At 50.9% G+C, this 121,896-nt stretch overlaps 1 protein-coding gene and 1 non-coding gene across 9 annotated transcripts; both read left to right on the top strand.

Annotated features, from left to right (window-relative positions):
• The first annotated feature begins 222 nt into the window (after positions 1-222).
• On the top strand, positions 223-113,796 carry Utx (Utx histone demethylase). 8 transcript variants are annotated; one of them, XM_089544253.1, is made up of 25 exons: positions 223-400; positions 1,033-1,099; positions 2,499-2,772; positions 3,387-3,436; positions 4,104-4,162; positions 70,136-70,256; positions 70,586-70,640; positions 71,556-71,590; positions 72,019-72,112; positions 76,186-76,411; positions 76,914-77,234; positions 77,557-77,776; positions 78,055-78,174; positions 80,455-80,637; positions 97,730-97,960; positions 100,548-100,769; positions 101,764-101,863; positions 102,296-102,366; positions 102,816-102,950; positions 103,804-104,088; positions 105,275-105,434; positions 106,478-106,784; positions 108,566-108,692; positions 109,023-109,190; positions 111,917-113,796. In XM_089544253.1, exons 1-25 carry the CDS (start codon positions 324-326, stop codon positions 111,941-111,943), a joined length of 3,735 nt encoding a protein of 1,244 aa, XP_089400379.1. In that variant the 5' UTR covers positions 223-323; the 3' UTR covers positions 111,944-113,796. The 8 variants fall into 8 exon arrangements, with proteins under 8 accessions (XP_089400379.1, XP_089400383.1, XP_089400382.1 ...); XM_089544257.1 differs by lacking the exons at positions 223-400; positions 1,033-1,099; positions 2,499-2,772; positions 3,387-3,436; positions 4,104-4,162 and adding exons at positions 6,743-11,137; positions 29,394-29,423; XM_089544254.1 differs by lacking the exons at positions 223-400; positions 1,033-1,099; positions 2,499-2,772; positions 3,387-3,436; positions 4,104-4,162 and adding exons at positions 27,585-27,793; positions 29,394-29,423.
• On the top strand, positions 49,071-49,143 carry TRNAV-AAC (transfer RNA valine (anticodon AAC)). The gene has a single exon. It is a non-coding gene; the product is annotated as a tRNA-Val (tRNA).
• Positions 113,797-121,896: the final 8,100 nt, after the last annotated feature.

The following is a 121,896-nucleotide window of genomic DNA, read 5'->3' as shown; positions in this document are numbered from 1 at the left end:
TTTTCAGCTCTGTGTCGTCCCGTTGCGCGAATGTATTACTGACCCAACTGAATGTTGAAGCGGCGGCAACCGATGGCCGCGAATTCGTGCGGGGGAGGTGTTTGTTGACGGCACAAATTCAAGGGATTCGAAACAACCGCCACCTACCATGATTTGTACTATCATCATCACTGTGTTAGGAGCTTCCGGCCGTGTTTTAGTACACAGCCAGAAGTCGAGTCAAGACGGATCAGTGCGGTAATGGTCCATGGTGGCCGTCTTATGCTCTTGCGTGAGTTTTCCTAGTGAAAACTTAATAGTTCCGACGCATTCTAGAACCAACTATGTTGCCTGATGCGGAAAAGGGTGTCACAGTGCCTTTAACTCCCCAGGAACTGACAGTATTGGCTGAAGTTGACAGGCAAGTTGTTCCTCAATCAGGGAAAGAATTGCGGAGCTCCTAGTGACATTCGCACACATCCCGGATAATGAACAAGGACCTTGTTTGTCTTTTTTGATTGCCATGCTTTATTCGCGTTTTTTATCGTTTGCATATAATCCAATCAGGATATAACTTTCGCTGTTTAACGCCTGATTTCAGTGTTTGAACGTTTCAAGGACGTCTGCACTGCTTCCGCGTCTATTTGCATTTCCTGCAAGTGTTGAGGCTGTTTACAATCAAACCTTTTTCTTCCAATTTTGTGGGACGAGAGAGCCACTCGAATTCATTATGCAGGCGCTTACGGCTAGCACGAACTTTACTGTCATGCGGAATAGTGGGATCGGAAAGCCTTGCGCGTTGACAGGCGCTACCCTGGCCGATCTCGATTGCAGTATCTGAATGACAGCGGCCGCCGTGAATATTTACAATGCGTGAATTTCTGGCATCCACATCACAAGGATATCAAGGTTACTTGAAATCCGAAAAATAATACCGTCGATGTGTATTCTGCGATACAGTAGCGGCGCAGGAAAAAGTGTGTACCTTCTCATTTTCCCAGCCTCGCTCATCATTCTGTACTGTCGTTGATCGTGTGCTTGGTGTTATTCCAGCCGCCTTTTTGGGTTCCTGAAGCTGAACACTCCCGACAACTACAAGACGAAAGCGCTCATTCTGAAGGTACAGCCCATGCATGGTTATTAAGGAACCTGTGTTCTGGCATGCAGTTGACGTGTAGTGACATTGCTGTTTGTGTAAAGCTGCATTTGACACTTGCCTAGCATTAATTGCTGCGGCGATGATTTTGAGTATTTAAGAACCTTTGGCGCGTTCTAAACATTATGTTATTTTACCTCATCAGAGACTGATTCATGTCGTTAGTATGTAGTGTGTCGCATACTAGATGATGCAACTAAAATTATTTTATCATTGGTTTCCCGGCTCATATCTTGTAATTTGGGAGGACAGCATGCATGCTGACTGGTTTCGACTTGTGCTGCTGTGCTGCCTTCAAACGTAATCCGAAAAAAAAAAAAAAAAAAGTAGTGAACTTGGTCTCATAGTATTGCATCCTAAAGATTGTGGAGGCTGTTGCTATAATTCATAGGCTTGAAATGGGGTACTTGTAATTTTCAGCTCAGAACGTTTTGAAAGAACCTTAAAGGTGCATTTGAAGAGGAATCTGACCTCATATTTTTACTGCTGGAACTCGATCTACATGTTCCGAGCGTTCTTGGAAACTTCGAATTATTGCCCTGTTTGATTTCCCTAATTTAAACCGGATTAACGTCGGGCGCTCGCCTTTTTTCTTTTTTGAATTCCCCGCAAACGGTGGAAGGAGTCGACTAACCTTTCACATGTATGTATCAGCAGCGCGAACACCACACAGGAAGAAGAAGGAGAAGAAGGTAAAGAGCGCTGAGCGCTTCTTCTCCTTCTTCTTCCTGTGTGGTGTTCGCGCTGCTGATACATATGGATCGCAACCAACTAGCCCGACAGATGGTGTTAACCTTTCACCCAGTCCCATGGCAGCTTGCTGCTCTGTCATCGGCGGAGTGATTCGTAGTGATCGGGGAAAGCAAAGGGTCCATGCATATTTTTATTTCCGTGGGCCTAATTTGCAGCTATGTAGTCTCTGACTAGACCTATTTATTCATGGAAACCTAAAAGAAACAAAATAAAAGCGAAAGCAAAGTCGCCACGCAACTGCCTGAAAGGCACTCCAAGCATTGGTCGACTCCTCCCACCGTTTACGGGGAATTTAAAAAAAAGTAAAAAGGCGGGAGCCGGACGCTAATCCGATTTAATTGAGGAAACCGGCCACACAGGGCAATAAATCAAAGCTTCTAAGAATGCTGGGAATGTGTAGATCGAGCTCCCACGGCAAAAAGACTAGTTCAGATTCCTCTTCAGTGCACCTTTAAGGCTGTAAGATTTTATCCCTTGGGTGTGCTTCTCAAGAGATTCGGCATGCCTCTTTACAGCCAGCGGGTGCCCTTTGCCAAACCATTCTCATCGAAATGCTATTCACACAAACCGCAGCCCTTGGGCTTTTGCAGTCATGAGTTTTCATTCGCAGGGCGTGCGCCACCTAGAACAAGTGCTGATCGCTCACCAGCAGCGGAGTAAGCGTCCCCAAGGAGGTGATGCGGAGACATCTGGCCCAGCTTCAGGAGGGACAGCACCGTCTCTGGATCCATCAGCGGATCATGGCATCACTGACGTTGCAATCAGTTGTAGCCATGATAGAATGGGCTTTCAGGGCACCGTCTCCAGTGCACCCAAAGAGCTTGATCCCAAGACCTACTGCAAACTGGGCCACTTCCAGTTATTGCTTGAGGACTATGCAAAAGGTAGCTTGTTAACACCTCAGGTTGAACATAAGTGTAGTGCTGTTCAGTGTTCATCAATTTCTTGTGCCAAACCTGCATTGCACTCGTAATGTAGGAGCGTGGCTATCATGCATTGTCTGTTTATTCTATCTCTGTTGTTAATGTGGATCCATAGGTTTAGCAAGCTGTGCAAACTGTCTTCAGGCTATTTTTCCACAAATTGAGTTCACTGTTGGGTTTTAACAATGTAGGCCTGTAAATCTGTGCTGCATTTAAAATTGCTGCACAAAGCAAGTTCAGTTTTGTGTTCTTTATTCATGCCAACCAGCCTGTTGCTTGTGCATTTTTTTTGTTTGTTGACATTAAGAGCAGTGTCTGAATTGAGGTCTGTCATGGCCCTTTCGGAATGAAGGTCATCTTAATAGATTTAGCACTTTGGTGGCATTGCTTGCATAGTCTCATGCAGTAGCATTTAGAGGCTGTCTTCAAGATATGTGCCTACCTCTATCTTACAGGAGTACAGCATTTTGAAGGCATGAAATTTTCCCATTCTTGACTCTGTTTTTCATTCTCTAACATAGCGCGCTTTGCCTGGAGAGGTCTTTTATCTCCATTGTTGCTTGCTTTCATTACAGCCCTGTCAGCATATCAGAAGTACTATGCAATGAAAGAGGAGCACTGGAAGGTGAGTCTGCTGTACTTGTCTCTGCATTGCCTAAAATCTGTCTTTATAACTCAAGTTTTCATCTCCCTTCATTGCAGTATTTATTTTTGTGGCATCTTAGCCAGCATAGTACAGTGTTTCCATGTTAATTCCATTCCAGGGTTTTTTTTTTTTTGCTGCTTGTTATTTGCTTGAGATGCCACATCCCATGTTCCCTTTTTATAATTGAGCCACCGTGGTGGCTCAGTGGTTATGGTGCTCAGCTGCTATCCCGAAAGGCGCTGGCTCGAACCTGGCCACAGCAGCCACGTTTCTATGGAGTCAAACTGCTAGAGGCCCATGTGCTATGCGATATGAGTGCACTGTAAAGAGCCCCAGGTGGTCAAAATTATGCGGAGCCATCCACTACAGCGTCCCTCATAGCCTGAGTCGCTTTGGGACGTTAAGCTCCAAAAAACAAACCTAACTAAACCTTTCTGTCATTGGCTGAAACACAGAGATGGCAGGGCCATTGAGTTGTCTGTGGCAGTGAAGGTGTTTATAAAAAGTTGAATGAAATTGCACGGAATTGTTATGTTATCCTGGCTCAAATGCACTGTTAATATAGATTATTTCAGGCATGCACTCAGTTTTTTTAGTCTTTGTGTTCATTTGCTTTCTTCTATGTCTTTGGTGTTTCTTTACCTAGGATGAGCCCTTCTTGTATGGCTTGGGCCTTGTTTATTTCCACTACAGTGCCTACCAATGGTAAGTGACAAAATTCTGATGTTCTAAGTTGGATTGTGTGATTGGTACACTTCATAATGAAGGCTCTTGGCTGTTGAGTAAAAACTGAATTTAGCTGTCTGAGCAGGCGTTACAGAAACCAAGTTAAGCCTGACTTTAGACATGAATTCTCCCTAAAATATGGCTTGCCATTTCAAACAGCCAAAGGTACTGCATAAAAGTGACTCAATATTAGATCAGTGTTCCAGAAAGCAGGCACTTGCCTGATGTTTTATTGGCATCATTGTGTAAAGTACTGCACCATGCCAAAAATGCCCTGTTCTGATGCAGTCTTGGACTCGTGGGCGTGTAATGATCAGAGGTTGTTTTCACTCTATACATGGAAAGGTGGGCACGGCTGGGCCACAATGCTGCTGATGCAGATGGCTACGGGCAACAAAAGAATCTTTATGAGAGAAAAAAGGAAGGGGTAACATAATTGCTCAAGTCTTTATCGGTCTAGCCTGCTTTTATAGATTTTTCATGAAAATGGTAAACAGCAAATAATATATTTTTTCATTTTGCATTATGACGAATGCTCATGGTCGGTTCATTTCACTGGTAAGATCAGCTGAAATTAGCCTTTAATATGGAATGGTTGCTTGAACAGCCCTAAGTCTACCCATATTTCAACTAAAAGAATAGCACCTAATTCAAACAAAAACAAAGGGCCTTGTAATTGGGTGTTGGACTTTTTTGTTTTTATGTTTTAAAAATTCAGCGGTCATTTTTCAATGCTTATGTCAGTGCGCAGTTTGTGTTTCTTTATTTTGGGTTAGAGTTTCCTCGAGAATAGCAACCTGGGTCTCACAAGTCCCACCAGTGGCAACACTTACCATCGCAGGGCAGTGACGCATCACTTAACCGCTGCACCACTAAGCCAGGAGCGGTATGAGGATCCCCAGGGATCTATGAATATAAAGTTTAGAATGACCAATTTCGTATATATGGTCATTAAGCCATTAATGCTGTCGTGTCATTCCCTGTCGTGTCAAGACGCATGTCGTGTCAAGACGCGGGTTCGATCCCGGCCGCGGGGGCCGAATTTTGATGAAGGCGAAATTCTAGAGGCCCGTGTGCTGTGCGATGTCAGTGCGTGGTAAAGAACCCCAGGTGGTCGAAATTTCCGGAGCCCTTCACTACGGCGTCCCTCATAACCTGAGTTTCTTTGGGACGGTAAACTCTAATAAACCAAACCAAATCAAAAACGTGCTTTGTAAAGTTTACAGGAGCTGAACGGTACGCTCTACGCGCAGTTATTATCAAGGGTTCAGACAGGCGGCTAAAAATAATGTCTTTGGTTGGGTTTTATGTGGCTTTTATCCGCAGTCTCCCCCATCATTGATGGAAATAAACAAGTTATTATTGTTATAAGCGACTAAGGCGTTCATGCGCCAAACACTAGGTAAAATAATCAATATTTGTGGAGAAAATAAGAAAATAATCAGTGTTCGCTTGGTCGCCTGTGACCGCTACGTTTCAAAGGGGGCGCCCGAAGCTCCATGCGCGCATTTTCGCCGCGTTGCGCAAAGATGGCGCCACGCGTCCTCTTGCCGCTCCTTGCATTTGCAGGGGCCGCGCTTGAGAAGTGTTTGGTGCGGTTAGTGCGGTGCAGAATATTTGTCTCGTTCGCCTAGAGCGCGCTGCAGGAAACCTATGTCAGGTTGGAACGAGAGAAAAAAAATAAAGGGAAACGTTACCCCATCTGGCACATTTGAGATTTCTGCAGTAGAATACGCGAGAAATGGTCCTGGTTCCTTGAATTCCTTCGAAGTCGTGGTTGGGGTTTCATTTTTCGAAAATCGCTCATGGTTTCTGTTTCGTTATTTGTTCGTTTTTTCTTTGAATATTGACGCTGCATCTCCTATCCGGCTGTCGTGTATGCCTCAAGCAGCAGCGCTCGGGTCTTAAAGGGACACTGAGGAGAGCTCTATTAATATTTTTTTTATAGCAAAATCTGATAGTTCGGCATTTCATGGCTTTGTTGCCACTTGGCCGGCAGCGAAAGATGCATTTATTTCTAAGAAATTTGGATTCGAAGTTGAAAAAGTTTTTCCCGCTTCTCTGATTCAAACTTGGGATTCTCCTATGACGACACAGGACTAAGTGACGTGAAACATGACGTAACGCAGACTCCGTGATTTCTGACGGCCAGCAGTGCGGCCCAGCAGCAGCCGAAAAGAAAGCTACCGCCGGCCGCACGTTGAAGGCATCTATCGGCTATTGCGGCCGTCGCTTCGTTTACGTTTGCACCGGCGTTTTGCCAGCGTTACAATGGATCCCGTTCTCGAAGTCGTCAACGAAGTTCTCGCAAATAGACACCTTTAGCATACCGTGTACCTTGTTACCGTTAGCAGAATACCGGGAATACCGGGTTAGCGGAATACCGCTGTCAGCAGGCGCTGATTGGTCCCGGCGCTGCAGCAGCAGCACGCGTAGCTGTCGGGTACGTGGCGCCATCTGGCGACGTCAAGGTGATTTGCGCATGCATTTGCTGCGCCTCAGTGATTCGTGGATTCTCGTGTCCTAGTGTTGCTAGAACTATTGGTTCTAGCAACACTGTTTTGTCCTATGACGTCATGAAGCTTGTACTTGCGAGTTTGGCCTGTGGCGGCGATACCTGTATTTTGGTTCTTGCCCTTTTCTACGTTACAAGAGCTTTGTTGTCAGTATGAATGGCGTTTTTGTAATCAGGAGCTGGTATTCTGTCGATGCAAGTCAACTTCAATTTCTCCTCAGTGTCCCTTTAACAGTGCACGACAGCAGATCCCTTAGGATGGTGTGATCATCACGCCGCATCAGATGTCCTTCTTCAAATGGAAACTATATTTTAAAACCTAGGCGCATAGTTGTCCCGTACTAATCGCAGGGAACGGATGGTTACTAAATTAGTCCTCATGAATTCCATCGCAACTGCAATCGCAATTAGTGTTTGGAGTGGTTCCTCGAAAAAAAAAGGAAGAAAGAAAACAGTGTAACGAATGCAAGGGTGCGTATAGCAGGGGTGTCCGGACCCTTGGTAAGGATAACAAGGAAACGGCGAAATTTAAGTGCCATTCAATGCCTGCCTGGCGGATTTGTGTCTTGAGGTGAAGATGAAAGTTTTTTTGGCTTCCGAGAGGTCTCCTCTGGTGTTTTTTCTTTTTTCGATTGAATAAGCCTTTAAGGTGTCGTGGGCAAGTTTAACGGCGTAACTGAGCTTTTATAAATACGAGTTGCCTGAAAGCATGTTTGTATCTAGGGGTGGATTTATGGGATTTATGCGAGAAGTTTTACGTTGAAAAAGTATGCTGAATCCCCCATAAACCCGCCCCTTTTCTCACCGGTGCGAATGGAGAACGCAGAATGATGTGCCGTATGGTTCGGATGCCACTGTCAACTTACAGTCGCTATTGTTCACGGCGGCAAACGTTCACTTGCGAGCCTTTTCAGTCTCACGACTGGTCTTGGGATGCCATCTCTGTTTGCGCGTGTCCAAAATTGATTTTTGTCGCACAGGAAAAAAGCAGGTTGCAGCTAACGATCAGGAATTTCCGATTTTGCTCTGGTACTTGGCAAGTGTGCAGTAGCGCGGTTCTGCCAGTGTGCTTACTTCACGGAAGACGTGTGCATTCGTTTTTCGTTATCTTTAATTTCGAATCTATTTCTACGTTAGTGCGCCGTGCCAGTTTCTAAAAATTGCTAGTCGCGTTTTTTGGGGGCCGCGATGAATGGACCCGCGCGAGCGTTTCGTTGCGTATCGGCGGCTGTTTCCCTGGGTCGTTCCGGGACAGCCGGGCCTGTTCGTTCGTCGTCGTCCCGCGGAGAGAAGCTGAGCCGCTCCGCCGAAGCGATAAAAGCCGTCACAGCGTCCTCGGGCCCGTCTTGTTCGCGTGACATTCCCTTTCAAGGATCGATGCCAGCCGTTGCTCGCACCGTCGTCGGCGCTCGGCCGCTTGAGAGACCGCGCCGCCGCCGCCACACGCGGCAGTAGCGCCTCCCGAAAATAGAAACGGAGAGCGCAGGAACTAATCTCAGCAGAAGACAGCAGGCCGCCGCCGCCGCCTTGGTTGCGCTCGGAGGAGGGCCGCCAGCAGGCCTCGACAGTTTGGTGTGCGCCCGTCGCGGGGGCGTGAATTTTGTTTTTACCCGTCTGTGCGTGTTCGTGTGCCTGTGCGCGTTCCGCACGCGACCCGGAGAGCGGCGGCGTCAGCACCCCCCCTCCCTCCCCTTTGTTTGTGCCTCCCTCTTCGCTCGACCGGAGCAGAGCTGTGACGGTGGGGAAAGAGGCACTTCCGCCGTTTCCCTGCGGCCGTGCGCGCAACGCGGCTAGAGCGTGCGTGCGTGTGTTAGCAGCGCACCGCTGCTGGCGCGACGTCGTCGGCTGCGCGCATTCCTGTCTTCGGTCGGCCGTTGCGTCAGTGCGCCGCTCTCTCGAATCTGTGCGACCCTGCCCGTGTGTTGTGCCAAGCTGCGGAGATTTCGCTCGTCGCCTCCCGTCCTGGTTCGCTCGTCGTAAACGGCAGTGTTGCCTCCGCGAGCGGCCGCCGTCTGCGAGCAGCGACTCTCGTGCGCCGTCTGGCCGCCGCTGTGACTGCCGCATATCGACCTTTCTTGCTCCGACCCCGCGGATTACTTGTGCTACCTCGTGCGGCGTGTGTGTCTACGTGCGCTACTACCGCCGTTTGCAGTGTTGCGCAACCGCTCCTCCGTAAGAACCGCTCGAATAACGGAATCGCGGAAGCGCCGTTTTCTTCGCCGGTGGCTCCAGGCCCGTGTGTATTGTACGCACGCACGCCGTCGTTGGTTACGAAACGAGTCGTAAGAGGGGCGCGATCGCGCAGCTGGTTATTTCTGCTGCATGGGAATGCGTGCGCTGTCGTCGTGGGTGCAGTCAGCTGTATCGCGGTGCGACCTGAAAGTGCTAGGGCGCTTTGCTGCGAGCAGAAGAGGCTCGGTGCCTAATAAGGGAGCGGGGCGTTCTGCGCACCGCCGCTCTTGCTAGAAAAGCTCCCTGTTCTTCGTCTTAGATGCGGACGGTGTGGTTGCTCCTTTAGCCAAGCGACCACTTGCTCGCGCGTTCTTTCCCATCTGGTGTTCCCCTGTACGCCGCTCCGAAAGGCACCGAGGTCACGCCTGTATTGATCTGGCGCAGTTTTGGAGGTGCGGGTGAGAGAGAATTCTCGTGTGGCTTCCGCTTCCGCCGTGCTGTTGCCGAGTTCCCTACATACACACCGGTGCTTACACTAACCTTGACTATTCCGTTTTATGCATGCATTTACCGCGACTCCGTTGTTTTACTGCATATCCAAGAGCGCTGTTAAACGAAACTACGTCAATCGACGACACTCCCTGACGATCGTGGAAGAAACGCCGTGGAAAGATTGCCCGATTCTCTTCCCTGAGCCCATTAAGGCAGAAACGTCGTCTGGTATAGCAGTGAGCGTTTTTTTTTTTTTTTTTTCAGCTGCTGTTGAAGAGGGTTCGCTACGCGAAGCCGTCCTCAGCGTTAAGCGAGCGCGCGTTGTGAAGCGCCCCTCGCGTCTGGGAAGGTCGTCGGTGAAGGAGGGCGTGTTCGGTGTTTACCAACAGTTACGTGCTGAAGGAGAGAGAGCAACGTTTCTTCGTCGCATTCCTCCTCTCCGCCTCGTGTGTGCGTGTGTGTCTCTGTTGCCATGGTATCGTGCGGACGGCGTGCCTCATATGCGGTAGTCATGGCAACCGTGCCGCGAACTGCATGTTGGGATCGTTCCCGGCCAGCTGGATTCGCGTCGTCTGCTAGCGCATCGCGACGATTGTCGGCCACGCGTGAAATCGAGCATTGTGCGGGTGCTTTGTTGCTGGTTTCGTTGGGTTAGGCCTAGGCGCAGAGTAATACAAGAAAACAATACCGGAAGAGCGCAGAGTAAAAAAAAATATTGGACAGAAGGAAAACGCAAGAAGCGGCACCCGGCAGTCTTGTTTCGCAGCTATCGCCTGCGCTAAACTAGTACAAAAACGAAAAAAAAAAGTTTCCGCAGTCAGCTAACTACACTGCCAGCCGTAGGTAGCGACGAAACCATCATCTCTGAGCTGTCAATTTCCATCGGCATTTAGCAGCAAATCGTTGTTACACTGTCCTTGTTCTAGCGGAGGCTCCGTTTCATTATTTGTTTCCGTCGTTGTTGTGAGGTTAACGTTGCATAAGCTCGCACTATTAACATTGTCGGTAGCGGCGCCCATCCGAAGCGCGATTTTTCATTATTATTACACTGCGTTACATACAACGTTTCGCTGGAACACGCGTCCGCTCTTCCCGGAGCTGGCATTTCTCCAAGGGGCCTCGTTGCAACCGTGCATGAACGCTGGTCTGCCGTTGCTTGCAGCGCGGCTTCGTGTACGGGTCGGTGACTTGACTGATCGAGGCGAAAGGAGCGGTCCCTTTGCTGCAACCGGCGTTTTTTGAGCCAGTGTTGCGAACGTTGCAACGAGGACAGCAGCGCTTCTTTGCTTGGCTGTGCCGCCCTAGGAAAAGGCCCCGACTCGCCCGTAGTAGTACCTCGCTCGTCGGGCGGTGTGTGCTCGATCGTTGTTCGCTCAAAAAGGGGAAAGTGCTGCTCGCGGCCTATCTGGATTCGCCCCTCCGCTCATCGCGTGCGCTTGTTCGCGTCGACCGAGACTGAACGCCGGCGTTTCCACCGTCGTCGGTCTCTCTCTCTCTCATCAGACACTCTTCCTCGAGGTTACGTAAAGAGTGCAGCGGCGTTGGTTCCTCCCCGCGCTCTCAATTTGTGTGTGCGTGCGCGTGTGTGTGTACTCGTGACGTCACTGCCGCCGTTACGTGGTGACTGCTGCGACCTGTCCCGCTGTTCCGGCGTCGCTATCTGGATTAAAGGTCGCGCGGCGTCCCTGACGTGCAAGCGCGCGACCGTGATCATCGCCGACGCCGCCGCCGGGGCTTCCCCTCCGCGCGCCCGACTCCTCCAGCTGCGAGCAAACGTGAGTTCATCTTCCAGTCCTTTGTTCACAGTGTGCCTGTGTGCCTTTTTGCGCCTTGGTGGCGTTTTAACTTTTTTTATGCGGACTCACCGTATCCTCGCCGTCACTTTGTGTTCTGGACTACGTTTTACAGCTCTTCCGTGTGCCCCCCCTCCCTCATCTTCCCATAAAGCTCGCTTCGCAGTAGAGCGTTACATAAATGCAGCGAGCGGATCGAGCGCCGTGATAGGGCGGCGGGCATTTCGTATCGTTTTCCGTCGCGCATCTGCGCTCTGCCTGTATTTAAAGCCCTCGCCGGCGCGCAGCTGTTGGCGCATATATTAGCCGTCTGAGCGGGGGCTTTTAAATCGCCGGCGTGTAGTGTAGGGCGCGTAATGAGCGAGGCCGTCGTGTAACCGCCTACAGCTGCTGCTGATTTGCGATGACGGCGACCGGAACGCGCTGTGGCTGCTGACCTTGACCGTCGGAAAGTCGAGTGTGAGTAGCTCCTTTTTGACTGTGGCTTAGTCGATTGCGGGGTCTCCCGGGCCACCTTTCTTCCCCATTCACTTCTCTCAGCTTTTGTTTTGTTTTGTTTCGTTTTGTCCCTTCTTTGACTTGCGGCTGCTTGTTTCGCTTTGTCCTCGTGAAGTGGGCTGCTTGCGACCCGTCCGTTTCGAGAGCGGCGAGCGTTTGTGCATTACCGTTTCGCGAACACCGCAGTTGTCTTTGTGGTCGGCCACAAGCTCGATGACTCGGCAGCAGTGACGTTTGGGCTGTCGGGCACCGATCAGTCCATTTCCCAGACGGAGGCGAAGCGATAACGCCGTCGTGTACCGAGATATCGATGAACTTTCAAGGAACTTCCGTCAGTGGACATTCAACCCGGAACGCTCCGTTACGCACGCCTCGTGAGCCGAGGGTGCAGCCTTGGTATACGCACGCACGCTGCGAGAGTTATCAGCTGTAGGTATGCGCACAAAAAAGTCGGTGCTGCGTGGCAGTCGGGCCCTTTGATCTTCAGCGGCGTAGGAGGAGGAGCGGGTCGTGAAGGATAGGAAAGACTCTGTAAGGCATGAAGGGAGTGAAAGGGGAGAGAGAGATGGATGTGTAGGTATGGGCCACTTAACATTAGGGAAGGGATGGAAAAGGGGTGAAGGCAGAGGCAGAGGGAAATGGACGCTAAATCGGTCGCCGCCGCCGAGCGCAGAGAGGTCCGCGGAAGAAACGCGGCACGGCTGCGGAGGCGGCCTTTTTTAACGCGTCGCGGTATGCGGTCGGATGGAGAGAGCGTCGTGACCTCTCGGCTTGTTTCTCCGGAGTCGCCCTCTCTCTCCGTGGGGGTTTTCGCCGCGTGCTCGCGGTCTTTCTCCGCACGCCCCCGCTGTTGAAACGGCGTCGCACATGCTGTGCTGCAGCGCGGGGGAGGCGATACAGCTGACGTGTTCGCTGTCTGTCGGATCCGCTGACACGTGCCGCTCTCCGATCAGTGGGCCACGCGGCACCGCGGTCGCGTAGGAAGGCATCTCCTTGATCCCCTGCACAGTGGTGGTTGGTTGGTTGAAGGTTTATTTCCGCAACTATAAGTGTTGCGAGGACAGCCAGGGAAAAAGCTGTATAGACAGCTTGAGCCTGGCTTCTTCTTAGAGCGCAGCATTGACGGCGGCGGAGTACAACAAACAAAATGTGAGGAGAAAAATCACATATGTTCGGTACAGAGAATGAGACCTGTAAATTAGTATGCAGTGCATTGTGCTTGTATAGAAAAAAAAAACTGCATTAGATCAAAGAGCCTATAAAAGCAAAAACGGGGAGGAGAAAATAAAGGACAGCAAAATTGACAGGAGCGCTCAAAATGGTAATAGCAAGAAAAAAAAAAAACTACTAAGCGAACATTTGGGGCAATTCTTTCGGAGAAATATTGGATGCATCAAGATTCTTGTGGCAGTACAACTAGTTCAGAAGTGTCGGTAAGGTATGCTGCAACATTTGTTTGCCGTAGTTCGTGCGGCATTTCTTGACATTCCAAGGCTCTGCTGCGCTGGTATGATACACAGTTCTGCTTTGCTCTAACCCAGCAGGTGTACGTGAGGAGTCATTATTTTTCATTATGGCGAGTTTATATTTATAGCGCAGCCTGTAGTTATACATGGACTTCATTTGTATAACGTTGTGTTGATGGAAAAGGCTCGCGGCGTTTGAAGAAATACGGCACTTTACATGCAATGCAAAGTGCTTTCGGGTGGTCTTATCCACTACCGGATGATTGGCCGCCGCGGTGGCTCAGTGGCTATGGTGCTCGGCTGCTGACCCAAAAGACGCGGGTTCGATCCCGGCCGCGGCGGCTGGAATTTCTTTGGAGGAGAAATTCTAGAGGCCCGTGTACTGTGCGATGTCAGTGCACGTTAAAGAACCCCAGGTGGTCGAAATTTCCGGAGCCCTCCACTACGGCGTCTCTCATAGACTTAGTCGCTTTGGGACGTTAAACCCCATAAACCATAAACTACCGGATGATTAGCAAACGTATTTTTAAGCATGAAATGCTTTTAGCTCCCGTTGTCGGCAGTGGGGTGACGTCACGCCGAGACCGAGAGCCAACATCCGGGCACTGAATTCCACTCATCCGGGCACTGAAACGACAACATCCGGGCACTGAAACGACAACATCCGGGCACCGCACGAGAACATCCGGGCACTGCACGAGATTTAACGAGACACTCTAAGCCCTCCTACAGGACCGGCATACAAGCGCCGGTAGCGTCGCGCCGAACGGGTGGTGGCGTTCCTCCCTTCCTGTACGGTGCGGTTCGGGTGTCCACCGAGATGACAGAGAATTACTGCGCCAGTACTGCGCCATTTCCTCTCCTCAAAAAGCGTTGCGTTCAAAGGGCAAGGCATCGCGCCGAACAGGTGGTGGCGTTTCTTGGACTCCGCGGCAGCGCTACAACACGCTGTCGCGTTCCACTCTTAAAGGCGAAGCTTAAGCGTCATTAATTGGCAGTTAATGCTGCTGAACTCATAATCGAAACATCATAGAAAACATAGTTACAATCACAAAACAAAAACTTAACATTAAATTCTGCTGGGTCCCTAGCCATGTTGTAATTGTGGGTGATGAGAAAGCAGATGTATGCGCTGCACAAGCTCGGAATGGTCTAATAAAACAAGTGAACATACCGCACAGTGATTGTTTAAAATTTATGTACAGTAAACTCGGAAATAAGTGGCAGGCTGCATGGGAAGAGCATGTAAACAACAAACTACATTCGGTAAAGCCCATTTTAGGTGAATGGCAATCATGTAGACATCAAGAACGTTTTACCGAAGTTATTTTATATAGACTCCGCATTGGACATACCCACCTGACACACATCTTCCTGCTCGCCAAACAAGACAAACCTCTCTGTGAAATATGTGGTGCTGAACTCACAGTGAACCACATTTTGAGGCGAAAGCCTGTAATGGCTCATGCTCGCGGTCGCGTCCGTCCGCGCGCTGGAATCGTGCCAACTGTGGCCTCTCCTCTGCGCAGTGGCGTAACCTCCTCCGCAATTTCCTCTCCTCAAATTCATTTCCTTCATTACGGGCCCTCTTTCTGTTTCTTCTTTCACTCCCACTTCCTCCCTTCCTCTACAAACCGATGACGTGTGTCCACCGAGGTATGCGAGACAGTTACTGCTTAATTTCCTTTCCTCAAATACAATTTTCATTTTCTTCACTACGGACCCTCTTTGTCTTCCTTCTTTCAATCCCACTTCCTCCCTTCCTGTACGGTGCGGTTCGGGTGTCCACCGCGAAGGTTGCTAGGCAATGGCTTTTGCGGCTGCAACAACAACACACCAGCGCGATTCAGGCGTCCACTGATCCAGGGAGCCAGTTATGCGCGCTTCCTTTCCTTAAAATGATTGGAGTGTAGAACATCAACGCCAGCGCCAATGAACTCCGAACGGGCAACGGCGACGGCGACGCCGCGAAACGGGCGCCAAAGAGCTGCGCTCTAAAACACTACAATCAAAAAAGCAATCCGCAGTCGCCAAAGACAATAAAAACCGTACAGCCTTTGTCAAAAGTAACCAGGCTGCATGGTTTGCTTCTCATTTGTATAGTACAGCCTTTACTCCCTAAAGTCGAAGAGTTCTTTGCAGGTGAGAACAGGGGTTCTTCTTACCATGCAGAGATTTAGAGCTTGAGGGCTGGCATAATAGTTTAAATATACGACTGAGAAGCAAAACCATGCAGCCTGTTTACTTTTGACAAAGACTGTACATGCGGAAGCCCGCCACGCCCCAAGCGGTTTGGGCAAGCCGCAGTGGGCTGACCACAAGGCTTTCGCCAAGGACACTTTAGAATTTCCGAAGTGTCTTGGGTAATTTTTAATTTCATGTATAAAACTAGAAGAACTAAGAAACAAAATTAATATTTCACAACATTTTACAAGAAAAGCATCCCGTTACACCCCATGTTACTTTTAGGTGATCGGACACGAGTTGATTTGTCATGTATTTTTAAGTTTCTCAAAGAAGCCAGTGTTTAAAAAAAAAAAAAAAAACTCTACACCTTTAACAAGAACTCTTGTGTTTGGAGCATCACAGCCTCAGTTGTTTTTGCGCCATTAAAATCAATATAACTAACTAACCAAAGCAACTCAGGCTATGAGGGACGCCGTAGGGAAGGGCTCCGGAACTTTCGACCACATGGGGTTCTTTAACGTGCACTTACAGTGCACGGGCCTCTAGAATTTCTCCTCCAAAGAAATTCGACCGCCGCGGCCGGGATCGAAGCCGCGTTTTTCGGGTCAGCAGCCGAGCGCCATGACCACTGAGCCACCACGGCGGCTCGCTGCTGATCCACACGACGAACGGTCACTGATTCATCACGGTGGATAGGTCACACAGAGGTCACATAGGTCACACAGAGGACCGGTGGCTGGTATTCCTGGAGGGTGGAGGATCCTCGCTGGGGCTGGAGGCCTCACTTAAAGAGACGTCAGATTCCCTAGGTGAGGCGGGAAGGTGGGGGGGGGGGGGGGGGGGGGGGGGGGCGTTGTAAACGTTCTGTCACGTGCCTTCCGCGTCACCTCGACAGTGAAGTGTTGAACTTCAACGCCATTGTTTGGAAAGGCGCGTACAGTGCATACACCGCGGCAATCTTCAAACGATATGCGCACGTTAGGGACAAAATAAAGGAAACACAGGGCAAATAGACTATCTGAGGCGTTGAATATAGCTCTTTTTTCGCGGGCAGCACGGAGTCCGTGCTGACGCACGCCTTCGCGGCCTATTTTGTAGGCCGCGCGAGCCGATCTTTATCCTTGTGCAATGAAGGTGCTTAAAAAGAGGCAAGAATGAGGATCGGCTCACGCGCGATATAATAGAGGCCAAAGAAATAGCCTGCGCAGGCCATACGTGCTGCTTTCTGGAGAAGAGGGGAATACTCTCAATGCCGATGACACTCTTTCTCTTCTGTTTGCCTCCTCCTTTTGTCCCGACCGTGCGCATATCGTTTTACGATTGCCATGACGTATGTATTGTTCGTGCTTTTGCAGATAAAGGCTTTGGAAGTTCAACTGCCCCCCCCCCCCCCCACACGCACGCACACTCACACATACACACACAGTCAGAGCCCGGTCGTCACCGCGAAGAAAAGAGTTCGTCTTCGTCCGGCGCCGTAAAAAAAATTGTAATTAAATGTTAAATACCGCTTTTGTTTTCGTTAATGGCCACGCTAAGGTTTCTCAAGGCAGTAGCTAGCCATGACAGTCTCTGTGATTTCATTTTTTTATTAAGGGATGTTCAGCGTTTGGAGGCCGAATAAAAACTGTTGTGTAGCGAAGATAGAACCTGTTCTTCTTTCTTTTTTTTTGTTTAATTCCTCGCTTGTTTGTTTTCTTGCGCGATCCTGACCGTGCTCTTTCCACATTGCAAGGCTCTACAAGGGAGGGAGATGCGAAGAAGGTCAGCGCCATTTAACCAACGTGTTCGTGCTGCATTTTCGGCGAAAAGCTTGTGGTTCGATTCGGCACTGGTGCCGTTGGTAAACCGGAGTTGCTGAACGTTCAAAAAAAAAAAATAGGAAGAGCTCCGCCTGGGGCAAGAGATAAAGAGAAAACCATTTTAAGGTTAGTTTTTCGCTGCGCATTTCGAAGGGCAACGGCGGTGCGAAAAAGGGATGGAGGAAGAACTGGGGAAGCCGGAAAGGAAAGCCCGACCTCGGCCGCTGCTTCCGCAGTCCGTGCGGGACACAAAATCGATGCCCGGGCCTCCCGACATTGGACGGTCCCGCGCCCGGGGCCCGCGCATGCGCACTGATGCTTCCCGGTGGCACCACGTTTGCCGCTGCGATCTCACTTCCTGGTGTGCGCTGCCTTCCTTCCCGTCTCGCTCCCTATTTCCGTACACACACCGCGCGCCACTAAGAAACAAAGAGAAAAGAAGGGCACGGATGCGAACAGCAGCAGAGGGTGGCACCGAACAGCGCTTTGGTCTCTTTGTCGTTCGGAAACCCGATATACGTTTCATTCGAAGTTACTTGTTCTAACTTGCCCACGTATTATGTGGGAGGGCTGTAGATGCGTGTAATGATGTTGGTCCCCTGATTCGTGCACCTTCCCCCGTCAGCGTTCGATCAGCTGCGGAACGCATTGATCGCTCGAGGACTTTACGCGTAAGAGGCCCGGTGCAGCCGTCTGTTGCACGTTGCTCGGTTGTGGTCTTCGCTGCGCGCTGTGTGCTCTGCTTGATTTGGATACCAAGAGTTCATCAGGGATTCTGGTCGTGGGGAACATTGTTGAGGAAACGCTGGGGCGCATGTGAGAAGCACCATACAGGCTCGGGGGGGGGGGGGGGGGGTATATTCGTGTACCCTGTGGTTGAGAAGAGAATGCGCGACAGAATTTTATAGAAAATTGGGATGGAAAAGTGTAGCGGGGGGGGGGGGGGGGGGGGGGGATCTACTGCGAGTAAGTCACTAGTGGTTTGGTTTGGTTTGGTTTATGGGGTTTAACGTCCCAAAGCGACTAAGGCTATGAGAGACGCCGTAGTGGAGGGCTCCGGAAAATTTCGACCACCTGGGGTTCTTTAACGTGCACTGACATCGCACAGCACACGGGCCTCTAGAATTTCTCCTCCAAAGAAATTCAACCGCCGCGGCCGGGATCGAACCCGCGTCTTTCGGGTCAGTAGCCGAGCATCATAACCACTGAGCCACCGCGGCGGCGGTAAGTCACTACTGCCGGTGGCGTTGCGCTGTGTTATTCGTGAACGCGGATTAATACCTGTGGCCTGACTTTTTCCGATATGGTACCCCAGCGGTGGCCTAGTCGTTTGAGCATCCGCCTCGCATGCGAAAGGTGCGGGGTTCGATGCCCAGTGCAGCAGGGTACCCACCGGCGACACAATGGGTACAAGCTTTCCCCTGGTCTGGTGTTCAGCCTCTTTAGGGTGAAATGCTTGGGAAATGGGTCTTTGACTCCTCCTTGAGTGAAGAAAAAACTTTGTGCCGTGGAGTACTCTTAGGCCACAGATGCCCTTGCGCTATAAAAATCGTCATCATCATCATGATTTCCCTTATATGACGTAGAATCCCACCGAGTTGTTCAGTAGCTCTCGCCCGTCTTCGCATTCGTCTATTCGTCTCAGGGAGGAAACATTGGGGACCATCGGAGGCGGCCCAGTCGGGTCCGTTAATGAATAGAGCCTAGGGTTTCCTTTTATGCCCCTCTCAGCTTGGACGGTCTAGTGTCGACCAGGATGGCTGGGAACTCTTGGCACCGGTGATTCCATTCTGATCCAGAAAACCTCGAGAGATTGATCGTATACGCCGCCGCGCAGTTTCCCCTGCTGCTGCTGGAGAGGAAAGGCGAAGAACGGTCTCGGCGAAGGTTTCTTTTTTTCTCCCACAGCTCTTTGAATGAGAGCCGCGGCCGGTTCTCACACCCTTTGTAGGCAGCCGCACTGGTCGTCGTTTCTCCCAAGACACAAAAGGAAGGCAACCGGCTCCTGTGTGTTGGTGTCTCTCCCGGGCATCTCGTCGCCGCTGCCTTTTGCGAACGCAGAGCGTATAACTGGCACTAAGGGCGCGCCTTGCGTAATAACGCTCTCGAAGCAGCTGCCGCCCGCTCGTGTGTGGTGTGGAGGTGGTGGAACCCGCTTCCCCCCCCCCCCCCCCCCCCCCCCTCGTTTCGCTACGGAGTGCGGACCAGGTGCGCGCGCGTGCTTTTGGCACGGTGGGAGGAAGTCCTTTTACCGGCGCACCTGCATTTTCCTGCCGCGGCTGATCTCGCGGGGTTCACGGGCATTGCGCGCTGTCGGATCGGCTTTTTTTTTTTCTTTTCTTTTGCATCGCGTTGCTCGTCTGCCGGCTTGAGTTCTGCATCCCGCCCTCGTTTCACGAGCTGCTTCTCTGTCGTCGCGGGGACCTCGCGGCGAGCTTTTCATGTTGAATCGGCGCGATTTTTCGAGTGGCGCGCTTTTGCGAGGAATGACGTGAACGGTGAAGGTGGGAGAGAGAGCTTATCTCTGTGCGTCATTCGTAGGAAATTTAATCCCTTTAGAAATGCAACGCTGTCTCCAGCGTCCGCCCGCCTTGGCCGCAGATAACGACTTATTTAAACCAACCAGGATTCGTGGAGTTCTGTGCAACCGGATCCTAAGTGCAGTGTAGGCGGACCAAATGGAGAGGAGACAGAAAAAATCACTTTGTTTTCTACGCAGTATCAAGCATAGAGCGAGCCTGTGGCTTTGCGCAAAGGTTCGCACTGAAATCCCGCTGCCGCTGCCGTTTCTTGTGCCGCGCACCAGTGCGCACTGTTAGGCGTGTTTGTCCACCGCACTGTTTGCGCAAGGCACAGCGAACGTGGCGGCTTCCAGGCTTTATCGCCCGCCAAGGCCATCGCCTGTGAATGCATATCGCTGAGGACGGCGCGGCGAGCTGTTCGAAGTAAGATGGTAGGGGTGACACGAAGGCAGGGGAAAGATGACGCGGTGTGTTAGAGAACAAACATGAGTTAAACCAGCTGAAATCAAGGAACGAAGATGTGTTTGGAGGTTCGTTTTAGACACCCCCCCATTCCCCCGCACGGCGGTTCAGAAACTAAAATCCAAGGCACCGATATGCAAGGGAGTCGCTTGCGGAGCGAGCGTTGTGTCAGGGCGCCGTCAACGAGGAGCATGCTCCTGTTTCGTGCGCACTTCTCAGCGCGGCGTTACGTCCTTCTCTGTTCCAGCTAGTTTCGTGCGCTGCACCTGCGACCTCGTGTTACTGTTCTCTTCCGTCTTGGGCTGGTCGTTAGTGAGAGACGCGTATACGCTGCGACACACGTGGCGTAGAGGCGGCCACGCGACACTTTCGCAGCATCGGCAGACCTCCTTTGTCCGTGCGTCAACTTTTGCAACAATGCACCGCGTCTGTTGGCGGTGATCAGACAACGCCAGCTGCGCTTTCAGCGAAGGACCAGCTTTGACGCAAAAAGGAGGGTAGAAAAAGAGGGTCGGGGAAAGGGGGGGGGGGGGGGGGAATCGGAAGTGCGTCGGCTTGAGATTGTTTCCACGGTAGCCGCAATTGACGTTTGTGCCTGTTGTAAATTTTTTTAGACAGTCTGTAGACTCTCTATAGACAAATCCTAGAGAACAGTCTATAGGCAATACAAATGCTGTCGGCGGTCTATATACAATGTGTAGATTTATGGCCATACACGTTTAGTAGACTTTTGTCTGTAGACATTCTATATAGACTATGAATAAACAAAAAATATATATTGGAAGGCAATAGAGTCTATAAGAAGCCTGTAGACTGTCTATTCTTATAAGGGCTGTCGCGTATTGCGACGCGTGTATACTGTACCGACGTCTGTGTTTTTCGTGTTGGCAGGCCGAAGAACCTCGGATGCTCGCAGCATTGCACAAACCGCATTTCTCAACATGTGCGGATCAAAGTGTCAGTGGCCAGAGAGGGACAGAAGGCGTGCTGCGACAGATGACTCACTGCAGAAGCAAACACTCCCAGCGAAGCACCTGCTACGTTAGCGGGACGGAGCGATAGCCTTTGGTTGCGCCACCGGTGTCGTGTGTGCGCCTGAGTGTGCGGGTACGTAGATTTACCGTATAGACACGGTAAGACAGTTAACTCTGATGTCGTTCTCAATAACCGTTAACCGTTTTTTTTTATCACTTGAGGACTAGAACCGACGAATTACTCCGAGTTGAAAACTGTTATTCCACATTTTCATTCCCTGCGAATTCGAGGTTTAACGCGCTGCAGTGGGGTATTGTCGTACGTTCTTGTATGAGATTCGATTTCTCTATGCATCGGTCGTTGAGGCCACCAGCTGGTCGACTGCTCATTTATTTTTTTGTTTGTTTGTTTTTTTGTAAGTTCAGTTGGTACACGGAGCAGGAGGCGCTTTCGTTTTCGTCGCTCCGACCACGGACCGTTCTGCCCACGCCCCCTTCCTGCTGTGGTAGAGCATTCGTTTTCGTGACTGCCGAGAAGCGCGTCCGGTCGTTCGCTCTGCAGGGTTATCTGGAGTTCGCGATCGGTGCTGGCCGTACTGCCCGATCGGAGGTAAATGCAAAGTGCGCGCACACGCACGCACGCATGCACCACGCGTCGTTCTCTTGCGTGGCGTTATTGTTAGAGTCCACTGAGAGTGTGTGTGTGTGTGTTTTAACTCAGCCCCCCCCAGCCCATACTTGGGAATCGTCCGGGTCACGACCGAGGCTACGTTGCGAGCGGGCTGAAAAAGAGCGGCTCGCCGCGGCGTCAGCCGAAACAAGGCTTTTGTCCGGCGCGCGCGGACGAAGGCATCGATCGATGATGCCCCCGTGCAACCCCCTCTTCCCCTCTTTTTTTCCGGCGGCGATCGCTCTCATTACCCGGTGACACGCAGAGGGGGAGGTGTAGGCCAGCTGGTGGGCGGCGGCAGCGGCAGCTGTGTGCTCGTGTGTGTGTGTGGCCGCAGCAGCTGTTTGCGCGCCGGAGCCCCGGGATTGGCCTTGGAACCAGCGCGCCGCGGACGCGGCGTTGCGCTGTGACCGGGCTTTCGCTTGCACGGGACTTTCTTTTTTCGGGAATTAAATTAAAGCCTATAATTGGGCAAGTTTGGTGTGATTTGGTGTGAATCCAGCTCCCCGCCCGTAGCTCGGCTGAAAAACCGCCAGTGGGCACCAGTTTTCTCGGCCCAAATGTTCTGCCCATGTTGGAAAAGATAGACCTGGGAACGGCCAACCTTGGAACGAGCGCTGCGCGGCTCGCGAGAACTGGGCCGTTCACCGGTGCGTGTGTGAGCCCTTGGCCCAGCGTCTGGCCACAGACGAATGGAGGCTGCGATTGCAGGCGCCGAGAGCGAATCGCGTGGGCTGCGGGGTCTCCCTCCCCTGCCGTCGCTGGTGCGTGGCCCCGCGACACTCTGGCGTCCCGGCCCCCTGTCTGCCGTGTAGTACGGGCCGCCGCGTATCGTTCATGCGGGGCGATCGACAGAGGGGTTTGAACGCGCTGACTCATCATTGGCACCCCAGCTCGTGGCAGGCTGCTTCTGCCTTTCCAAACCCCGAGCGGAGGCGGTGAAAGATGGCCCGCTGGGTTTTAGGCGTAGAGGGAGTGCTATACGGGCGGGGGTTTGCACGCAATGTTTGTCCCCCGAGCCTGCTGTTGAGGCCGCGGGTTGGGGGCCCATTTTCTGCTTCCCCCTCTCCACTCTCTTCTCACGCGTCCCAGTGCTATATAGGCCGCGCAGGAACTTTTATGGGCACTTGCCCGGAGGGTTGTAGCAAGGCGACGTTACCGGTGCACAGCACACTCGGCGTCTCTTGATGGTGGAGGATGTGTGTGCCCTCTGCCACCAGGTCGTAATTGCTCGCTTATCGGGGTTGTGTGTCGAGACGTGCGCAGAGTTTACATTGCACTGTGTAGTGGCCGGGCTCTGTGAAATCTTCTGCTTCAGTTTAAGCTGCATTGTGCTAACTTTGCCCCGTGCGGAAGAAAGAGAAAAAAAAAGGGAGGCCTTTCGCGAAATGAGACAAATTTTAGTGCCAGCTAATGGAGGGGTGTCCTTCATAGCGAAGTTCAAGTTCTTATGAAGGGATGTAACGCAAATGTAGTGAGATGGTGTAGTCTACCTGTGCTACTGAGACAGTGTAGTATGTACACCTGAGGAGATGGGTGGACCTGGCAGAAAGGCCGTTTCCGTCTGTCTGTGTCGCTTTGCTTCGTTTTCGTCAAAATCGGCTTTTGTAGCCACCCGTCTCGGCAACATTCGCTGTGGCGCTCGATAGTGATTCGAAAACTTGTCAATAAGCTCCCGCTGACTCGGGGTTTCTGCGTGAAATGAAAGACACGCCCCCACGCCCGCGAGATTCTAAGCATTCCGCTATCGGAGGGTTCACCTCCTGTTCACGTGTCTGTCCGCGCAGTACACGCTGCGTCCAGCGAGGCGCTCTCGTCGTGCGGCCTTTCGGTTCTCGCTTCATCGTCGGATACACACAATGCATCGGGTGCTGCAACCCCGTCGCGGTCTTTCCTTTCGTGGGCGACGATCCACGAATGACGTAGGAAAAGAGACAAGCAAAAAGAAAACCCCGAGGCCAACCAGAAAAAGAAACAAGCAGAAAGAAAACCCCGAGGCCAACCCGCCGCGCGTTGGCAAAAATGCGTGCGCCCATAGACCGGTTTCACTCGTTCTCGTGACATTCCCGGCTGGCTCACCTCACCGGAGAGCCGTGGGTCGAGACTCCGAGAGACGCGCGGTCCTTCAATGCGGCCGTCCCTACCACTAGGGAGAGATGGGCTGCTGCGGGGCGTTGCAGCTGCTCCTTCCCCCGACGGCGTCGGAAGGGACCGTGGGAAAGCTTGTCGCTCCCGAAAAGCGGCCGTTTGTTTGCGCGCTCCCACTGGAGGGAACCGCTCGGGAGAAGAGGTAGGTGCATGCAGCAGCGCCCGCCTTCTCTCGCTGTGGGAGAAAGCGAGGGAGAGAGAGAGCAGAGCGCTCTCGCACAATGCTCTCACGGACGCTGCGGGCACATGCACCGGCTCCTTTTTTTTTGTCGCCTTCCATTGTGCGCGTTTGTCGCCGAGAGAAAACCCCCGCTGCAGGAATAGCGAGTACAGTAAGGGGGAGGGAAGAGGGGAAGACACTGCCGAAAGGAGAGCTTCTTGTTCGCTTGCGACGCTAACGAGGCGCGATTGGCCTCGGCGGAGTGTTTCGGTATCACCACTCGCCCGAAGGAAGCCGCTCGACAACAGGTCGGGCTCTTTGCTGCTGATGGGCGCCGCGCTGCTCTGACAAGCACCCATGCTCCCTCTTTCCCTCCCTCTTCTCGCTTTGTCGAGCACGAGAGGGTCGCCGTTTTAATTGCACGCCTGGAACTGGTGGGGTGCGCCTTATCGCTTACTCGGGGCTCGTTTCGGTAAAGGTGCAGTGGTCCCTCCAGTCTCTCTTCCGGAACGCGCTCTCTCTCAGATCCTCCTCCAGCTGATACCGAGGAGGCCCGCCCCTCTCAGCAGTTGCTGCTGTTCTCTTGGCCACTGCTGTGCGCCGCTCCGACTGCGTGTAATGGCCGTCTTTCGTCCCCTGTCGATGCCGCCGCGGCGTGTGTTTACCGACTCGGCTTCTCCTTTCCCTCCCTACGGTCTCCATTTGCCGCGCAGTTGCTGGGCCAGTTTTTTTTTTTTTTTTTTTTTGCTGTTCACGTTAAGGCCCAACTCCATCGGCGCCCCTCGGTGAGCGCGCGGAACGCCTGCGCGACCAGCACGCGCCGCGACGAGCGTCGAAAAGGGGCTTGCATCTCCATGCACCTGGTGCTGGCTCGCTCCCCCTCGCGAGCCGACTGAAAAAATGTCAAGCCGTGAACAATACATGGTTGGGGGCGCTGAAAGGACGAGTTAAACCGCGAAGAAAAGTTCGGGGAACACGAAGCTATGAAGAAAAGAGTCCTCACGAGCCCCGCGGTCCTCCGATTGTTGTCAACCGGACCCCGCTTCCGACGCGCGCGCTAGCGCCCGTGCGCAGGCGCCGATATCTGGCACTGTCAGATGCGCGCGTCGTGGACGCGCTGGGCGGTGGCCGACGCGTCGCGCATGCGCAGACCTGTTCTGGCCGACGCGTGGGCCCCCAAGCGCGCAGGACGCGCGCCGAAGAGCGCCGATGGAGTTGGGCCTTTATTGCGCGTACGAGTAGCGGGGTTTTCTCATCCTGGCGTCCGAAACGGTGCCGTCGCGCTTGCTTTTGTTCTTTCCGACCCTGCGCCCGCGGTCTGTGACCCCGAGCCGCGTTCATCGCGGAGCGGTGTCTCAACCCCCCCCCCCCCCCCCCTCCCTTCCTTCCGCCATTTCATTCCCCGGGCTGTGTGTGCGCGAAAACGCTGCGGCGCGCGGCATTGTCTGGCTGGTGAAAGGGAGAGGGAGCTGTCCGGCTTCATTGATGGATATGCGTGCACGTGCGCGCCGACAGCGCTAACTTTGTCTGCCGCCCAGCGGGAGTCACTCGGCGGCTGTGCGGCGGCTCTCCCTCCTCTCCCATGTACCCCGCGAGGTTGGGGACGCGGGGGAGAGACGACGAGCGCCATCGACGGACTCGCATGGAACACGTGCGCCTCGCCGAGCGTAGATGGGGCCCCCGCTCGGGATAAACAGAAGCCGGGGCTGACAGGTCACCGGCGCTGGGCCGCAGCGGGAGCAGCAGTCGTCGCTGCAACCCCCCCCCCCACCCCTCCCCCCATCTATTATTTTTTTCATCGTGCTGTCGGGAGCCTCTTTTTTGTCTTTCTGTGTTTTCGAGCACATCACTGTGCGGCGGCACCGTTGTGTTGCGCCGGCGGTCGTCCGGTATGTTTCATTTAATGTTGTTTTGATTTTCGTCCCCGTGAGGAGTAATCGGATCCGCGCAGAGGGTGGGTCGCTGTCAGAGTATTACAGGGAACTGTAATCCATGGAGACAAAAGGATAAAAGGTTAGCCGGTGATTAAATAAGGCCCGAATGATCCGGGATCCCGAAACACGGCGAGGTAAGAACTCCCGATGCGCAGGCAGTGCGTCAAGGTTGCGGCGACTCGCCGGGAGAGTACAGGCAGGTGTTTGAGCTGTGAGCTCGTTACGCGAGCTGACTCATTGGGTTTTCGCTTACGTAACGGAGCTGCTGTTTTGCGCTAGGCATTCGCGGTGAGTCGAAGGTAGGCGGTGCACTCTGGAGTCGCGGCCTCTGAAATGCGTCGACGGTCTCTAACCCGCGTTGCGTGTTCGCGCGTCATAGCTGCTGCTGACGTGCGGCGCCTGTCTGGTTCGCTTAGCGTGCTTTGTGCCAGGGGCGTAACACGCGGAGAGGGCACACTTTGTTTCGTAACGGAACGTGCGCCCAAAACGAGGTGCAAAAAAGAAAGACTAGCTGCTTCAGACCATCGTTGAAATCTCTTGAGATGAGAATAGTATTTTATTTTTTACTTTTCAGAACCCTGATCTTAAATACGGTGCAGAAATTAGGCCTCTCAGGTTGTTTCACGATAAATTGCGGATACCGTTGAACTGGTTAAAATCGCGTGATCCGAAAATAAAAATTGATGTTGTGAGATTACATACTGGTGTGGCACGACAGGGACAGGCACAGAGACAGAGTGACAACAACACAAGTGCTCTGTCTCTGTCCCTGTGGTGCCAGCCACACCAGTATGAATTCGTACCAACTCGCCCAATTTTCAACCCTTTTGTGAGATTAGTACGACGTGAACGTGATCTATCATGAGGCGCGCCATGATGGCTGCCATCGCAATTAGCAGAAAGGTGGAGAGGACGGGCATGTGAGCGCGGCCGCTGCTTGCGATATAGTATCAGTTTTCTAAATATTTGTGTGCTTTGTACTTACGCTGTGTGTGTAACTCAGTTCTTTGGGTCGCCTGTGTGCGCGCGTTCTTGAAAGGTGCTCTGTGAATTTTTGCCGATTATAGTCCAGTAAGAATGGTTTATATGGGGGTTGAATGTCCCAAAGCGACTCAGGCTATGAGGGACGTAAGAATGTTTCAGGGGCAACCTCGCGCTGGGAACCTCCGCTACTGTGCCCTTTTGTAGCGAAAGCTACACTAGGCTAGCAGAAGCGCATTTCGCGGTGCCTGCCAGAGGCCACTACTGCGCATGCGCCGTTACCAAGGCAGCCAGTACCATGGCAACCATGGCGCCGCTCGGAGTGTCAGTCATAAGAAAAGAAAATTGGGGTCTAGGGGGGAATCGAACCCGGGCCGCCGGCGTGCCAGACGGGGACGCTGCCACTCTGCCACAACACTTCGACGTTTGAAGCTGAATAAAGGCGCGTCTAGTGAATGCACAGTTCTTAAAATATCTTCGAGATATGTATTAAGGCCTACATGAGTAAGTATTAGCACATTAATTACACGTGTCGCAATCGAGCGAGTACCAAATTTCCTCCGTTTCCGGTGCATTTCCTCCGTGCTTGGCGTGTAGTAGAAGCGCCATCATGCGGCACCCACTGAAAACCCCTCTCGCAATGTATACAGCGCTCTCGCCATCTGCGCTGGCACATGGCGCAGGTCGCGGACCGCGCACAGCTTCCGCGCCTCGTGAAAACGAGGCGAGGAAGGCTAAGCGGGCGGCCGAGAGGCCCCAAGAACGAGAGGAACGTCTCGCGAAGAGACGCCTCCAAGCTGCTGAACGACAACGACGGCGTGTCGCTACCGAAATGTCAGTAGACGAAACTGCTTTGCTACATCATATATCCTGGCCTAGCTGAGCTAAGCCACCACTGCCACTTTTTTTTTTTTTTTCATCCAGTTGACTGTACACTAAATTTTCAGCTTTGCGCTATATTTCTGCCTCATTCTTTTATTCCTTTTCGCGCTATATATCTGCATTATTATTTTATCTTCACTTACTCTAATAACGTATGTTGCCGGGCTAGTTGGTTTTACATTTTTGGGAAAGAGATGGGGCTAGAAGTACATCCACAAAAAATAAAAAAAAACGAGGAGACGATGAACAGGCGCCTGTGCTCCGTCTCCTCGTCTTTGTGCGTGTTGTTGTAGCGCCATGTGTCTCTCAAAAATCAGTTGCTCTGAGTCCGCCATAGCTCCGTTGTGTACGGGATTCCTCCGCTTCCTTCGATTTTTTTTTAATACTTAGAGAAGTCCAAACGCTATAAGGGCTTTGCGCCTTGTAGGAGGAGCCAATCTTGCTAAAAGGGGCGGTATAGATAACGCTATTCGAAAAGCAGCGAGCCACTTTTCATTCCAGAGGTGCGCTCGCGGTGATCGTCAACGTTGTACACCGCTGGCTTAAATGACTTTTTATTTTTCTAAGGACACTTTTGGCAGCACGCTTGGTGCGAGTGTCTTGCGCGAGAGGGATGCGGAGTGATGCTTTGCCTATGGCTGCAAAAGCAGAGGTAACTATATTGGCACGCGTCCCGAAGCCAGCAGCGTTGGCGCGCTTTGCTTTGCGCTGCAAGTATGTATATTAGCGAGCGAGGTTAAAACGAGCGTGTGGTATAGGCAAACGTTTTGAGACGCCGCCCTAAGCTGTAACTTGACTAAGTATAACTGGGCGGCCTCCTTTGCAGCCTCATCGACTAGTGTGTGCACGTTTGAGGCCGCGCTTGTTTGCTTTGGAGTTGTGTGTGTGCGCTTGAAACTGACCACGAAGTCAGCTACTGAGGGCCTTGGCGCATCCGAGGATGCTACGGAGAGTGACTCTGCGCTGGAGAAGTGATTTTGAACGGGTGATATTAGTTTCCAGTTCTTTTTTTTTTTTTTTTTACTTTCGACCTTCTGACTTCTAGTTCATGCACGGTTTCGGGAGATCGCTGAAAGAAAAAGCAAAAAAAAAAAAGCTGCTCGCGCGCGTCTAGTTTGGAATGCTGCGAAGGCCTCAGAGAGAGAGAGAGAGAGTTTTCTAATTTTCACCTTCTGCCGGCGTGGCTCAGTGGTTATGGCGCTCGGCTGCTGACACGAAGGACACGGGTTCGATCCCGGCCGCGGTGGTTGAATTTCGATGGAGGCGAAATTCTAGAGGCCCATGTACTGTGCGATGTCAGTGCACGTTAAAGAACCCCTGGTGGTCGAAATTTTCGAAGTCCTTCACTACGGCGTCCCTCGTAGCCCGAGTTGCTTTGGGACGTTAAACCTTTGAACAGTGTCTGAACAGTGTCGTTGTTGGCGGCTTATGTGTGGCGTTGTTTATCGCACGAGCGCATTACTCGCTTATGGCGAGGAAGGATTTGTATGGACGCTCCTGCGTCTGCTGAGTGGCTTCACTTTCTCTTCTTTTTTTTTTTGTTCTTTCACAGAGTGTTCGCCGTCCGCGGACGGGTCCTCAAGTAAGCTGTGTCCCTCACTTGCGAGCCCAATCGGGCTTTTTGGCCCTCAACCGGTGGTTTTCGGCGTCGCCACCTTCTCCTTTCCCTCCGCGCGCGCGGGCCTCCAATTTTCTCGCTCGCCCGCGGAAGACCGAGTCGGCGGGCGGCGCTCGCTTTTTCTGTCTGTTTGTTTGTTTCTCGTCCTTTTCGGCTCGTTTCTCGAGCGGAAGCTGGGCAGTGATGGCGGGGGTCGTTAACTCCTGCCGAGGCCTCGAAGCCGTCTCTCGTCGTTTGTTTAATCGCTCGTCTCCCCTGCCCTCGCTGAGCGCGCGCGCCGGCGACCTTTTCGCGAACGTGCATCCTGTCCGCTTTTCGTGCGTTTGCCGTGCAACTGCAGCGATCGCCCGGTTGATTGACTGAGTGATTGATTTCGCGAGGGCGGTTCACCGACGCAACGGGCTGCGCGAATGGACGCGCAGCGAGAGAAGAACTGCTGTTTTCGCACACGTACACAGGTAAAAGCAGCGAGCGAGGCAGGTGAGAACGTGGGAGGCGGAGAGCGCTCGCGCGGCCGGGAAACGAGCAAATTAAGGAATCGGTTATCTCCTCGCATGCGACGGGACACAGATGGCGGCAGCTGCTGCCGCCCGGGATGTTCTGCATGTGCTGGAGTGGGATGGGGGGCGGCATCTATATCCATCAGGCGGAAACAGAGCCGCTATTATCGTGCTCGTCTTGCTCGTACTGCAGTTCAGAGGCTCGTCGCTCCGAAAAAAAGAAAAAAAAAGGAAGAAAATGTGAAAAACGAATCTCTTCTCCCCGGGAATCCCCCCGCGCTCTCTCTCACTGTCGGTGCGGCCGGTGGAGCGGCACTCGGGGCGGATTTCGGAAGGTGAGTGGCCCTCGAGCGAGAGGTTGCCCCGCGGCGGGGCGCGTTTCTTTCTCCCCTGCGTGGAGGATGGCGCCGCCGCGTAGGGGGCGAGAAGAAGAAGATGCCTTCTTCGTTTCAGCTCCCCATCCTCATTTCCGCCCCGCGACATTTCGCTTCTCCCGACAGTTGTGACCCCGGCCTTGTGCAGAGCCAGCGGCACGTACGGCGCCCCCCTCCCCTCTCCGTTCCTTCCGGTAGACGTGAGTGTGCGCGAGGAGTCGCGCTACGTGCGGCCGTCGGGCGATATCTGTTCACCCTCTCCCCTCTCTTGGCCGTCGTGCCAGCCCCGTTTTAATAAAGCCTGCTTATTCACTCACTTATTTGCAGGCGTTGCGGCAATTAGTAGCAATCGTTTCTCCACGTGTAGCCGACGCGCGCTCGGCCCTGAATTTCGCGGAAATGAGCACCGTTCAGAAGCGGAGCTGTCCGCTGGAATCCACGGAAGGTCAAAGAAATTCAGAGGGATCGAACTAATCCGCTGAACAGCAAAAAGGGTCAACTGTCGGTGCATGTCTGGGCAGGCTTCGTTCTGGCCGCTCTCCACATTGATGAACCTTTGCCAGCACAGAAGAATCTTCCGCACGGTCTTCCGAAAATTTGCTTCAGTTTTGAGAAGAACGGCGGAGCAAGGCGGCGGGCGTCGCCTTGCTCCTTTACGTCCGGTGCGCCCCCCCTCTTGAAATTCTTCGCTGTTCTCTGTGGAGATTCTCCGCCGCCGTCCGTCCGGTCGAGGCTTTTTCGCTCTGAAAGAAAGGGAACGCCGCGAATCCGGGCGGGCGTGCGGCGGCGAACGAAACTATTTCAGGAGCAGCAACGTGGCTGCGGGGTCGCGAAGGAGAATCCCCAGCGCGCGGCGGAGAAAGAGCGGCCACGCCCACCCGGGGCACGTGGGCCCCGTCTCTCTGCGGAAAGGAACCGCCGCGCGATCATCTTCCTCCTCCTCTCGCGTTTCCCCTTGTTTCGCCCCTTGCTGGCTGTCTCTCCCTCTCTTTATCAGCACACGGGACCGGTTGGTTACGTGATGGAGGCAGGGGATCAGGCCAAGAGGGGCAATGTGCCCTCGGCGGCTGCGAGTCCTATGGAAAGAGCATTTCTGTGCTTCCTGTCGATACAGCGTTCGCTTCAGTGGTTAGCTGTGTCTCGGGTAGGTTGGCTGCCAAGGCGCTGTAGAGTAACGACATCTACGGAGTCAGGGCTGTCACCCTGGCCGCCCGCAGACAATATGCAGGACAGATATACGCCTCAACAAAGGGCCTTGTTAGCATTCGTTGCCGAAATCAGCTTGTATCTTTTTGAAGTTTAAATTATGCGAAAGGGTAAATTTACGCAGTAAAACAATAGAACAAGATTGGATGGACTCGGGCGCTGTGACCGAGCCACGTCTACAGAACTGCCGATGGGAGCCGGTAGTAACAAACAAACAGTGCACTTTTACCTGCGTGACATTGGTGACAGCTGGGACTCAACGTAACACTGAGTGAATCCAGCAGCTTGACAGCTCCTCATGTAGTACAATAACAGGCCTCGAAAGTGACGCGCTTATCTGCGACCGTCCAAAAATACCGTCGGAAGTATAACTGCACAAGGGGATGACAACTTTCTGCCGAGTTGTAGGCAACAAACAGATTCCCCGGCGAAAGGCTTCGCAGGATCGAGGACTTGCGAAAGGGTTAGCTGTGAGGGAGGAACCTTGGAAGTTCGATCCGCGTGGAGCATCAGGCTGTCGGAGTCTTCTTTTCGCCGGCCAGAGGCGATACGGCGAGCCGACCACTAACGCCTCCGTGCATTCCACTTGCCGGCTGCACCCAGGTGCATCCGTCAGCCCCCAGCGTTTTCCCCGTTTCAGGGTACTTGGGACAGGATGATACCTTCTTCTCCAAGTTGTTGGCCCTCGCGCCCTCTGGCTTGAGCGCGGGCTTTTCGTGTCAACACTCGACGGTCGTGGCCCCTACACGCGTTTGTCGGAATGTAGCGGCGAGGATGGATGTCGCTTGCCGACCTCATTGCCGGGGCTTGGGCAAAGGTGAAAGCCGAAAATGTAAACCGGGAGCGAATTCTTTTATAGTAACGTAGCGCAAGAGTCAAAGAAACCCGGTCGCCGTGCTCGCTGAGTAGTGGGAGTGCGTTTCGACTCTCAGCTGCGTCCTTTGGCCGCCTGTTTCCTGCCCCCATTTGTGCCTGAGCCGCGGGCAGAGTGCATTTATGGATAGAAACCTTGCCCTTCGGGAGGTTGCAGTGCTTTACTCTCGGCGTCTGAAAAATGTGTACTGTCGCGACAGCTTGCAAAGGTCTGTGCTTCCGGGGCAAAGGAAATGCGTGGCGTGGATTGACGCCTCTCTCTCTCTGCTGGGCGCTTTGTGGCCAGCTTGTCAAAGCTGTGGAGATCAGGCGCCACGTGTGTACGGCATTGTCTCAGCACCACTGTTGTGGATTGTCGTGTCGTAGCCTATGTTGTACGCGCTGACGTGCTCGGACTGTTAGGGTGTGGTCCTGTACTACGTCCTCCTCTGCGTGCCGCCGTAGATCGCTTATGTGGAGCTTGCCGATCCGGCGGCTGTGCGCACCGAGTGTTGGGCCATTGTAGTTCCGTTCACTTGGTGCGTCTGAAAAGGGAACGAGGTCTTGGCTATTGTCTCCAGGGTGGTACAGTAAATTCTGTCATTAAGTAGTCCCTCTTATGTAATGCCCCGTCACGATGATTGCGACACTCTGGAGAACAGGACCCTCCCACGCCGCGAGGTGGACAGCGTGAGAGCGAACGCAACTCTCCATCACTATATAGAACTGCGACGTGCTGGCGAGCATGGTTCGGCATGGCTGCGGTTGGTTTTGTTACGAAGCTGTCCGTTGACTCTCTGTCCCGGCTCAAGACAGACCACAGCTTGTCCTCTCTTGTCTAGCACTAGAGAACGACCTGTGTTGTCCTGGTAGCTCCTTTCCAGGAACCGACGGAGCAAACCCAGCTTGAATAAACCTTGTTCCTTTGCCGTCCATTTTGACCAGACTTTTCGGACCTGCGCCGCCCAAAGCGTGATTAAGTGGCAAAGAAAAGACAGGAAAGAAACGAATCCAGGGCGGCGCCTCTTTTCCAGTAGTCGATGTTCGGTATCTGCGCTGCATTGGATGTGCATGTGGGCAAGGCAACAATCTACAACTCATGTTCTGTTCTGCCTCGCCGTAATCCGCGTCTCCCATTTGCTCGTTATCGGCGCGCGTCCTGTTTCCATCTCGGTACCGCCGAGTGCCCCTACGGTTCTGGAGCCACCGAGAACGGGATGCAAGAGGCTCGGCGCACTACAGTGCGGCCGGTGGCAAGAAGAGGGCCGGTTTGGGGCGCGCCCGCGGGCGAACGCGTTCGGTCGCCGCTGCTGCTTGCCTGGCAGACGGGCGTGGCGGTCGATGCCAGGCGCAGCTTTGTGCCCGCAGATTCGGCGAACCTCTAGAGGAGCGTCCAGTTGCACCGGCCTGACCCCTTCCGCCCCGCGGTGAGCTTCTCTAGAGGCCACTCGGCCGGAACGGTGTCGAGCACCCTCTCGCTTCCCACCACCGCCACTCCCTGCTGCTTTTAAATGCATCGCCCTGGAGAAGGTCGCGTTAAAGACCACTTTTACTGTCTTATTCGTTGTTCTCGCGGGGATTTTGTTTTGTACGAGATTGAAGATTACTTCCGTTGTCTTGTTGTACCTCTACGGATTGGTACGCTTGCTGACTGGCTTCAGATCATCGGGCAGACAAGAGTCATTCCTTTGGCTCAAGCTCTTCCGGTCTGATTCAAACGTTTTCCAGGGTGACGATGTCCCGCCTGCGCCGCGAGAGTGCCTTGTCTTCTAGCGTTTCCCCAGACGGCGTCGTCCCATGTCAGACGCACCATTGACGTGCGTCGGCTTTGTGATTCGTTGCGTAACAACCGCTCCGCCGGCTGTCGTCGCCTTACTTTCTGGCCGTCACGCAAATCCTCCCCTACTTCCATGAAGTATCCATCCAGCGTTTACAGTGCTGCGGTGTCGTCTTAGGTTCTCCGACTCGCATGCTTGTGAAACGAACAGATTCGTTGCGGTAGCATCGATGTGGCCTGGCCTGACCGGTCTGGCGTCAGTGTCCGGCCTCTTTGCCCCGCTAGAGCGGCAGGGGGTAGGGGGGGGGGAGGAGCGATGCGCGAGCGTGCCCATTTGGTTTTGTCGCCGGCGTCATCGTGGATTCTTCCGGGCGGGGCGTGCTCTCGATCGCGCCCCTGCGACGACGGCGACCCGCGGTGGCGGAATAACCGGTCTCCGCTCGGGACGCGCGGAATGCCACAGCCACCGATCCAAACGGCTTCCCCCCTGACATCCCCCCTCTCAACCTTTAGCTGCCTGGGGCTGTCCAACAGGGCACCTAAGCCGGCCCATTTTACTTGACGCACATGGGTGCCCTTTCTTCTTCATACGTGCCGGTCTAAAATAAAGAAGGTCTTGATACTCTTCTGATGGCATTTATATTTTTACGGAAAGGCCTGCTGAGGCGATCCCCACGTCAGCCGCTGGAAGCAGCGAGTCCTCCTTAACTAAAGTGCATCATTTGCATCATTCGCCTGCCAAGTGATGGTAGTCGTAGAGAAAGCTGGAACGTCCCCGTTCTCCCCCCTTCCTCTTTGTATCTGTATAACGTCCCTTGCACCGTTGTTCGGTTGTGCACTGCTCGAGCAAACACACCGCAACAGTGCCCTCCGGCGCGGCGCCTCCCGTCCGCCCTCTCACACACACAAAAAAGAAGGCGCGTGACGTCATGTGACGCGATGCGGTCTTGCGAGACGGATTTGTTCCTCGTCGCGAACGAAGGGGCGTGGCGACGGATAAAGGGGTGGGCTGCTCCGGCTTTTGTGCCTGGCGAGTTTTCTGGCGAGGAAGAAGGCATTGGTACGCGACTGAGGGCCGGATGTCGGACGCCGTTTCCCGTCGCGTCTTGTTAGCTGGGCACTGTGACCACCTCCGCGCCTTGCCTTCCGGTTCCTGTGTGTCGAATCCGTGGCGCCCATGGCAAGCTGAGCAGTCGCTCCTCACTGCGCGGAGTGCTGACGAGGCCGAGAAAAGCGGTACAAGTGGCCGCCGAATCGCCATTCACTTTCGCCGCTGGTGGATGATAGAGCCCGAGCTGGGAAGAGAGACGCAGGACGGGCCGGCGGCCACTCGGAAGGAGCGGGCGGCGTGGAGAATCTCGCGCTGGCAGCAGCAGGGCATGCGAGAGGCCGACTTTCTCGGATCGCGGGCGTGCGCCGTCGCCGGATTCGCGAGAGATGGCAGCCGCGCCAAGCGGCAGTGCTGTGGGGGGACCCTCGCCGCGTGCGGGAGCTGCGGGGCGGCCGGTCTAGGATGGTGGGGGGCTCTCTCTTCCTAGCTTGCGGGGGCCCCTTTGTGTGCGGCGGGCGACGCTCGCTCGTACGCGTCGGCGAGGGGGCGCTCAGCGGGCCGGGAGAGGGGGCGCCTTAAAGGGCCGAGGAAGAGGCGGGGAGGGCGCACGTACACTGGCGGGGGCCGGTTCTGCCCCGAACCGTGTAGCGGTGGGGGGAAATAAAGAAAAAAGAAAAGAGAACAGCCGGGAGGGGAAGCGAACTTGGGGGTTGCCCCTCTGAGAGAGGGAGGGAGAGAGAGCGTCCCTCCGCGCTGCCGCTGCTGGCGTCGGGCCGCCGACCGACGCTGCTCTGGTTGTTGTCCGTTTCCTGCGGCCGTCGTCGCCGCCGCCACGATGCTGTGACGCCGGCAGCGCAGCGTGCGTCTCCTCGGGCCTGCCGACGACCGGGACTGAGGTGATTCTCCTCTGAGGGAGTTCTCCACCGCCGCTGTGCCACCACTGCTTGAGGCGGGTCGTGCGTGGGCTGCCGGTGCGCCTGGAAGCGGTGGGCCGGTGCTTTGTTCGGCCGACCTTCCGTCCGATCGGTCCATACTACGTGACGCTGCTCGCGGTGAGCCTCGGTCGGCTGTGCGGCAGCCAGCGCGTGTCGGTGCCGTGCGTTCCCGTGACTGTCCATACCGAGGTCGTCCGTGCTGTCGGAGAAGCACTCTGCTGCTGCGCCGCGGTTATTGGGGCCACCGGTGTCGACACTGACGAGGGGAACGGCGCGGCGACTGGGTTCGCCCGACAGCGTTGAGGCGAGCGGGCAACAGGGCGGCCGCCGCCGTGAGGTCCCGGCGACGACGCCGCATTCCTGGTGGAATTCCTGCGTGGGACTTGGGTGCCCCCCGTGCGCGGAGGGGGAGAGAGGCGCCGGTTGTTGTCGTGGTGTTATCGGTTCTTGGTCGGTGCTTGTGTGTTGTGCTGCGGTAATACCGGGGTCGTGAGACCACGTCCTTTGGGGTGAAGGCGAAGTTGGGTGTCTTGGGATCTGGCAGTCTCGTGGCCATCGCTGCCGCGCGCCTGGAGGAGCGGATTGAAGAAGCGTTGCCGCTTCGGGGAAGTCGGATCGAGAATCGTCGGCGGCCTTTCTCCCTCGGGGCGGCCCGCGCGAGCGGAGAGGGAAGAGGCCAGCTCATCGTCGCCCCTCGGGGAAGTTCTTCGGCGAGCGGGGCAACGGATGTCCGGGGAGCGTGTGCGCGCTCACGAGTGCCGTTCTGTGGTCGCCGTTGTGGATGTGCGTGTGCGTCGGCTGGCGCCGGATTCCGTGCTGAGCGTTCGGCGGCGCCGGGTGTGTGCCCACTGAGGCGCTGACGAGAAACGTGGAATACGCGTACGTACTATCGGAACAGACGCGGCGGAGCCAAGGTGGCCGACGGTAGGATACGGCCCTGACTGCATGGATTCGAGCGAGCACTTGGCCTACCTCTCTTTGTGGTGCTCATGGGTAAGTTCCACTGGTTGCCCCAACCTATCGAATGTGTACGATGTTCACGGGCTGTTCATATGCCTAATTCCTTTCCGGTCGTCCCACCATAGTAGTATTTGTGTACAGTGCTGCTGTCTGCTTAGGGTTTGGGTCGGAAAGGAGAGATTGGGGGGGGGGGGGGGGGGGTAACTGTAATATACGATTGCTTCCCTGCGCATTCGCGAATAACGAACCTGTTTCGCGGAACTTCGTTGAAAGAGGTATCGGTAACCGCTGCGCGAATTACCGTAGGAAACGTTACTCGTTCACGCGATGTCTTCGCTGCGCTGGTTATCAACCTGGGCGAGCTCCGACCTCCATCAAAATTTTTGTATGGGCTAGTCGGTGGTTCATCTTAAGGAAGGTAAAAGCAGCGCAAATAAACGGGGACACACGAGGGAGACATCAACAGGACTGGCGCTGATCAGTCTTGTTGGTTGTGTCTCTCTTGTGTCTCCGTTTATTTGCGCTGCTTTTATTTACCTTCCGACCTACATACCTGGTTGTTCTTGAGGCGTGCGAGCGCATCGCTTGGCGTTTGTCGGTTGCTAACTGAAGATAACTAAGGCATATGCGGGTGTGTTCAGTTTGGAGCGCCAGAGTCCTATTTCTCGTTGTCCCTCAACGCCTTGGTTCGTAGATACAGCGAGTGGTATCGCGTGCCGTTTCTCCAATCGTCGGTCTCAGCCATCACGGACTCGGCTTAACCGGACGCCCTGAACACCTGGGGGAGAGTGGCCTTTTGAAGAGATGCTGTCGTGGCCATTGCCTCGTTAGTGTTGTTGTCGCCGCATCGCAGCGACGTTGCGCGGCGTGAAACGAAACCAGCCTTGTTGGTGTCGCCCCGATGGCGATGTGCAGTCGAGTTATGTCATCGTCGATGGCAGCTCTGGAATAACGTTGCTAGTGACGATACCCCCCCCCCCCCCCCCCCCCTTCCCTTCTGTGCATTTGTACCGATAGGACTGCGCGGTGTTTCGCAGCACGACCGCAACTTGTCCTATTGTCTGCCGAGACAACAAGGGCAGTTCTTTTCTGTGTTTACATTTATTGGGTTGTTTTGAGTCGTGTGCGGTGCCTGCAGGCCGTTCGACGTCTGCGTGACATGATCCTTGAACTCAGTGAGCGCGAGGGTCAGCCGCTTACTTCCTGGAGGTCACACGTCACATAGACATTGCGGAAGGTACCTGTCCAAGAAAAAAAACTAGTGGATGCCTGATGCGGTTGTGAGCGAGACGGACTCGCCTTGTCATTGAAAGCTACGCTTGGCGGTGTCTTGCCTATACCAGACACGTACGCTGTCTTTATAAGCAGCGGATGACCAACGTGGATCCTACCTCCTCACATTCGCCTCTTGCTTCCTCCCAACGCGATGCGGCTCCGGGCGTCCTTCGTCCGCGTGGGACCACTGCGGTCGCGTCGTCTAAACGAAAAAGCCTCCTGTGTGCCAGACGGGACGGCCCGTGCGCGAGGAGGTGACACCGTTGCGCGCCGGCGTCGTCGCGACCTTGCCTCGAGCACAGGCACGGCCCTCGTTGCGCACCGTTGACGCGCTGCCAGCTCGGGAGCACTGTCGCACCGGGCGGTTGACGCTGGGGGGAGGGGACACAGCATGATGCCTCCGCGAGTGACGCTTCCTCCTTGGGCCGGACACGGAGCCGCCATACGAGCCCTTTGTTTTCCTCTCTCCGCTGCCTTCGCAAGGCACGCCGATTATCTCCGAGGGGAAAAAGGAAAAGCGAGGGCGCAGCTCTTGGACGCGGGAGAGTCGCCCGCGGATCGCTCCGCTCAATCAGTCTGGCAAGGCCGCTTGAGCGGGGCGCGGCGACGCGCTCCTTGCTGAGTAGCCGAAGTAACTTTCTCCTTTCTTTGTTCTTTCCGCGCAAACGGAACAGTTTGCTTAAAACCCGTACCGCGCCCTATCTGGGAAACTGATCGGAAACGAGACGGGTCTAAGCGACTGCGTACGTGGTGGTTTTCGTGTTGTGACGAAACGGGTCTGGTTTTATGTGGCGGTCGCGAGGAAGTCTACGGAAAAGTGCATTCGCTGATTTCTTTTTCGTGCCGCCACGAAAAGCACTTTTCGTGTGTACCGCACGCGCGCAGCCGCTTTATCGGAGCAGGAACTGCGTTCACGTCGAAGTGGTCGTTCTTGGTGACGTCTGGCTTCTTTTCCCCTATTCCTCTAATGGGCTGGGTATGACAATCTCGTTTCTGCTACTTAACTGCGCTGCAGCATATCGTACGGGACTGAGATGAGCTCTCCGCAGGTTTCTCGTTTCTCGAACTGCACTTGGTTTATGGGGATACCCTTTTCAGTGCGATAGTATGGGAAGAGCAGAATTCAGCGGCCGAGATGGGCGCCACCTTCTCCATTTGCTGCGCGCCACGGGTAAGACGCTTTGGAACGAAACTATTACGGAACTTAGTCCAGTGTATTTAGAGGAAACTCCCAAGGTGGAATAACTTAAATTGGGAAGTAAGTACTCACATGAGCTCAGCCGTACGGCTACAAAGGAATGGAAAGCTGTATAGCTTCCCTTGGTAGCCGTATGGCTACGCTGGAGTGGATGGTGATGAGTTATTTACTCCATTTTAAAGACGAACGACCCCCTATCTGCTGTCTCGGTGTTGCGAGTTGCTGGTCCTCCTCCGCACAGCTTAGCGTCTCGATACACTTTGAACCGTAGACGCAGATGTAAAGTCTGGGAGCACCTGTGGCCGGAATTCGGAGTCACACGAACTCGGTTTTGTCTGCGTGAGACGTGTGAGCGAAAATAATTAAGCGAAGCAAGCAAGCAGAAGCGTTCCTCCGATGCTGATTTCGTGGTAACGCATTTTAGTCGTGCCACCGGAGTGCGGACTTGTCTCACACTGCGCGCGTGTACCGACGCAGCTATTGGGTGTATGTTCGCGTAGTCAAGCGCTAGCTTGGTTTGCTTGGCTTGGGAACGCTAGTGCTGGTAATGACGGTTCTGTTGCTGCGACGAAGCTGTTGCCGACAGTATTCGGAAGGATTGTTCCGCCTCAACCTCGCCCTGCGGGGCGGTATAAAAACTCTCCAAAGACTGTGGGCGCCTTCTCTCCCGTGGGAACTCAGCTTCGATTCTGATCGAAACACCAAGGCGGCGGCTCTGCGCTAGAACCCCTCCTCATGGATGGCGAAACTCATTGCACGTTCGTGCAAAGTGTGTCGAAGTCCTACGGTTGGCTAGACATTGCTTTTGGAGGCCGGCACTCTGCTCAGGACAGAGTTAAGGCGGGCGGAGCAGCTTGGCCGCTCTTTTGCGGAACGTCCCCCGCGGATGAAAACACCAGCAAGAGCAGTTGGCAGGGAGGGGGGCACTCGCTGTCGGGTATCCGGCAATTTAGGTGAGGGCGCGACCGCCGTGAAGGGGGGCCTCTTCTATCCGGGACGAGGAGCGTCGGGGGCCGAGCTGGAGCAGCGCTCGGCGCGCCGCCGCCGGGCGAAAGTGGGCGCCTCGGCTGTTGCGTCACTGGCGGCTGCTTGACCCGCTTCGCGTGACCTTGGCGGGGCCACGGTGCCGGCCTTCGCCCTGCTGCAGCGCGAGCCTGGCTGGGCGGCGCGAATGCACGGCACACTTTGCAGCCCTGTCTTCGCAGTGAAAACGACGGCGCAGGTTGCGCGCGTGTGCACGTGCTCGAGGGCTCGTTCCGCTCTGCGTGTTCTCGCGCGCGTGGATCGCGGTGCATTTCCGGCGCGACCTTGTCGTGCGTACACGGTACGGGTCGCGACTGCGGCTCGCTGGTGTCTGGGGCACGTTCAAGGTGCGTGTGCACCCCCGACAGGAAGTGGCTTCGCAACGCACCCGCGACGCACCGTCGGGTGTGTACCGGCGAGCATTCGTTGCTCCGTCGACGACTCGTGGTACGCTTTTTGCATATGGGGCGCAGTCTCGTTTGCCTTGGCGTCACATTGGCGTTTTGCAAGACGTCAGGAGTCCCTTTCCCTCCTTCTGGTCGCGTTGAGGTAGGTGTCCGGGGTGTAAGCATTCTGCGCACTTCGTCGACACTGTATCCGTTCTCGTTTCTCCTTGTCGTCATTGGCTAGGTTGCCCGGAGCGATTTGCTTCGTCGATCTGGTTCTGTCTGACCAATGATCAGCGCACAGCTGAGCCCACTTCGCTTTGCCTCTTGGAGCGCGGACTCTGGCCCGGGCGCGTGTTTCAGCGCCAACCCGCGTCGCCTTACATGCTAATGGCTTCCCTTCTCCGGTCCTGTCGAGTTCCCGATGGATATTGTACCGGGGCCACGGCGCAGCATCTCGCGATGCCCGACCAAACGAATCGTGTGGTGCTTCCTAGATAGCGTAAATGAGCCTTCTATACTGGCATGTGTCCAACTCCACAGTTGGAGAGAAATTTGCCCTATCCTGGGGATTGAACCCCGGATCACCGCCTATCCGGAGCAGTCGCTCTACCAACTGAGCTAACCAGGGTGGTTAGCAGATGGCAGTTTATTCAGCTGCGACGTTTCTGAGAAAGCTGTGCAGGTTTTCTCCGTAGCCGCACGGCTACACTTCGTTGGCTGAAGTAGGACTTTTCTGACGGGCTAGTTGGCTAGTTTGGTGGATGCTCATGAGTAATTACTCCCTTATTACCAACTATTACACCCCGGGGGATTCCCCTAAACTCACTGGGCCTCACAAGTGGAGCTTCATGGCTCTTACTATCAAGGGGCCGAGGCTTCGATTAGTGTGCTACATCGGGAATGGCACGGCGCTTTGTCAACTGTCTTGGGCAGTCATGTATGCATTTTTCAATGTCTTGCACTGCCTTTAATGTATGTGCGTAGTTCGTCCCGCGCCCCTCCCCCGCCTTTATTTTTTATCTTCAGATTTTTTATATTTTTTTGTTTTCTTCAATACGTGTACTCTCGCCCCTTTGTAGCTTCTGATAGGCCTTGGATGTAACTCACTAAATAAATGAATAGAAGGCGTCCGTACACGGCCGGGAGCTGCGTTAATGATCAGTCACGTGTACGCGTGCCAAATGCGGAGATGACGGGGACCTTCGGCGGGGTTTATTCGCGTCTCATTGCTCTACGCTAGCGCGATGCGTTCGCGGCGTTTTCTTCTGAGCCGGGCGGTTCGGCCGTTGTGCGGTGCGGACCGCCGCGGACCGCTTCCCATCGGCGCAGTGTCCCGTTTCGCCGCTAGATGCTATCGACCCTCGCCGGCGGAGAACGGGCCGCATGGGGCCAGGTGGCGTTGCGGCTTATACGGTGGCCGTCGAGGGGCCATTGTTCTTCGTGGCCGCGCGCGCACGGGCGTATCGGGGTCATGTTACGCGCGGAATATGACCGCTCGCTGCGCGCAGTGCTTCGCGAGCGAAGAGGGATGGTGGACGGCTTGCGTATACTGCTACAGCGTCTCTCCCTCGTCGGGTTACGCATTGCTGTCGGTCTCGCACTGTCGCGAAGTCGCAGGAGACGGTCCAGAGTAGAAGTGCGCTTCCGGTGGCGTCCGTTACGCATAACTCGTGAAGGAGATACGGCGAACAGTACTGGGGCGGTGGTTGCTCCGCTCGCGGCGTTTTGAGTACGCTCGCATTATCGGACCTCGAGTTCGATGTTCTCTGGTGACCCCAGGCTCGCTTTACTGAAACCACAAGAACCTGACGGATTACGGAGAGCGCCAGGAGAACCTAAAGATGTCGAGAGGATAATCGCTAACCGAACGGGCTTGGCTTTAGCGCTCGAGCTTATTCAATTTCCTAATGTGGCGAGACTTTGGCGTGTCGCCACCGTCACCTGCTGTCTGAAGTCGTCGTCTTATTCGCGACCCCTCAGGGCCATGATCACTGTGGCCAGTCTTTTTGGTGTATGTAATCTCCTCTTATTCAATGCAATAGGGGATGTAGCTGGAGAGAGAAAGGGAGGGGGGAGGGAGGGGGGATCATGCGCCGTGCGCATTTACGTGTCGCGCTCCCTTTATTTTTATCATATCTGCCGCGCGCGTTTCGTAAATGCGCGGCCCGCGCACGCTCTACGCGCGGATGTCCGTCCCGAAGGAGACGTCGCGGCACGGAAGTCGCCTGAGCGTGGCGTCATAAGTGACGTGAAACGGTGCCGCGCCGTTTTCCGCGGGAGCGGCAAGAACCGGAACACCGTGGTCGGGAGCGAAAAAAAATGTCCCACGTGAGATGGATTAAACTGCATGGCATCACCATGTCCGTATTTCTTTCCTTCATGTGCCGAAAGGGGCGACCATTTTCATCTCAGCTATGGCAGCTTTCCCGTTTCGATCCGTCGTGCTGCTGTCTATCGATAGCGCCGAGATCTTGGCGCTCAGGTACGGTTTAGTTTAAGCACGCGTGATGTACACCTCTGTTGCTCTTTAGGAAAGCGCGACTGAATAAAAGGCGCGGGGCGTCTGGCGCAGCGACGTGTATTGTGATAGTTGTTGCTCGAACTCGCGAACATTTAACGGCTATAGAAGCTTTAGTTTAGACCTGGGCTCATTCAGCCCCTGTTGGAGAGCGCAGTTCTCATCAACCACAACCGCGTTGTGCGAGACGTTCTCGGATAGACCTCACCCAGCCCTTGTCCTGAATCCCGGCTCTAAACTGCCTAATCTCGTGGGGCGAACAGGGTTCAGCACCCTCGCTGAATTCGTAACGTCGGTCTTGGGTCTCTCCGTCTCGCACTGAGACATCTGTACGTATAACATTCTTGTAAACACTGTCGCCCTGTGAGAGAATGCCATTTTCCAAATGCCTCGATGGGGACGGACCCCGACGGAAGCGGAACGCGCGGTTCCGTCAGCGCTGTTTCGCGTCGGGGCTCCGGAAAGGCGCCCTTGAAAGAGAGAGAACGGAGGAATGGCGGGGGTACGTTTCCAGGCCCTCCTGTCCCCATGTGTGCGCTCTTGGCCACCGGTCCGGAGCTAGGCTTTTGCATAGCGGGGGATATGTCAGTTGCGTACCAGTCCGAATTCATTCATTCTGACGTGGCGCCCTGTGCTGTACCGAGAGCTGGTTGAAAACAAACGGACATGGCTGTTGCGAGCGGCTGCTTGCGTGACGCGTCGCCCATGCGTTCATTTCACGCAAGATTTAGACTTGGTTTCAGTCAGTTGTCCAGTCAGGCCACTTGAGAAAGCCAGAAATGAGTTCTCTTTTCAAAGAGAACTTTTCAAAGCGGGATCGAGTTTCGCGTTGTGAGCGTACAGCCGCGCGCAGTACTACTTGCAACGTAGTGCTGGCGACTGCACTTCAGTTTGCTCTCAGTATAGCCAAGGAATGCTCAATGACGCGAAGCACCGAGGCATGCACGGGTACGCTGGTGGGAACACTGTTATTTTGACTGATGTACAGCTGAGTGCGCAGCTTTCCAGTAGCGCCGGGCGAGCACTGCTTCGCGAAGAGGGCTCTTAACACATTTCCTTCAAATATCCATACCCTCCCCGTTACTCCTGGGATGCTTGGCTTCACTCAGGCTCGGTGGATCATCAACCGGGCCGCAGCAAAGCAAGCGCTGCTTTTCACCAGGACCCTATAGCTCTAGCCTCAAGTAAAGTTATACCCGCCGCGGTGGCTGAGTGGTTACGGCGCTCGGCTGCTGGCCCGAAAGATGCGGGTTCGATCCCGGCCCCGGCGGCTGAATTTCGATGGAGGCGAAATTCCAGAGGCCTGTGTACTGTGCGATGCCAGTGCATGTTAAGAACCCCAGGTGGTCGAAATTTCCGGAGCCCTTCACTGCGGCGTCCCTCATAGCCAGAGGTGCTTTGGGACGTTTAACCCCGATAAACCAAACTAAACCAATCAAGTGAAGTTATTACTGCGTTAGCGGTATATATGGCCCTGTTTCGGCAAAATGCATCTCTCTCTCTCTCTCTCTCTCTCTCTCTCTCTATGTGCGAAAGGGGGAGGGCATCCATACTTCGGTCGGTGCACCTTGTGGCACCCACCTGTAGAAATGCATCTTGAAAGCCTCCCAAGTTTCAGCCACCTCCAGAAGCCCACGCAGCAACGGGACGAAAAATCGAACTTGCAGTTCTCCTTGTCTAGCGTAAGGACGCTGGAGAGCGTTGCGGGAAAGGCTTTCGCCTCATCGCATTTTTGATCACCAAAGTGCCCCCTCGAAATTTGTTCCCCCCCACTTGACCTCCTCCTACCACATCGTCCGTGCTACGTGTCGCACTGAACGCAACTGTGCACATTCCTCACTGGTTGGGAAGTCATTGACTCTCGCGTTTTGCATTGAAGCATGAGTCAGGGCAATGGGCGTCGCTTGCGTGTTTTAACCTTGGCAGACGGGCAACGGCGCTCATCTATCTGGACGAAGAGCCTCACTTCGTCGCTCGCTGCTTTTTGCGACCAGTGTTCGGAGCCTCATTATTCTACGTGTGTGCGTGTCCCGTCGGGGTGGGTCGTGAACCTGCTGTAGCAGTGTCCAGCTAGTCGAGTATCGAAGTTGATCCGGTCGGATACACGGAAGGCAGTCTTTCAGCGCGTGATACACGGGGCAAGAAAGACACCGTGGCTGACGTCGGCAAAGAAGGAAGAGAGAAGGAGACAAGTGGTGTAGCGCGAACCGGTCTGCCAGGTGACGCGCGATTGACGGCCACTACACACGGCCAACATGTAACGAGCCAGCCCGACAGGTGGGTCGCCCCCCATTCAGCCTCCTCCGCGGGGGATTGCCCATCCGGGCCACTTTGTGTTCGCACCTGGCGCACGGCAGCTGTCCCCAGCGCGGCGGACGGGCTCGCTTTGTGGATGTCTTCGTAGTACGCCGTCGAGAGGTACTCTGCTACGCGGTGCTGGGTAAATAAGACTGGCCTTGCAGGTCTGCGACGAAGCACGGCAGGAGTACCAGAGTGTATCGGCTTTCCTCAAAAGTTTCTTAAGATAGTGGCCGCCGCTATGGCTCAGTGGTTATGGCGCTCGGCTGCTGACCCGAAAGACGCGGGTTCGACCCCGGTCGCGGCGGTCGAATTTCGATGGAGGCGAAATTCTAGAGGCCCCTGTACTGTGCGATGTCAGTGCACGTTAAAGAACCCTATATTGTCGAAATTTCCGTAGCCCTTCACTACGGCGTCCCTCATAGCGTGAATCGTTTTTGGGACGTAAAGCCGCATAACCCATAAACCATGCTTAAAATAGTCTATAGGCAGTCTGTGGACTAAGGGGGAGACACTCGTTTTCAAAGTTCATTCGGTGTCCCGTATCGTCCTACGGCGTCGTTTCTTTATTGCGAAGTTAGGGGTCGTTCCTGAACTTTTTTTCTCTATTAGCTCTAGTTTGAAAAGCTTTCACTGTGGCTGCATTCCTGATTCATACTTGCAAAAGCCGCAGCAGTATCGCTACAAGTGCATATCCGTGGCCTGTTGAATAATCTCTGGCGGCACTCTGATTGGAGGCTCCGCATAACTTTGACCTTCGGATGCCATTGCGCGTCATTTGTTTACGCCCTCGGATTATTGGGAACTTCGGGCTGCGGTGTCCAGCAGCTGAGTCCAGCGCGCACGGCTAGTGGCGAACTGGACCGCGTCTTCGCGTTATTATAACACACTTCCATCGTCGAAAAGCGAGATATGATTCCCTGCTCTGGGCAGAGGGTAATAATAGACTGCTCTGTACGCTGTCGTGTTCCTTTCTTCACGGGCGGTGGGTATCCTTTTCTTTTTGTTTCCACCTCTGAATCCGTTCGTTCCGCTGGCCACGTGACGCAATTTACCGTTGTTTGCCCTCTTTCCAAGAGCGGCGCACGGCGTTTTGGACCAGTTACAGCTGGCGTCTGCCTGTACTAGGGAGCCGGTATCCACGAAGTCGTTACCGCGTGAGACCGGTTAGTAATTGGTCGGCCCTTTTTATTTTTGGCTGACGTATCGTCGGCAATGGTGGGCGATCGGCACGCGGCCGCCGGGCCACTGCGCGATCTTTGCCAGGAAGGCATGGTGGAACGCCTTGATGGCAGTGGGGCCGGGTTTCCCGGTAAAGCACCATTATAGTGTGCTAGAACGGTACGCTATTCTAGTACACTACAGCACCATGCGGGTGGCGAAACTTCCCCGCGACGGCCGGGCCTCGCACCGACCGGATTCGCGGCGTCCTCCTCCGTGGCCGCTGACTCAGGCGCCGGAGGTCCGCCGCCACAGCTGTCTGCGTCACCACGGCGGCGACGACGGCCGCGCGTATCATGCGTACTACAGGCGAGCGGTGTGTGCATTGACGTCATCGCTTCCTGATGCTGCTGCTGCTGCCGCCGCCTTGCCGCCTTGCCGCCTTTAGCGGAAAACCTGCTGATGTGAACGGCCGCGCTGTTTTAAGTGATGAGGCGGCCGCTCTTTTTGCCTCTTATCTGTGGGGGCCATTTGGAATCGCCGCCGGTATACTCTGCGGTCCCGTCTCGCCCGAGGGGCGACTGGTCGCGGCGCGCAGTGATGTTCCCTCGCGTCTCCGAGCGTTGGCCGGTTACTGAACGGCGTCAGCTTGCTCCCGAGCTCTGGCTGCCCCGTGTTCCGTAACTGCGGGGGCGACTGGGCCTTTGTGGAACTCCCTCGTGGCAGTATCGTTTGGCCTCGCCGCTGAGGACTGACGTTCCGTTGACTCGAAAACGCGCGCTTGGCGCCCGCGTGCGGTATCGGTATGGTGGCTAGACGCCATAGTATCGGGTCGTACCTGTCTGCGTGGACAACTTTCTCCGTTCTTAGGTTGACTGTGCGCTTTGACGACGACACATTCTCGGAACTCCAGCTTCACGACAGGCTATGGTGAAGGGTTGTCTCCCCCGATCGACCTGAAAGTAGGGTGACCTGTATGGACTGGACGTATACTTCACTGCGCAGTGGCTTCGCCTTCTTCGGCGTCGCTGCGCGAACGACCGGAACTGGCTTCGTTCACACGGGAGCGGCGTCGTCGTCCGCGTTGCGGGGCTGTGTAGCTCGCGCTTCCGCAGTAGTTCGCACACACCCTTCCTTTCCTTTGGCAGCGCGCCCTTCCGGTGTGGCTCTCGCAATGCTTCCTGGTGCACCTCGATGGACATTTGCTGAACGGTGCCGCCTGCAGAACCGGGACCTTTGTGCGTGGGAATTTGAACCTAAGGACGAGTTTTCGCGTAGTTAGGTGTAATGTTTACGTGACGTGAGCGTGCAGTCAGTTACCGCGTCACAGCAGTTAAAAAGAAAAGAGCGTCTCTCTCTCTCCTCAGGTGTATTCTCCAAATTTTGATGTCCCTTACTTGGGAAGTGCCTGTTATCGCCCTTCTTTTAACTTTCACGCCTAAACAAACGAGCTTTTGTCGAACACTCGACGAGGCTCCAGCGAGCGCGTTGCGGAACGCCTCTCCTCTTGACGTCATTGTAAGTGGCCAGTGACCGCGTTTCCACCTTTCGCGAACCGAAACCTAGAAATAGTGTTTGGTAGACGAGCAGGCTTTCGTGAACTCGCTTGCGCGGCTGAATGAAACGGGACGCCTGCCGACGCATCTCCGTTCTGCGGCTGAGTTCACGCCGCCTTTGCGACCCTCTCTCGTGCTGCCGCCACAGGCAGGGGCCCCTCGGCGCCCTTGGCGGAAGGGCTATTTTTCTACTCTCCCCTCCCGCGACGCGCTCCGGTGGCCTCGCGTGGCGGCGAGCATGACGTCACCTCCTAGCGCAACGCGGCGCCCATTCACGCTTGCTGCGTGCAGAAATACTACGAATACGTGGCGCCGCGATTGGTCACCCGCCACGAGTGCCACGGTGCGCGGGGCATGAGGCTCGAATAGCAGCCCGGCTTCGTTGCGCGGCAGGGGGTCAACGGTGCTGCTCGACGGATGTAGCAGAGGCTAGTTCCGACGGACGAATTAATTGCAGGCAAGAATTTTTCCAATGGAGTACGTGCTTTTCGAGCTCACCTTATTTCATATGTCACTGCAGTGTCCGAAGCTCGCAGCTGTTCTTGTGGTGTAGTGGTTATCACATCCGCCTAACACGCGGAAGGTCCCAGGTTCGATCCCTGGCAAGAACACATTTTTTGTTTTCAGTTTTTTTTTCGCCTGCAGGTAACTTTTACAGTTGGCACGTTATAACCGAGATAACAAACATTTTTCCGCGGTTTTATCGAGCGAACAAAAAGTTCGTAAGCCGCACGTGCATTTCTTGCTTTTTCCGCATCATCCCACGGATACCTTGATGCTCTTTATTTATTTATTTTTCTTGTATTTTATAATTTGTAGTGTTTGTGTTCATTGTGCCTGCCTTCATCATGCTTGTATTTACCCCAACTGTAGCCCCTCCTTAAGTAATGCCCCCGGGCCCTTGAGGATAAAATAAATGAAATGAAATGAATACCATGAGGAGGCGCGTTTTGAACACCTGCATTTTCAGTGCTTAACCGCAGCAATCAGGCTGAGCACCCCGCTTTCCTTCAACCACTGTTGCGAAATTCAGATCGTTTGGGGGTGACGTCATTGGAGCTGGGCAGGCTTGGAATGGTAGCGCTCGCTTTGGAGGCTGTGTTCGTAATGTTGCCGTTCATTCTTCTCATTGGCCTTCATCGCTTTGCTTCGCGCGGCGATATATAGTTGTTTTCCACCCAGCAGTGTAAATGAATTCGTTGTCCGTTTGTGCACCTCGGACGACTGATTAGTCCAAACTAGAGAGTTTGCGAAGCGCCGATTCTCAAGGCTCCGACACCGTGTTGTCGGTCAGGGTATGCCTTGGAGGCTAACGAAGAAGTTTGGAACGTGTCCGAGGACAACCAAGGAAGCGATGACAAGGAACTCATTTTGAATAATGAAGAGGATGCTAATGGATACGGGACTTTAGATGGTAGGAACGCGAGCTGATGACATTTCAGCCCATCATATCAGAAGAATGAGCGGTAACACTTTGCCGATGGCCCGTTCGGGTAATGGATAGGGCGGCGAGGTCAGGGGCGGGTTCTGAGACGTTAGTATCGAACGGCACGACAGGAAATCGACCGATGTACGGGTGCCTTTCAACTGGCGAAGCTATCGAGGGAATGAGCGGTCTTCATAGAAGTGCGGCTGACTCGAAGGCTCGGAGCGACTGGGATTTAGAGGCAGGGACTTTGAAAAGTTCGGTGAACTTGGACGAGCACTTTATCGTGGTCCCGTGTGAGTCGCAGCCGGCGATTAATGCGTTCGGGCGAGTGGGCTTCGGCGAGGCCTGTCCTTCCCCGCTTCCGTTCAGCGTCTCCGGAGAGTGGAGCCGCGCGAGCAGGTCGCGTGTGCCCTCCGGTCGTGCTTTCTCCCCGGCCGACGGGCGCTCGGTGGTCGTCTTGGCGCTATCGCGTCGCCGGCGCTCCTCGGAGTGTGACCGTGGAGGCGCGGGTCAACGTCCCGCCATAGCACGGAGGTGCTGGTGTTGCTGGTGGCGGCGGCGGCTTCTTGCGTGGGCTATCGCCCGCCGGACGCGCGGGGGCTGCGCGCCTATCTGCGTTCTTGCCCCTCTTTCTCCTGTCTGCTGTTGCGTGCCTTCGCGAGCACGCGGCTGCCACTCGAGGAGAAAGCGGTGTAATGGCGGCCAAGGGGATCTGGAACAAAGGCGCCCCGATTTCGGTGTTGGGCTAGCGTATGGCTGCAAAGATCGTATTGTAGAACAATCGTTTTTGGAAAACCGCGCGCACAGACAAGAACGAGATGGAAGGACACACACAGGCGCTGAATCAGGTTGAGGACATGGCAAATGCCCTTGCCCGATTGGATGACTTCGGAAAGTCACGTAAAAGCGTAAAGCGTTTTGGGAATCGGGACGTAGTCGTCCGCAAATGCCCGTGTGGGACCACCGCCGTCGGGGCGATTCGTTGTTACCGTTACACTGTGCACTGAAACACTGTTTCTTGGGTTGGTCTTTACCCGTATCGCATGGAAGTTGGTCATACTTAGCTGTTGACAGAGCTGCTGATTTTAGTCGATGCACTGAAAATTTGTCCACCGTGCACTTACAAACGGCAGAAAACCGGCGAAAAGTGAATGAAAAAGTGCGCCTCATGCAGTCATTAGGAAACAACACAAATCGTCAGTTACAAAGCCGCTGAACCTGTCTTCGCTGAATTATAAGGATCGCGCTGGCGGTCGGTTAAACGCGACGAAGCGGGTTGGCTCGCGACGTGTGCAGGAAGGCATCTGCGAGCTTCTGGGACCTTTAGCGAGTATAATACTGCGTAGTAGAAGACCGGTCTGGCTTTAGTCAGAGGCTCGGGAACCTCGGTATAGTGTACGCGGTTCTCTGTAGTCGAACATCGGGGGCCGGTTGTGGTAAATTTATCATCGTCATCAGTAGCAGCCTGTTTACGTCTGTTATGTGGAAAAAGACCCTCCCCCTCCCCCTCCCATAATATTTAGGGAGTCCTGTCCTGCTCCAGCTGCGGTCGCCACCCTATCCTCGCAGATTTCCCCCTTAACCTCATCTGCTCACTTGGCCCTTTGCCGTTCCCTTCTGTGTTTAACTTTTCTAACTGTTCCCCGCAGTAATAAATTGACGTATAATTTATTCGTTGCCCGTGGAAACAAATCGGCTTCCATGCTTTAGGCGGGCCAATAGCGAGCCACTTAATGGAGGAGAAGGAGAACGAACTGTACGCGATTTTCCCATAGCCAGGGTCCCGGGCGCGCGAGGTATTCCTTGCCACACATCAACGCCCTTCGTTCGCTCCTCGAAATCGACCGCGCAGAGACCGGCCGCCGTGGAGGGCTGGCTGCCCTTTAGCGCAGCTTGCCAGGAATGCCGCGACGACGAACGATCGCCTCCGAGGTCATGTCCGCTCTCCGCCGGCCTCCGTTCCCTCTCGACGCTTATAAATTCTGCGTTCCTGGTAGCAGCGCCTGTGCGATCATTGCTCCTCGAATAGCTTGGGAATGCAAAGCGACAGCAGCGGAATGGCGGAAATGCGGGCCGAACTCTTGAGTTGAGTACGTTTTGCAGCTCGTTCTTCTGGCCCCACTCTTATGGCCTGGCTGGTACGCATTTAACTTTTAAAGATTCTCTGTTTCTTTGTCGGGACCACCTTTGCTATTTAAAATGCTTTTATATGATTTCGCAGACAAAATGAAAGAGGGACGGAAGAGGGGGGGGGGGGAGGAGACTGAAGCTTCTTTGCGGAGAGCTTCTTTGGTTAACTGACATGTTCACTGCGCCCAGGAGGGTCACGTCAATTTCTTATGCTGTGCGGCCACGAATACTGGGTTCTACGATGAAGCCATGAGACAGATTTTATACGGAGCTCCTCCTGCTTAGAATTCACGATAAAATTTCACCCATGGCTTAATTATTTGACTTCTATTCGAGGCCACACTGCACCTTTATAGTTAGTTCGGCTTTACTTTGTTAGTTTTCCTTGCACGTTTGACCCACCTACCAAGTTCTCGCGCTGAGACCTGGATTGTTTAGATTAATGCACAGATGAATAAATAGCGCTTAGCTTATCCCACACGTTAATTACGAGCACTCCAAGGGCGAACTACTGCTGGCCACGAGTGCGTTTAGACCGGCGATCACAACTCCTCTGTTCAGCGGGGAAGCGTCGATTTAGTTGCTACGTGTCATCGCATTGACTCTTCCCTTGCTATTCCATGTTAAGCGTATTTTGAGTTGGTTACTTTACCGTCCTCTCGATTCATCCATTGTCAGCGCAGGCGTTTGTTATTTGCAGCTGAGCTGTGCACTCGGTGTGACGTGGGATGTGCGCTGCATTCACGATTTTGCGCTAAATGGTATTGTGTAGACGGCTTGGCAGGCGCTCAAGTTCTTCGAATCGTTTGCCCGTGACCGTCAGCATTTTTTTTTTATATGACGAAAGAACTCGAGAAGGGAAATGATGACGTCTCCGGTCGTTCACCGGTTCCTGACCCTTAGTTAACGAGTGAATGGGGTACATATTTTATTGAAAGAGCTTCTCCCAGTTGATGCCTTTCGCTGTAATGCAGTAGTAAACAGCTGTGCAGAATATGGCTGTGTTGCTCAGTTCTAGTGCCTTGCAATGACGTCAAGAGCACCTGGCAACCCGTGCCACGAACGCGAATGCTGCGTCGTGGTACGTATACCGGGTGTTTCAGAGAAGGTGAACCAAACTTTTTAAAATAGACTTTTTCAGGTATGAAGGCGACTTCTGCGCCTCAATAATACCTGCGTTGGCAGACTTCAGAAAAAATGTAAATAATGTTTGTTAGTTAGCCGCGTAACTAATTTCTGATAATTAACTTTTTGACTATGACAGTTAGGCCACTAGTTGCAATTAGACTTGTAGCTGGTCGTTAGTAGTAGCCATATCATTTTAGAATTTCGAAAACGTGATTCCCCTCGCCGCGGTGGCTCGACAAAATTTGGCTATTTCGACTAGCTACGTGCACTGGAGGGGTTGCTTTGCATGTATGGTTTCGAAAGTGCATGTATTTTCTCATGATGCAGCCAAATTTTGTCGAGCCACTGCAGCGAGAGTAATCGCGTTTTCAAAATTCTAAACATACATGGCTATTACTAACGACCCGCTACAAATCTCTAATTGCACCCAGCAGCCTAACTGTTATAGTTATAAAGTTAATTGTCAGAAATTTGTTAAGCGGCTATGTTTCTGACGTCCGCCAATGCAGGTATTACTGTGCCGCATAAGTCGCCTTCATACCTGAAAGAGCCTATTTTAAAAAAAATTGGTTCACTTTCGCTGAAACGTCTGGTATATTTCTTTCGTGCATTAGTGTCGTGTCGTTTTCGATAGTTGTGGTGCGTTTGAATGCGCCGAAACGGCACACACACATGCGGGCGCAGCAGTTTGATTCTGAGCAGCCATCTCTTTCATCCTGCGCACTTCAGTGTACCAGATATTTTGGTCGCTAATCTTTGTTATCAGTACCTTTGAGCTCTGATGATTGATATAGTGCGCAACAAAGAGAACTAGCAATAAGGGGGTTGTGACATGCGCTTTGATATGGTCGCACAGCGTTCTGACAACTGCCTAGTGTTTCAGCATTCCAGCCTTTCGGCATAGTGACCCGACGAGCAACTCCGTGTGCGTCGTACCAGGGCGCTGCCTGGTCGCATTATGTCGCAGAAAGCTGCCTGCCCGTTGCTTGCAGTGTCGTTCGCGTTTTGCTGCGTAGTTTGCGCTCGCGGAAGCGTAAGATGGGCTGTTGGCTGGCCTATTATTTGCTCTTAACTCGGTTCCGTGTGTCGTAGTCTTTTTTTTTTCTCTTTCCAGATTTAGGGCAAGTGGTAACGGTGGGTGGGATGGGGTGAGGGCTCTAATAACCAGCCGTTACTCCTCGTCTGGGAGGAGCGCTGTATTTTTCGAAACCGGTCCGCAGCGCTCGTTTCGCGAGGTCATGTTTGGTAATGGGTAGAACAAGACGAGTATTAGCCGGTTTTGGGACGTTGCGTCTTTCATTACGCAATTAAACTGCAGAAAAGAGCAGGCGCAGGCTTAGAAACGGCTGCTTTCGAGCTGTCATTAAACCTACTTACATTTTTTCTTTAATGCAGTGTATTCGGTTCGCTGAACGGTCCCGGCATGTGTCATGCATTTGTAACGATCGTAAAAGTTGTCTTTCGTTTCGCCGAATCCACGAACTCTCCGCGCCGTGTGCAGCAGGTGGAACGAGTCGGTGGCCCGGGGTGCTCGACATTAACAGGTGCTCTTTGTGCACTAAATCTGGAGCTGACGTTTTTACTCGCTTTGTCGCGCAATGTTTAGGGCGCGTGGAACTGTAGATTGGTTTGTTGACGTACTTGCGTGATCCTTCAGTGGTTCAATAAAGCGCTGTTGTAATATTAAAACAAAAATGAAGAATTAAAGCTGCGCATTGTTTTTCAGGGCGATGAGAAACGCCTCCCCTGTCCCGTTCTTCAAAGCGAGCCCGTCAAGTTTTGCTCCGCGCCGCAGCTGAATGGCGTAGGCCTCCCCATGTCGATGAAACTGCACCCTAAATGAAACTGGGGAAGATGGGGAGAAGAACGCTGTTTGCCCTTCCCGGTTCGTAGCGGGATGGATCTCCGCCTCCCCCCTTCCGCTCGCCCACCTTTGTGCGGTTGGATCCGCGGGGCGAGCGGATATGGGAAAAAATGTCGGAGCTTTTTATCGCCGACGAGGAATGGCTGCGCCGTCATGCATATGGAAAGCCTGCTGCCCGAATGGGCCGTGGAGAAGGGGCTCGTTCCGCCGGCGCTCGTTCCGCCGGCGCTCGCTGCTGCTCGGCGTACGCTGGGAGAGGGAAGACGTGGAATCGGTGCGCGCGCAGAGGGGCGCCTTCTCTTCCTATTTGTTGTTAGGGAGGAGGACGAATTGAGGGAAAGAGTGCCATCCTTCCTCCGCCGGAGCGGCAGCAGCAGCGGCGGCGGCGATGACGTCATAGGGCGCCATTGCCGGGAGTCCCTGCCGCACGTGCGCCGCGCCGCGTCAGCGCGCCGCTTTCCGGGTGCCGCGCGGCATCTGTCCGGCGGCCAGGGCGCTTTCCTTCCTTTTGCGCCTTTTTTCTCTCTATCTTTGTTTCATTTTCCATCTTAATGCCTCGGTGGTTCTCATAAATTGCATACTGGGATTTCGCTCGCTCATCGCTCTCTCTCGAGGGGACGGGGCCAGCGCCTGGAATCTGCCCTCCCTGCTGCGAGGCATGTTTAAAAGAAAGGAGTGCCTCGGAGGGAGCAGACGGAAACGCGGAGTCCGTTTTGCCTCGTTTATTTTCGCTCTCTCGCGGCGCCCCACCTCTTTAGATAGCCATCTTGCATATGGGAACGCGTCCCGAATGCGGTGATTGTCGGCCCGATAGTGACGTGAACTTGAATATGTACTATGACGTGTGTGTGCGTGCGTGTGTGTTGATCCCAATGTGCTCAGCTTCCTCAGTGTTTCCGTACCGTTGGGTTTTTGTCTTTTTTATTGTTGTTATAATTATTATTTCTGAGATACTAGAGGCCAATGATGACCGATGATTCAGCAAGGTGGAACTGGGTTTCAAACGGTTACAACTTTTAGTTTGGCTTCCGCATTGGTTCCGAAATTTCACCGGGTAGCTCTTGTCGCGTATTGCGAGCGAAACTGTTCAGCGCTAGCAGACAAGGGCGTTCGTGGGCGGCAGGTGACTGCCCGTCTAGCTTGCAGCATCGCTTATTACAGTCTGTGCGCGATGTGAACGAAAGCGTTTTGTTTCCGTGGTTCAGTGTCGCGTGTGGCCTTGCGAGCCGTTCCGGCGGCTGAAACAACTTTGGCGTCTCTCGACGCACGCTTTGACACGGAATCAACACATTTGAAGCGCAGAATATGGGGAAACATTGGTTTTCTCAATTCGATTACTTTGGCTGAGCGTTGCTGTGGTCGATCACTAGCTGCTGTCGTTTGCGGAGCAGAATCCGTAAAGCAGTAACTCCGCTTAACAAGGGAGTAATTACTCATTAGCATCGACCCAAGCAGCCGTACGGCTACAATGGAGAGCTATGCAGCTCTCTCAAACTTCTTAGTTGTGGAAAAATTCGTCCTGGTCCTGGGTTCGAACCCGCGACCATCGCCTGCCCGGGGCAGTCGCTGTACCAACTGAGCTTGCCAGGACGGCCACCAGATCGGATGGTTGGGCGAGAGCGAATTTAATGGAGTAATTACTCGTGCCAATGAGTAATTACTCCCCTATTACAAATTGTACACCACCTTCGGGGGTTCCTCTATCATTGGACCAAGCTCCACAAAACGAAAAGCTCGCAGCATGACTCGAACGCCATTAGGGCATGCAAGTATATAAAGTAAATTAATTGCGCTGTAAAGCAAATTTGAGCGGTCGGGATTCGAACCCCTGACCCTTGGGTTGCGAGTCAGATACGCTACAGCTAAGCCACGCATGCTTTTTTGTTCCTTATTAGGCCACGCAGGCACGTTCGTACGGCTTGGAGATTTATGCGCGTGTCTCGTGGTCTTTCACATAATGATTGTGAAAGAGGAAACGGTGTCTGCGTGAGCAAGTGTCGCGTCGTACCCTTAAAGGTCAAGTGTCCCCCCACCTTTTCCCTCTCTCTTGAACAGAGAAGTCACGAAAGCCGATTTGAGAGGGGGGTGTTTTAGATTCTGATCCTTCATGGCGAGCGCGGATCGTCCGCCTCAGTCGCGTCTTTAAATGAACTGTCGTCGTTTGGAATCTTATTTTATCGGTCCTTGAATCGCGCGCCTATTGTCCGTGTGCGACGAGATACCGCTGTCGGCGCTTTGCGTTGAAATTTTTTTCAAAGGGTTTCCGGATATCGTGGGTAGTTTGATAAGTCTTTGGAGATAGCAGTGATTGCGGGCCGTAGGAAGCCAAACAGCTGATTGCTCATTCGTTTTGTGTGCGCGCTGAACGCAAGCGTGTCCCGCTGGGAAATGCACAGCGGCTCAGGACATGCGTGCGGGGAGCGTGTTGTCGTGGTCGGGGAGCACGTTTTAAATGGTCCTGCGGCGTTTGTTACTCCGTTTGCTGGGTGACTGGAGTGATACGGGCGTGCCCCGCCAGCCTTCTACGGATCACCACTTGTGGTTGAAAGAAGCAAAAGTGCGTGCATTTTCCTAATATTTTTTCTGGAGTCATCCCTGTCGTTTGCTCTTGCCGCTCGCCAATTTTACCGTGTGCCGCCGTGTACACGTCGAAGCGTGTGGAAGCGAACACTTTCCTAATGTGGAGTTAGCGATGATTCGCCACGTGCAAACTTGAAGCATGCCCCCCCCCCCCCCCCCCCCCCCCGGTTGGAAACTGGATCTTGGTTGGAAACTGGCTGTTCGCGTTCATATTACTCGTGCAAATACAGCGCTTGTTGGTTGTGCCGTAATTAGTTCCTCTTTTTTTTTCATAGTGTTTTGGTCAGTGCACTATTAGCTTAATATCGGCTTCTTGCTTTTTTTTTCTTGTAACGCTCTGATCGACGCTTCTATTGTTCGATATTGGCAGGTTGTGTTGCTATAGGCTGGCTGGTTGGTCTTTATGGAATGCACAGCGCTGGGAGACGACGGACATGTCCATCGTCTGCCAGCTCTACACATCCCATAGTGATCGATATGCCTGCACGTGCAACCGCTCACATTATACGCAGTGCACAGAGTTTGAATAAATTGACGGATAAACAAAAGCGACTTAGTTTAGGCTTCTCCCGAAGCTGCTGTTCTGGTCGGTCTGGGATCATGCTGGAAAAGCAGCACGGGGACGTCGCTCTTCTTTCCGCATACGACCTGCCTCTGGCGCCAGTGGGGAGGGCAAATCCATCCTTCCATTTTCTCTCGCCGGCTCCTCCGGGTCGAGTTGCCGATCGCCGTCGAAGCGCATTCACATCCGGCGTTTGTTTAGCGTCCTCCAAGCTGCCGATTTTGGTAACGGCGCGCTGCTCAGGGAAAGGGGGCGGAATCTCTCGTTCTTGCTGGGAAACGTGTTCATGTTTACAAAAAGCCCATGTGTGCTCGCTAGCCTGGAGGACAATGCCCCAACATGCAATGCGGATGCGGAAGTATATGCCATCATGCCTACGTGTGTTGCGTACGCGTCACTTGCCTTGATCGCGCTCACGCTAGGAAGCGCGCACACCGCGAGCGATTTAGCCTCAGGTCAAATCTTGGTGATGTATAGTGCCACCCCCCCCCCCCTCCCTTCCGCGCGCACACACACATTTTCCGTCTTTTTTTTTTTCCTGGGACTCACTCGCAGTGCACGCAATAGCGCAATTACAGTGTTATAGCACAATAAATTGCGAGGTGGTTGTAGGGCGCCCGTGTTCAGTAGGCTGGTCAGGGGACACACCAATAGATTCGCCGTTGTCGCTTCGCCCTTCTCGCAGCGATGTGGGAGCATCCCTGCCCTAGTGCCGCCATAAGCGGGTGGCTTCTTCATCGATCGTTCCTGGCGTGCTGATTCTGTGCTTGCGCCTTTCGCGCTGCTGCAACCTTCGCTGGGAAGAGGGGGGCGTGCCTTTTTGTCTGTCGTGTAAGCACGTCGAGGACAGGGAAACACGTGCACAGAGCGTAGTTCGCTGCTGCGCTTGTTGAGTGCTCTCCTGCCTGCCTGCACCGTGCGGAAGTCGCGCCTCTGCTGATGAGTCGTGTGCATGGCCGGGCGTTTCGCGCAAATGCCACGGGGTAGAAGTGTTGGTACGAGGAGCACCTCTCGAGAGCTGTGTTTGCGGAAGCCACGCCACTGGCCTCTCTCTGTTCTCGCGCTTTCTCCTTAGCGGCGTCGAGTCGCTCCAGTTGCTTTGTGGCATATGCTTTGAAAGATTGACTTGGGAACGTACAGCGAAATGCAGTTGCGTGTACGCATAAAGAACGGTTCCTCCTCGCGGTTTGCTTGATCCGGAAAAGGCTTCGCCCCAGAAGGGAAAGTCGACGGCACAAGGCAGAGAGCGGACTTATGGCACCTTCGAAGTGCTGCGGAAAGTGGACGAAGGGCACATGCGAATGTAACTGGATCAGCTTTGGCATCACAGTGACCCTCTGAGGGCGTGGGGGGGAGGGGTACTTGGCAGCCTTATACGACTGGTGCCGTGGTTACTTCGAAAGTTTAACCTGACGCGTATGCTCGTGGCGGTAGTTTCGGTTTTTGGATGTTTCGGCAATCGGTGGCGCGATTTCACCGCCCCGAGGACGACTTGTTGCGTTCCAGGAACTCTCCTATCGCTTGATTCCAGAGCGCGCGTTAGTGCAGGCGGCGAGTGGTCGCGACGCAACCTTTGCATGCGGCAGGTCGCGTGCTCCAGGTACCGAGAAAGGTGTTTCCCGGCACGCGTGGTGACCTCCTTCGGTCGGCGTATCGCTGTCCTCGTTATCGTGCGAAGTGGCTCCCAGAGAGGACGGAGTGGACGGCGGAAGAACTATCTCCACGCGTTGGTTATCGCCTCCCCACTGCGCCGTCCTTTCCAAGAGCTGAGATAACCCAGCGTATGTGTGTGTGTCGAGTGTGACGTCTCCTCCGACGAGTCGGTGTTGACTTTTGTATTGCGCAGGTGCTTGCGATCCGGGTATTTGTTTCCACGATCTGCATTATCGCAATATGGACGTGCGTCCGGCGTTGTATAGTACGCGGGAGGCGGGGGCCGCGGCCTTCCTCGTATTTTCTATGGGGCCTTATCGCGACGCTACGGGTGCGCTGCTCGGCGCTTGATACGACGTGCCCGGGAGATGCTCGCCCTTTCGTGCCAGTCGCGAAGCGGCGCGTTGCAACCTCCTCCTCACCCTCTCTCCTCGTAGCGACTGATTCATCGTAGGGCACACAATGTGCGGTATGCCCGCATCCCTCGCTCTCTCGGGCTTTTAACACGTAACCGTGTTAGGGTCGTGTGGGGTCGACGACGGCGACTGTGAAAAGTTCCTTGTTGCATCGCGGATTTGCAATGGCAGTCTCGGAAATGCTACCGCTTTTCCGCCTTGCTGTTGACCAGCCGTCGAGTGCAATGCGGGAGGTTGTTTTACGTTTGCCTGGATTATAAAGTTGAAGGGACACTCTGGCAGAGAAATCGCCGAAAGAAACAAAAAGAAAAGCACCGGACGCGAAAAGCCGTGGTGAGACGTGGAATGTTTTTCTCGTCCTGTCTTTTTTTTTTTATTATTGCTACTTTTCTGCGATGGAACTGCAGCTCCTCCGTTGTACGATTCTGTTCGAGGGAAACTGTTAAAAAAACATCCAATTTGACTGCTCTGTAAGATTGCTTGGTATTTTGTGGCTCTCACGACGTTCGTTTGGCAACGAGACGTATTTCATTGCCGAGACGTGTGGAGTTGAAAATTGAACTTTTTTTTTTTTTATGCCGCCACTCAATTCAAACTTACGACTGTACATGACGTCGAGTTGAAGAGGGACTCCGTGACTTCATATACGAAGTTTGTTTGTTTATTTCAAACTGGCAGCCGCCCCTGGCAGGAGTGGATGTTACTTGAAATGAACATTTAAAGGGACAAACTAACAAGGCGATAATATAGAACAAAGATGATAGCATAAGGCCAGAAACGCGATACTTGAAGACAAAGTATCACACTAGGCAACAGTGGTAAACAAAAAAGGAAAAAAAAAGTGTGCTTCGCAACTTAAACACTTGCCAGGCCTTGTACACGAGTGATGCGCCCAATGTGCGCATAGAAAATTACATTCGAGTGTTGCAACATGTGCACAAAAAGAGCGTTTAACGATATTTATGTAAAGAAATTAGCACGAGAAACAAAGACAAAGGAGGAGTCACACGAGACGATTAACAAGCCGGTGTCATCATGTGCAGTGCCATTTCAGGGGACATTATAAACGGGGATGTGCACGCGCAGAAGAAAAATGAGAAATCTCTCAGGTTACCTAGGCAAGGTAAGGAAAGGTAGGAAGTCCAAGGTTAAAAACCTGAAGGAAAATGCCAAGGTAAGAAAATACCCAGTTTGTAACAAAAAAAAATGTTTTAAAGCATATCTAAAAAGACTCGAGTGTTCGACATTCCATAGCATCCCGGCTCAGGCTAACCCATTCTCGACAGGTTCATGGGAAAAACGAATTCTTAAAACCACCAGTCCTGTAAGAAAGGTCTTAGTTTCTTATAATGATGCGTTCGTCTTGGGCGTCACTGCAAGTTCAGTGTAGTGTTCTCTGTTTGGACTTTGCTTACCGTGGTAGATTAGGTGCAGGTATTTTACTCTTTCATGACGTCGTCTTCTTCTCTTCCCTGCAGTGTTTCTATGTTTGCTCCGTCTGAAAGAACGCTAGGTATGGTTTACAGTTGTTGGAATAAAAGATGAATCTAACTGATTTTCTTTGAACGTTTTCAAGTTTCGTTGTGTTTGCCTGAGTGTACGGATCCCACCCATACGACTGCTGCGTATTCCAAGATTGGCCGGATGAATGTTTTATAGGTTATTAGCTTGATTTCATCTGTGAACTGTCACAGGGACCTTCTTAAAAAAACCTAGTTTGCACATTGCTTTCGTTTCAATGAAAGTAACAAGATCATTCCATTTAAGATGTGATGTGATGACGACACCTAGATATTTGTGCGTTTCTAAGAAGGAAAAATGCTGACTGTTAGTGCTATATGAAAAAGTTGAAGGCTGCTTCTTTTTGTGAGTAATTCTCATGGCTACTTCTTTTTTTTTTTCTCTCATTAATTTTCGTCCGGCATGTTGCACACTATGATTCTCTTTTTAATAAAGCTACCTGTACGAGGGCGCGACCGCTTGTACTTTTGATTTCCTGATAGAGGGCGCAATCGTCCGCAAAAATTTTAGCATTCACTGGTATATGGTGAAGAATGCCATTGATGAACACCAAAAAGAAAAGTGGCCCAAGTGTGGGTCAACTTCAGTTTGTCCTCCGATGCCCCTTCATCGTTAGCGATCTGGTGAAACGAGCCCGGCACTGCCGTAACGAATTCCCATTCTGCAGAATGGGGAAGAAACACGTCGCCATGGCTACGTGTTCCTTTCTTCTTCCCGCCGCCTGTGTGACGCATCTGATTTGAGCCTCCATATTTTCCGTCCACATGTAGTAGCATGGCATTTTATCAAGGCAGCAAAGTAAGCGCTCAGCGGTCGGCCTGGGGGACCAGGTTCAGTTGACTCCCCGGTGCGGATGACCCCAGCTAGGCCCACCAGAAAGATGGGTATATGGAGGGGAGTGTTGAATGGCGACAGGACGAAGGAAATTACAGTGCTCTAGAGGGAGGGACAGTTAGGGCAAGATGGATAGGGATTAAAGTTGCAGAGGTAGGGACGCATCGGTTTGGACCTTGCGCAAGATGTGAGATATTGAGGAATAGAGATGGAAGGATATGTATTGCGTTCTGTTATTTCGTCGTAACGTGGTAGTTCTCTCATTTCATTTCCGTCTGTGCGTGTCTGCCCCACTGTCTGCTTACTCTCGGCGATAGGTGGTGTGCTTTGCGAGCGTACTGTAATTTCCAAGCGTACAGCGAGGATCGTCTAGCTCTTTGCGAACTCCCACCCAAGAAGGCGATGCGGAGTGCGCGTCATGCTCAGGCTGACCTGCCAGAGGGAGAGGGAGCCCTCTGCGTGAATTGCGCAACGGAGCGGGAGACTGTGGTTCGCGAAAAAAAAGGGAAGTTGCGTAGCGCATGTAACTGTTCACCGTTCCCAGTGGTATCACACCGCAACTTCTCCGGGATGGGATTGGGAAAATTAGGAGCAAGTGAATGTTTGCCGGCTTTCCGGACGGAGCGAGATGGAGCCCCATTGAGGGGCGCCACTCGCCGGGCCGATTCGCTCTTATCGCAGCCCACTTATAGGGGGCACGCTGTAGCAAGGCCGCTCAATGGAGTCACCATTGAGCGGCCGTACTTGTAGCTACCCAGCGGGACCGCAATCTTGGGTGTTATATGTTCGTAGGCGTAGGCATGTTCGGAGACATTCCACCCGGCGGAGGCGGCCGTTTTCCAGTGAATGGTTTTCGTTTCGGACATCTCCGCGTGTCGCGAGCGGCAGTTTCTTCTCGTAGCGGCATGCACTGCGTAGGTGCATCCCGTGAGGGCTTTCTGTCGAGCTCTTCTGCCGCAGGTCCATTCGACGCAACGCCTTACGCACATCGTCGTGGTGGTCTCCTTTCTTCGGTGAAAGTAGTCTCTATGTCGTAAGAACGCGGTAACTAATAGATACAGGCCAGCTTCATTTGATCCCCAGTGTCGTTTTAATGTTTTGCGCATTTAATAATGGCGGTAGCGACGGTACCGGGGAGAAGGGCATACTCCGTGGAGGGCCCGAGGATAAGAGGAGTGAACTATGCAAATGCCCGGTGCCGCAGCAGCGCAGAAAGAGCGGGACAGGGGAGAGGACCGAGCCGGCTTCCGCGGGAATCGCGTGGATGCTCAGTGCTCCGTGTCCGCCGCGAGCATCGTTGCACTATATAGGGGGTGGCCTCGCTCTGGGTGCCCGGTCCCCATCGGCTGGATCTCTGCTCTCCTTCCCTCCCCCGCGACCCCTGTTTGCATCGAAGCCTGTCGTGAGTCACACAGGCGCAGACGGGTAGGGACGAAGAGCCATTCTTTTTATACGAACCTACGCGACAGCAGCCAAAGGTTTCCTCCTCTTCCGGCTTGCACGCCTTCTCGGGTCTCTCCCTTTATCGTTATGTTCTGTCCTTCTTTTTGCAGCTCGACGCGGCATTGTATGCGTCACAGTGCCGCCGCCGCCGCCACGGTTATATTTGCTCGGTGTCTTCCTGGAATACGAGCTCTTATATCTGTTCTCTTTGTGCGCACACCCGTGGATCTAGAATAGTGAGAGGAAGAGGGTGCAGTGGGTTCGCTGCGCACCGCATTTGGCGCGATTGCCGACCCCCTTCCCCCGCCACAAGTGGATGAAAACGGACGCCCGCGTGCGAGGCTTCTCATAAACCCCGTCCCGCGTCCCGTCCGCGCCGCTGAATAATCTGCGCACCGCTGTTTGGAGCGGGAAGCCTTATCGCAGAGAGCGCTTTTGGGAGAGGCAAATTGGCGAGGGGGCCCCCCTGTTTGATTTACCGCGAAACGAAGTGGGTGAGTACATCTACCGGGGTCAAGCAGCTACCCGCGGATGCGGGCCGCGTGGAAGAAACGCCGGGATGATGAGAATGGGTTGTAATGCATTGCGCCGTGTACTCTCAGGTTGTTGATAGAAAACTTTCCGCTATCCCTCACGAAATAGACTTCGTATTCTGTCGGCGATCACGTTAAACCCCCCCCCCCCCCCCCCCCCCCCCCCCCCCCATAAATCTACGAGACCGGAGCTTGGGTGGTAACGAAGAAGGTTGAAATTAAGAGAGCAAAAGGGATTGTCTGAAGGGAATTCATAGCAGCGTAAATTAGGGAGCAGTGTCGATTTACCTAATAACGTGCTGTGGAAATAGCGAGGAGGAAATGGCGGGACATATAGTGCAGAGAACTGATGAGCAATGGTCTTTTAGTATCCTTGGCTGCCCCGTGAGCTCTTGGCGCTGTTCGTTGGCATTTTTCAGCAGAACTAGATGCGTCCTCACACAAGGTGCTTTCCACTGGGTGATCACAAATGGTGCGAAGCTCGCAGCACGTGTTCCTTCGACGCGTAGAAACCGTTAAGGCTCTTATTGTATGCGATGCGCCATCTTTGACCTTGACACTTATGGTTAGTGCCGCCGCGGTGGCTCAGTGGTTATGGTGCTCGGCTGCTGACCCAAAAGACGCGGGTTCGATCCCGGCCGCGGCGGCTGGAATTTCTTTGGAGGAGAAATTCTAGAGGCCCGTGTACTGTGCGATGTCAGTGCACGTTAAAGAACCCCAGGTGGTCGAAATTTCCGGAGCCCTTCACTACAGCGTCTCTCATAGCCTGAGTCGCTTTGGGACGTTAAACCCCATAAACCAAACCAAACACTTATGGTTAGTGTCCCCAACAGTCTCATGCGAAGTAAATGCGCAGCTCTTTCGCGAGAACTTGCTGCATTGCTTGCGTCGTGCCCGCGATGTTAATCGTATTTCAGAAGTAGGTGTGTGTGCGTAGCTTGCGTGGTTTTGGTTCTGTTTATGGGGGTTTAACGTCTAAAACCGACTCAGGCTTTGAGGGACGTCGTAGTGAGGGGCTCCGGAAATTTCGACCACCTCGGGTTCTTGCACGTCCACTGACAATCGCGCAGTACACGGGCCTCTTGAATTTCGCCCTCCATCGAAATTCGACCGCCGCGGCCGGGAACGAACCCGCGTCTTTCGGGTCAGCAGCCGAGTGCCATAACCACTGAGCCACCACGGCGGCACTTGCATGTTTTGGACTAGCGGAATGAAGCGTGCACCTTGTCTGGAAGGGCAGCGAATCTGGAAGTCCCCCCCTTTTTTTTTGTGGCTTTCTGCCAGTACATAACTTATGTCTGCACTCCGTGAGCTTGTGGTTAATCAAATATAATCGGGCGGGGGGTTAAGACCGCGGCTGTTCAGCGCTTCTCTGCTTTCCGTGTTGAGTGTGTCGACACGTAGACTGCCTGGAGGCAACAGCTAGGGGACTCCACTGCACCATCTAGGGTCGGGTACATCAAACGCAGTTTATTAAAGGCCAGCACAACGGGAACGCACTTGTCTAGGGCACTTTCTTTTTGATATAACTGTATCAGGGCAAGGGGACACCGTGAAATCCAATCGAGAGCCTTCCAATGCCATTATTTGTGCGTGTCCTTACACATCCTTTGTATGAGCTGCACGCGAAATTACTATCCCTCCCTCTCTCGCGGCAGAAAAAAAAAAGTAATAGAAGCACGGATGCATAAAAGGGACCACTGCGTGTGTGCGTGACGTGCGTGGAAAAAAGGGGGGGCGCTGCCTACGTCGTCGTCGTCCCCCTACTTTCCCTGCGCTGTGGCGGGCCGGCGGCAGCTGCGGGTGCCATCTGGAGCAAGGGGGACGTGGCCGGCATGGGAAGGAGCGAGCGGCCGCGTTCTCTTCGTCTTTTCACTGGCGGCCGGAAGACGGGGAGGGGGGGTTTGGCTAGCGGAGTTTGGTGTTGCGAGTGCGCTCACGATTCCTCGGGGGGCGGTGAGCGAAAGCGATGATGGATTTCCGCCCCGGCTTCTTCTTCTCTCCTTCTTCCTGCGATCGGACATCTGTCTCGTCCGGCGTCGTTGCCTGCTGCCGCCGCCCTTGCCGACGCGTGTCCACCTGGTTCGGCCGCCCGGGGCGCGCGTGTCGTTGGCCAATTACACCAGTTCGCGGCTTGTTTCCGTCGCGGGCCGTTGACCGGCGCCGCCACCCCCCGTGGTGTACGCTCAGTTCAGTTCAGTTTATTTCCTTAAAGACCCCTATTCAGGGGTATTACATAAGGGGTGGGGCTACAGATATAACATGAGGTTTGGTTTAATCGAACATCAGCTGCGTTGTTGCGACCTGACCGAGTTGCGACCTTGCCGCTTACGAGGGTCTGAGAAGTAACGAGAGGAGATGCTGACGATGATGATTTGGTTTTTAATGGCGCACTGGGAGCTCGGCCGAAGAGCGCCGCCGTGTTTGTGATCTGCATTCGATGGGGTCAGAGAAGGGCCGTTTTCCTAAGCGTTTCGCCTCAAGAGGAGCGGTACACTAGGACACCCAATGGAGATAAACCTGTCGTGGACCACTGCCTGAAGCCGCACAAGTCGCCGGGCTCGCTTCGTCGGCGGCGGCCCATTCGCGCGGCACCAGCGAGCAGCTTGCCGCGTAGTACACGAACCCTGTGCTGGAGCGAGAGGTAGCGTCTTCAGCACGACGTAATGGTTAGGACACCTCGAAGGCCGGTTTTGATGCGCGGTAACTGGGCGCGCTAGCCATTTTCGGGTTACGGTGGTGTATCCACAGAGGCCAGCGTACCTGCGCTAATAGCCATTTATGCAAAAAAGAAACGGTAGCCGAGAGCGAGCAGGCCAAGTCCACCGGGCGGAGAGGCGACCTAACCCGACCTGCTGATACTTTGCAGCTGCTCTGGTCACTCGAGCCGTGCCGGAGGTGAGGAGGAGGATGTCTTATCTGAATCTGCGCTGCGAGGCGCGTCTGAACTTTGCTTCTCCTCCTCTAATTTCTTTCTTCTACGCTCCTCCTATCTGCATGCGGCAGTTATAGTGGCCACGCTTATGCCAGTCTACAAGATTGTGCTCTTGCCTCTTCATTTTCCTCTCACCACATACTACTGCTGCTGACGCTAAATGCTTTCTAGTTCTACTACACGCTATTTTTGCTCATTCATTCGTATTATCTTGCTGCCCGCGTAGTTGTCTCTCAGGAGTACGCTATTCCGCGTGTATCGATGAAACCGCCCCCTTCCTTGCCGTGGAAATTAGACAGCGACCGAGCTTAGTCAGGAAGGAGGCGACGGATGTGCGCCGTCCTAGCGGTTCGGAAAAGGTTACTAGAGCGTGAACAGCCTTGTCGCCTCGTGTGTTCGCCGGAAGTGGCGTACGGAGTGCGTACGCCCCGCCCTGTACGATAACCGGTTGCCCCGTGGTTAGTGTATACGCTCGCCATTGTTATCGAAATTGTTCTGTCGAAGGCGGCCGAGATGCAGACGTCACGGTGCCGTCGGCACGTGTCTGGTAGCGCTACCGGACGACATAACTCCCGGACCGGTTCGGCGGCTACTGGCTGCGTGGTAGATATGCCTTCCGTATCTGTCAATGCTTTTCGGCGTTTGGCGCATTTTTGGTGCGAATTGCGTCGCTGCCGTGTTGTGTTGTTTGGTCGAGGTGCTAAGTGTGCAGAGCGTTTTTGAAGCGTCTTCTTTACGATTATTCTGGATGTCACAGCGTTTAACAGAGCTGCAGATTAACACGAGGGTATACGTTTATATTACAGATCATAGTACTTGCTTTTTGCAATAATAGTGCGTTAAATGTATTTAATCGCTAACCTAGTTGTGATAATGTTCTCTTGCATCACGCTTTTGCTTTTACGTAGGTGCATGTGCTTATCCAGCACCGCAATTTTGTGTGTGTGCGTGTGTGAAAAGAAAGTGGGCGTGGTCTGTGTGGTGGAGGCCAAGTTTATCAATAAACACGCGTCTTCAGTAACCAGACAATTGTTGCGGTGACTCAGTGGTTAAAAGAGTGCTCGTCTCCCGATGACGCGGTGGGTCTGATTCCGTCCGCGGCTGTCGCATTTCAATGGGGGCGAAATGCAAGGCGTCCGTGTACTGTGCGTTGTTAGCGCACGTTAAAGAGCCCCAGGTGGTCAAAATTATCCGAAGCCCTCCACTTCGGCGCCTCTTCTCTTCCTTCTTTCACTCTATCCTCCATCCATTCCCTCATGGCGCGGTTGAGGTGTCCGTCGAGAAATCAATCACTGCGGCTTCCCTTTTCGCACAACCAGTCTTAGTTTTCAACTGCGCAACTCGTGCGCCGATTGCTGAGGCAAGCGCAGAACGCTGTCGACTTCACACGGTGACCCGCGCGTGAACAGCGTGCGATTCGACGGCTGCGAACAGCGCCGTGCGTGGTTTCCCAACTTCCCGTTTAACTCTCGGGTCCTCTCGGCGATAAAGTGGGCAAGATCTGGTGGTTCACGCCTGCGCGCTCAGCTGCCTGACCGCCTCGCTAGGCAGATTTTGTCTCGGCTTCACTGGCTTCTGTTTTTCTCTCTAAATGGAAACTGAAGATTGCTATTTAACGAAAAAAAAAAAAAATTCACGAGCCGTCTTCGTCGTGACTATGACTGTTCGCGGCTGCGACACGACGTCTTCAGCATTTCTAGCAACTCTCGCGGATCGACGGACGCGAGCAGAGAGCAGCGCGATCCCGGACATGTGCGACAGCAAAAAATGTCGCGGGTTGCGTGTGTGTGTGTGTGTGCAGGCGGTTACCGGCGTGCGCGAGCCGCCGTGCCCCTGTTCGAAGAAGCCGAGGAAGAGGCCGTTCCACGCACGCACAGTTGACCTCGTGACAGCGGTGTGTGTGTGCTTGAAGGACCACCGCCGCAGCCGCGCCGGGAATCATTCGCCCCCCTCCTCCCAGAGGTTCGGTCTTCACCCGCTAACCGGCGAGCGCTGTGGCGAAGCGCGAAGGCGCGCTCGCTCCGGTGATGTTGCTGTAACGTTCGCGAGAGAAGGAAGCTTGTTTTTGAGAGGGGTGCGGGTCGAGGCTTGGAGCTGATCAGCTGATTGTGGCCGATTCCCTTCGACTGTTATGGAGTCGCGGTCGGCGCATCGTGGTTTGTATCTCCGCTGTGGAGCATTGGCGCTTCTACGCTGTCGGAAACAGGGCTGCCTTCTTAGTACGTTGCACTGTTAAAAATCGCGCAGTTTGTGGCCTGCGCCGGATTTTAAGATTCTCCCGGCTATCAGGCGCAGGTCGAACCATACTTGACCGATTGAGTCACGCGCGCTGCATTATGACGTGTTTTCTGTCCGGCTTTCCTTAATGTGAACTTGCCGCGTTTACGGCCGCAGAACACTCATGAAATGCATTTTACTAGTGTCATGATCCACTGTCACGGTATCCAGTAACTTGCTTTGTTTTTCGTCTATCTGCGCCGTATTGAACAACTGGTGCAGCCGTTATTAAATGAAATTATGGAGTTTATTCACAATGAATTCTAACGTTGAGCTCTTTCTGTCTTGTTCTTTGCAGGTCTATTAAAGCATTCCGCCAAGTGCTGTACATCGACCCAGGTTTCCCGCGGGCCAATGAAATCCACCTTCGCCTTGGATTGATGTTCAAAGTGATTGCCGATTATGAGTCCTCTTTGAAGGTGAGTCGTACTTCAAGCTGCTGTTTTTTACCAGCTTCATTACGTTGCTTGTTGCTTGTTTCGTTACGTGCATTGTGAATGCTTGCCTTGTGCTGTTGCATGCACTGTCATTCAGTGCATGCATAATGTTGGGGCACTTTTTACCAGTCGAGGTCAAAGGCACAGCTTTTGAAAGATAGTACATAGGTTTCAGATAGCACAAAGTCCTTTTAACCTGTAGCAGGAGCAGCTGTCACGACTCCTAGTGACCACACTTTTCTGGAGTATGGAGGTGCAAATGTGCAGCAGTTAGATGAGACCCATTTTTGTTTTCTCTTTGGTCTTTTCAGCACTTTCAGCTGGCACAGAGTGACTCAAGGCCCAGTACCTTCTCTAAAGCTGACGGTGAGTCCTAGTATATGGGTCGCTTAGTATACCTATGCAGCTTTATCACTCAAGTCAGACTTGATAAAATTTTGTTTTTATTAGATTAATGCTCATGGCTGATGGTGAGTCCTAGTAAAAGGTTGCCTAGGCTGCATATACCCAATATTTTTATATCGTTTAAGTCAGACGATAAAATTTTGTTTTTGTTTGGGTAATATTACTACTAATGGTAAATAGTGTTTTGATATTAGTTAGCAGTGCTTGCTATCTTTTGCTATGTGTTACTTTTATTGTGGGAGTTATTGTTGAGAAATTGTCGAAAGGGATGTGACTATACTATCATTACACTGCTGTTGAGGAATGTGTGTGGGAAGGGGGCCAACACTGAGTCAGGCACTTATAGTCTGCCTCCTGGGTCAGTGTTGCTGTCCAAATAAAATACTTCTACTAGATATCACTAAAGTTGTCATCACAGTTTTAGTTCTTAAGTGTATGGCTATCTGGTGGCACATGCATTCAGATGACTTCTGGTGCTACTCGGGGCTCATGTTCACCTCATGAACAGGTATCGTATGAGTAGCAAGCATTTGAGCTCTATTGAATTAACTTTTACGGCATTTTTCGTGCTTCAATAATTATGCTTAGTGCTACAAATGCACCTTAGTGCAGTTCTCCATCTTCTCTAGTTGCATTGTGAACCAGTTGCTGTTTTAATCCAGAAAGGTAGAGTGTTCCTGTTTGATTGTTCTGCTAGAAATTGTAAACACCATTGAAGTGTTGCATGCTAGCTTAGCTACTAGGAACGTTGCTTGTAAGTTAGAAGTCAGCCAAAAGCTTATTTGAAGATAAAAAACGTTATTTGTGGCATTTTCCTAAAAATCAAGCAAAAAATTCATGTAAGGTTTATGTTATCACTGTATCTGTCTCTTGCAGTACGTTTTCACATCGCTCATGTGCTGGAAATTCAGGTATGTATTGTCTTTGTTATTTACAGATCAATACTGTATGAATGCTAAAGTCCATACATTTTTACACAAACCCTTTTTACCAAGGCTTGCTCGATACTTCTGCATCACTTTTTAGCTCCTAGTAGTTGGGCTTGTTTAGCTACTTGCAGTTGAAGTTTAGTATATGTCCCATATCTTTTTATTATGTCCATAACCTTTCTTGTGCTAGTGACCACGAATTTTGGATGTACAGTTCATAGCTGTATGTTATTTAAAGATGCATGCAGTTTATATATGATCTTCGGTTAATGCATTTATTACCCTTATTGCACTAAAAGAGGTGGCACGCTCTGTCAGGTGTCTGTTACCTGTAAGAAATGTTTGGTGCTCGAGTATGTTCATGGCAGCTGTTCGTGTTGCTGAGTGCATCATTATGCTTTTGTGTCCAGGGAAAGTACAAGCAGGCAAAGGAGGCCTACGAGCAGCTTCTTACTCTGAAGGACCTCAGTCGCACAGTGAGGGCGGAAACCTTGAGGCAGCTCGGTATGTACCCTTGGGTCACTGTCACCTCGTCATTTGATTTATTATGTGAAGCATATTAAAGGGAGACTGAAGCACTTTTTTTGAAAATCAGGCTGGCAGCGGCGTCCTATAGTTTGTCATGCTGTATACTGGAATATCGCATTCAAATAACGTAAAAACAAGCGCGAATTGCCTTTTTTAGCCGAAACATGCGGCCTGTGCCGCGGGGCACGCCGCGCGGCGCGCCGCCGCCCGTGATTGGTCAAGAGAGGTCGTGACGTCACTCTGAGGACTGGAGAAGCTGCCGATGCGGATCCGGCGCTGCGTTGAGTGCAGATGGCAGCTTTCCGTGTCGTTGTAAAAGCGAATACGGCAACAATTTTTTTTTACTGACCTCCGAAGAAAAGGATGCTACAGTTTGCTCATTCCACGTATCGCCTGAAACCGAAAAGACACAAGCAAAAAATTCTACGCCTAGCACAAGCATACGCCAGCATCAAAGACGCGATGCAGACCATACGTAAAAGGTGCCAGCACAACCTCGGCTCGTATTCTCGGAAAGGAAGAGGTGCGAACAATACTCCAGTCAATTACCACCACCGACGCCTCCTGGCTCGCCCGGAAGAGCGTCATCCTAAAGAAAAGGCCCAAAGCACTGTGTAGAAAAAATCCTGTTCGCAGTACCCGGCGTTGCAGGTTGGGGCAAGAAAGTATTTCAAGAAAACGATGAAGGAGCACAAAGTTGATATCAAAATTAGCGAAGCGCAGTGGCCAAGCACTGCGAGGCATGTGACCACAGGATAGTGACGCCATCATTGTGCGCTGGAAACCAAGCCAAATACGCGCACAAGGCTGCTGCTTCACTCGTGGCGCGTTCAGCAGATGCCAGAAAATATTAATCGCTGCCTCGGAAACGTTCGCCCTTCCTAGATTTGCAGTTTACGTTCAGTGAAGTAGTTGCCAACTATACGTGTGTTTAAAAGCCAAACTAGCTGCAACTCGCCCGCTGCGACAACTTGATGAAGAAACCGAGTAAGGTTGCGGTGTTTTTTTGCAAAAACTCGGTTGGCATTCATTTCTCTCATAAATTTGCATCCGAAATCAACGTCGAACGCTTTCATTTTAATCGCTTAGCTGCGATTAAACGAGATGCCTCATATGAAGAGCTTCGATGCTTGCTTGCTTTGCTTTATTGTGCTTTGCTCTGCTTGTCTGGTTGCTTGCTTGCTTGGACACGTCGAACCGAGTATAAAATCACTAACCGAGCCTTGCTGAGCACGTCTCAGGTGGTCTGGCCGCACCTAAGCTGAGGAGAGCAACACATGCTTAAGCCTCTACAAGGTTTCTTCAGGGGCTAAGTGAGCATGTTTCTACTTTTAAAAGAGGCGCTTCTTCGGAATGGTGACACGCCTCTCATGCGCGAGAAGATCGAAGGAACTGTGTCATGGTTCAGCCGCGCCTTTTCGACACAAATCTCCAGAGGTCACATTAGGGACAAGCTCTGCATGTAGCCGCTCTTACTAAAGTGCTTCGCGCAGAGTGGGCTTGCTTTGGTCAGCTTGAATTCTTCGTCACAGCAGCGAGCGCTTGCGCTGCGAGCTTATGATCTTGCGAAAAACAGTGGAAGACGACACACTCTCGGCCGTATTTGTTCATGGACACGAACGCAGAGTAGTACCTCGTGTTGAATCTGATTCTCAAGGTCGGCTGACACGCTTTGTACGTCACAACGCACGGAGCACGAGAAACAACGCGCGCTGAAAGTTCGCTCGGGTGCGCCGAAGTATCCCTGGCTCCTCAACGTGACGTCACGTTGGCCGACATGGACGAGGTTTCCCTCTCCGCTGTCCTCCTCTCCTACGCTCGCGCGGGACGCGGGTGATTTGAACATCGCGTTTTTAATTGGTGATTGCGCCACTGGTTTAGCCAAAATAGGAAAAATAATTTCACACACGTGATCAGCAATCACACTACTTCAAAACCCTAAAAAATTAGCTGTTTCGAAAACCGCCTCAGTATCCCTTTAACGTAGGTTTCGGGCCTTCGCACGACGCCCGGCGGTGGCCACCATTGACCTTGAAGTGAGATCACATGATGTGACGTCACGTGATGACGTCACACTGGCTGCAGATGGGGCCTCATATCGCGCCGTCGGACATCGTCCGGCGGAGGCCTTCACGCTTCGGTTCGCGCCGTCGCGCGCGACGCGGCGGCGGCGCCACCATCGCTGCATCACGTGATATGTGACGTCACGCCAGGGATGAAGTGGCGCGCGCCCGACGTCGCGTCAGTCTCTGTGCCCGCAACTGCGCCAGCGTCTTTGCGCCGGGCGTGTATGCGGTCAAGATGCCTCCAAACGCTAAGGACATTAATAATAAGAATGCAAAACGAAGGCTGCTTCGCATCCACTGGGCTTAACCTTGATAAGCCTCCAACTTTTTTTTATGATAGTGGGGCAGAGTTTGTAGAGGCCCTTGAAATCCCTGAATACCCTTGGTTAAAAAAAAAAAAAAAAAAGACTCTTCAAGGGCCCTTGGAGGTCCTTAAATTTTTATGTAGTCCTCGAATTCCTTGGAAAATTTTTGATTGATCTGGTTTAACTCTAGAAAGCAAGGCTGTATGGTGACTAGGAGTGCCCCTTAGCAGGAGCAATGGGAGACGGGGAAAGGATGGTCAGAACTCTGAAGTGATGGTCTGGCACCCAGCCGACCCAAGGTCACGAGTGGCCACCTTTCTCGCTTTCTCTGACAGGCTATAAATCCTTCAAGACACGCTTTCTGCTCGTTTTCCCCTCTTTGCTCTTTTTTCCCGTATGTGTTTTCTTGTTTCCCTAGGCTGTCCTCATCTTGTGCAAAGAAACTATTATAAATAAAAGGGTCTGGAAGCGGAACCCATCGAGAGTGCTTGGTTTGCTTGAGCATCGTTCAGTGGGTTGCTTGTTTTTCTGGTCCTCCTCTACCTGTCTTCCACTGTTCTGTGTGAGAGGCACGCTCCTGTTCTCAACTCCAGTTATGCTGGCCTTGAAGCTATTCAGCACAGTCAGTGTCTAGGCACCATTTTGCTTCTGTGCTTTGTGGTGTGTGGTGCAAATTAGAATGCCATGCCGGGTTGGAAATGCACGTTCCAGCCTACCTGGCTTGAGCATGTGGATTATGGTGGGTGAGTAAGAGCGAACTTGAGCAATCCGTGTAAGGTGAAGTGCATGCTGTGCCACGATTGGTGTGACGACACCAATTGGCACTGAAAAGTCACTTGAAAAGTTCATGGCAAATCTCTAGGTCAGCAACATGCAGAAGCAGCTATGCTATTGGAAATTTCAAGGGTGCTGGGAAACAGTCACCTGAAATGCCTGCATGTGATCGGGAGGATGCAGCAGAAACTCGGAAAACGAAAGCACTGGAGTTTGAGAACTTGTCTGAAAGAAAAAAGAAAAAGTAATACTTCATAAGATGCTAAAATCTTTGTGGGAGTTGGCAGATACTCTCTTCTAGGATGCTGAGATTAAATGGCATCTCTCCTTGTCAAGGCTAACAATTTCTGCCTAAACCAAAGAAAAGGAAGCACAGATTCTGGTCATGGCGGGGGAAATCGGAGCTAAGCAGGAACTCAAAAAGGTTTATAGCCTGTGTTACCCATAAAAGATTTCTTGCCCTCCTTGGTTATTGCCCATTTTTTATCGCTGAAATATTGAATTCTGTACGAACCCTGTAGTGGAGTTGTCTGCTGCCTAGTGCAGCATTGCAGGTGCATACCACTATTTTTTCTGTAATGGAGTGGGCTGCAAACATTGCGTCTCCATCATTCGTTCATTTCTGTTCACCCTTTTGAAGGTAGCTCTTGCTGTGTTGGGCTACCTAGCAAAACCAGTTTCTTTCAAGCCTACTACAGCATATGCTTGCCTCCGCATACCAGGTTTTATTTAAACTTCATGTGCCTTGGGCGGTCTAAACTCTTTATTCCAGCATTACAAAGATGTGAGAGTCAAGATTGTGGTAATTTATAATTGAAACAGGCTCTTGAGACATGGGTTAGCTGTGTCTGTGTGAGCGTAAGCCTGTTATGCCACTGAGATGCCTGTGTTGGGCTCCTTGCAGGTTGGATGCACCACACCCTAGAGACATTGGGGGAGAAACCACAACGCCAGGCATACGCACTGCACTGCCTCCAAAAGTCAATCGAGGCTGACCCATCGAGCGGCCAGTCACTCTACTTTCTTGGGCGCTGCTTTGCTAGCATCGGCAAGGTGCATGATGCCTTCATCTCGTACCGCAACTCGGTGGACAAGGCGGAGGCCAACGCAGACACCTGGTGCTCCATAGGGTGCGTTTGCCAATAGGCAACTGCTCAGTGTCGGTTGTTAAGGCCGCAGTTGGGGACAGCACTGGTGGGAATTTTGTTAACTTCAGTAATGAAAATTCATGCAGGCTTACCACTTGGTCAGTGCCAAAGTTGGGACGTGCAGGTTAAAATGTTTCACCTGTGGAAAATTTGTCTAATTGCCCCTGACCTTATCTTCCTCACTTATATACCATAAAACTGATGCTAGATAACATGGCGGATATGGGAAGGGAATGAAATCTTGTTTCTTCATGGTGCAAAGAAGTGCCTCTTAGTGTACATAGCTACAGCAGTCTTGAAACTTGCCTCGCACATGCTTTCCGAGCTTCTTTGTTTTGTCTTGATATGGCTGATTTGTTAAGAAAGGGCTGCTTAGTGTATTACTAGCCTGAAGTTCGAAGTCTCTACTCTGCAGTGGTGCTTAAATGCTAGTTCACATGTGTTCTTGCTTCGTGGCTTCATGGTCCATGTGTGTGATATGCAGAGTACTCTACCAGCAGCAGAGCCAGCCGATGGACGCGCTGCAGGCGTACATATGCGCCGTGCAGTTGGACAAGGCACACAGCCCTGCCTGGACCAATCTGGGCGTCTTGTACGAGAACTGCAGCCAACCGCAGGATGCTCTCAAGTGCTACCTCAACGCTATGCACGGCAGCTCCTCGTCCTCGAGCAATCTGGCCAGCCGGGTCAAGTTCCTGCAGACTCAGCTGAGTGCCGCACCCCCAGCGAGTGTGCAGAAGCCCCGGCAGCTGCCATGCATTGAGGATGCCTGGAACATTCCAATCTCCCAGGAGATGGCCTCCAGGTGGGTCACTCGGCTAGGCTGGCACAGACAGTAGGGTTGTCATTGTCCTCCGCCTCCTAATGTTGTCAGCATCATCATCATCAGCTCACATATGTCCACATCAGGAGAGAGACCTCTCCCGCCGGTCTCCAGCTAACTCTGTCATGCACCCCTGTCCCTGCTGACTTCCTAACCTCGTATTCCCGTCATGCGTCATTTACCATTTCGTGGAATCCAGTCCATTGCCCTAAGGGGCTACTTGTCTATCTGTTCTCCGCAAGGACGTCGTCAGCTCGCATTTTTTCCCAAATTGACTCCACTCTCTTTCTGCGCTCTTGTGCAGGCAAAACAACCAGCAAAATCGAAGCCCCGCTGGCTCGGCCCCGCAACAGCGCACTGGTTACCCTGACCAAGTGGATGGCAACAGTGCCAAGAAGCTGAAGGTGGCCTCGGGCTCGCCTCGAGCCATGACTCCCGGCACCAGTGAAGGGGGGGCGGACCACCGTCCGGCCGTCCCCACGGGTCCGCCGCCACCGTTTTACCTGAGCCAGCAGCAGCTGCAGGTGAGAATTTCCTGCTGGATAACTGTGCAGTCTCAATACCCATACACTCTGTTAAGAAAGCCAAAGCTTGAGGAGCACCACCTTTTCCAGAGCATCGTGACTTGATGCTGAAAGGTGCCACAGTGCGCAGCACTCTATATGTTTTCATTTCCCGAGTAGAGGAAGTAATAGGTCTTTTCGGGTTTTACTCAGCTGTACATAGTGCAGCTCCTCCATAGTGCAGATTTTACGGTGGTGTGAAAGTGCCACAGTTTCTTTAAGACGGTCATGTATTTTAGGTGCTGGGCTACCTGCAAGCTAACCAGGAGACTCTCAACCCCCAGCAGCGCATGCTGCTGCAGCAACTGCAGCAGCAGCACCGGGCCATGCAGCAGCACAAGCAGCAGCTGCTCCTGCAGGTGTGTCCTGAAGGCAGAGCTTCGAAGGGCTGTTGTTCAGACATGTTCTGCGTGTTTTGCATGTGCTCCATTTCTTAACGCATAAAGTACAGTCTCGCACTTAACTTTGCGATTTTTGTGTATGAAAAAAAAAAAAATATTGTCTATCTTAGCCAAAGTGGTCTCTCTGGGTCATAGCAATGGCTTTGATTTGTTACACAGTGGGTCAGCAATCAAGCATTTTGACAGCTGTCCAGTAAAGGAAGAAGTTCTGTCATTATCCTCATTTTGAGACAAAGTGTCATGTTATTAATTCAGAAATGCATCCTCAGCCTCTAACTTACATTTTCTCAGTACGCAAAAAGTTGCTGGTTTCTGCATTCTTAGCCACAAGGATTCTGTCTCATCTGTCAGGAGTTCACAAACATGGAAGTTTATCGCTTGGAATGCACTAACTAGATGGCAGCTCTATAGTCGACACAGTCATTTGCATGTTTACATGCAGTCTGCGGCATAATGTCTATTTTGATTGTGGTCACCTAAAATGCGTGAAAAAAATTGGCAGGGGCTTAGCTCTGCTATGCCAGGATATACGTAGCGTAAGCGGCTAACTCCTCGGGGTCTGAGGAATTGAGGTTTTCCAGTCTTCTCCGCCGACTGGCAGCAGCTCGACTCTCTTTAACATCCATTTAGAGTGCACTACATCGACCGCATGTCCCGCGCATTATATATGCATGGTGCGCACACGCAGTAGCGCGTGGCAATCGTAAACACAGCAGCGGGTGATGCAGTTGCGCCTCTCGTGACATCATGCGGCTGCCGCGCATGTGCAGTGTGGTTGGCGTAGAGGGCACGGGAAGCTCCTTCCAACCCGTGTAGTGTAGCTTGCACTCAAAACAGCTTCTATTACTCGTGTAAGGACCGCCCCTGTTAAAGGGGCTGCGAAACACTGCGTGGGGAGATACCGGCTATACTTCAGGTGGCTTCTTTATGCCTCACAGATGCTGACTTAAATTAAAAGCATTACAGGAATCGATGCACAGGAACGGGAGTTATTCAGTGAAGAAATTTCAAAATGCAAGCAAACAAAACGCTGCCCTCAACTCGATTTTGGCGGGGCTTCCCACTCCTATTTCGCTCTCCCAATGACGGCACCTGGCGCAACCAATCAAAACAGCCAGCCAGAGCACGTCGCGGAAGTTTGTACTCCATGGTTGCCTGCTCTCTGTAACTCGTTCTTGCTGAGACTGGCAGCGTTGTTTCCATGCCAGAGCGCCCCTGGTGGTGTATTTTTATTTTACTTGCTTTGCAGGGCTTTTATTTAAGACGAACAAGTTGTTTTTGTTGATCTAATATAAAACGCAGACAGGTGACAAAATGTGTCTCTATTTATTCACACAATTTGCAGTATATTTACTGCTTGTCCGGTCATCAAGCTTGCGCCAGGTGATGTCATATCCGCTGCTGAAAACCCGCCACTGTGTGGCGACACCATCAGAGCCATGAAGTTGTTTTTGGGAGGACATTAGGACATTAAAATATTAAAAAACGGAATGTACGCGGTATTACCGACGCTAATAGCACCATTATAACTCACTGTCTGCAATCAACAGGCAAAACAGTTAACTAAGATTGTGTTTCTGGGCCCCTTTAAGGGCCGCACCCCCAGCTTGGCAACCGGTAATCTAGGGGGAAAAAGAAGTCAGCCGTAAGCACTGCTTCATGTGTGCATAATTTTGCCCACGTGGCACATTACGCTGGTGGCTGGTAGACGATAAATGCCTGCGGCACTCTGTACAACCGTGCACATGTCGTCCTGTGTGCCGGACTCCACTTGGAGCCAGGAACAACATGTGGTGCCTCAGCGCTTTGTTGATTTTGGATCAGGCAGGCTTGGCATGAAAACAGTGAAGGGGATGGGTGGAAAATAAGTACTGCTCTAAAAAGTGGCTGTGGTACTTTCTTCTTTTTATGTTGCCCAATTGTAAAAAAACTCTCTTCTAGTATGGATGCACCACTCATCTGATACTCTTAGCTTTAGTTCTTCTCAGTTGTGCATAAAGTTCTATGGGAACTCCTTTCCTGCAGGGCTTAGTTTGATGCATATCTTGCTTTTTCTTTTCAATATTTTCACTCTTCCTTATTTTTTATCTTTTTTTTCTCATGTTCTGCAGAGGTTCACCTACACATGCTTCCCTACTGTGCATGATAAAGTCAGTGATTGGCTTAAAGAGGAACATGGCTGAAAGGAAACCTTTCTTTACATCCTTGTGTGACCAGTGCTCCTCTCCCCATTTCCAGAGGCAGCAGCAGGTGCAGCAGCAAGTGCAGCAGGTTCAGCAGGTTGCTGGGGCCTTTGCTGCACCCCCTCGCCCATACGGGACCCCGTATGCCATGCCCGGCAGCCAGAGGGCCAATGGTTATACACCACCCCAAGGTGGACAGGGCACTACTCCGGCCAACTACCGTGTCATGCAACCGCAGGTAGTCTAACTAGTCGAACTAATTTAACTAGCAAAAATCTCACTGACGAAACCGTTTATGGCCTGTGTGGGCATGTGCTGCATTTCTCAGCCTTTGTCAGACGTGTGCATGCCACTACACACGTCACCAGAGCAACTCAAAGCCATGTGGTGCAGCTGCCATCAGAGCTGTGTGGATGCAGTGAAAGACCAGCTACGAGGCTTGGAGTAAGCAGCATATGCTTGCATATTGATTGGCCTGTGTACTTTTGAAAAAGAAGTGTGCCTGCACTGTGGTCAACATAATATGGAATGCCTACTTTGCATTCAGAAGTTGTCCTTGCACTCGCGCCACATTCATAAAGGTGCCCTGAGTCTGCTTCATCAAGACGAAGGCTTGGCTGTCATTCAGTGGGTTCAGTGCTTGCAGAAAGAGGGTTTTGATTGATTGTTAACTGGGTGTCTCCTGTCATACAGAACTGCACTGTGCACTGAGCCCTTTTTTCGGTGAAGCAACTTTGTATGCAGTACTTTTGGCGAGCATACATTTCAGATGAACCATTTGCCTAATCGTTGAGGTGTCACAGAGCATCTGTTGGGGCTATGCCTCTGTCTGCAGCAGTTGTCAGGAGCAGAGGAAAAGTACTGTGTTAAAAAATACGGAAAGGTATAAAGGGCTCTCAAAACTGTTGCTGTTCTCACAGTTGATATATTTGTCGATGCTAGAAGCGTGTCCCACCAGGCATCGTGTCCAGGAGCACCGCCGCAGTGCCGAAGGAGGAAGGAAACGTGGGCCAGAGACGGGGAGTAGGGGAAGTGAAGGAAAAACGCTTTATACACTTATTTACATTATTTACATAGAGCGGGACTGAGAATGGCTCTCAGTGGAAGGGGAACGTCTTCGTCAACCGTAGTCGACTGGAGCTAGCAGGCTTCTCGGCCACACTCACGGCCGAGTTAAATATCGTCCGGTTTCCCCAGATCCCTGGCTGGGGAATAATGGTCGACGAGCACTGTCCAATCCGATGGACCGAAGGGGACGTTCTTGTCACCACCCACGGCTGGGCAGGTGCGAGCTTTTCCACTCTCCCACAGCTGGGCCGATGAGAGGGGGAGAATGCTGACTCATCCAGCACTGCGGGAAAGGAATCTCCCGAAGTCCTCCAGCAGGGGAATGAACTTGCCTCCCCGCCGATTGCCCAGAACGCGAGTCGGGGACACAGAATTCTTCAATTATCCGCCAGCGTGACCGGCGCCGCCAGGTCGCCTCCGCATTCACGGTGGTTGCTCGGACAATAGCTCCTGGGCCTCGCCTGCCTTCGTCGCCGCTGCACTCTGCTCAAGGAATTTCGCTGGGATTACTGCTGACAATGGCCTTTGACATTCCTGCTACACTAATCCGCTGAGGCTCGGAGGGGCATTCCAAGCATCCAACTTCCCATGGTCGTCGCGAGGTTGTCGACCTCGATGAATGTTCACGGTAGCTGCATGATCGGGCCCACGTGGTCCGAGTGGACACAGGTGTGACGGGAACACACAAAGAGAGTTAAGGGGGGGGGGGGGGGGGGGTAGAAACATAACAGCACGTCCGCCGCCCGAAGAGGTCTCGTAGTGGTTGCAGCCAACGCTGCTGCGCGCAGAGACCTGGAGTTGTGTCCGTTCGGCCTTTGGTCACAGCTGGGCCCAAAGGTTCTTCTTGCTTCGTTGACAGCTGTAACGAGCTCAACCAGCAAAGTCCAAAGCCCAACAAGCAGAAAGCGCCAAACTGACTTCAAGAACCGCCAAGCTGTTTTCGGTCAACAAAATCTCTTTAGAGAAAATGAGCTGTAGCGTGAAATTTACGTCCTCCTCCGAAAGTTGACATGTTTGACCAAACCAGAATACACAGAGCTTGTTTAGCCAAAAGGGAGGAAAATTTTCTAAAATTTTGGGGGGGGTGCCGTAGCACGGTTTATGTCACAGAAAGCCACCGCCCGTGAGAGCACGAAGGGAAGGTGGAGCTGCTGAACACACATACAAAACAGACAAAAATGATTCCCGCTAAAGCAAAAAAAAAAACAAAATACAAATTTGCATAGCGGATTAACGTCTGGGGAGTCAGGAAAGGGCATTACACGGGAGAGCTTCGGCTGAGGCCATCAGCGTTGTCATTACCTCGCAATTTTCTGAAACGCATGTAAACTGAGTCCCGCAATGCCAAGCTCCAAAATTTCGCTCTCATTTTTGTATCAGAGTTAAATGAACAAAAAAAAACAAAAAACAAGCATTAAACTCAATATGAGATTATGCGTCATATCCGCCCCTTGCGCAGCCGCGGTCCGACAGCTGCTTTAGCAGATGAGACATTGCATAATGCTAGGAATTTCAGCTTGCATTTCTGTACAGGAGAGTTAAATGAACAAAAGAGACAAGCATTCAACTCAAGAACGGGTTATTCCTCGAACCCGCCCGCAAACAGCGGTGCGACTCAGGGAATTTACTGGTTCCTATTTTTCAGCCGCCCCCTGCGCGGCCGCGGTCCGATAGCTACTCTAGCAGGTGCAAAATTACACAAGGCTAGGAACTTCAGCTTGGGACCCTGCACTGTTCTTCGTCCAAGTCTCGCGGTTCTGAAGTTTAGCTGACGCTCAGAAAGCAGAATGCGAGAAGGGAACGAACGAGTGCGAATGCCGTGCCAGCGAATCCGCCTCTCCCGGATTGGGTTCGCGCGTTGCGTCCCCTTAGCCTGTGTTCCCTTCATGCGGTGCGTGCGATCTCTTGAGCGCTGAGGTGCCAAATTGGGGCGGTTACACGGCTGTTCGGTTTTTCGTGCAGTAGTCAACATGAGCCGCACTTTCCCCTTCATTAACATTCCCCGTTTGGCCACCTCTATACGCTGCCGCTCTGTGGAAAACCTGGCTGTTGGTTTGCGTGGCGCGTCACTAGGAATCGCGAAACCGTCGCAGGCAAAGTCGCTGGCGTTCGCCTCATCATCAGTTTGTAATCCAGCCTGCTCTGGCTCACTACCGTCAGAGTTTATAAGGCTTACAGGGCCACGTTTGCCCTCTTCACCCGCGTGCTCTGCTGGCTCTGCGAATTCTGGAGCCTTCGAACTGGTAAGGACCTGCGCAGCATTATCTCCAAAACAAAGGCCTTTTTCTTTGGGCAGCATATCCAAGCGATTTGATAAAATCGAGGGATACTGCATAGGCAGGTTTTGGGAGACGGCTGCCTTGGTCAGACGCAGCTCGAGCGGGCTCTCGTTCGCGACGCGGGCAGTAAGTTGGTCGTGTTGGATACCTTTCCTATCCTTATACTGGCGGTACAGCAGGCCAGAACGGAACTGGAAAGGTATGTTCTTCCGTGACACACCTATGTCACTTTGGTGACTCAAATTTTGTACGGTTTGGTCTTTCTCTTGCTCAGCGGTGAACGTTTCTCTGTCCACACGAAGGAGTTCGAGAAAGCCATCCGAGTGGGGTAACACAAGATTGGTATTCAGTTTCTCACCTAGCCCCAACTCATCACTTGCGCCTGCTTCGAAAGACTCACTATAGCCTGCACTACTGTCGGTACTCTTTACCCCTGTGCTATAAGTGAGTAAGTCCTGCGCTGGCTCGTCATTAGGTAGCGCGGAGCCGTCACAGCTTAAGTCGCCGGCGTTCGTCTCATCCACAGTTTGTAACAAAGCCTGCTCTAGCTCATCACCGTGAGAATTTACAGGCTTCGGGCTTACAGGTTGAGGTTTGCCCTCTTCAACCACGTGCTCTGCTGGCGCCGCGACCTCACGAGCCTTCGAAATGGTAAGGACCTGCGCAGCGTTATCTCCAAAACAAAGGCCTTTTTCTTTGGGCAGCATATCCAAGCGATTGCAGAAAATCGAGGGATACTGCAAAGGCAGGTTTTGGGAGACGGCTGCGTTGGTCAGACGCACCCCGAGCGGGCTCTCGATCGCGACGCAGGCAATTGGCAAAGACACGCAGTTTTCATTGACGCATAACTCGTTTTCGGGTGTTCGGTCGCGAGCGGCTGTCGTTCCCTTATCGCTGAACTGATCTTTGTTTCCAAGCAGCGATGAGGCGCATTCCTCGCTTACAGTAGAACTTTCATCTGTCGCGTTCAGCGCGCGACTGCTTTCTGGAGGACTACCTTTTTGCGCTGCGCCTACGCCTATCTGGGTTGCAAGGACAATCTCTGCGGCATCCCGCTTTTCAGCAAACGCTGCGCTCTGGCTTGGAGCGCCACAGTCGCTGTCAGGTGACTGACAACGACGCTCTGTGCTGCAGATTATCGCTTCAACTTCCCGACTGCCACTGTTCTTCTGAGCAGTTAAATTGTGCGTAGCTGACCAAGCGAGGCTCTTTGGCTGGTCACTGACGCACTGATGGGAGCGCTGCCCGCTGCTATCACTTCGGCTTTTAGATACGGTCTGTACACGAATTCCGAAGTATCGGAAGAGGGCACTTTTGGCTTTGTCGTAGTTGCGGGCATCCTCATCGGACAGTCGCGCTAATACGGCAGCGACATCACAAGGGAGGATAGCCAGCAACATCATTGACCATTCGCCCTGATCTAGTTCCTCCTCCGCACATACCTGTTCAAAATTCGCGAGGAACGTTCTGAAGCTCTCGCCTCTCTGAAAAGTCCTCAACCGATCTCGGGCCCTTTTCCGTCTGAGAAATTGAGTCGTACGTATGAGCTCCTGCTGCTCTCGTTCACGTAGTTCCTCGAGCTCAGCGCGTCTCTTACGGCATTGCTCCTGCCATTCTATTTCAACCCTGTCGGCCTTCTCCTTGCGCTCTTTTTCAATCCTGTCAGCCTCCTTCTTAGCGGCTTCCTTGCGGTAAAGGCGTTCTTTTTCAATCCTGTCGGCCTCCTCCTTGCGTTCCTTTTCAACCCTGTCGGCCTCCTCCTTAGCGCTCCTGATTCCCTCCTGAATGACTTCCCAGGTCTCCAAAATTTTGTCTCCCTCCTCCTTAGCACCACATTCCTTAATAGCCTCAATCAGCTGCGGCTTTCTGTGACTTTTCCTGGCCTCAATACCCAACTTTTCACACAGCAACATCAACTCTGGCTTCTTTAGCTTGCTCAAATCCATGGCAATTCTCGAACGAGGACTTTCAAAAATAAGCTGCTACGTGAAATGCTTAAGCGAGCACGTGCAGAAAACAATCTACAGGAAGTGATAAATTTCCAGAGTTATCAAGCCTGGCAGATTCTTAAAGAAAGTCAAGCGCTCACCACTGCTGAAGCCAGGACCAAGCGTGGAAGATCCCGCCGCTGCCAACCAGTTGATATATTTGTCGATGCTAGAAGCGTGTCCCACCAGGCATCGTGTCCAGGAGCACCGCCGCAGTGCCGAAGGAGGAAGGAAACGTGGGCCAGAGACGGGGAGTAGGGGAAGTGAAGGAAAAACGCTTTATACACTTATTTACATTATTTACATAGAGCGGGACTGAGAATGGCTCTCAGTGGAAGGGGAACGTCTTCGTCAACCGTAGTCGACTGGAGCTAGCAGGCTTCTCGGCCACACTCACGGCCGAGTTAAATATCGTTCGGTTTCCCCAGATCCCTGGCTGGGGAATAATGGTCGACGAGCACTGTCCAATCCGATGGACCGAAGGGGACGTTCTTGTCACCACCCACGGCTGGGCAGGTGCGAGCTTTTCCACTCTCCCACAGCTGGGCCGATGAGAGGGGGAGAATGCTGACTCATCCAGCACTGCGGGAAAGGAATCTCCCGAAGTCCTCCAGCAGGGGAATGAACTTGCCTCCCCGCCGATTGCCCAGAACGCGAGTCGGGGACACAGAATTCTTCAATTATCCGCCAGCGTGACCGGCGCCGCCAGGTCGCCTCCGCATTCACGGTGGTTGCTCGGACAATAGCTCCTGGGCCTCGCCTGCCTTCGTCGCCGCTGCACTCTGCTCAAGGAATTTCGCTGGGATTACTGCTGACAATGGCCTTTGACATTCCTGCTACACTAATCCGCTGAGGCTCGGAGGGGCATTCCAAGCATCCAACTTCCCATGGTCGTCGCGAGGTTGTCGACCTCGATGAATGTTCACGGTAGCTGCATGATCGGGCCCACGTGGTCCGAGTGGACACAGGTGTGACGGGAACACACAAAGAGAGTTAAGGGGGGGGGGGGGGGGGGGGGTAGAAACATAACACAGTGTAGTCTGTGCCAAGTCATCTTTCTTGATGCTTTATGCAGCTATTTGTGTATTAAACAATCTCTAATTTACAACTTTCCTGTATCCTCCTCCCTTCTTGGTTTTTTTCCTTTTTTTCCTGGCAGCGAGGGTTAACCTTGTGTGGGCAACCCTGAGTTGCGTCATATTTGGTTATAGTTAAGGTGTACGGCTGGCATGGGCAGGACTTTCTTTCAAGTTCCTGTCGCGTCCCCTTGTTGGACTCCATGGTGGGTGGCTGGCACCGTGACCGAAGAGACTAAATTTTTTATGGCTCCCCCCCTTTCCAAACCTGATCGCTCTCTCAAAAGAGGGCGGAACAAAGCAGCAGACTTTTTCACGAAAAAGAAACCAACTTTCATAAAATTTCATGTTATACACAGTAACTGTGAAGAAAAGCAAGCCCGAATCATATCCCCATTTCTTGTTACCAAATGCTTAACAGATGCCTTAGGGCCTGGCTACAAGGTATCCAAAATGTGCAGCGGCGACCTACTCCTTGAACTACGCGAGAGCATCCAGTGCTCGAAACTCGCAAACATTGCTTCTGTAGGGGACATCTCTGTCTCCGTCACTCCCCACCGATCCCTCAACTCAGTCAAAGGCGTTACAGTGAAAGCTCGTTAATTCAAAACTCGATAATTCGAATTTTCGGATAATTCAAACTACACTACTTGGTCCGGCCAAGCTCCATAGAGATCTGTGTATAAAAAAGCCCATTAATTCGAAAGCGAGTCGGTTCCGTTATGGATAATTCGAACTACGCGCCACCGCGTCTGGGCGGCTTGGCACACAGCATGTGGCCAAAAAAAAAAAGCACCTCCTCCGCATAGTTAGAGGCTGCGTAGGTCCTAAACGGGGACAGAAGATTGAACTAGATAAAACCATGGAAGAGTGGGTAAAGCCGGCCGCCGCGCCAGTGATGGCGCGGCGGCCGGCGGCACCGGTGGGAAGGGGTTGGCGACCGCGCTGGCGGCTGCCTACCCTCTTTTCCGCGCAACCTCGGGAACTCGCAACTAAATGCTCGTTAATTCGAGCCCTGTTAATTCTAAAATACGGATAAGCACTGTCAGCGCGGTCCCAGCCAACGCCCATGAAGGCTATGCTATGACTTCGGAGGACCGGCGCTACAAATTACGAGTGTCGTCCATGCTTCCACCCATCGGTCGGTCGCCAACGGAAGCACGCAAGCACGCGCTCACCCGCGAACAAGACGCCGGCACAAGCGCTGGCACTCTGCCAAAGTTCGCTTCCCCCTTGCTGGAGCTAACGTCAAAAGTGATGTTATCGCTGCCCAGCATCTTGGCGCGCCGCCAAGAAATGCGTTGGGGGCCGTGACGGTGCTGAAAACGAGGCTTGCACAACCGAACAAGCGCTGGCACTCTGCCAAAGTTCGCTTCCCCCTTGCTGGAGCTAATGTCAAAAGTGATGTTATCGCTGCGCAGCATCTTGGCGCGCCGCCAAGAAATGCGTTGGGGGGCCGTGACGGTGCCAAACGGAGGGAAGCGTTAACGACTGACGCTTTTTTTTTTTCAGATTCTTAGGCAAAAATCGGGGGCGGGTGGGTTCATTATGTGAGTGGGTTCGTTACCCGAGTAAATAGCCTACATACACCGTAGTGCAAATGGTTCTTGTCGGTTTTTTCGCGGCCATTCGATAATTCGCACATCGGATAATTCGAACGTTTGTCCCGGTCCCGTGAAGTTCGAATTAACGAGCTTTTACTGTATCTCAGAGGCTGACTTTATCCACCTAGCAGCAACCGAAATGCTTCAAGGACTCTCCGATCAGAATGTAATTGACGTCCACAGGATCAAAATCCGCAAGGATAACACATGGTCCTTACATTTAACACCAGCAGCTTGCCCGAAACAATCGAAGTAGGATACTTGAAAGTCAACGTCAGGCACTACATACCCAATCCCCGTCGCTGTTTCAATTGCCAGAAGTTTGGCCATGGCTCACAGAGTTGCCGCGGCCGCAAAACCTGCCCGAAATGCGCTTCAAAGGACCACCAGTCTGAGGAATGTGACGCAGCACTACGCTGTGCAAACTGCGAAGGAGACTACGCTGCATACTCCAGGGCGTGTCCGTCCTGCACAAAGGAGAAAGAAATTATATTACCATAAAGACCAAAGAAAAAATTTCATTCAAAAAAGCGAGAAGGCGTTTAGCGCTTACCAATTCATTCTCCTTCACAGCAAAACCTAACTTCACTGATGTGGTGCGCAGGGGCGTAGCACCACACAGCACTCCGGCACCTGCCGAGGCCAATTCCACCGCGCCTGTGGCAGGGCCATCCACGCCCCAGGCAGGGACAGCGAAGGCTGCTCTGCCAACTCCAAGGCAGGGAGTGCCGGCCCATGGGTCAGCATCCCGCAGGACTTCCCCCCGTCGGGGGAGGCCTGACACTCACACACCCGCGGCTTCTCCGCGGTCGTCCAGCACAACCCCCAGCCCGCCTGCTTTACAGCGGCGGAATAGCTCTCTTGAGCGGAAAAAAGACAGGGCCGCCATAACGGCCCCAGAACATAAGGAAACCCCTTGTCATTCCTACCCCAAAACATAAACATGGCTTTTCTACTTCAGTGGAACTGTAGAGGAATATTGAGAAATTACGATGACATAAAAGATACTCTAGGGTCAATCTCGCCCGTAGCTTTATGTCTTCAGGAGACCAATCTAGGTCCACAACATATGAATATCCTGAAACATTATAAAACTTCTAGACGCGACCGTGAGCAAGCAAATTGACTCTTGGGAGGCGTCGCGATTGTCGTACAAAGCGGCATCCCTGCTCGAGAAATCAAACTCAGAACAAAACTTGAAGCCGTTGCGGTCAGGGTCGTCAGCTATAAAACAATTTCTATCTGTTCTGTATATATTCCTCCACATTTTGCACTAACAGTCCACGATCTACAAGAACTCTTCAATGAACTTCCAGAACCGTATCTAATAGCTGGGGATTTTAACGCTCCCTCCCCTTTTTGGGGTAGCAAACGCTGTGACGCTAGGGGTCAAATGATCGAAGATTTTATTCTTACAAACAATTTACGTCTTTTAAATACAGAAAAAGCCACATACTGCTCCCCTGCCTTAGGGAAAATGACCTGTTTAGATTTGTCGTTTAGTTCACCTTCTGTTTTTAACGATTTTAAATGGGATGTCATTGACAACCCATATGGCAGCGATCACCTCCCTATACTAATTACTTTAACTTCCTCACCAGAAATAACCCCAACAAAACCACGACGCTGGAAACTTCACCTCGCCGACTGGTCACTTTTTAGAGCAAAGGCAGCTTTAGAGGATATAGTTGTAGAAAATCTCACCTTCGACCAAATAAATGAAAAGTTCACGAATTGTATCATAACTGCCGCACAGTTAGCTATCCCTCAGTCGTCAGGAGTGGTGCGACAAAACCATAAAGTATGGTGGACAAAAGACTGCAAGGAAGCAAAAAAACTACAAAATAGAGCTTGGAGTAAATTTAGCCGGTACTCGACACACGAGAATCTCGTAAATTTTAAGAAGGCAAGAGCGAAAGCTCGGTACGTCCATTGGAGTGCCGAGAAAGCATCATGGCAGAGTTATGTTTCATCCATTAACAGTCAGATGACATCTAAAAAAATGTGGGAGCAGGTTCACAAATTAAATGGCAACTTTTCACCATTCACAATTCCTTTTTTAACAACACCTGGCACACAAACAAGCATAGGGGAACAGGCAGACATACTGGCGGAACATTTCGCTGCTGTTTCAAGTTCATCACACTATACACAGTCTTTTTTACAATACTAAAACACAGCCGAAAAACATAGACTTCCAACTAGTGGAGGTGCAAACCAAAAATATAAGTGTGATTACCCTCCAAGAAATAAATACAGTACTGTCTGCTGGTAAAAAAACTGCTCCAGGACCCGACCAAATCCACTATGAAATGCTGGCCCATCTCTCTCAACCTGCCGTAGAAGCACTTGTAAGTTTCTTTGAGACAGTTTGGATATCAGGAAAAATACCTGAGGCCTGGAAAAAAGCTATTATTGTACCGCTTCTTAAACCTAGTAAACCCCCAACCTCTCCTAGCAGTTATAGACCCATAGCCCTGACCAGTTGCCTCGCCAAATCTTTCGAAAGTGTCCTAAATATACGACTAACCTTTGTTCTTCAATCCTGTGAACTTCTTGATATCCATCAGTGTGGTTTTAAAAAGGGATGCTCCACTACAGATCACCTAGTCCCATCTCGAAAATACTAACAGAGAAGCTTTTATACACAAACAACACTGTCTTGCAGTCTTTTTCGATTTAGAAAAAGCATATGATACAACCTGGAGGTTTGGGATTCTTCAGGACTTCGCTGAACTTGGCATCCGTGGCAGAATGCTGAACTCCATTAAAGACTTCTTATCTAACCGTTCATTTAATGTCCGTCTAGGCTCAACCCTTTCGAGGGATTTTATTCAGGAAAATGGAGTGCCGCAAGGATGTATTTTAAGCACAACTCTTTTTATTGTAAAAATGAATTCTCTTAACAAAATAATACCAAAGTCCGTTATGTACCATATTTATTCGAATCTAAGCCGATGGTTTTTACTGAAATTCCGAATACGAAACTGAGGTGTCGGCTTAGATTCGAGGATGTGGCTGCGCAAGCACCATCGCCATCGCCATCACGGTTTTTTTTTTTTTTTCTCCATGTGCGTTGGGGCTTTGTGGCTAGCGGACTCTCCGTGCGGTGCGGTTCTTTTGTGCACTTCGTCGACTTCGGTTCACGACGTGATGGCGCCGAAAAATAAGCGGTGTCATTATACCGCTGCTTTCAGGCGAAAAGTTGTGCTTGCGACGGAAAGTTCGTCCAACCTTCAAGCACAGCGAGAGTATGGCGTGGACGAAACAAATATCCGCCGCTGGCGAAAACAATGGGACCAGTTATTCAACTGCGCTGCAACCCGAATGGCATTTTCCGGACCCCGGAAAGGCCGTCACCATGCGGTGGAAGATGAAGTCGCAAAGTTTGTTAGGACGCAGAGGGCCGGAGCACTTCCTGTTACGACAGAAATTATTCAGGCGAAGGTAAGGGAGGTCGCGAAAGCACGCGGAATTCCCCGCACTACGTTCAAGGCAAGCAGAGGCTGGCTTCAAAGGTTTATGAAACGGTTTGGCTTCAGCCTGCGGCGACGAACGTCAGTGTGCCAGAAGCTGCCCGGAGATTTTGAAGAAAAATTAATTTCTTTTCAACGGTATGTCATAAAGAAGAGGCTTGAAAAAGGGTATGGACTTGGGCAAATAGGAAATGCAGACCAAACCCCCGTTTACTTCGACATGCCCATGGCGTACACAGTGGCCGAGAAGGGGTCAAAAGAAGTAAAACTGTGTACTGCGGACTACAAGAAGGCACGTTCGACTGTGATGCTCTGCTGCACTGTCGATGGACGGAAGATGCCACCGTATATAATCTTCAAGCGGAAGACACTTCCTGCGAAGGAAGAGTTTCCTAAAAACGTCATCGTTCGTGTGCACGAAAACGGATGGATGACCGCGGCAATGGTCGAAGAATGGATTAGGCTCGTTTGGCAACGTCGACCAGGTGCATTGTTGTGTCGAGATTCCCTCCTGGTCTTAGACTCGTACAGCGGACACCTGACGGACGGCGTGAAGGCTGCACTCTCACGAGGTATGACAGATTTGGCTATAATACCCGGCGGCATGAGCAGTCAACTTCAGCCACTCGATGTTGCCATCAACAAGCCATTTAAATCGAGTGCGCAAATATTACACAGATTGGCTGACTGAACAAGATCATGAACTTACTCCGGCAGTCGCATTAAACGCGCATCGCTGAGTCAAGTGGCCAAATGGGTTGCAGCAGCGTGGGAAGATATTCCCGCGGAGATGATCGTGCGATCATTCCGTAAATGCAGCATCTCAAACGCGCTGGATGGTACCGAGGACAGCGCGCTGTGGGATGAAGATAGTGAGAAGAAAACCTCCAGCGAGGAAGACGACGCCGAGTGATCAGTCGGTCTCGTGAAGAGCACAGCCAGCTTTTATTTCAATAAATGTCTTGTTCAGGATGGTCTCTTTCTGTCGGCTTGCATTCGAGTTTTTTTTTTTTTTTTCGGGTTCGCGAGTTTTGGGGGGGTCGGCTTGCAATCGCGGCCGGCTTAGATTCGAGCAAATACGGTATTCACTTTATGTAGATGACCTCCAGTTAGCTTACACCTCCTCCAACATATCATCATGTGAAAGACAAATACAGCTGACAATAAATAAACTGACAACATGGCCAGACAGAAATGGTTTCCGGTTTTCTCCACAGAAAACAGTGGCCATTTCGTTTTCACTCAAACGAGGCTTACAGGCAGACCCCACCCTACACCTGAACGAAATAGGTTTACCTGTAAAAAATGAACATATATTTCTAGGCATAACATTTGGCAGAAAACTCACTTTCCTGCCTCATATTAACGCGTTCAAAAAGAAAGCTTCCCGATCACTGAACATACTCAAAGTCCTTTCGCATAAACACTGGGGTTCTGACAGGGCAAGCCTTCTAAAAATTTATCGCTCTGTGGTACGATCCTCATTAGACTATGGTAGTATAGTATATGGTTCAGCAAGGGCATCGTACTTGAAGCGACTTGACCCAGTGCACAATTTAGGTTTACGTCTTTCAACTGGTGCTTATAGGACGTCGCCTATAACCAGTCTTTATGTTGAAAGTAATGAACCATCACTTACAGACAGACAAATCATGCTCACATGCTCATACATTCTAAAAATCCGTTCCCTACCGAAACATATCTGTTACAAAACAGTTACAAAGTGTCCACCCAGAACACTCTTTAATAAACCACAAGCTACCAGGCCACTCCTCCTCCGTTTTGAAGAGATGTGCCAGAGTCTCCGCGTACTGAACACATTACCTAACATTGCGCTCAGACCACTACCTCCATGGTACAACTTTCCTGCATTATGCGACTTAACTCATACACAGTTTCACAAAAAGCAAACCCCACAATAACATATAGTACAAGAATTTCTTGCACTCGAGGAAAAATACAATTGTTTTACGGACTTTTATACTGACGGTTCAAAAACAGATGCCTACGTAGGAAGTGCAGTAGTACGAGGGCATGAGAAAGAAATAATCAGACTTCCACAGTGTGCATCAATTTTTACAGCCGAATGTTATGCTGTATGCTTAGCCGTAAAAAAAGTATTAAATGAAAACCTCAGAAACAGTATAATTTACACAGACTCCCTTAGTTTACTTAAAGCTCTCCACTCTAGAAATGCAATTACCCCGATGCTCGGTGACATCGTACACAACATAACAAAAGCCATAGCTCAAGGAAAAAAACAAAACTTTGTTGGGTGCCGAGTCATGTCGGAATTAAAGGCAACAGAGAGCAGACCTCTGCGCTGCGCAAGCTCGTGGCAAGCAAATAACGAAAGTAGATACCGTATTAAGGCGAAAGCCTTTAATGCCTCATACTGTCGTTAGCAGACGCGTCGGCAGCCGTGTCGACAGACGCGTCGGCAGGAGTGTCGACAGACGCGTCGGCAGCCGTGTCGACAGACGCGTCAGCAGCCATGTCGACAGACGCGTCGGCAGATTCGTCCGCCTTTCGGCGTCACTGCTTAAAAGGCTGAAGGTTCCAGCATGAATAAAGGCGCATCTAGTGAATGCATGGGCTTCATAAATAAAATAAAATGGAGTAAAGTCAAGAAAAGGAAAATAAAAATAATAAAATAAACAAAAATAAAACAATGAAAATAAGATGTGAAAATAAAAATAAAAAACAATTTAATTAAGAAAAGGAGCAAAAAATAAAAACAAAATATGAAAAATAAAAAAAGTAAATAAAAACAAACAGTGGCCAGGAAACGCTTTCGCCTTGCAGCACTTTAGAGAGCCAAAGTGCACCCCCCCCCCCCCCCCCCGAATTTTTTACTCGCGTAATGATCGCACCCCCGAATTTTGTTGGCAAAATTCGATTTTTTTTATTCCCCGCGTAATGATCGCACCCAGAATTTGACGCTGCAATTTGTCGACGATGTCGAGTCTAGCCGACGATGATCGTACTTGCTATCTGTCTGACAGATGGGACGTGCAGATGACCATCTTGCTCCGTCAGCATTGCAGCGGCAGCCCCCTGTTGGCTGACCTGCAGTCACACGGGCAGTCGGCAGTCTAAATGCGGTTATGCGTAATCGCGGATACCAAACTTATCTGCGGTAATCTCGAATAACGGTTCGCCGTTGTCGCAAGGCACGCAACCGTTTTGGGTTGCGGTGCAACGAAGTGACGCGATGATCCGGCTAAACTTTATTGTTCTCGTAAATAATAAACGCTGGGATACGGGAATGTAAAAAATGAATCCTCCCTGAGGATCGCTGGCCTGTACCGAGTTGCTGGTAGGAGTAATAATTGCAATAAAAGCTAGTTTTACGTTCGCAGCCGCGTAGCAGCTGCCGCCGTTACAGCGCGAGTGACCCGGTCTGCTTGCACGCCGGCTCCGCTGCTAAGGCGTCGCTGAAATCGATCGCATACTACATTTCTTTTAATACGAAACAATTAGGTTGTCAGTAAGGCAGCGCCATAAGTAGAGCATTCATTATAGCGTTGGTCAGTTCAAAAGCGAAACAAGTTAGGCCTAGCGACGACTAGGCAGTACAGGAGCGCCGTCGTCCGCCGCGCTCGCGGGCGGCACCATTGCGGTAAGCTCGCGGAATCTGGTGCTGCGAGCGTTCCAAATTTGTCGCCAACTTTAATGCGGCAGGGACCGGACATTCTTCGGCGTAACGGCGGTAAAATGCATAGCTTGAGCGCCGCGGGACGTTGCTGTTGTACGCTAGCGGTTGCTGCGCCATCGGACGAGATCGAAGGTGCATAAAAGCGCCGTCGCGCACCACTATACACACTGCCTATTTTGATGCGTTGCTGTTGGAACGTGATTTAGTGCGAAGAAAGTACGTCCTTGAAGCGGGCCAGCTCGCGCGCTTTCCGCACTCTTATCTTCTCGGTTAGCGACGTAAGCCGAGATCGGTTCGCGATAACCGCGTCTAGCGACGTAACTGCGGGTAGCGCGCCCGAGTAACAAGGATAGTCTGACCTGCAACTTGTTTGCGTTTTCGGGGCTCAAATTTTTTTGTTAAAAATTTACCGCGCGTAATGATCGCACCCCTCAATTTGCGTCAGTTTTTTGGAAAAAAAAAGTGCGATCATTGTGCGAGTAAATACGGTATTCCCTTTAAAGATTGCATGAACTTCCGCACTCTTATCTTTTCGCACTCTTATCTTCTCGGTTAACGACGTAAGCCGAGATCGGTTCGCGATAACCGCGTCTAGCGACGTAACTGCGGGTAGCGCGCCCGCCCGAGTAACAAGGATAGTCTGACCTGCAACTTGTTTGCGTTTTCGGGGCTCAAATTTTTTTTAAAAATTTACCGCGCGTAATGATCGCACCCCTCAATTTGCGTCAGTTTTTTGGAAAAAAAAGTGCGATCATTGTGCGAGTAAATACGGTATTCCCTTTAAAGATTGCATGAACTCGTTACATTGTGAAATAAGGAAAAAATGGCAGTCTACCTGGGACAATGAAGCCAACAACAAACTACACTTCGTAAAACCAGTTTTAGGAGAATGGAAATCCTGCACCCACCAAGAACGCTTCAAAGAAGTCATTTTTTTCCGTCTTCGTATAGGACGCATACACCTGACACACAATTTCCTACTGACAAAAAAAAGATCAACCTATTTGCGAGGAATGCGGAGTTGAAGTTGCGATTAACCACATTTTATTCTCTTGTACGAAATTGGAAAAACTAAGGAAAAAGTACTTTACTCAGTTTTATAACGAATACATCCCTTTTCATCCTACACTGCTTTTAGCAGATAATGCAATTGTTGATATATCATGTGGTTTTAGCTTTCTTAAAGAATCAGGATTTCTTAAGTGTCTCTAAATGTGTTTTACCCACTGGCCTGTTTTAATTCTAATGCACCTCAGCCACTTTCTCACTCCTGAGAAGACGGCTGAGGTCCCTATTCCATCGGTTAGGGACCTCGAGATCCTTGCACAGTCAAGGATGGCTGCTGAGCTTACCGCCCCTCTTTAAAGCTTTTACCATAAGTCACTTCTAAAATTTTGTCATATTTTTCTAGGTTCCATGAATTACCTTTTTAGGCCCTTTACACCGCTGTTCATTTAGTCTTTTGTATAACATCCTATATAGAACAATTTTCTATACCCTGAGCTTGGCGCATGATAGCCTTAGTCGCTTATGCGCCATTAAACAAAACACAACACACAATCTCTAATTCTGGTCGCTTGGGGCCACAGCGGTGGCCTAGTTGTTTGAGCATTTGCCTTGCATGCGGGAGGTGTGGGGTTCGATCCATAGTGCCGCCGGGTACCCACCGGTGATACAATGGGTGTGAGTTTTCCCCTGGTCTGGTGCTCAATTTCTATAGGGTGAAATGATTGGAGAATGGGTCTTTGATCCCACCTTGAGAAGACAAAAATACCTTGTGCCATGGCGCTCTTTGGCCACAGGTGCGCTTGCGCCATAAAAATCCATCATCCATCCAACCTGATTCTGGTCACTTACAATGTCACCAGGTGGCCTTGAGTTATAAGGCTCATGTGGGCCCTTAGACGCTGTCCAGGAGTAGAGTTTGCTTTGGATCGTCTCTTAGCAACTGAAGGTTGGTCAGATTTAACTTTGGAAAAAAAAAAAAAAAACTGGTGGGAAAATGGTGTCCATGTTCTGCTGTACAGTTTTTACGCTCTGCTTGATAGGAGGCGCTATACTGGGCCACTTACTTTGCTGCTTACTGTGCCCCTTACTCTGTTGTGCTGCTGTGCCTTATCCATCTGAGTGAAAGGCTAAGAAGCCTTGTTAATTTGCCTTGCCTGGCCTGTTCATTTCCAGGGTCGAAATCCTGCTCCTGTGGCGCCTCTGAGTGACCAGGACCTGCAGGTGCTGTTGTCGCAGAGCAGCAAGGAGGGAGCATCAAGCCTGGCCGAGGACATCCTGGCCCGTTTGACAGGGCCAGAGCTGCTCGACACGCCCCGGCTGGGTGAGGCAGGAGTGCCAAGTGCTGCTCCAGAGGATGGCACAGCACCTAAGGGCGGAGCTGAAGAGTCAAAAGATGCTCTGAAGGTATGGGTCTCACGGAACATTATTATAATCCAACTGAACAGAGATTTATGTGCCGATTTCTATGGCAGGATTCGTTGAAAAATCTTGAGAAGCCTCTTCTACTTTAGTGTGTGGCTGAGAACATGTTTGTTTTGCTGATTTAGCTCAAGCTAGCATGTGTCAACTAGCCAGGCATTCGTTATTGTGCACTGGGCAAAAAACAGTTGCTACTGAAACCCACCTTTGAAGCTCCTCATTCAGTGCTTTCTGTGAGATTTCATTGTGCTTCGCTGACATTGGAGATAACAGTGCTGCCACCTATGACCTGGTTGCAGTAACAAGGCAGCAAAGGGCTTATCTGTGTGATTGTCGTTGCAGAGCTGCTGTAAATGTAATATTTCTGTGTGTGCTGCCACAACTTCTAGAAAGAAATGTTTTAATGGGACACAAATGCCAAGTTGTGCACCTTGTTTGTGATCCCCTGTCTGGCACTTTGCTTGGCATCAGTTGTTGCTGGGCCTACTAGGAACAACACTTTTTCACTGAAATGAGGGTATGTGAAAAATGAAGTGAAGCGAATTAACATGGCTCTGTGATAATGCACTAGCGTGTAATGCTGAACTTTTTGAAGGTGTGGCTTGCAGATGCTATATAGTGCAGTTCTTCAGTTATTGAGTGCTTGAGTCTTCGACATGCTCATTCTGCAGGCAACCCGGCGCAGTGGCTCAGTGGTTACGGCGCTTGGCTGCTGACCCGAAAGACGCGGGTTCGATCCCGGCCGCGGCGGCTGAATTTTGATGAAGGCGAAATTCCAGAGGCCCGTGTGCTGTGCGATGTCAGTGCAAGTGCACGTTAAAGAACCACAGGTGGTCGAAATTTCCGGAGCCCTTCACTACGGCGTCCCTCATAGCCTGAGTTGCTTTGGGACGTTAAACCCCAATACGAGGTCTGTTAGAAAAGTAGAAAAGTATCCGACCTTTGGCCGAAGAAAAAAAACTGGCATAACTGGAGCGTTAGAAACCTAATCACCTTCAAAGTAGTCTCCTTGGGGCTCCATGTACATCTCCATGCGGTGCTGCCATTGTTGGAAGTATTCCGAAAAGGCCCTTTTCGGAAGGGAATTTAGCTCTGCTGTCGTTGCAGCCATGTCCTTTCTTTTCTGCAATCGCGCTCCTTTCAATGGCCTCTTGATTTTAGGAAACAGCCAGAAGTCGTAGGGGGACATATCAGGAGAGTAAGAAGCCTGTTGAACTACAGGAGTCTGGTTTTTCGCCAGAAAAGTCTGAATCAAATGCGTGGAATGTGCAGGAGCAATACCGCGAGGGATGCGCCAATTTCTTGTTGACCTCAATTCCGGTCTCTTGCGCCGCTCAGCACCACGTAGGCGATGGAGGACATTCCTGTAGTACTGTTTAGTCATTCTTTGACCCTGTGGGGTGTGTACTCGTGGTGTGCCACACAGAGGGAGTCAAAAAAGCAGTCAGCATCACTTTGACATTGCTGCGCACTTGGCGGGCCTTCTTTGGTCTTGGTGACGTGGAATGCGTCCTCTGTGACGACTGGGATTTGGTTTCCGGGTCGTACCCGTACACCCAAGACTCGTCACTAGTGATTACGGCGTCGGTGAAGTCAGGATAACTGTTTGTGGAATCCAGCATCTCCTGTGAGACTTCAACACGAAGCTGCTTTTTCTCTACCGTCAGCAGCTTCGGCACGAATTTCGCCGCAACTCTCTCCATGGCCAAATCTTCGGTGGTAATGAAATGGGCAGAAAAATTGCTGATGTCCACCTCTTCCACAATTTCTCGGATAGTCACACAACAGTCCCACATCACCACAGCGTTCACTTCGGCAATTGCCTGGTCATTTCGGCATGTTGATGGCCGACCGGAGCGTGGCTCTCTCTCCACGGATGTGCGGCCGTCTTTAAACCAGTTGCACCACTGCTTAATCTGTGTGCTGCTCATAGCATCATCACAGAAAGCCGTCTGAACATTTCGAACGGTTTCCACTTGGCTATCGCCAAGTTTCTGGCGAAATCTGAGGTAGTAGCGCTGCTCCTCTCGCTCCGCCATTTTCCTTGAAACAAAAACCGACGAGAGCACTGCGCACTGCCTCACTCAAACACTGCTTCCCAGCGACTGACGCTATCGGCAGGCGGGAAAAAATTCGTGCATGCGCACGAGGGTTCAAGGTCGGCTGCTGTAAGCGCGCTTGTTTCATATCCATCAGGTGTTCGCAAAAAAAAATAAAGTCGGATACTTTTCTAACAGACCTCGTAAACCAAACCATTCTACAGGCAACTTGCAGCTTAGTTAGTTTGTGGAGCGTTTTAATGTGACAAGCAGGTATGCTGTCTAGTAAATCTTGTGTGCCTCCAGTGCTGGGGGGCATCTGATACAGGAGGATCTTGAAACCGACCCATGGAATGACCATAGCACTGCACCTGTGTGCTTAGTCGAGCACTATCATAGTCAGCATACAGGAAGCTGGTCAAGATATTCCCCTTTGGCACAGCTTTGGATGCAGCGTCATCGTCTTACTAAGGCCACTGCTTTCCTCTTGACTTGTGCTGGGAAACTGACACAAGGCACTGCTTCTTGCGCAGAGTGGCCTGGCAGAGCGGTTGCTGCCAGGACAGAGCAAGCCAGCGCTGTCTATTGCCATGTCGGCAGCGGAAGTGCTGGAAGGCTGCGCAGAGGTGGCACGTCAGGGCGGTGCCTTTCCCCTCAGCCTGCTCTCTGATGACCCAACGCCCCCGCGACCGCCGGATCCTCCGTCACCTCCACCCACCAAAGAACAACTGCTGCCCCAGACACCAAGTGTATATGTAAGTGGCTCCACCTTTCTTCATCTCTTTTAATCCTACTTTCTTATGATGGGGTTCTTATTAAAATCACTGTGTTTCTTTATCTAGAGTCCAAGCATGCCATTAGAGTTTTAATAGCACAGTTAGAATTCGAGGTATAAGAAGTTTTGTGGTTTTAATTGGGCTCTTTGTTACAGGCAATTATCCAAAAAATGTTTATAAAATATTTGAAATATTTACAGAACTGCATCACCCAAGATGCACTTTGCGCAGTGATGCTGTTTTTACACTTGCTGCAATGAAAATACATTGGTAAAAAAAATCTATGAAGAGGACATACAAAACGGGTTGGTTGTAATTTAAGAGGGTGGCAAATTAAATTTATGGCATAATGTAAAAGCCAGTAAGGAAAGCATCATTGCACAGGTCTGCTCTTCTCAGATAAATTAATGCCAGGCTCATTTCAATTGTCCAAAGCAAACCAGAGAAAAGTTCATAAGGAAGATTCTTTATTGGCTGTATTGGCTGCACTGCTCTGATGCCATCTTGGTAGGTGCCAAATGTAAGAGCGCAAAACATGCGTTCCAACAGTACCTGAATGATGGCGGTTCCGGAATTGCGATCGCATGAAGTGGAACGTCATTAGCTTCATTTTTCAGCCGCTTGACTCTACCTACATCCTCCCATTCAGCATCTACAGAAGTAGACAGATGTAGCAGAATGCATTGGGGTATAAAAGATAATTGTTGCATTGGGCAAAATTCGGTTCCATTCAGCTAAAGTGCATGAGATGAATGAATGATAAATTGCTGCTGTTTAACATGACCTTTGAATTTTTTGGCTCTGTGAAAGGTAGGGAAGTGGGGGTAATATTATTTCAACTCAGAGGGATGATAACCATGATTTATTTTTTGGGCATCCCCTTGTTTTTTTTCTTTCTTTTTGTTTGACATTGGAAACTGGCTGTGTTGTCTAGGCACTGAGTGGATGGTGCCCCTTATTTTTTTGGTTGCAGTTGGAGAACAAGAAGCAGGCCTTCTCTCCGCAGCTGCAGGAGTTCTGTGTGGCGCACCCCATTGCAGTGATCCGGAACATGGCCAATATCCTCAAACTGGGTGTGTAAGACCCCCCCCCCCCACCAGCTGCTGTATATTACAGCACAATCTGTGTTGGTTGGAGAAAGACTGCATGCCAAGCTACCCTGAATATGGCATGGTATCTGTTCTGTCCAGTGTATAAGAAAGTGAAACGTATTAATGCTGATAGTTGGGAAAGTAGGTGGACGTCCACGGTTAACGACAGCGCTAGAAGGGCAGACGCGATGCTGACAAAAAGTGTGCCGAGTTTCGACTCAGTGCTTGTCGTGTCTTTTTCATTTGTGTCCTGTCTGTCCTCCTTGCGCCATTGTTCACCCATGTAAAAAAGTTGTTATTGAAGCACATAAACACATAAGTACACGAGGTACATAAATAAAAAAGTCTTGTATCTATGCTGATAAAAGAAAAAAGATGCATGAAGCAGCTAAAATTGTGAATGTGCTTTTCCAGACCTTGGCCTCTTCTCTACGAAAACACTGGTGGAAGCCAACCCGGACCATACGATAGAGGTTCGCACGCAGGTGAGAGCTCGAGCGTTTGCTCTTTCCATTTTGGGCCCTAGCAGGTGAATTTGTTGCCTTAGTGGGTATGGGTCGTAGTTAGTCGGACATTACTGGTATAAGCAGCTCGAAATAATGATTCTGTTGATGTTCACATTCGGGGTGAAAGCTAGACAGCAGCATTAAAGTCACCTGATGTTAGATAGCTGTGTGAAAGAGAAAAAATACATTATGGTGTTTCCTGTTTAAGGGGAGAATGTGTGTTTCGGTAAAAAAATTTTTGTTATGAACGAACAAAGCTTTAGTGTATAATCTTGCATGCACGAGAAATGGGTGTGCCTGTTTGAACAGCGCACAAGGCAGGTGCGCCAGTCTCGGGACTTATCAGATCAACTGCACCTTAATCAAAATGAGCTCACTATGCTGCTTTCTTTACCAATGTGTGTTGCTTGTCCCGTGCTTGATTGCAGCTGATGCAGTCGCCGGATGAGAACTGGGATGCAGAGCGGCGGAATATGGTGTGGCGGTGCGAGAGCCACCGGTCACACACGAGCATTGCACGCTACGCTCAGTACCAGGCTTCCTCGTTCCAGGAATCCCTCAAGGTTGGCGGCCATTTTTGCAGTTTTTGCAGTGGCATGGGATAAGGCTGTAGTCAGCATGAGCTAGGTTGAAAAGAGATTACTCATGAAATTTGTGGTTCATTTTCTCTTGTGCTTAGCTGAAAACTCGGCATTTTTTTATAAGCTGGCTCAGGTAAAGAAGTGCTGGACTTTCTGAGAAGCTTGTAAGGTACCTTCTCGAACCTGCTAAATTGGCCCTCGGCTATAGAGCTTAGGTATTCACGAATTCTCTGCCTTACACGTTTTATTCTATAAAGAGATGGCACCTGGGAGTAGAGGCCCTGTCAAAACTACTAGTAGATTTGTTGAGAAATATGTGACTATGTTAAATTTGGATGTAACAAACCTTCATGTTGTGAATTTCTCAGAGCCGCCACTGTGGCTCAGTGGTTGTGGTGCTCGGCTGCTGACCCGAAAGGCTCTGGTTCAATTCTGGCCACGGTGGTCGCATGCTAGAGGCCCCTATGCTGTGTGATGTCTGTGCACGAACCCCAGGTTGTCGAAATTATCTGGAGCCCTCCACTACAGAGTCTCTCATAGCCCGAGTTGCTTTGGGAAGACACCAAACTAAACCATTTCCCCAACATCGCCCCCCTTGAAGCACGTGTGTTTCTAAACTGTAATGAATGAGAGTGTAATGTAATGAAGGTGTCGCAGGTATTGAACATGCATAGCAGACGAGGGGGTACTGCGGCAGGCGACACGGGGGCATCTCAGTGACATGGTGCACTTGAAAGACATGCACCAGTGTTCACAGTAATGTGGTTCACCACTGTAGTTGGGCGTTATAGCGTTGAGTTGCTGGCACTAAATCAGAAGCATGTGTGGTCCACAGGAGGAGCAAGACAAGGCCCAAGGCGTGCAGCGGGAGTCGGACAGTGACTCCAACTCATCGCTGCCGCGAGCGTCTGCTGGTGGCAAGCGGTGGCGACGCAGCGCCCACTTCAAGACCATCAAGTTCGGCACCAATGTGGACCTGTCGGACGAGCGCAAGTGGCGCCCGCAGCTGCAGGAGCTGACCAAGCTGCCTGCCTTTGCTCGGGTGGTGTCTGCGGGAAACATGCTCAGCCACGTGGGCCACACCATTCTCGGCATGAACACTGTGCAGCTGTACATGAAGGCAAGTTCCCCACAGGCAGTTGCAGTGCCCACTCTGGGGTGTGCACAGGGTGAGAGGCAGGAAGTGAAGGATGCGTACTAATTTTCATTTGTACGATGGTAGGATAAGTGTGGTTAAAACTCAGCTTTGTGTTGCGGGCACACGTTGAGCAGTGTTGCCTCTTTTTGATGGAATTCTGTACGTTGCAGTTCATTTAAGTGTGCAGGTAGAACTTTTTTTTTATGCGCAGATATCGCCAATTTTTTTTTTATCGAGCGACATTTTTAGGGCTCTCCCTTGACATAGAACGAGCGAAAAAAAGTCTAACTGCCTTTTTAAAAGAGGCAGCCAGCCTCTAATTAGAGGCCTGGTTTGATTGGTTGTCTTCTGCAGTTACATGCATGGATTGATTTCATATGATTCGTTTTTTTTTCTTTTAGTAAGCAGCCCTTCCTAAGAACTTTCTAAGAAAGGGCCCTTTCTAAGAAAGACAGCATTGCTCGTTTACATAATAAAACAGCAAAAAAAAAAAACTTGTCCGCCTTAACCATATTTGCAAAGAAGAAAATGCAAAAGCATTTGGAAGTTGGCCTACCCCTAGATATTTCAAAGGACCGCCAAAATTTTGGAAGTACGAAAGTGGATTTTGGGGTGAATTAATGTCATTAGTGGTTGGGTTAATGTGGATTTGTTAGGATTAGTTGATGGATTAAGGTGGAAGAGTGGGTCACCTTAGTATAATCCCATATGATAAGCCAATGTGAGGTACTGGAACATTCTAGCCCTCAGACTTTCAAATTTATCAGTGCTGATGACCCTCTCAACCCTTCAGTGTATTTCGTTACAATGAAAACCTGGTGTTTTTTGCAAGACAAGTCTAAATGCTAGTGCATTACTCTGAACCCTTATCGACCTTTATCTGGAAACTTGCTGCTTGTTCACACCAGCCCAGCACCAACTATGGCAAAGATGCATGAGTCTGGGGGGAAACATATATCGGCCATCAAGCACGCCTCCTTCTTATTTGCTTGACTCCTTGATTGTTGTCTTCCATGGAAATATTGCAAGCGGTTGACGGCCGCAAGGATTTTAGCCATGTCACCCATGAGGAGTGACCTGCAACCGTTGCTTATGATAATGCTACAGCGTTAGTATAGCTCTGTATTTTTTGTAGCTATTAATGATCATGATCCTTATCTGCTCACAGGTTCCCGGCAGCCGTACTCCTGGCCACCAGGAAAACAACAACTTCTGCTCGGTCAACATCAACATTGGCCCAGGGGAGTGTGAGTGGTTCGCTACACCAGAAGAGTACTGGGGCGTCATACATGGACTCTGCGAGCGAAACAATATCAACTACCTCCATGGTGCGTATTGCTCACCAAGTTGGCGTTGTTTCCAGGGATATTGCAGGCGGGCGGGCGGTCAATTACGGATGATCGTGAAAGTTTAGTGCTCAGTGTTACTAAACACTCCGGCCATTTCTCTCCATCTCAGCTTGAAATACACGTTACCACAAGGACAAATGTTCGGTTAATATTTTATTTTCACATTTTTGCACGCGAATTGAACACCTTTAATGTACTGTTTTCGCAGATTTACATTTAAACTCATCCTGGTTCAGGTTAGAAAATGTAGAAGTGTAGCCGATTTTCCTTAATTCTCTATACGGTCTACATCTTTGTTACCACACTTATGTTCAAGATGGTACCGTATTTACTCGCATAATTTGTGAGCTTTTTTTTTCCTAAAATGAGCTTCAAAAAGGGGGTGCACAAATTACGCACAGATTTTGCGAGCACATGCTGAAAACTCTGTAGTATACAAAGGTTATAACGTGCAGTGTATATGGTATACTGCTGCATACGAGTCGACCTCGCAACTCACGCCCCTCATTGGCCCCAGAAAAAGTTGACTGCAGCTATAATTTGCCTGTTTTGCAGACTGCAGTACTTCAGTAACATGTTGCTTATATTTTACTTTGCTCATGAATGACTCATTCTGGTGCACTGCGGTATTCTGTGATTATGGGAGGAAGCCTCAGTTGTTGAGCTGGGCTATAGAATGGGGAGCTAGATGCTGTGTAAGGAAATAAAGGGAACCAGCGAAAAAAGACGCAACACAAGAACAAAGAAGGCACACACCACAACGCTGGACTTACAACTCTAAGTTGTAAGTCCAGCGTTGGGGTGTGTGCCTTCTTTGTTCTTGTGTTGTGTCTTTTTTCGCTGGTTCCCTTTATTTGCAATATGAACCAACTAGCCCAGCAGTTTGCACTCCTGTGTAAGGACATTGGAATCCCTGCCACTACTTGTTCCAGCTGAAGTGTATCATTTGTGACAATCAGGACCCTTTAGTAACACGATGTCTATCATTTTCTTTTCTGCTCTTCCTTTTTTTTCCCATCCAGGATCATGGTGGCCTCTGATGGAGGACCTCATGGCAGCACGCATCCCGGTCTATCGGTTCCTGCAACGCCCAGGTGACCTCGTGTGGGTGAATGCAGGCACCGTGCACTGGGTTCAGGCTGTGGGCTGGTGCAACAACATTGCGTGGAACGTGGGGCCTCTGAACGGCACCCAGTTCCGGCTGGGGCTTGAGCGGTACGAGTGGAACAAGCTGCAGGCCTTCAAGTCTATTGTGCCCATGGTCCACCTCTCCTGGAACCTGGCACGCAACCTCAAGGTGTCCGAACCGCAACTCTTCGAACTGATCAAGTGAGCCTCCATTCTCAGTAACATCTGCTCGTACTAGCGTTACCAAGTGGTGCATTTCCAAATAGTTTTACAGTGAGAGCCATTAAAGGGACACTGAGGAGAAATTGAAGTTGGCTTGTATCGACAGAATACCAGCTACTGATTACAAAAACGCAACTCATACTTACAACAAAGCTTTTGTAACGTAGAAAAGAGCAAGAACCAAAATACAGGTATCGCCGCCACAGGCTTAAACTCGCAAGTACTAGCGTGATGACGTCATAGGACAAAACAGTGTTGCTAGAACCAATGGTTCTAGCAACACTAGGACAAGAATCACTGAGGCGCAGCCAATGCATTAGCAAATCTCTTTGACGTCGCCAGATGGCGCCACGTACCTGGCAGCTACGCGCGCGCCTGCAGCATCGGGATCAATCAGCGCCTGCTCACCGGTGGTAGGCGGGCTCCTGGTATTCCGCTAACGGTAACAAGGTACACGGTATGCTAAAGGTGTCTATTTGCGAGAACTTCGTTGACGACTTCGAGAGTGGGATCCATCGTAACGCTGGCAAAACGCCGGTGCAAACGTAAACGAAGCGACGGTAGCGACGGCCGCAATAGCCTATAGATGCCTTTAACGTGCGGCCAGCGGTAGCTTTCTTTTCGGCTGCTGGGCCGCACTGCTGGCCACCAGCAATCACGGAGTCTGCGTTACATCATGTGCACGTCATGTTTCACATCACTTAGTCCTGTGTCGTCATAAGAGAATCCCAAGTTTGAATCAGAGCGGCGGGAAAAACTTTTTCAACTTCGAATCCAAACTTCTTAGAAATAAATGCATCTTTCGCTGCCGGCCAAGTGGCAACAAAGCCATGAAATGCCGAACTTTCGGATTTTGCTTTAAAAAAAAAATATGAATAGAGCTCTCCTCACTGTCCCTTTAAGGGAGCCCACCCTGAGCCGCCACGCAACCAAAGCCTGTTGTAGTTGTAGGTGGCTTGCCTTGGCTTAGTGCCCAAACAGATGGCACCAAGCCACTCTAAGCCATGCCATGCCAAGCCAAACCAAACCGAACCAAACCAGGAGAGATATAAGAGATCGACTGAGAAGAAAGACAGAAAGAGGACTGGAGGAAGAGAAGCCAGAGGGGGAGAAAAATGGAGGGATGCTGCTGTGGACAGAGAGATGGACATGGTGGCTTTCGCCGAATTTCTTATTAAGCCATGGCCTAGTTTAGCCAGTAACTTTACTTAAAGGGGGTGTGCAGTATGTTAATTTTTGATTGCGCAAAAAAATGTAGCCATCTTCTTTATTTGCACCTTTTTCATGCTAAGAAGGAAAAACAGCGCAGAAACACGGGATGAGAAAGAACACGACAGCACAACACGCTGAAGTGCGTTTTTCCTACCTTCCTTCCTGTGTTCCTTTTTCCTGTATGAAGTGTTTTTCCTTCTCAAATATGATGTACCAACTTGCCCAAGTCTCTGCCTTAACATTGTTTTCATGCTGATACCAGGTCTCGTGTCTAGTTTCCAAATATAAGGTGCTGTTTTAGTGGAAGGACTGTTCCAAGCAGTGGACATGGGGTGGTGCCAGTTGACATTGCGTGCTTTAGAACATGTGCAACACGCTGTGATGTGATTAAATGAAAGACTGAAGCTAAAGTCACAAACACTTTGCAAAGTTGAAGTGAAGTGACGTGTGAAACACGTAGAGTCCATGCAAAAGTGAAGTGAGACGATTACATTGTTACTGTGAGCAAACTGTGCCATTGTTCAAGATATCATCTGGCCTTTGTGTAGGTACTGCCTCCTTCGGACTCTGAGGCACTGCCAGGTAGTGGTGGAGTTCGTCAAGGGGCTCGGCAAGGAGATTCGCTGGCACGGGCGGGCCAAGAATGAGATTGCCCACTACTGTGCAAACTGTGAGGTGGGTGGTACTGCATTCTTTTGTTTGGTGTCTTGTGTGCTGATAAGGCCAGCATTAGTTTGCATTTGTCTGCCCAGCAGTCTGCCATCCTTGATCTCTTGGCTCGGGAAGCACTTGTGTGGCACAACCAAGGCAGCTGTTTTAGTTCTAAGAGTTACATTGGCAATGAAGTTTTACTGTTTTCCCATTTACATTACTCACACAAAGAGGAGCCTACACAGGATGCTTAGCTGCTATTCAAGATCACGTCTATCGTGGCTCTGAGTTAACAGTCACTACTGTTAGATCGTTGGTGCAGTTTGCCTGCTCATCAATAATGGCCTGTTTCAGGTGGAGGTGTTCAACATCCTTCTGGTGAAAGAAGTCGACAAGAAACACGTGGTCCATTGCCTCGACTGCAGCCGGCGACTCAGCCCACGCCTTGAAGGATTTGTTGTTCTCGAAGAGTACTCCATAGAAGACCTCATGGACGTCTATGACAACTTCTCCCTGCAACCTGTACGTAGTCTTCGTGAATTCACAGATGCTGCTGGATATATACCCGTCTACAAGGGAATGCCGTGCTTGCCATGCAGTTCTTTGTTTTTAAACAGGCTGGATTTTATAGCTTGGCAGGTGACTTGTACAGCATGCAACTGCTGCAAAGAGGACAAGTGTTGCCCACCATACTCCGTATTCTTTGTTGTCTTTTTAAGAGAAAATCAGTCAAATAGACAAAGCACAAGGAAAAGCAAGGCACACAAGTATGACCTCATCTTTAGCAGCTGGTCCAGGTTCTGACTCTTTGTTGTTATTTTAGAGAAGGGGGAGTTAGCTTTGAGCAGGGTTCATATTCTGTGTGTTGATTCATGGAAGAAAATGATGCAGTCTGCATTTGCAAAGATGATTGCAGCACCTGATGCCTGAAAGCTCCATTGCACGGTTTCATTGCTTGCTTCTCCATACTGTGTCTTATGAGTTTCATTGAATTTCTATTTTCTTTTAGAATGCCTGTTTACAACCTAATTTATGTTGCAGCAAGCATACTGAGCAACAGGCCCACTTAGTCAAGCATGCACCAACTATCAGTTGTGTTCCAGCATTGTCCATGTGTGTCTCTTCTCACGTTAAAACCCCTCTTCAGTACCACTTGATGAAGCATCAGCAGGCGTATTGGTTAGGCATGTGCAAGGCTCAGAATGGTTGTCACTACTATATATTGCCGCATATAAGTGGACACTGAATATATGTCGACCCCTCCAACTCTCAACCCGCAGTGGCAAAAGAAAAAAAAGTTGACTGCAAATATATAAGTCGATGTCCTTCATCCCTACGCCCCTAGCTAGTCAAGAGAGAAAGATATACTATGCCTACAGCGTGCTTTCTGATGCATAGTTCTTTGTGATTCCATCCTAACCTTCCCTTTGTAAACTTCCCACGCAGCTGCACATTTTCCCTTGAGTGCGTTGGTGGTGGAGTTTCCTCGGGATGACATTGCTGCATGCACGCACTGCTCAATTACCGTAAAAACCGGAATATAGGTCGAACTTTTTTCAAAAAACCGTGGCAAAAAGTCGACCCTTGTCTTGTATACCGGTCATTGGCGGAAAAACTACAGAAGTCTTACAACAATGGGTGGCTGAAGTCAACAGCCTCCATCACCATCGCCATCAGCAGCAGTGCGGTATGGTGACGTTGTGGCACCGCCATTTTGCGTTTCCATTGTCACAAAGTTATTTTGGTTTGTGGCTGGGTGTTGTCGGCGTGGAAATCTCTCCCCGCAGAGATAGTGCGCAAGTCTTATAGAAAATGCAGCATAAGCAATGCGCTAGATGGCACAGACGATGATGCTCTATGGAACCTGGGCAGTGAGAAGCAATTGTCATCCGACTCGAGTTCGGACGACTCTGATGACTCAATGTGACACTTGCGCACTTCGTGCCCTTCTCTGTATTCTACACCCGGCCAATTCTTTAGCAGTATTGTGCGACCATTGCCTCACGTGTTTGTCAGCACCTTATCACGGAGCGGCAAAAGAAGCGAGAGTAAGCGCATGTGTACACGTGTGCGTATCTCGCTTGTTTCGCCGCTCAGCACCGTTAATAAGGCGCTGACAAGCACGCGGGTCGATGGTCACGTGATTATGTTAAAGAATTGGCCGGGTGTACATACGAGCAGCATCTAAATGAAAATAAATACTGTCACCATTGTGCAGGCGGTTGAATCACATTTGTTTCAAGGTAAGGGTGTCTTTCGGTACTTTTGCCGTTGAAAAAAGATTTTTTGAAAAAAAGAGAAAGAAACAAATATAACAGCGCAATCACAAGGCCAGAAGGCAGAGGTGATAGGAAGTCACAGTAAAGCAGCACACCTTCCATGCCTTCGTGCTTTCCACACTGACGAGCAGTCTGGCTGATGAGCCTGATAAGCTGTAGCAGAACTGCTAGCAGTTCGCTAGTTTCGTATTCCAGCATGACGCTCGTTCTGGAAGCTGCTGGAAGAAGGGGACCTTAATTGGAAGTGTTTGCTCTTGCGTTACTATCACTCCTCAGACAAATTGACCGCCAGGGCAAGCAAGATGGGTAAATGACGTGCTGTTTTAACTTCTTGTTAGAAGTGATTTTGGCAGTAGGCTTTTTTTTTCAGCTCATTGAGTTTTGTGCACCCTTACAGGAGTGTGCGCCAGCGTGGGGCATGCACTACCACCCATGACTCAATTGAAACTACCTGTATATAGCTTCCCCCCCCCCCCCTTTTATTTCAAGTGGTCACTTGAGAAAATGAAATATAGTCTTATGTGGCAGTATACAGTGCACTGTAATCTTGTTCTTGCTGTGAACATCATATCCTTGTGAATTTTGCAGATTTGTGCTGTCACAGTTGTAACAGTCCTTCATGAAAAATTCTGTTAGTAAATTTTTAAAGTGCTTGATACGCGAAGAGCTGAATATTGTGTGGTGTGAAGTTTCTTGGCTGAAATGAGCTCTGTTTTATTTGCTGTTGAAGACCAGATGATAAGGCAGTACCACTGGCTGAAGTTCACATTACTTGTTTTTTGCAGTGGCTATCATGTACACAGCTCAAGGAGCATACAACTGCCTAACTGGCCTGTCTTGATCAAGTTGGCTGGTGTTTCACAATAGCTCATGAGCTGTGTAGCTTGATCAGTGAGATTATGTCCCCTACAGCCGTGCAGGGCTGCACAGGTGACTGACAGCATGTTGTGCCCTCCTTCTTGCATGCAGGCACAGACTCCATCAAGTTCATCATGACAGTCGGCAGGGAGTCCATGTACCATACCACGACTGCTGGAACAGTCGCCCAGTCAGCCACTGCACTGGCCTGAGCAGCTGGCCTGAAGAGTGCCGCCGTCAAGGTCCCTGCCCACAACCTCAGCAGCAGCAGCACTACACATGTACATAGCAGACTTGACACCGAGGGGACAGATGCTGCTGTTGCTCATTCAGAACCTGTGGACATTTCAGTTTTTTTGCATACTTATTCTCTCTAGTGTGGGGAGGAAGGCTTCTGTTCTGCATTCACACAGAAGGGTGTCTTTTTTTTTTTTTTTTGTTATGAACACTCATTGAAGAGAAGTGGAAGTTTGTTTTGAACCGAGTGAACTTGAAAAGAAAGGCTTTGGCATTGAGCAGGCACAGGAAGAGTTGCGGGCACAGTCTTATCCAGTGTGGTAAGTTCTGAAGTCTTTTGAAAGAGCGCACGAGTTGGCATCTGGCACCTGCACTATCAGCATTAAGTACCAAGGCTGGCTTCGCTAATGTAGACAGCAAAAGCATGTACTATTGCTGCAGTAGCCATTAGTATAAACAGGTGTTTTGGTCCCTCCTTTCGTGGAAGGGCTGCTCGCTTGGCTCCGTGGCACGCACCGTTTCCAAGTCCTCGGAAAGAGCAGCATGTAGCAAGGTTCAGAGTGTAGTGAGCTTGTTGGTTGCCTGTTTTGTGTGGTCCTGGTCACTCTTGAGTACCGTACATGCTCAAGTAAGGGCTGCGCATAAAACTGCACTCAAAACGAAGGAAAAGAAAATGCAGGACTTTCTTTAGATGTGCATGCCTAATCGTGTATGACGTAACTGGTGAAGACAGTCACCCTATCATGAAACATGTTGGTTCCCACCTTGGCTGTTTGCCAGACAGAGCATTTGCTGGACTGCTTGTTAGACGAATGCCGTGCAGCGAGTGCTCACTGCAGCTGCTTATCACCTTTTGTTTGTGAAGCAACTGCCGCATGCAATCAACTCACTTTTAAAAAATCTGGCACGCAGCATTTTTTTGTTTAGCTTGCTGGTGAACTGGCATGGGGTGGTATGATTTGACGAAAAAAAACAAACTAAAAGCCCTTATGCGAGCACACACGGGAAATAGTTTCAGCAGCACTGTACATGCTCCCAGTGCAAATTGTCATCCCTTCACCACATCCGCAAACACTGCCATTTTTTTCATCGCCTGCCTGTTCATTGGAACACTGCCACTTTCCATCAGGGGCACAACACATTTTTGGATACCTTGCATAGTGTGATAGCTAGCCAAGTTCGATAACAATCCCTTCTACCATTGTTGCAGCTGGAACCAAGTTTTGTGCAGTGTTGCTACACAGGTATCGCTTGGTGACCTGACCAGATACGTTCCATGAGCAGTTAGTAAGTAAACATGAGCGACCGCCTAGGCACCAGATGTCCTAATCAAGGGGAACCATTCTCATGTTGTAGTCAGAATGTGTGCCCTGTGTAAGGCGGTTGCATTGGCAGTTAAAAAAAAACAGCACTGGTGCAGCATGCGCGGAATTTGTAGAGTGAAAATGGTGGTGGTCTGCTGAAGCAAATATATAATTCTGGCTTGTTGATTAGCTTGTTGTGTCATGAAATGACTGAATTCTTTTGCTCACCGAAATTGTGTACGAAGGCAAAGCCGAACTCTCCCGAAGGCATTATGATGTCCCATGATCTCACTTCATGCATCAACATGTATTTATACACACAAACTTTGTAATAGAAAGCAGCCCTTGTTTTTGACAATTGCCTCGCCCTGCCTCTGTTTTTGTGTAATTTATCTCGTGTCTTTGCATTTACAGACAAAGTTTATGTTTATTAAAAAATGAACATGCCAAGTTGTGAGGTGCTTTCCTTGTAGTGTCACCAAGTGAACCATTGCTGCAGCTCATTTTGCTGCAGCAGACGTTGGGATGTCCATTTGTCCAGCATGTGGCTGCTTGCATGAAGACCTGTCGGAAAATATTATGGCCCACTTGTTTCCAAAGATAGATAAACACATGAAATGCCTAGGTTTTGATGTCATGCGTGCTTCAAATGACACTTTGTTTTGAAGATGCATGTTACCTCCATGGAGGTCATGAACTAATTCGGTATGGAAAAACATTGCCCTGGCAATTATCTGCCATCTAGATGCAAGAGTAGAGTAAACCTGTGTGATGGAACATTCCAACATTTATTTTGGGAACTCCAAACTAATGTCCCTGAGCGGGATTCGAACCCGCGGCGGTGCAGACAGACCAGCTTCGTGTGCTGCCGCTTTAAATAATTGTGCAATCGCAGCAGCCTTTCTCCTCTCGTGTTGAACACTCAGCCTCTCGCGCTGTACTTTGGGAATCGTCTTGTACGTGCCCTCTGCTAGCGACTCCTCATAATTGATCGTGCAGGAAAGACTGTAGTAGGATACAACTTTAAAAAAAGAATTCAAACCACTAGTATGCCACAGCTTTGGTGCGCATCGATGGAGCACGTAACACTATTGCACGGCTGGCCGGAGTCTGCAGTCCGTGTCCTGTAATCAGCAGAGCTGCACTGCTACCGTGTGTGTACGACACAGGGTTTTGTAGAATGGCATCTGCCACCTGCACCTTTGCAGGTATGTAAGTGCACATATATTGAGGGCCCGCCGGCGCGCTGTCCTGTTTCCGCAGGTGATGGATCATTAGTATTTCCTAATCACTACTGCAGTGCCCTCTACAGCACCGACACTCCACTTGCATTGAACCCACCTCTGTAGATTTCTGTTGACAGCACATACGCCTGTAAGCAAATGCGGGGAAGCCCGCGAGACAAGTATGACACTTCCCGTCCTTTAGGCAACCACGGCGCTGCTTTGGTCATCGCTAAAACTGCCCGCAATTGAACATAACCGGAGTACTGTGCAGCCGTCGGGCATCTGCTCGCATCTGTTCGCACAAACTTTTTTTTTTCACTATATTTTTACTTGTTAAAGGATTCAAGGCTGTCGCCGGACGCTTCCTCCACAGTTTTTTTTCCTCCATGGGCGGAGCAGGTGCCGCCCGCCTCGTCAGTTGTGCGCATGCGTGGAGTGACGTCCGAGCACGCAGCTGGTGTGCGCACCGCGCGCCTCGCCGCGTTGGTAGAGGTCAGTTCCGCGGGTGATACGTCTTTTCTCTCTACTACAATGGGTTCTATGCCACCGTCGAGGCGCCAACGCACGTCGCTCGCAGTCAGTCGCGCTACGCCGGTTTCGCTGCGCCGGCTAGAGCGCCAACGCGCGAATGGAACAGAAGCCATCTCGTCGCCATGGCATCCCTCATAGCTCGCGTGTCACTGACGGATGGTAAGTGACACAATTTACAATTTAATTTTTTTCCAATTTCTAGGGAGCTCAAGTTAGTCTTGTGTCTGAAGAAGTTAATGTACAATCCCTCCATAGGAGGGTAGGGAGACATTTACACACATTCGCGTTTAGTTGTTGTGTACAAAGGTGACCGGTGACACAGGTGGAGCACAAAACTAGGTGGAAACACTAAATTTCCTCCTCCTCATTATCCCTTGAAAGGAAAGAGCAGGCCAAAGAAAACGTCTGAAACATCTGAGCTCTAAGGCACTTTAGGTGAGTCCTTACAGCCAAAAATACTATGCTGATATGACTTACTTTGCAGTTTTTAATAGTCACTTAAGTATGCCTGCAGTGCCAAATTTAAGAGAAGAATCTTGCTTGTTTGGCGGAAAGGCTCTTCGGAAAGCTGAGGAAAAAGGCTGCACCTTCTCAGGGGCACCAGGAAAAGACGAAAGAAGGTCGTGTCCATCCCGTATCTGCACGGTGTCTCTCGTCCAAAAAAGATAGCGTGACACAATGTGCAGGTGGTGTTCTCCGCTCATAAAGTTTGGAAAGTGTGTGCTGCAATGAATCAGAAGCTGGGACTGGCCTCTTCCAGAAAGGACGTTCAGAAGTGCACTGTGTCGTTCATTAGCTTCAAAAAAGGGGTGGTGTATAGGATTCCTTTGTCATGCGGAAAGATATACTATGGTCGAACAGCTAGGTGGGCATAAACATCAGATTGAAAGGGCATGAAAATTCCCTTGACAAGAAAAAATCCCCTTCTTTTATAACCTCGTGCTGCACTGCTACGAATGCAAAAAACATGAAGGTCATCCTTGCCTGCCGGACTTGCATAATACGTCAGTAGCATGCAAGAGTAGTAACCAGATAGGCAGGGAAGTTTTCAAAGGATATTGCAAAGCAACAGTCTGTTGCTTTGCAGAGAAACAAGACAGTGTTCTTTGATAAGTGCCTTTCCTCTCCAGAGCAATCCTTGATGTTTTCCTGCTTTTTGTTTCGTTTAAGTTTCGCGCGTTTTCACCTTAATTATTTCCTTAGTTTTCCATTATACCTTCATTTGTTGGACAGCGCCCGTGTCATCTCCTCTTTCGTTGGTCCTTTGTCTGTTTTGCACTGGTCTTAAATATGAACTACATCCAACTCGCCCAATACAGCACACTGGCAAATTTAAAGCAAGAACAATTTGGCTCAAGAAGCGATCTTTTCGTGTCGGGCTCAGCCCAAATCTACGGAAACTCAGTGCCTTAGGGAAACATCAATAACATACTAGTCTATGAACACGGAGCAGGTTTTTATGCTGAGAAAGTGTTGATCGCTACAAAAAGAAAATGTCTAAGTGCACAATACCATTTTGAAATTGCTGTATAAAAATTAATCATATGATGTGACAAAAATAAAATGCTGATTTTTAAATTTAGTTCCACGCCCCTTCCAAAAACAAAAATCACATCCGGCATGAAAAGCGCTTGCACCCATTGGCATTAGATATGAACATGGGCATGGGCCAAGCAGGGGCAGGCTTATCGGTCACTATTGGAGGAGGTGGTTTGGGGAGAGAATCCCATTTGAAGCATATATTTATGGGGCCTTTTTTGTCTGAAAAATAGGGTTCAGTTTGGTTTGCCTATGTAAAATTCCTTGCTTGCGAAAGAGTTTCCTCCCCATCCTGGCATAGATCCACTCCTAAAGCCCAGTTTATGTGAACAAAGGCAGTTCAGGCAATTTGGCAATTTTGGGCATCAACAGCACCATTTAGCTTCACTTCCACCTTCTAAAATATTGTGTGAACTGTGGTGGAGACCATCCAGCTTATTCTTGTTCGTGTTTACTGTAGGAAAAGAAAGACAGTACAATAAGGCTGAAGGTATGAGAAAATGTTTAATTTCCTTAAGCATGCACTGGCACATGACACAGTCTTCAAAAATGTGCCTCTCGTGATGTGTTGATATGTATAGAATAACAAAGTGGAACAGGGAGTCACACTTTTATTGAGATGAGTACCGAAGCACTTTTGGTTATCACTCTGGCAGTGATAAAGGGGGTGGAATTTAAATTCCACCCCCTTTATAACGGGGTAACAGTAACAGGGCAACAGTAAAGGGTATCAAGAGATCCTAATGGCTTAGTGAGCTAGTAGGAGTTGAGGAAATGATAGCTAAAATCAAGGAAATGTGCATAGCGAGTAATGTAGAGTACGGATAACTGATGATCCACTATACTAAAGGAACGGATTCCGAGGCAGGACGGGCGTTGCAGAGAGTGAGGTGGGCAGATGAGATTAGGAAGACTGCAGGGATAAGGTGGCCACACCTAGAGCAGGAGGACATGGTTAATAGGAGGGATATTGGAGAGGACTTCATCTTGCAATGGATGCAGTTCGCCGAACGATATGACATCAGATGCTTATCAGGATGAAAGTTATGTGCCTAGAAAAGGCATGGTTCCTTGAGCTAGCTTTACTCATTTGCAATGGAGGCTCAGGGAAGCAGATGATTGCAAGCATCAGCATTTTAATGGCACAGATATAGCATGTTACATAACTAAAGCCAAAATTGACATTTAAAGGGAAACTGCATAGGTTTCAGAAAACGATAAGCTTAAAGGGGTCGAATGTATGAAACTTGAAGGTAAAGCATGCCAAGTTTTTTCGCGCTAGCATTTGAAATGGTGATGTAAATGCTGTCTAAAAACCCGGTGGCCTTCAAGCTTCTCCGCAGTGCATAGCGCCAAGCAGGGAGGGGGGCACATCATGACGTCATCGAAGGTACCGGTACATTTTCAGTGCATAAACGCTTGTTTTCAAGGAAAAAAATCCAACGTCATCAAAGGCAAAGGTCGTCTACCGTTGTTCTACAGCATCCAACGAGGCACGGCAGGGTGTGGTCGACCACAGCGAAAATTTGAAATCTTCCCTTCTGTGACATCACACCAACCTTCTCTGCATTCCTTCGGTATTGTGAGGAGAAGTCTAAAATTTAATCTTCAAATACGTCCCTCCTTTAAATGCTAGCGCCAAAACTCTTGGCATGCTTTACCTACAGCTCATATAGATTTTTTAAATCCTTGAATAGTGTGCAATTCTCAAAAAGTGGTGCAGTTGCCTTTTAAGACTACATATGTATTAAGCACAGTTTTTAGTATACTCTAAACACAATGTGAATGCTGCGCTTATAAAAGAGTCTAAATATTTTACATATTGTTTAGTAAGCATGTCAGAATGCTTTATTTCATATGAAAATCGTACCACAACTCTGTATCAGTCTAATGCTTGGCAGCATCGGCAGCAAAAGCAGTATTAGTTTATAAGACTACTAAGCCATTTGTATTGGATGTGTTGCATTATGGTAGGACAATGAAGTCGAGTTAGATTTCGTTACATCACTATGATATGAGGAAGGCATACAGCAAGTGCAAGCAGTAAAGCGGAAAGAAAAAATTTACATACACAGCACGAAGCAGAAGAGAGGAATAAAAGTTTCAAGTGCGACCATGTATGGTAAATGTTCATGAATTTTCTTTAACACACATAGGACGTTTCGCTACCAAAGGACCCGTGCAAACTGAAATGCATATATCACATAACAACACTGGGGAAATACAAAGACGCTTACAGAAAATATTCTTGTAGTGTTCAGAGACTAGGTTTTTGTATTGAAAAACCTGTTGAAGTTAGTTTGCCTATTAATCATGGGGCTGCATGATGTATCATTTGTCAGCCAAGTTCTGTATGGCTGAAGCAAAGGTTCCAATATACTTGTTTCCAAAATTTATATAAGGTACCGAGGTTGGCTTGAGGGACGACACTTGTAGAAAGATATGGTCACAGTGAGAAATAGAGATTTTTTATATTTGATAGCTTTGCTATATGTACGGTAAACCAACATTAGCTAAGTAACATACAACATGTATTCTTTTACACAGCATTTGATTTCGGTAGGTTAGCTTGAATAGTACTTTCAAAGACAAAAGAGCACTAGCTTTCCTGCCTGAAAAGATTAATAAAAGGGCCACAATTTGGCTTTATCGCACAAAGCAGATTTAAATTATTGAATAACAGAATGAATCACCGGCCTGTCCCACGGAAATTTCGCAAGTGGGGCCACTTTAGGTGGGTTATTGGACAGGGACCACTTGGCAAAGTGGGACCACTTGAGCAAGTGGGACCACTTAAAGTGGGTTATTGGACAGGGACCACTTGAGCAAGTGGGACCACTTGACAAACAGGACCAATAAAAAAAGTTTGAAATTTTAATTAGAACCATGAAATTTGATATTTCAGATGGTTCCAACTCGGTTTTGAAATTGGTTCCAATTGTGCCTTTGCATATTATTAAGGTGCAAAAGGAAAATTGATTTGTGAGGACTGCAGGGCAGTGCTGAGCCTGCATGGTGCCAACATTTTCACAGGAGAACTGATACTGAGAATTGCATATACTGTCATGGAAATCAAGACACATGCACAAACATACATCACACAGAAGAAGGAGATACAGTCAGACACTAATAACATCGACTCATGTGTACACATCCACACAACACTCTTTTGCTTCCATACATATATACCCTGCTTGTAAGACTCTTATACTGGGGCCAGTGGCGCTTGCCTGTTGAGCGCAGTTATTTCATATAATTTCGGCCTCAGTGATTGAGCAAATAATGAATACAATTTATTAGGTTAAGCTGCTGACAGCTTTATTTTAAGAGTCGGATTATGGTTCTGCCTTGTTTGTCTAATATGCAAATGTTTACATGGATCATGGTTCCACTTGATGCCCAGCTGTGGCCACTTGCAGCCTAGTGGACCCACTTGTAAAAACCACTTTTTTTTTATTCACATACCCTAAAGGCCCTTTACAGGCATTACATAGGGGGTTAAAGAAAAACAATAAAGCAATCGTATTACATAATACAGTGAAAAATATCACAAAGCATAAACAAACATGTGCTCAGATAAATAGGGAAGACAACAGGATAAATAAAGTATTTGAAAACACGCACACACGTGGACCACATTGTTCAAGACAATCTAAAAAAGAATACACTTCTGATAATATTCCATTAAGGGCCAGCAAAGAGTAAGCTCTTCACCCAGTCAAAAAAAAAAAAACCATTGGAACCAATTGGACATTCCAATTGGAACTAAATGGACATTCCCATTGCTTCCAATTGGATTTCCCAATTGGAACCAATTGGTTCCAGTTGTGTTTTTAGCCCCCGACCAATTGGATCCAACTGGACTAGCCAATTGGACCCATTAGGCCAGGCAGTTATTTGACCCAGAAAATATTCACAAAATATGCTACGTTCATTGAGAAAGGTAGCTAAATGTTTGAATAATATGCTCTAGGATCTTGGATGAATATTTCTGCAACTTAACATATTAAAATGTGCAAAAGGAAAACTGATATGTGAGGACTGCAAGGAGACACTGTGCCTAGTACCAATCAACATTTTTCTATGGAATTGAAATTAACATGCTTTTATGGAAATCAAAACCAACAGACACACATGCATCACACACAAGCAACACTGCACATTCAGGCACTAGTAGCATACATTAGCTCAATATGTTCATCCAGAGAACACACTTCTGCTCCAACGTATATACCCAATTTATTAGGCTCTCATGCTGGGGCCGGTGGCGCTTGTCCACTGAGCGCAGATATTTAATTTAATTTCAGCTCCAGTGGTGGTATAGGTGATGAGTACAATTTATTAGGCTAAGCTGCTGATAGCTCTTATTGTAAGTACCATATTAGTTCTACCTTTTTCGTCAAACATGCAAACATTCATTGGATAAATTGGGTGCAGTTCGGCAGACCAATTGCATGCAATGGGTAAGACCAATTGGGCTCACCAATTGGAAACCCAAATGGTCCAATTGGTTAGTCCATTTGGACCATCCAATTGGAACACCATTCCAATTGGAACCAATTGAAAACTGAACTCGTCCGATTGGAACCCATTGGAAATCCAATTGGTTCCAATGGTTTTTTTTACTGGGCAGTTTTTAAGAAATGCGTCGTAATTGTTTTCGGAAACGATTTCTGCAGGTAGTTTATTCCAGTGATAGATGGCAAGGAATAATGGCGAATGACGCATAAGTTAATTCAGTGTGAGCTATCTTGGGTTCCACTTTGAAGCAGTGGTCTAATCGGGGGAAAATGAGATGTGCTGGTTTGATATGAGAATCTGTGAATGGCGAGTGATTGTGATAGATCTTGTGAAAGTGACATAGCAGGGTGACAAGTCTTCGCTTTCCAAGAGAGCTTAAATTTTGAGATGATTTAATATCTGTGATGCTGGAGTAGCGCGCGTATTTCCTTGTGATAAACCTAGCAGCCTTATTTTGAAGTGATTTGTCGTTGAGCGTTAGAGAAAATCCACAAAAAAATCCCGACCTAGGAGGCAAGTGGGCTAATTAACCTGAGTCATCACCACAACCTGCAATTGTGTGCAAACCGCGTGGTTGCTCAGCAAGAGCAATTTTCGATATTTCGAGCAGTTATGTGGACTGGAGAGGTAGCTTTGCCTGCAAGCTCCTCCAAACAGGCAGCCTTGTTGGTGGCATGTTGGTTAGGTTAGGTTAGGTTAGGCTAGGCTAGGCTAGGCTAGGCTAGGTTAGGTA

Source organism: Amblyomma mixtum, chromosome 5 (genome assembly GCF_055824585.1).
Source record: "Amblyomma mixtum isolate Tamu chromosome 5, ASM5582458v1, whole genome shotgun sequence".
Lineage (NCBI taxonomy): Eukaryota > Metazoa > Arthropoda > Arachnida > Ixodida > Ixodidae > Amblyomma > Amblyomma mixtum.
This window is presented reverse-complemented; position numbering and strand designations above follow the sequence as displayed.

Bases quoted from the DNA above. Each gene is read 5' to 3' on its own strand.
- Utx (XM_089544253.1), top strand. From the start codon at position 324: ATGTTGCCTGATGCGGAAAAGGGTGTCACAGTGCCTTTAACTCCCCAG. The intron at 1,100-2,498 runs GTACAGCCCATG...TTTCATTCGCAG, and splicing joins CGAAAGCGCTCATTCTGAAG to GGCGTGCGCCACCTAGAACA. The intron at 102,367-102,815 runs GTGAGAGCTCGA...GCTTGATTGCAG, and splicing joins CGATAGAGGTTCGCACGCAG to CTGATGCAGTCGCCGGATGA.